Below are 144,179 nucleotides of genomic sequence, written 5' to 3'. Positions count from 1 at the left end.
ATAAGCCTTCCACCTCTCCTGACTTCTGGCCTCTGCCTCCCATCCCCTCGCTGCTCTGGGTCACCCTCCACTGGGTTGTCCACGCAGACTGCTGGAAAGCATACCAGCAACACAGTGGAGGGGAACAGCAACCACCCAAACTGTGCTCAGCACCAGCCCCAGTTTTACTTAATCCTTACCACCACCCTTACAGAAAGGCAGGGATGGTCTTATCAGCCTGCAGCTCCCAGTACAGACCTTAGGTACAGAATAGGTGCTTAATAAATATATGTTGAGTGTATTTGCTGACTCGACGCTTACAGTGAGGAATCAGAAGCTGAGAACAGGGTAGCAATTGGCCCATGGACCTCTGGTGTTGGATAAAATATTGGAACTTGAATAAAAATAAAATAAACCGTTAAGAAAAGTGCCAGGCACTCTTGGTAAATGTTAATTGCTTATTTCTTACAGGAACTCAAAGAGGCAAGTCTGGTGAAGTCATCCTTTTCAGAGGTGAGGACTCGGGCACAGAGAAGGTTATTAATTGCTCAAGGTCACAGAGCAAGCAAGTAGCAGAGCCTGAATGTGGCTCAAGGGCCTGAGCCCTGATCCCTCAACTTTGCTGCAGCCACCGTTTCTCATGGCATCACAGCCTGCATCGAAGCATTGGCCATGAGTCTGTGGACAAGTGAAGGGTTAATGGTTATGCTCATAGCAGTTGTTTCCATTGGTGCCAAATTATCGGGCCTGGTAACCTGTATCAGGGCCGCATGGACAGATACAAACCTTACACCAGCAGACTGGTGAGTGGGCACTGGCCCTAGAAGGTGGTCACCCACCCATGTGGCCCCAGGTCCCACTACCCCCATGCAGAGCTGCTCGTAAGACAGGAGCTCTGCTGGGCGGCAAGTCCACCTTCTCATTCGGGCCTCTCCTTCTACAGGCTGTGCACACACCTGTGTCTCCCAGGATGGCTGCCTGCCCTGGACAAAACAGCACCTTCCAGTGCGATACCCTGGTTCTACGATGTGATGCAGCAAAGAGCTGTGTGGATACAGCCAATCACAGACAACCTCACAGTGGGTGGCACTGGAGAGTGAACTGTGCCTTCCCAAAACACGAGTGGAAGCCCTAACTTCCCAGTGTCTCAGGGCTTGGAGAGGGGAGCCAATTATCAATTAAAGAGGAAATGTCATTAAATAGAGGTCACTGGGGTGTGCCCTAATCTAGGAGGGCTGATGTCCGTATGTGGAAATGGATTAAGATGCAGACACACATGGAAGGGTGGGCATCAACCAACTACAAAGTACCAACTGCAGTCCCTGGTCAGGCTTAGCCACTCAGTCGTGTACGACTGTTTGTGACCCCAAGGACTGACCCACCAGGCTTCTCTCTCTATGGATTTCTCCAGGCAAGAACACTGGAGTGGGTGGCCATTTCCTTCTCCAGGGGATCTTCCCAACCCAGGGATTGAACCCAGGTATCCTGCATGGCAGGCAGATTATTTACTGTCTGAGTCACCAGGGAAGCCCACCAACTGCAATACAAACTGGCGATTGTCATCGACCTCTACACAGATTAAATAATGAGCTGCTACAGCTGCTGACCTTCAACACCCCCTGAAAGGAGCTCAGGGTGGAGAGCGGGAATGAGGCACTCTGTGCTCCGGGGAAAATGGCAGAACAGGTCTTCAAACAGATATTTTCCAGAGCAGATTTTCTGAGCCCAATTCTTACATCTCCTCAGAGCTAGAAAAGTACCTTAATCCTTCATGGTGATGTCTGTTCCTTGTGTCCAGCAGAAACCTTCTGCAAAAATAAGTGTTTGATTGCATGTCCAGCCCCTTCACCAAAATCACATGTCTACTGAGCCTCCCCCACCTCCCTTCAGAGCAGTTTCTCACAGCTATCTGAGATGTTGTCTCCTGGACTATAGTTCTCACTGTGCCTTCAATAAAACTTAACTCACAACTCCCGTTCTGTGCATTGTTTCAGTTGACAAAGCCAAGGAGAGAATCCTCAGAAGAAACTAATCCCACCGACAACTTGATCTCAGAGTTCTCCCTCCATCATTGTGAGAAAATAAATTTAAAGCCCCGGAGTCCATGGTACTTCATTAAAGCAGCCTGAGCTAAAAACTGGCTTAAACAAATTCAGACTTATTTTTACCTGAAGGTAGGTTGTCCAGGGCTGGTCACCAAGAACCCAGAATATTCCTTTCCTTTTAGCCTTTCTTCCTCTGGTTTCAGGGTGGCGTCTGCTTTTTAGGTAGTTAGAAGGGGAAAAGGCATAGGAGGCAGGATTTCTTCTGGTGTGGTTTCTCCCTTTTATTAGAGGGTTTTCATTGGCCAGAGCCAAAATCACATGACCACTTCACTACAAGGAGTATGGAGAATTCCTTTCAGCTATTCTGTGCCTTCCCCAGATAATTTAGGGCTAGGTAGGTAGGTAGCTGGAGAAGGCAATGGCACCCCACTCCTGTACTCTTGCCTGGAAAATCCCATGGATGGAGGAGCCTGGTAGGCTACAGTCCATGGGGTCGCTAAGAGTCGGACACGACTGAGCGACTTCACTTTCACTTTTCCCTTTCATGCACTGGAGAAGGAAATGGCAACCCACTCCAGTATTCTTGCCTGGAGAATCCCAGGGACGGCGGAGCCTGGTGGGCTGCCATCTATGGGGTCGCACAGAGTCGGACACGACTGAAGCGACTTAGCAGCAGCAGCAGCAGGTAGGTAGCACGGTGCTTCTCAGGTGTCGCAGTGGTAAAAAATCCACCTGCCAGTGCAGGAGACTTAAGGGACTTGGGTTCAATCCTTGAGTCGGGAAGGTCCCCTGGAGGAGGGCATGGCAACCACTCCAGGATTCTTACCTGGAGAATCCCGTGGACAGAGAAGCCTGGTGGGCTACAGTCCATGGGGTCATAAAATGTTGGACACGACTGAAGAGACTTAGCACTCATGTGCACAGGGAGGCGGCACACGGATGCTGAGTAGACAAATTATAGGGTCTGCAGCCTCAGTTGGGGCATCTTCTGAAAAGCCAAGCCACACACTCCTGTCACAAGACCTCATTCTGGAGGTAGGGTCCCCTCAGCTAGCAGCACCATCTCCCTGCAAAGTGGAGTTGAAACTGAGCAGGACTCTGTGCGGCTCCTGGGCACAAAAGTCTTTCTGTGTCCCCCAGTTTTTGTTTTTGTTTTTTTTTTGCTTGCAGGAAATAGGTTTCATTCAGCCTCCAAGACCTTCCGGGAGATCCAAAGAGCAAGTTCAAACAGTTGCTAATCAGGGAAGGAAGAGGATGCAAAAACTAGGGAGAAGCAGAAACAATAGTGCAGCCTTGGGCAGGGTCCTGGCTCCCCCTCAAGCGATACACATAACAATATCTTTGAGCTGTTTTGCAGATACTGAAACTCCCACCAAGTGGGAGAAGTTAACAGTTAGTTAGTTCAGTCGCTCTGCTGCTACTGCTGCTAAGTCGCTTCAGTCATGTCCGACTCTGTGCGACCCCATAGACAGCAGCCCACCAGGCTCCGCCATCCCTGGGATTCTCCAGGCAAGAATACTGGAGTGGGTTGCTATTTCCTTCTCCAGTGCATGAAAGGGAAAAGTAAAAGTGAAGTCGCTCAGTTGTGTCCAACTGTTTGCATCCCCATGGACTGCAGCATGCCAGCCTTTCCCGTCCATCACCAACTCCTGGAGCTTGCTCAAACTCATGTCCGTCGAATCAGTGATGCCATCCAGCCATGTCATCCTCTGTCGTCCCCCTCTCCTCCTGCCTTCAATCTTTCCCAGCATCAGGGTCTTTTCCAATGAGTCAGTTCTTTGCATCAGGTGGCCAAAGTTTCAATTTCAGCGTCAGTCCTTCCAATGATTATTCAGGACTGATTTCCTTTAGGATGGACTAGTTGGATCTCCTTGCAGTCCAAGGGACTCTCAAGAGTCTTCTCCAATACCACTGTTCAAAAGCATCAATTCTTCGGCACTCAGCTTTCTTTATAGCCCAACTCTCACATCCATACACGACTACTGGAAAAACCATAGCTTTGACTAGACAGACATTTGTCTGCAAAGTAATGTCTCTGCTTTTTAATATGCTGGCTAGGTTGGTCATAGCTTTTCTTCCAAGGAGCAAGGGTCTTTTAATTTCATGACTGAAGTCACCATCTGCAGTGATTTTGGAGCCCCCCAAAATAAAGTCTGTCACTGTATCCATTGTTTCCCCATCAATTTGCTATGAAGTGATGTTAACATGAAGTTAACAGTATGCAGCTCAGAAGCACGTAGACCCCAGACCAGTTGGAACCAGAAGGTGGATGATGCTGGGTCCCATTTACCTCCTCATGAAACCATCACTATCCACGATCGTGGTCACCCTCTCTGAACCATTACTGTAAAACTCCTCACTACCTGCTACAGGCCAGAACACACAGTTTTGAGGGCATTACCCCACTCTGGTCTCATTTACCAGGCAGAGCAATAAAGCTATGCTTTTCTACTTCAGCCAAACCTCTGTTTTTGAGATTCAATCTGCTACCGGTGCACAGAGGCAGAATTTTGGCTACACAGTCAGGTGTTCACCAGGTAGAGCCATCTGCCCACTTAGCGGGGCCATCTCATCATTTCGTAATGCTGCAAGGAGAACCGACTCCTGGGATTGTGTGGGATACTACGCCATGTTTATTTGCAGATGAGAAATCCAGGCATTCAATCTGCTCTGTAGAAAATGAGAATTTGTTCCTTCAGGGCTTTTGGCCGCTCATCAATTTCCAGTTTGGTAAATTATCCTCACGAGGCAGAGCTACGCATACTCCGGTGAGATGGGGTGACTGCTCAAAAGTGGGTGTTTGCCCTGGCACGACAGTATCTGTCCCTGTCCCCAGAGTGTCCCTGGACCAGAGAAATCTCCTCCCAGTCCTCTCTAGGAGTGATGTGGGGAGACAATAAGAGGCGTTCACTGCAGTGCCTACTTGATGGCCAGATGATGGGGTCTGGGGAACTTTCCTACTGGGAGTTGGGAGTGGCTGGGGGTCAAGACTGGGATTCCTGGACCTTGGAGAATTTCTGCTCATTAGCACTGCTCTTTGGTGGCTCAGATGGTCAAGAATCCACCTGTGAGGCAGGAGACCCGGGTTCAACCCCTGGGTCAGGAATATCCCCTGGAGAAGGGAATGGCAGCCCACCCCAGTATCTTGCCTGGGAAATCCCATGGAGTGAGGCTATAGACCATGAGGTCGCAAAGAGCTGGACACGACTGAGTGACTAACACTCACTTCACACTTCACTAAGACTCATTTAAGTGGTGTTTGCATCGGGCGAAGGGAATAGCTGTCTGATTGATTTCCTTTTCTTTCTGAGAAAGGTGGACAGAGCTTCTTCATAATATGCTGGGGTCCTTTATGTTTGCTTCCGAGCCTTTATCACCAACAAGATCATCTTCGGGTTTGTCTAGTCGTCATCCCATTCAATGGCTGGCCAAGTGTCTTAGTCCGTAGCAGGATACCGTGGACTGTTTGGCTTATAAACTTCAGGAATAGATTTCTCACAGTTCTGGGGTCCAGGCCGGCCAAGATCAAGGCATCAGCTGATGCAGTGTCTGGTGGGAACCAGCTTCCTGGTTCACAGATAACTGTCTTCTCCCTGTCTCCTCACATCGTGGAAAGGAAGGGAGCTCTCCAGGGTCTCTCTTATAAAGGCACTAATCCCACTCATGATGGTTTCATTTCCATTATCTAATCACCCCCTGAAGCCCTCACCTCCAAACACCATCATTTTGGGAATAAACTTTCAACACAGGGGTTTTGGGGGGAACAAACATTCAGTCTACAGCATCCTGTGTTCGGCTGGTCCATTTAGGACTTGAATTTGTAGTAAGTCCTCTTTTCACAGGTTGCTAATGTCTTGTCTAAGCAAAGCCCAAATCCTCCCTGAATCTCCAGGCTGCATTGACTGCCCCCGTGGTGCTCCCATCAGACCTTACAACCCCCACTGTCATAGCACACACCATGCTGCTCTCACATTCGGCTGTTAGGAGAATCTTCTTTCCGAGACTGAAATCCACCGTGGCAACCTGGGAGGCTGTAACCAAATCATGCCAGTTTTCCACATCACAGTTCCTTCATCTCTAGAATGGAAATAATAGCAAACCTGTTCTTCCTTCTTCTCTTATTGGCTTGTGAGGATTCAATAAGCAACGTTGATGAAAATAAGTGGAGAATGAAGTCCAAAAAGAATCAATTTCCAAACTCTGAGTTTTAGTCTCATAATTTGAAGTTTGGATCTACTCATGTTTCCCAGATGAAGTCCACATTTCACCTGGAAGAGATGGACGTGTTCCAAGCAGTGCCTGAAGTTCAGAAAAAGAAACATTTTGTGTGGTTTCATGCTTGGAGCATCCATCTTACGTATAGATTTTTGTGGGGAAAAAAAAAGGTGATTTACAAATATTACCTTGATGTGAAGAATGGGGTTTGATCTGTTTGGAGTGGAGTATAAAATGTGTAAGCATTTTTTCAAATAGAAGAGCATATTTGCTTGAAAGCACTTTCTCCATTGAGTGGGTATTTCGGTGCAGCTGACCCAGATGCAGGGAGAGGCTCTGCTCTCCCGTATAGACGAGGGCTTTGGAGTCGGGCCACGGGGAGCAGTGGAGCCAGAGAACACACCGTCCTCCCAGCTCCTCCTGCCAGGATTCTTCCAGGAGGTCCTTCCCATCTGTCTCTGATTGCTCCCAACCCAGCCTCATGTCTGTCACCACAGCAAGAAGCAGCATCCTAGGAACGTGAGAAGAGATAAAAATAGAGGTAGGGAAGGAGCCGAGGGGCTGAAATATTGTACTATTTGAAGGTTCCCATAAAGACCTGGCTTGGGGGACTTCCCTGGCAGTCCACTGGCTGAGACTCCTGACTCCCAATGTAGGGGGCTTAGGTTCCATCCCTGGTCAGGGAACTAGATCCCACATGTTGCAACTAAAAAAAAAAAAAAGATTCTACTTGACACAACTAAAGACCCTGCATGCTGCAGCAAAGATCAAAGATCTTGTGTGCTGCAACTGAGACTAGGTGCAGCCAAATGAATAAATAAAAAGACCTGACTTGAGAGGAAAAGAGTGCTCTCTCCATCCTGGTGTGGGAATGGTACCTTGCTTTCCCACAGCGCATACTGCTTGAGAGCAAACATGAAGCCAAGAGGACCTCAACATGCCCTAGGGCTGCCCAGGGTCACTGGGCTGCAATGAAAGGGGTAGGAGTCACATTGCTTGAGCATCTCTTAAGTTCAGTGCTGGGCACCTCCTGATCATCACATCGTTTAATCACCACACACACCCCTGAAGACATACTATTCCCTCCGCTGGGTAGACAAGGAACCAGAGGCTACAGGAAATTCCTAAAATCGCTAAGAGTCACACTCTCATAGATGGCGGGACTGGGGTTAAAACACATCTTGGTTTGAACCCAGAGCCCACCCACTTACCTACCATCCTGGGGTGTGCTTGGAACTCGGGCATTTTCCATTTTAATGAGAAGGCAAATTACCCAGCATGTGTTTGGCACATAGCAAGCACTCTATGTGTGCATCCTTCATGAGCAGCTAGAAAGAACATGGTGGACCCGCCAATGTTCCGCACTTGCTGTATCCTGTGCTTGTGCTCACACCTTCCTCTGTGTGTGCGTGTGTGTGTGTTAGTCGCTCAGTCATGTCTGTCTCTGTGTGACTCCATGGACTGTAGCCCGCCAGGCTCCTCAGTCCATGGGATTCCCCAGGCAAAAATACTGGAGTGGGTTGTCATGCCCTCCTCCAGGGGATCTTCCTGACCCAGGGATTAAACCTGGGTCTCCTGCATTGCAGGCAGATTCTTTACCATCTGAGCCACCAGGGAAGCCCTTTATCTTTCCACTCCCTGCCTGTCCCGTCTTTCCTTCAGTTGAAGTTCTGGTTTGGGAAACCATTCCAGCTCCTCCAGCCCGAACACTCCTCTCCTTGGTATATTCTTGATTTCATGTTTTTCCAGCGTGTGTTTTCTTCTCTCTCCTGGTATCCAGCCATTCACACGTTTTGGGTCTCTTCTGTGTCAGTAGGCTGGTCACTGGAAAGGGTGTGATGTCCATAAGATCCTGACTTTGTCCCTGGAAAGGCACAGACCACAAAGCAGAAGTAAATACAGGGCACCTGTTGCCCCAAGGAGAGTCAGATCGAGAACACTGATTCAGAAAGCCTCAAAACTCCATCCCATTCTGTGTGTTGAAGCATTTCAGAGCCCCCTTTTACTGACTCAGACAATTTCACGTGGTAAGCTTCAAGATGTCCTCACTGGAGATGAGGAAAGCCAGCCTTCACTAAAGTGTCACAGTCTATACCAGAAGCTATTCCATGGTTTATCATCCAAATCTCTCACATGAGCTATAACCCTCGTGTTCAGTTCAGTTCAGTCACTCAGTCGGGTCCGACTCTTTGTGACCCTATGGGCTTCAGCACACCAGGCTTCCCTGTCCATCACCAACTCCCGAAGAATATCCAAATTCATGTCCATTGAGTCAGTGATGCCATCCAACAATCTCATCCTCTGTCGTCCCCTTCTCCTCCCGCCTTCAATCTTTCCCAGCATCAGAGTCTTTTCAAATGAGTCAGTTATTTGCATCAGATGGCCAAAGGATTGGAGTTCCAGCTTCAGCATCAGTCCTTCCAATGAATATTGAGGACTGATTTCCTTCAATATTCAATAGACTGGTTGGATCTCCCTGCAGTCCAAGGGACTCTGAAGAGTCTTCTCCAACACCACAGTTCAAAAGCATCAATCCTTCGGCACTCAGCTTTCTTTAAGGCCCAACTCTCACATCCATGCATGACTACTGGAAAAACCATAGCCTTGACTATAGCCCATGCATTAGAAGAACTAATGAACAGTTTCAAGAGCACTTGTCCATTTCCTTTACTTCCTCGAGCAGCACAGACACATTTCAAGTCACACGTCGGTACCCTTTTTCCATCAACGGTGAAGCTGGGGACATTCGGTCATAGCCAGGGCTGGTGGCAGAGTGGAAGTGGGTGTGGGGAGGGATTTCAATCTCAAACCAATCCTCATTTTGGTGCTTGCCCTCATGCTAACAGCAAACATCGTGGCTCACATTTTACAAAAGCTTTCAGCCTTCGTCTTTCAGCATCCCTCTGCTGTGCTGCTGCTGCTGCTGCTCACGCAGGATTTTGAAATTCTCTCCTCCCCTGGCTTTCTTCCTCCCTTGTTTTTCTGTTTAACTCACATTTTTCCCATTTTTTCTCAGTTTCTTGGACAGCCTTTGCTATCCACTTTCTTCCTCTACAGGGCTTCCCTGGTGGCTCATATGGTAAAGAATCTGCCTACAATGCAGGAGACTTGGGTTCGATCCCTGGCTTGAGAAGATCCCCTAGAGAAGGAAATGGCAACCCACTCCAGTATTTTTGCCTGGAGAATCCCATGGACAGAGGAGCCTGGCAGGTTACAGTCCACGGCGTCACAAAGAGACAGACACAACTGAGCAGCTAATACTTTTACTTTCTTCCTCTAGAGGCAGGGGTCCCCCAGGCCCTGTCCTGGGTCACTGCACTTCTTCCCCACAGCTGTGCTGGAGGGAGCCTCGTCCGCCCTTACGGTTTACCACTTTCCCACTCAGCTCCATCTCCAGCCACCGCACTGCTCACCAGTTCTGGTTCCGGCTCTCCAAGTACCTCTGGAGCATCTGCACCTGGTGGTACCTGATGTGAAGTTAACCACTCACTGTCCTCTCTCCTGGATCTGCTGTCTCTTGCCTTTCTTTGGGTATGTAGGGGTGGGGGCCTCCAGCGGGAGGGAGGCACACCTTTGGCACAAAGTGGGAAATGAGAGACTACTGGGTTTAAAGAATTTACACTGCAGGTGGAAAAACCAAGGACCAGAAAGGGGCAGTGAGCTGTCCAAAGTCACACAGCACAGCCACAATAATGTCACCATTTTTCACCTCATTTCCCACCGAGGTAAATTTCAGGACATTCATTCAAACAACTATGTAGACATCTCCAACATACCACTGCAAGTCACCTGCTATGTGCAGTCCACAGAGATAGAAACAGCCAGTAGCAGAGAGAATGAGACATTATCTCAAGAAACTTATGGATGCCTGGGAGAGACAGACACACACTCAGCTAACAAACAACAAACACCATGTAAGTCCTCAATATTTTGTGTAAGTCCTAAATATTTTATAAAGCACAATGAATCAAACTTTGCAGTGTCTGCTGCTCCTCCCTCCCTCCCTCCTACAGCTCCCAGGGATTTGTTTCAAAATGCTGATATGTTTCCCCTTTATGCTGCAGTGGTGGCCCCCGGAGGGTTAGCGAAGGGAGAAGGTAAAAGGAACTCAGGCATCTTGGCCTCAAAGACCATTGTCTGTGGCTCCGGCTGCTCTGAGACCGTAAGCCCGGTGTCTGCGCTTGGCAGTCACTTACATATTTAATTTGACCTCAGGAAAATAGCTTTCTCTCAGTTTCTTGGGAAACTTTGTTTATTCTATTTTCAAAATCCCAGCCAGGAAGAAGTTAGAGGTTTGGCAGCGGGAACAGGCAGCTTCCAGGCCATTTGGCTGTTGCGACCCCATTTAATTAACTGACCGTCTGTGCAGGCTGGATACACGAGGCATGGAAATGAGAGGCTATTTGTGGAACTGAGGAGAAGGAAAGGAATGAGTGATTCAGGTTTGTAGGCGTGTCCTCCTCCTCTGCTCGGAGAGTGGCTATACCCGTTCCCCGGCACTGTGTTCCCATGTGGGCTCCCCCAGTCCCTCTTCTTGCCTGCTTTCCAGGGGCCTCGTGCTGCATCAGAAAAAGCCCAGGGATCTGGGGGTGGGTCCAGGCTCTGCCTCTAATGAGACACTTGCCCACTGACAAGTCTTCTCACCTCTCTGGGCTCAGCTCCCTCAGATGTGCCAGGAAGGAACTGGACTCTGTGATACAAAAATTCTTCTTCATCTCTTAACCCTCAGTGGTCTTAACCCATGCCAGGCCCCAGGCTCGATGAGTGGAGATTCTGATGTCATGTGTGTGCCAAGTCTCTTCAGTCATGTCCAACTCTTTACCACCCCATGGACTGTAGCCCACCAGGCTCCTCTGTCTATGGGATTTTCTAGGCAAGAATACTGGAGTGGGTTGCCATTTCCTGCTCTGGGGGATCTTCCCGACTCACGGGTCAAACCTGTGTCTCTTATGTCTCCTGCATTGGCAGGCGGGTTCTTACCCCTAATGCCACCTGGGAAGCCCCTTTGCTGTCATGGAACTTACCTTATCAGTAGGGAGACAGAAAACAAAGAAGTAAAGAAGTAGATAGGCATCCTTTGAGGATGTGATGTGTGCCCTGAATGAAACAAAAGAATGAAAAAGGAGCCCAGAGTGTATGTATCTGATGCCACCTTCCTTCATCCCTCATAGCTCCTTCCAAGAAGAAGCCAGGGGGCCCTGGAGCCATTGCTATGATCCACAACTGTCAGCTTTCTTGGCAGAAAATGGGGGGGGGGGGCGGAATAGGGAAGAATAGACCTGGAGAGGCAAACAGCTTTTATTTCTCACAACCTCAAAAGAAATTGAAATTACATCAAGTGTTAAATAGCTCACAGTTCAAAGAGGAAATTGTAATATGACATTGTCAATATCTTGTCATTGCTAACGATGAAAGTATTACACCACCAAACCATGTATTTTATGTTGGGAAAAAAGAAAAGCTTACGACATTAGTTAAACATCAGGAAGTCTGAAAAAAGGACAAGACAGTTCTCCTCTACCTCTTTCTAATGTACAAGAGACATCTAAATGTAAAACCAGGAGATAGTGACTTAGAAAACAAATATAAAGCAGAGCAATATTTGCTCCTTTGAAGAGCTAATGTTTTACACATGCTTGTGCTCTTGTACTCAGTTGCTAAGTCATGACCTATTCTTTGTGACCCCATGGACTGCAGCCACCAGGCTCCTCTGTCCATGGGACTTCCCAGGCAAGAATATTGAGTGGGTTGCCATTTCCAGGGGTCTTCCCCACCCAGGGATCCAACCCGTGTCTCTTGCACTGGGAGGTGGATTCTTTACTACTGAGCAACCAGGGAAGCCCAATATTTTACACAGTATCTGATAATACTTGTCAAGGAAAAAAAATGACAGAGTGTAAACATAATCACTAGGAATTAGATACGACATAATTACCAATGCTAAGATATTAAAGATATACTGGTCTCTGATGAATGCAATATGTCAATAAATGAAAACAGACAACATGGAAATTTTCTTAAAAAATAAGACTCACATGTCTTTAGAGTACGGCCCTCCCAAGCACGAGGAAAATGTATATAAAATTCCAATTTGATACAAATGCCTCCAAAAGAATAGAACTCAGCCCAAACTCATTTTGCATTGAATATATATAACCTCAAACCCAAACAGAAAAGGACAGCACAAGAATGAAAAATTGAGGCCAAGTTCCTCATGAAAAGAGATCCAAAGTCTTGAACAAGATATTAACAAACTAAGTCTAGATGAGGAAGTGAGGCAAAGTTAAACGCTCTGCCCCAAGTTCATGGACTGTAGGTGGCAGATCCAGGTCTTACTTTAACCTGTATCTCTAGAGAGAGGGCTCTGTTGACTGTTATCATTAGGATGGCGTCAACAGGTTTGCTGTTGTCCAGTTGCTCAGTCACGTCTGACTCTTTGCGACCCTATGCACTGCAGCACATCAGGCTTCCCTGTCCTTCACTATCTCTTGGAATTTGCTCAAACTCATGTCCATTGGGTTGACGATGCCATCCAATCATCTGATCCTCTGTTGTCCCTTTGTCCTCCTGCCTTCAATCTTTCCTGGCATCAGGGTCTTTTTCAATGGGCCGGCTCTTTGCATCAGGTGGCCAAAGCATTGGTGTTTCAGGTTCAGCATGAGTCCTTCCAATGAATATTCAGGGTTAATTTCCTTTAGGATTGACCAGTTTGATCTCCTTGACCACTGCTGTCAAGAGATCTCAATTCAGTTCAGTTTAGTCGCTCAGTCGTGTACAACTCTTTGCGACCCCATGAATCCCAGCATGCCAGGCCTCCCTGTCTATCACCAACTCCCGGAGTTTACCCAAACCCATGTCCATCGAGTCAGTGATGCCATCCAACCATCTCATCCTCTGTCATCCCCTTCTCCTCCTGCCCCCAATCCTTCCAAGCATTAGGGTCTTTTCCAATGAGTCAACTGTTCGCATGAGGTGGCCAAAGTATTGGAGTTTCAGCTTCAACATCAGTGCTTCCAATGAACACCCAGGACTGATCTCCTTTAGGATGGATTGATTGGATCTCCTTGTAGTCCAAGGGACTCTGAAGAGTCTTCTCCAACACCACAGTTCAAAAGCATCAATTCTGCGGTGCTCAGCTTTCTTCACAGTCCAACTCTCACATCCATACATGACCACTGGAAAAACCATAGCCTTGACTAGATGGACTTTTGTTGGCAAAGTAATGTCTCTACTTTTAAATATGCTATCTAGGTTGGCCATAACCTTCCTTCCAAGGAGTAAGCGTCTTTTAATTTCCTGGCTGCAATCACCATCAGCAGTGATTTTGGTGCTCAAAAAAATAAAGTCTGACACTGTTTCCGCTGTTTCCCCATCTATTTCCCATGAAGTGATGGGACCAGATGCCATGATCTTAGTTTTCTGAATGTTGAGCTTTAAGCCAACTTTTTCACTCTTCTCTTTCACTTTCATCAAGAGGCTCTTTAGTTCTTCTTCACTTTCTGCCATAAGGGTGGTGTCATCTGCATATCTGAGGTTATTGATATTTCTCCTGGCAATCTTGATTCCAGCTTGTGTTTCTTCCAGCCCAGCGTTTCTCATGATGTACTCTGCATAGAAGTTAAATAAGCAGGATGACAATATACAGCCTTGACATACTCCTTTTCCTATTTGGAACCAGTCTGTTGTTCCATGTCCAGTTCTAACTGTTGCTTCCTGACCTGCATACAGGTTTCTCAAGAGACAGGTCAGATGGTCTGGTATCCCCATCTCTTTCAGAATTTTCCACAGTTTATTGTGATCCACACAGTCAAACGCTTTGGCATAGTCAAAAAAGCAGGAATAGATGTTTTTCTGGAACTCTCTTGCTTTTTTGATGACCCAGCGGATATTGGCAATTTGATCTCTGGTTCCTCTGCCTTTTCTAAAACCAGCTTGAACATCTGGAAGTTCACGGTTCACGTATTGCTGAAGCCTGGCTTGGAGAATTGTGAGCATTACTTTACTAGCGTGTGAGATGAGTGCAATTGTGCGGTAGTTTGAGCATTCTTTGGCATTGCCTTTCTTTGGGATTGGGATGAAACTGACCTTTTCCAGTCCTGTGGCCACTGCTGAGTTTTCCAAATTTGCTGGCATATCGAGTGCAGCACTTTCACAGCATCATCTTCAGGATTTGAAATAGCTCAACTGGAATTTCATCACCTCCACTAGCTTTGTTCGTAGTGATGCTTTCTAAGGCCCACTTGACTTCACATTCTAGGATGTCTGGCTCTAGGTGAGTGATCACACCATCGTGATTATCTGGGTCATGAAGATCTTTTTTGTACAGTTCTTCTGTGTATTCTAGCCACCTCTTCTTAATATCCTCTGCTTCTGTTAGGTCCATACCATTTCTGTCCTTTATCGAGTCCATCTCTGCATGAAATATTCCCTTGGTATCTCTAATTTTCTTGAAGAGATCTCTAGTCTTTCCCAATCTCTTCTTTTCCTCTATTTCTTTGCACTGATCGCTGAGGAAGGCTTTCTTTCTTTCTTTTTTTTTTTTTTTGCAGGTGAATTATTTTTATTTTTTTTAATAAATTTATTTATTTTAGTTGGGGGCTAATTACTTTACAATATTGTAGTAGTTTTTGCCATACATTGACATGAATCAGCCATGGGTTTACATGTGTCCCCCTTCCTGGACCCCCCACCCACCTCCCTCCCCATCCCATCCCTCTGGGTCATCCCATTGCCCCGGCCCTGAGCATTTGTCTCATGCATCGAACATGGAATGGTGTTCTGTTTCACATATGATAATATACATAATATACATGTTTCAATGCTATTCTCCCAGAACGTCCCACCCTCACCTTCTCCCTCAGAGTCCATAAGACTGTTCTATGCATCTGTGTCTCTTATTCTGTCTCGTATATAGGGTTATCGTTACCTTCTTTCAAATTCCATATATATGCATTAGTATACTGTATTGGTGTTTTTCTTTCTGGCTTACTTCACTCTGTATAATGGGTTCCAGTTTCATCCATCTCAATAGAACCGATTCAAATGTATTTTTTTTTAATGGCCGAATAATATTCCATTGTGTATATGTACCACAGCTTCCTTATCCATTCGTCTGCTGATGGACATCTAGGTTGCGTCCATGTCCTGGCTATTGTAAACAGTGCTGCGATGAACATTGGGGTACACGCGTCTCTTTCAGTTCTGGTGAGGAAGGCTTTCTTATCTCTCCTTGCTATTCTTTGCATTCAGATGGGAATATCTTTCCCTTTCTCCTTTGGTTTTCACTTCTATTCTCTTCCCAGCTATCTGTAAGGCCTCCTCAGACAGCCATTTTGCTTTTATTCATTTTTTTCATTTCTTTTCCATGGGGATGGTCTTGATCCCTGTCTCCTGTACAATGTCATGAACCTCTGTCCATAGTTCATCAGGCACTCTGTCTATCAGATCTAGTCCCTTAAATCTATTTGTCACTTCTACTGTATACTCATAAGGGATTTGATCTAGGTCATACCTGAATGGACTAATGGTTTTCCCTACTTTCTTCAATTTAAGTCTGAATTTGGTAATAAGCTGTTCATGACCTGAGCCACAGTCTGCTCCCGGTCTTGTTTTTGCTGACTGTATAGAGCTTCTCCATCTTTGGCTGAAAAGAATATTATCAATCTGATTTCGGTGTTGACCATCTGGTGATGTCTATGTGTAGAGTCTTCTCTTGTGTTGTTGGAAGAGGCTGTTTGCTATGACCAGTGCATTCTCTTGGCAAAACTCTATTAGCCTTTGCCCTGCTTCATTCTGTACTCCAAGGCCAAATTTGCCTCTTATGCCAGGTGTTTCCTGATTTCCTACTTTTGCATTCCAGTCCCCTATAAGGAAAAGGACATCTTTTTTGGGTGTTAGTTCTAGAAGATCTTGTAGGTCTTCATAGAACCGTTCAACTTCAGCTTCTTCAGTGTTACTGGTCGGGGCATAGACTTGGATTACCGTGATAGTGAATGGTTTGCCTTGAAAACGAAGAGATCATTCTGTCGTTTTTGAGATTGCATCCAAGTACTGCATTTTGGACTCTTTTGTTGACCATGATGGCTACTCCATTTCTTCTAGGGATTCTTTCCCACAGTAGTAGATATAATGGTCATCTGAGTTAAATTCACCCATTCCAGTCCATCTTAGTTCACTGATTCCTAGAAGGTCGACATTCACTCTTGCCATCTCCTGTTTGACCACTTCCAATTTGCCTTGATTCATGGACCTAACATTCCAGGTTCCTATGCAATATTGTTCTTTACAGCATCGGACTTTGCTTCTATCACAAGTCATATCCACAGCTGGGTATTGTTTTTGCTTGGCTCCATCCCATTATTCTTTCTGGAGTTATTTCTCCACTTATCTCCAGTAGCATATTGGGCACCTACTAACCTGGGGAGTTCATCTTTCAGTGTCCTATCTTTTTGCCTTTTCATACTGTTCATGGGGTTCTCAAGGCAAGAATACTGTCAAGAGATCTAGACTTTTGCAAATCAAGAACAATGAGGGTGTTCTCCACAGCTAGGCAGGACTTTGAGCACTTCATTGCTTTCCTTACTGGTTCTCTTCCAGCCTATTTTGTGATCAGGGGTGGGGTAACCAACTCTTCCCAGCTTTTCTGAGACTGCTTCTATTGTTTTTTTTTCTATTTGGCCAGGCTATGTGGCATGAAGCTGAAATTGAAGCTGCAATACTTTGGCCACATGATGCAAAGAGTTGACTCACTGGAAAAGACCTTGATGCTGAGAAATATTGAGGGTAGGAGGAGAAGGGGTGACAGAGGATGAGATGGTTGGATGGCATCATTGATCCAATGGACATGAGTTTGAGCAAACTCCCAGAAATGATGAAGGACAGGAAAACCTGGCGTGCTGCAGTCCATGGGGTTGCAAAGAGCCGGACATGACTGAGTGAATGAACAACAACATGGCCTGCAGGATCTTCCCCAACCAGGGATCAAACCCATGCCACCTGCGCTGGGAGCATGGAGTCTTAACTAGAATGCCTGCTCTCTTTTCAGAATTAAAAGTCTCACTTCCTAGGAACACCTCAGTCCTGGGCAAATCAAGACCACCTGTCACCCCAGATGGCAACCACCTGGGATTCCTTGTTTTCCCGAAAGCTCCCTCCAGCAAAGAGCACAGAGTCCACAGGAAAGGTCAGTTTGGCTACTGATAGCTGCGGACAAGTCTCAGATTCCATTAGAGGCCTGACAAGTATAAACCTTCATCAACATCAAATCTACTGAGCACTTTCTGGTGGCAGAACCTGAGGCAGACTCTCACTAATGCTGCATTTACCATGACAATCACCCATCAAGATAAGTGTCACCACCTCCATTTTGTACGAGAAAGCGGGAAGCGAAATGGACAGGAAGATACAAGGGAGGAAAGTGTGAATGAGTTAATCAATGAATAAAGTAATAACCTCACTGCTTCCATTAAAGTGACAGCCTTGATTAACATGGTGGCATCTGGGCTTACCCCTGCTTGCAGGGCCCACTGGAGCTTGAACAATGAGCCCCAGGCCCCCGAGGATGGGACATGGGCTCCCTGCCCAGGTCCGGCTGTCACCTGAGTCCTCCCCAGAGCATCCCCTCTGCATGATCCTGAAAGCAAGCACGTGGCTTGTCCTGTTGTTGGCTGTGAGTCAGGAGAGAATGATTCTTCCTCCTTGAACGGGAGAGAGGAGGCCAGGCAGCTCTGGTGAGGCCCCAGGCTGACCTGAGACCCTGGGCAGCAAGGAATGCGGCACTGTGGGCTGGAGCTGGCGTTCAGAGGCCTCACAGGTACTCAGCCTGGAAGGCCTGGGCTTGGGAAGCCCCTGGACCCTCGAGATGGCTGGGCTCAGCACATAACCAGGCACACAGTAGGCATTTAATGGACTTCGGGGCTCTCTGGCTCTGAAGAATTGCTTTTATAACAAGCTGGTTATTCACTTCTTTCTCTTTTTAGAGGGTGAGCACTGGCAGACTAGGAGTTCACATTGGTGCATCTCTATGTTCTCTGGACTGAGCACGGTATCTGGTACCCAAAGATGCTCAGGAAATGCTGATTTCTTTTCTGCCCCTCTTCCCCTCCTGATGTTTACACTGGCTTGATGAGCAGCCTCCACACAATGAGGGTAAGACATGACCTTGAACTGCCTGAGTGGGCACACACCCAAGTCCTTGCTGCTGCCCTGGCATAGTGGGGATGGGGAGCCAAACAGACCTGGGTTCAGTTTCCAGGGTCACTCCAGGCTTCGTTTTCCTCACCTGCAACATGGTGGCTGCCTGGCTGGGTGTTTTTATAGTTAAAGGCTGTGTTGAATAGAACTGTATAAGAAGTATTCCACAAATGAATTCCATCTTCAAAAAAGTTAACTTCAATGACTCTTTTTTTAAGAGCTTCTCATACTCTCTGGATGTTATCACCTCCACGAGGAGTCTGTTATGAGCCTCATAAGTCAAATGTACCGGTCATTTTGTCAAGGAATGTTTTGAACGACGAGTGTTCTTGGAACACAGTTTGGGAATACTGAGACATCCTTCGGTAGGCACTAAAAGTAGCATTGGCTTGTAGTATTATTTTCAGATTACTGTTGTTTTATTACTTATTTACCAACTGAAATCATACAGAGAACCTGAATCTAAACAGCCCCGAGATCATGTTTCAAAATTCACAAACCATTTTCCAAAGAGAATTTTGTGCTGGATTGAGTCAGGCCCATCTCCCATGAATTTGCAGCAGGTTTAAAACATACAAATTGAAAGCAGACAAATCCCTTCTCTCCTTGCTAATTAGGATGATGGATTGTATAGAGGTGATCCTGCCATGTCACAGCAGAGATGATGCTGTTGCTTTTAATTAACCAAACAGGGATTTGAGGGAAGCAGGAAGAGTGGAGACCAGTCACCAAATGTACACAGAAGGACTCGCCCCAAACACACCAAATCTCCAAGGACTGGCGACAAAGTGACTCAAGGACGCAGTCACCACTTAGCGTCTTTAATGGTCTCTTTCCACCAGATAAAGTAAAGAAGTAATGAGACAGAGAAGAAATAGCAGGTTCCCTGTACTTAACAGCACCAGACTTTTTCCAAGTCTTCTTGGGCATGAGCTCTTATTCCTTAGACACAGCCAATCCCAAACAGTCACTTGAGTCGTGAGTGACTTTCCATCGTTTAAATGTACATTGCTGTATCCAATGAGTTCTGTTGGTCTTAAGGCCTGTCCAACACCCCCCAGGTTTCTTGGAAGCATGGCTTCGGGAAACAGGCCCTAGACTGGAAGGCCACTTCTGGGTTAATTTACAGAGGGCATTTCTTTCTTTCTTTTTAAACAGTGTATGTATTTGTTTGTTTACATGTATTTAGTTTTGGATGCACTGGGTCTGCATTGCCGCTTGCAGGCTTTCTCTAGGGTTGGTGAGCAGAGGCTGCTCTCCAGTTGTGCTGCTCAGGCCTCTCATTGCAGTGGCAGCTCTCGCTGCAGAGCATGGGCTCTAGGCGAGCAGGCGCCAGTAGTTGCGCTGTTCAGGCTTAGTTGCCCTGTGGCATGTGGTGTCCTCCCAGACCAGGGCTCAAACCCTGCATGAGCAGGCAGACTCCCAGCCACTGGACCACTGGGGCAGCCCTGCAGAGGGCACTTCTGAAGGTCCCTGCTCCACGCATCTTTCCTTTCCAAGGAGTTGAATCACTTCTCCATGAGAGTCTTTGTTTGGACTGTGGCGGGCCCTGACTAGTTTCTCTCAATTCAACAGACATTTGATTATCACCTGCTAGGTTCTGGGTCGTGGGGTATACGGAGAAGCCCAAACCCACCTCTGATCTCAAGGAGCAAACAGTCTAATTAGATTGGTAAACACAGACACATAAATATAATGTCTATCACACACAATAACTCAAGGGGGGCTGGGTGGTCAGAAAAGGTGTCACAGAAGAAATTCCCCCTGAGTATGGTTCAGAGGATTTGTAGGAGTTCATTGGGTGGGCTTGATGGAAGGAAAGGTTTTTGGATGGAGGGAATAGCAATTGCAAAGTAACTAAATGAAAAGGTATAGTTTATGTAAAGAACTGAAGTCAATCAACTATTGGGACAACATGCTTGTCTGTGTGTGTGTTATAGGGGCAACAGGGTGGGAGACGGTGAGAAGTGGAGTGACCAGCTTGTATTTCAAGGCAGGCATGTCTCCTAACTTTTTAACTGGAGTTGGTGCCATTTAATGGGATGGGGATATTGATGAGGAACAGGCTTAAAGATGCTTTAGAATCAAGAGCTGCTTTGACACAAGTCAGAAAAGTCTACAAATTAATTGCTTTCTTCCAGAACTCAATGGACCATCACAGAAGCAACTCATTTGCAGCAAACACCTCCCCTATGTTGAAGCACACCCATTCTCCTATAACAGCAGACAGCAAAAGTTTGGGGTTTTGCCTTAAATTCTGCCTCCTCTTTGCTTGCCGATTTTGAAAAAACAGATCAACTTCCCCTGTTCGGTTGAAAAAGGAGATGGCAGGAAGAAGGGGTGTCTGGGAGGTGGGGGTTTAGCGGTACCCCGAGGTGTGGAGACAGTGTGAGCAGACCAGGAAGCTGACCTTGTTTTCACAAGGCAGGAGGCTGGGCTTCACCTACCAGACAGCATCTTCTTTTACCTGCATCTTCTTTTACCTGCCTCCAACTCAGCGCCACAAAGAGATGCTCCCAAAATGCAGTCTGACCTGAGTTTTTTCCCAGGCTTCTTCCTTAAACTGCTCCTCCAAGCCAGGTCCCCTGCGCTCTGGACCCTGACTCACTTCCCAGCCTCACCCCCTTCTCACCACTGACCTCTGATTGTTTCTGAGTTTTGTCTGCCAAGGGCCCCCAGTGTGTCCCCTTCTCCCGACCTTTGCCCTTGATGGAAACAGCATGTCCTAACCCCAGGGGGACAGCCTGCAGCCAATGGCTGGCTGATAAGGGACACAAGTGACCAGCCTCCCTGCCTAAGGGGACCATCCCAACGTATCCTGTGGATCCAGGCCGAGCTTTCTCCACTCCTCTGTTCTGCACCTCTTTACTCCCTTCCAGGTTTCTCCCGGGAGCCCCGCCCTTAACAAGTCACATGATGCCAAACCCCTGTCTCAGGCTCTGCTGCTAAGGAACCTGACCTTGGACAGACTCCTAAACCCAAATCTGCTCCCCAGGCCACTACCAGAGCTCTCCATTCACTCATAGTCTCTCTCTGTCCTGCTCTGTGCCCTGTGATGCTGAGAGACAACAGCGAAACTGTCTTCAGGACTGAGTGCCTCCTAGCATCCAGGTGGTTTGGCCAATGGAGGCTGGAAGTGAGGGTGCAGGGGGCAGAGAATTGGGGTGTTTGCTCCTCTGCTCCTGCCCTGTTTGGGCTCCTGTGCCTGTGTCCATCTCTGCCAGTCTCCGACTTTGAACCCAGCTCTTAACACTGAGTCCTCCTTTCCCTTCTTCATTAGGGGTGGCAACGTCTCCCTCACCCACCCACTGCTGCTCCCCTAACTCTGCATCCTTTGTTAGGGTCCCTTCTGCACAGAATCCCTTCATCCAACATGTCCAGCTGAGGGACATCTGCTTTGAGCCAGGCACCCTCACTTCTTCAGGTTTCATTTGACAGGTTGATGCGAATTGATTGTTAATGGCTGCCTACAGTGCTGTGTTTTGAGAGATGTGAGTGTTTAGTCCTAGCCCAGCAGGGAAGGGCACTGACATCTACTAGCGATGCCTGTCAGTGTGCAGCATGGGAATTCTGACATGAGCGCCGTGTTCGGCCATCCCTGAACGAGATGCTCAATCCCTGACCTCCCTTCCCGCTCAGGCTCCTAGTGATTCAGACTTCTGAATCACTCTGTCCATTTATGGACAGAAGTGAGCTTCCCTGACAACAGCAACCTAAAGAAAATGCCAGAGTTAATCACTCTGGCCAATAGGCCGACAACTTACTCAAACAAACCCGTGATACCTGGGACACCTTTCCTGAGTGGCCTGAGGCAGATGAACTGTGTGCTTGCCGCTGACAGTAGTGGCCCACCAGGGGGCAGCCTTCCACAGGCTGTTGGATGCCAGGTAGAAAAAGACCAGGGGGTTCCTCAGCTGTAAACCCTTCCAGTTACAGGTGGGCTGATTCAGACCTGAGAGCAAGGATGGATTTGCTCAAGGCCATGGGAAGGTAACGGGAAGTCATCACAAGAGCACAAGACCAGATCCAGGAACTTTTTTTGAAATTTTGCCTCTACCCCAACTCTCTCATCTTTCCTTGAATGTACTTCTTGACCAGTTACTGTGGGCCAATTTTTGGCATGTTCTGAGAGTTCCCTTAGAATAACTCTACAAGCCTAAGCCTATGGAAAGACCTGATGCTGGGAAAAATTGAAGGCAGGAGGAGAAGGGGACGACAGAGGATGAGATAGTTGGATGGCATCACTGACTCAATGGAGATGCTGCTGCTGCTGCTAAGTCGCTTCAGTCATGTTCGATTCCATGCGACTCCATAGATGGCAGCCCACCAGGCTCCTCCATCCCTGGGATTCTCCAGACAAGAATACTGGAGTGGGTTGCCATTTCTTTCTCCAATGGAGATGAGTTTGAGTAAACTCCGGGAGTTGATGATGGACAGGGAGGTCTGATATGCTGCAGTCCATGGGGTCGCAAAGAAGTCGGACATGACTGAGTGACTGAACTGAACTGAACTGAAGCTTATGAAGGTGGGTATGGGGGCCCTGGGCTTCCTAGGTGGTTCAGTGGGTAAAGAATCCACCTGCAATGCAGGAGACTTGGGTTTGATCCCTGGGTCAGGAAGTTCCCCCGGAGGAGGGCATGGCAACCCACTCCAGTATTCCTGCCTGGAGAATTCCATGGACAGAGGAGCCTGGCAGGCTACAGTCCATGCAGATGCAAAGAGTCAGACATGACTGAAGCAACTAAGCATGCATGCATGCACATGGGGGCCCTAAACAAAAGTCACACAGATCAATGTGAAATTTCTGAAACTGATTTCAATTATGAAGGTGATGAATGTGGATAGGGGTGGGCTTTAGGTAGAGGGACATTTTGGCTACAAAAGACCTGAGCTGTAAGGGATTAGGAGCAAGTGGGTTAATAGTCCAGGAGGCGGGCATAGTTGACAGAAGGACCCTGGGAAGAAGGAGGGATTGGGACATGGGCTGGAGTGTTTGGACTCCAGTGGTGATGAGGTAAATCACTGGGGAAGAGGAGGGAGAGGTAGGGCTGATTGAGAGGGGTGAGGCCAGGAACACAGTCAAGGCTGACTGAACGCATCCAGCCAAGCACTCCGCGAAGCTGGGAGTAGACTAGCTGGGGGAAGTGAGTGTGGGGCTGGGGAAGGTCCAGAGGGGACAAATCAGGACCTAAGGGTCCTCGTCTGCACTGTGCAGGTACCAGGTGTGTCCACGCACTGCGAGCTTCCAGTGGGGTCTGAGTGGGAATGCATCTTGCCCTTGTAAAGAGCAGTGGGCATGATGGCCCTTTCATTCCCCTGGTTGGTGAGCTAGCCTCATTCACTTCCTGCTTGGCAGTAAGTGCACTGCTGCTGATGCTCACCAGCCCTGAAGCCCTGGGGTCAGGACCCCTGCCATCCAGAAAGGAAGCTGTCTCCCTCTCCCTCTGGACCTGGCTCTGTCTTCTGGTCCCTGCCCCTCCTTTGACCCTCTGCCTCACTCTTCTCTCCTCAACCCACTCCCCTACCTAGGCAGTGGCTTTAAAACTCCCCTTTGAAAAAAAAAAAAAAACTCCCCTTTGAGGTCTCTGAGCTGCTCCCCTCCTCAGGACCCCCTAGGGCTCCATCTTCCCTGGATGCAGACATAGTTAAAGACGCTTTGTACAGATGGAAGTCACCCAGGTCCTTCCAGTCACACTCTGTCCTCACTAGCCAGTTGCTCCCCCCACGTGGCACCTCCTGGCTCCCGGACTCCCCTCTGGAATGCCCCTGCTCTCTTCTTGACCCCCTGGGCCTCTATTTGCCCTGGAAAGCTCAGTGAATTGACCTTTCTGAATCCCCGGGGTGATGGGTCTCTTCCCCTCCCCCACCCCAGTCCCCCCAGTCCCCCCAGTCCTTGCCACGTCCAGTAGAACACACATATGACCGTGAGGCCTGTTTCTCTCCTACATGGTCAGCTCCCTGAAGGTTAGGGTGTCCTGTCCCCCACGAGGCCCAGCACAGGGCTCCTGCTTAGTAGGCAGTCAGCGAAGCTCATCAGAATATGAATATACGAGTCAAGGAATAAGTAACTGAACGCAAGTCTATGGGACGTTTCTCCTAAAAGACGCATTGACAGTAGCTACCCCCTCCCCCCCCCGCCAGAGTGCAGCAGACTGAGGGGTAAGCCCACCGCATCCTAGAAAGCCCCTCTCACCCTACAGAAAAAAACATTAAAAAGATAAAAGTATCATTTCGTCTTCAGCTCTGTTTCTTTCTGCGGCAGCCATCAAGAATAAACTAGATTCCAATTAGCAGCCAAGACCCAGAAACCGAAGGATGAGTCTTCCTCCCTGCCATTGTGAGCAAACCAACCAGCAATAAATTCCCAATTAGTGGGAAGAAAAATTGATTGAAACTTTTTTTTTCTTTCTTCCACTTTTGTTTGGCGCTTCCTGTAAACAGGCTGTGTGGCCGGCATTCAAGAGGAAAGAAAATTGAATGCAATGTCATTTTAAGCTTGCCGCAATTAATGTCATGCCAGGTAAGCCATGCAAAGGAACATTAAAAGACTACAAAAGTAATTTGACGCTTAAACACCAGCAAAAGTCATCTCCCTATATGCATGTGTATATATATATATAGATCTCTATTTTAGCTGTTGTTGTTGAGTTGCTAAGTTGTGTCTGACTCTTTGCAACCCCATAGACTTGAGTCCACCAGTCACCTCTGTCCATGGGATTTCCCAGACAAGAATACTGGAGTGGGTTGCCATTTCCTCTCCATATCTTAGCTGTGGCTGCCATAATAAGAATACCATAGCCCAGGCAGCTTAAACAACAAACATTTACTTCTCACAGCCTTGGAGGGTGGGGAATCTGAGCCCAGGTGATGGCAGAGGGGGCGTCTGGTGAGGCCTGACTTGCACACAGCTGCTTTCTCGCTGCTGTGTGCTCACATGGCCTCTCCTCAGTGTGCGCTCCTGGAGAGCGCTCTTCCTCTTCTTCTTGTGTGCTCAGTCGCTTGGTTGTGTCTGATTCTCTGCGACCTCGTGGACTGTAGCCCACCAGGCTCCTCTGTCTATGGTATTTCCCAGATAAGAATACTGGAGTTGGTTGCCATTTCCTCCTCCTGGGGATCTTCCCCACTCAGGGATTGCACCCGCGTCTCCCACGGCTCCTGCATTAGCAGGTGGTTCTTTACCACTGAGTCACTTGGGAAGCCATATGAGTGGGTATGCATATATATTCAGTTTAGAACAGTATTTTTAACAGCATTTTCCCCCAGATATTTTTATGCCCATTACCCATCTAGCTATGATTCAAAACCAGGCTTGGGATTTGCAGTTGGATCTGTATTCATGTTGTGTCTTGACCTAGTTCTGCAAGATACTTGGCCTCCCTGAGCGTCAATCTCCTCTGTAAGATGGGAACATTAGAAAACCTACCATAGAGAGTGCTTGTGGGGATGAAATTAGATGATTTATTAGTTTGTCCATTCATTCTTCTGGTCTTCCTTGCCGCAGAGAAGAGGGTGTGATGAAAAATGTGATGGAGTTCCACCCCCGAGATGACTACACCGTGGGCAAAGCAGGCTTGGAAAGGTGCTGAGATGCTGGTACCTGCAGGCACAGGGGTGACCATTACAGGGGTCAGTAGCTACCCTGATTGGCACTGAGACATGGTCAAGAGGCAGACAATGAGCTCAGCAGGATTCTTACCTGCCAGTCCTTACCTGCTGCCCGCCTCTGTGTCCCTTCTCTATAACAATCTGTTGTTCAGTCACTAACACATGTCTGGCTCTTTGCAACCCCATGGACTGCAGCACGCCAGTCTTCCCTATCTTCCACTATCTCCTGGAGTTTGCTCAAATTCATGTCTATTGAAACAGTGATGCCATCTCCAATGAGAAGATACCATCTCATCCTCTGTCATCCCCTTCTCCTCCTGCCTTCAGTCTTTTCCAGCATCAAGGTCTTTTCCAATAAGTCAGCTCTTCACCTCAGGTGGCCAAAGTACTGGAGCTTCAGCTTCAGCATCAGTCCTTCCAACAAATATTCAGGGTTGATTTCCTTTAGGGAAGGTATTAATATTACAAGTGACTCCACAGGTGGTAGGGGACCATGGCTTTCACTCTCTTTCCTGGATCCCTAATGACCCCTGCTGGACTCTTGCCCCAACAGCTGACTTCAACCTGGCAGCTGGAACTATTTTCATAAAATGTTAAGTCTGATACCAGTAACTCTACTCACACCTCCAGTGCTTTCTTTCTCTTGCTCACCAAAGAAGCTAATTTTCTGCCCTACAGTCTGGCCTCCTTCAACCTCCCCCACTCCACCTTCTCACTCAGGACTGGCCCTCAGTTTAGAGGCATGGGGGCCAGGTCTTGGAACCCCCACACTGTCCCTCTCTGGATGTGGACTGCAGCTGGGGAGGGGGAATGTTTGGGGAAGGCAGCCGTCTCCAGGAAGAGCAAACGTTCCATGAACCCTGAGATGGTGGTTCTGGCTGAGGGCTTCTCTATCAGAATACATGTCAATTTCAATCAAGATGATTTACACCCTTTCCAGGGAGGATGGGCTCCAGTGAAATTATACTTGATGTCAAGTGGGTAGCTGACCTCTTTGAGGAATGGTGCTGTCTCAGATGCTCAGTGCAGACCTTGGCTGTTGACACAATGGACGTTGTGGCTGCAGAAGCTAGGGTACCCTTGGTGAACCCACGCATAGCCTCCCTTTCTGCCAGCTTGGCCACTTACCATGGTTATATGTATGAGAAACTCTGGCCACTTGGGATCAGGTGTTCCTTCTCTACCAGGACCAAGAGTCACACTGGCTGCTGTGTGTTGGAAAGACCTTACTCCAGACATATAAGGTCCAGATTGTGAGTCTCCTTATTAGGGCATGCTGGTAAAGAATCTGCCTGCCAATGCAGGAGACATAATCAGATGCAGATTTGATCCCTGGGTCAGGAAGATCCCCTGGAGGAGAAAATGGCAACTCACTCCAGTATTCTTGCCTGGAGAATCCCATGGACAGAGGAACCTGGCGGGCTACAGTCCACGGAGTTGCCAGAGAGTCAGATAAGACAGAGCATCTGAACACACACACATAAACCTCACCCAGCATCTTTCCCCACCACAGGTACCTGTAGTACCTTAGGGTCTGTGAGGTCGTAGAGCCAGAGTGACCATGCATGACACTACAGGGGGACCTGCCACGGAGCCCTTTCCTGGTCCTGCTCAGAGCCAGTGGCCTTCTGTACTGCAGGGTGAATAGGTTGGAAGAGCATTCCAAAAGCAGGATATGCATTTCCTCTGGAACTCAGCCAGAGCTGCTAGACACCATGCTTCCTTCTTAGTGGTAGAGGAAGGGTAGATGCGGTAATTTCGCATTTTCTTTGGTAGGAAAGCCCCAGAATGCCCCAGGCCACTAGAGCCCAAAAAATGTCACTAGTCTCAGAATGTTCCAGACTACTAGACCCTTAAATATTAACATAGTTTATTTCTCACATTTCAGAGCTTGTGTTTCTTATAGAGATCTTCTTCAACAAAGTTGGTATTATCTTGTGCATTCTGTCCAATTTGCAAGATGCCACTGATGGGTTAAATCAATGGAATGTCCAGACAGTCATATTCTCATATTTAAGGGAGCAGAGAGTTAGCATACTGGGAAAGACTAGTCATGTACAGGTGTTCTTCTGAAATAAAAAAGAAGGGTTTCAGTTGTCCTTCCTGACGGAACTGGAAAAGAATGTCTTCACAAAATCAGTGGCTGGGTACCATGCACCTAAAACACCACTGAGTCAGTGAAAACACAGTCGTCAGGAGGAGGGCTTTGTGAAGCATATATCTAAAAAAGACTCATATCTGGCATATTAAAAAAAAAAAGAAAAGAAAAAGCAACGAAAACAGACTTGGAATCCAACCGAAAGGCGGGCAGAAGACTTAAACAGAGATTTCACCAATGGTTGATAAGTAAAAGAAAAAGTGGTCAATTTTATGTCTTCAAGGAAATAAAAATTAAAGACACAATGACATAAAACCACACAGCAGCCCATGAAAGCCTAGACTAATGAATATTTGGCAATACCAAGTGTTGGTAAAGAAGGGGAGCAGTGGAACTTATGTGTTACTCTGGGAGTACGAACTGATTCGACCATTTTAGACATTGACATTCTCAAAGACACAGCAATTTCATTCTTATGTACATTTCTGAAAGAATTGTGTTCACATATTTATCAAATGATACAAACAAACATGTTTAGGGCAGGCTATATTATAACAGCCCTAAACTGGAAACAACCCAATGTCCATCCACAGTTCAGTTCAGTTCAGTTCAGCTCAGTCTCTCAGTCGTGTACAACTCTTTACGACCCCATGAATTGCAGCACGCCAGGCCTCCCTGTCCATCACCAACTCCCGGAGGCCATCCAAACCCATGTCCATCGAGTCGGTGATGCCATTCAACCATCTCATTCTCTTTCATCCCCTTCTCCTCCTGCCCCCAATCCTACCCAGCATCAGGGTCTTTTCCAATGAGTCAACCCTTCGCATGAGGTGGCCAAAGTATCGGAGTTTCAGCTTCAACATCAGACCTTCCAATGAACACCCAGAATTGATCTCTTTTAGGATGGATTGATTGGATCTCCTTGCAGTGCAAGGGACTCTCAAGAGTCTTCTCCAACACCACAGTTCAAAAGCATCAATTCTGCGGCGTTCAGCTTTCTTCACCGTCCAACTCTCACATCCATACATGACCACTGGAAAAACCATAGCCTTGACTAGATGGACTTTTGTTGGCAAAGTAATGTCTCTGCTTTTAAATATGCTATCTAGGTTGGCCATAACCTTCCTTCCAAGGAGTAAGCGTCTTTTAATTTCATGGCTGCAGTCACCATCAGCAGTGATTCTGGAGCCCAAAAAAATAAAGTCTGACACTGTTTCCACTGTTTCCCCATCTATTTCCCATGAAGTGATGGGACCAGATGCCATGATCTTAGTTTTCTGAATGTTGAGCTTTAAGCCAACTTTTTCATTCTCCTCTTTCACCTTCATCAAGAGGCTCTTTAGTTCTTCTTCACTTTCTGCCATAAGGGTGGTGTCATCTGCATATCTGAGGTTATTGATATTTCTCTCGGCAATCTTGATTCCAGCTTGTGTTTCTTCCAGCCCAGCGTTTCTCATGATGTACTCTGCATATAAGTTAAATAAGCAGGGTGACAATATACAGCCTTGACGTACTCCTTTTCCTATTTGGAACCAGTCTGTTGTTCCATGTCCAGTTCTAACTGTTGCTTCCTGACCTGCATACAGGTTTCTCAAGAGACAGGTCAGATGGTCTGGTATCCCCATCTCTTTCAGAATTTTCCACAGTTTATTGTGATCCACACAGTCAAACGCTTTGGCATAGTCAATAAAGCAGAAATAGATGTTTTTCTGGAACTCTCTTGCTTTTTTGATGACCCAGCGGATATTGGCAATTTGATCTCTGGTTCCTCTGCCTTTTCTAAAACCAGCTTGAACATCTGGAAGTTCACAGTTCACGAATTGTTGAAGCCTGGCTTGGAGAATTTTGAGCATTACTTTACTAGCATGTGAGATGAGTGCAATTGTGCGGTAGTTTGAGCATTCTTTGGCATTGCCTTTCTTTGGGATTGGAATGAAAACTGACCTTTTCCAGTCCTGTGGCCACTGCTGAGTTTTCCAAATTTGCTGGCATATCGAGTGCAGCACTTTCACAGCATCATCTTCAGGATTTGAAATAGCTCAACTGGAATTCCATCACCTCCACTAGCTTTGTTCGCAGTGATGCTTTCTAAGGCCCACTTGACTTCACATTCCAGGATATCTGGCTCTAGGTGAGTGATCACACCATCGTGATTATCTGGGTCATGAAGATCTTTTTTGTACAGTTCTTCTGTGTATTCTAGCCACCTCTTCTTAATATCTTCTGCTTCTGTTAGGTCCATACCATTTCTGTCCTTTATCAAGCCCATCTTTGCATGAAATGTTCCTTTGGTATATCTAATTTTCTTGAAGAGATCTCTAGTTTTTCCCAATCCATTGTTTTCCTCTATTTCTTTGCACTGATCGCTGAGGAAGGCTTTCTTATCTCTCCTTGCTATCCTTTGGAACTCTGCATTCAGATGGGAATATCTTTCCTTTTCTCCTTTGCTTTTCGCTTCTCTTCTCTTCCCAGCTATCTGTAAGGCCTCCTCAGACAGCCATTTTGCTTTTTTGCATTTCTTTTCCATGGGGATTTTCTTGATCCCTGTCTCCTGTACAATGTCTCGAACCTTTGTCCATAGTTCATTAGGCACTCTGTCTATCAGGTCTAGTCCCTTAAATCTATTTGTCACTTCTACTGTATACTCATAAGGGATTTGATCTAGGTCATACCTGAATGGTCTAGTGGTTTTCCCTACTTTCTTCAATTTAAGTCTGAATTTGGCAATAAGCAGTACATTATCTGAGCCACAGTCTGCTCCTGGTCTTGTTTTTGCTGACTGTATAGAGCTTCTCCATCTTTGGCTGAAAAGAATATAATCAATCTGATTTCGGTGTTGACCATCTGGTGATGTCCACGTGTAGAGTCTTCTCTTGTGTTGTTGGAATAGGGTGTTTGCTATTACCAGTGCGTTCTCATGGGAAAACTCTATTAGCCTTTGCTCTTCTTCATTCTGTACTCCAAGGCCAAACTTGCCTGTTACGCCAGGTGTTTCTTGACTTCCTACTTTTGCATTCCAGTCCCCTATAAGGAAAAGGACATCTTTTTTGGGTGTTAGTTCTAGAAGGTCTTGTAGGTCTTCATAGAACCGTTCAACTTCAGCTTCTTCGGTGTTACTGGTCAGGGCATAGACTTGGATTACCGTGATATTGAATGGTTTGCCTTGGAAACGAACGGAGATCATTCTATCGTTTTTGAGATTGCATCCAAGTACTGCATTTTGGACTCTTTTGTTGACCATGATGGCTGCTCCATTTCCTCTAAGGGATTCTTTCCCACAGTAGTAGATATAATGGTCATCTGAGTTAAATTCACCCATTCCAGTCCATCTTAGTTCACTGATTCCTAGAAGGTCGACATTCACTCTTGCCATCTCCTGTTTGACCACTTCCAATTTGCCTTGATTCATGGACCTAACATTCCAGGTTCCTATGTAATATTGCTCTTTACAGCATCTGACTTTGCATCTATCACCAGTCACATCCACAGCTGGGTATCGTTTTTGCTTTGGCTCCATCCCATCATTCTTTCTGGAGTTATTTCTCCACTTATCTCCAGTAGCATATTGGGCACCTACTGACCTGGGGAGTTCATCTTTCAGTGTCCTATCTTTTTGCCTTTTCATACTGTTCATGGGGTTCTCAAGGCAGAATACTGAAGTGGTTTGCCATGCCCTTCTCCAGTGGACCACATTCTGTCAGACCTCTCCACCATCACCCATCCGTCTTGGGTGGCCCCACACGGCATGGCTTAGTTTCATTGAGATAGACAAGGCTGTGGTCCGTGTGATCAGATTAGCTAGTTTTCTGTCATTTTAGTTTCAGTGTGTCTGCCCTCTGATGCCCTCTCGCAACACTTACCGTCTTACTTGGGTTTCTCTTAGCTTGGGCCTTGGGTAATTCCTCTCGCCGCCGCCGCCGCCGGCCCCCAGCCCCCGGCCCGGCCTAGCCCCTGTCAGCCACCGCCCCTGGCTCCCGGACCCCGGCCCGGCCTAGCTCTTCTCGGCCATGCTTCTGCGCCGAGCCAGAAGCAGAATGGATAAATGAAGTGGTGTGTTCAGGGAAAAGATTACATAGTAACAATGCGAATGAATAACCGCAACTATAGAAAACATTGTGGGTGGATTCACAGCTATTTTGAGGGGGCCAGGGGAAAGCCAAACACGAAAGAGAACCTACTATATGACTCCATTTGGATGAAGTTTAAAAAATAAACAAAACTCATGTATGATGTTTGAAATTAGCTGCATGGTTACTTTTGGGGGATAGTCAGTGACTGGAAGGGGGCAGGAGACATTTTTGAATTCTGCTCAAGATCTGTTTCTTTATTGGGTTGTTAGTAACATGTGTGTATTTGGTTTGAAAAATGTCATTGAGCTGGATTTTGTTCACTGCTTTGTATGTGTTATACTCTGATGAAATCTGTTATGAAAAAGTGACCTTATGCGTAAATTTGCCATGCACTCCTCTGCTCAAAACCTTTCAGTGATTTTCTATTGCACTCCAAAGAAGATCTAAACCCATTGGCCAGGTCTCCCTGGCTTTGAGGGCATGGTCCAGCCTGTCTCTACTGAAGGCATAATACTGAAGACAGACGAATTGGTCAGGCTCTGAGATACACTGCCTGAGTTGAAGTTCCAGTTCTCTGCATAGTACCTGGGCAGCTGAGTGACTTAATTCTTTGCTGTATCTCCATCCACTCAATTTTGAGACTAACTCTGTAGAATTATTTGATGCTAAAGCAAAATGATGCATATAAAGTGAAAATTGAAAGTCGCTCAGTCATGTCCAACTATTTGAGACCCCATAGGAATAGTCCATGGAATTCTCTAGGCCAGAATAATGGAGTGGGTAGCCTTTCCCTTGTCTAGTGGATCTTCCCAACCCAGAGATCAAACCCAGGTCTCCTGCATTGCAGGCAGATTCTTTACCAGCTGAACCGCAACTGAGAAAATGTATGTCCACAGTGAACAATATAACCAGCCTGCTTTGCTTTCATTATCTTGAACATATCAACCCTTTTTTCCCCTCCATCTCAGACCTTCCGTACTGTGCTCCCTCTAGTTGGAATTCTCTTACCCCATCTCAAGAAACAAATCTTATGGAAGAGTCGTTACATTTGGACAAAGAGTTCCTTGAGGTTAAGTAATTCATCTAAGATCCCATGGTTTGGTGGTGGCAGAATTTAAGCTTGGACTCTCATTGTCTGTGTTCCAGCCCAGGGCTTTTCCTGGAGTCACATGTCAGTTGCCTGAAGGAAAAGGCTTCATTGTGTTCGAGAGTTTCCTGTGGAGGTATGGATCAGCAGTGGCCTGCCACAGGGGCAGGGGCTCAGGGTGCAGGAGACCTGGTCACACAGCCTGTGGCATGAGCCCTCTTGGAGGAGGTCACCATTAAACCCTCCATAGAGCTGCCGAGCAGATGACCCACTGACTGCAGAACAATTATACCAAAGAAATTCTTGCACTGTTAAGAAAGTTCTAGGACCCACAATGGATTTCCCAACCTGGGGATCTGGAAAAGGAACTGAGAACCCCCAGGGAATTTGACTTTGGAGGCCAGTGGGATTTGATTACAGAACTTACACAGGACTAGGGGAAACAGATGCTTTGTGGGCACAAATAAAACCCTGTGCGCATCAGGAACCAGGAGAATGGAGCAGGGACCCCAAAAGAGACTGACCCAGAATTGCCTGGGAGTGTCCAGGAGTCTCCAGCAGAGGTGTGGGTTGGTGGTGGTGTGCTGCAGGGTCGGAGGCACTGACTGTGGCAGTGCACGCAAGGGACCTTTTGAAGGAGGCCTCCATTATCTTCATTACCTCCACCATAGCTTGGTCTCAGGTCAAACAACAGGGAGGGAACACAGCCCCATCGATCAACAGAAAATTGGATTAAAAATTTACTGAGCATGGCCCCGCCCATCAGAACAAGACCCAGTTTCCCACACAGTCAGTCTCTCCCAATAGGAAGCTTCCATAAGTCTCTTATCTTTATCAGAGGGCAGACAGGATGAAAACCACAATCACAGAAAACTAATCAAACTGATCACATGGACCACAGCCTTGTCTAACTCAATGAAACCATGAAACATGCTGTGTAGGGCCACCCAAGATGGACGGGTCATGGTGGAGAGTTCTGACAAAATGTGGTCCACGGGAGAAGGGAAAGGCAAACAATTTCTGCATTCTTGCCTTGAGAACCCCATGAACAGTAAGATAAAGCAAAGATATAACACTTGAAAGATGAACTCCCCAGGTTGGTAGATGCCCAATGTACTACTGGGGAAGAGTGGAGAAATAACTCCAGAAAGAATGAAGAGACAGAGCCAAAGAAAAAAACAATGCCTAGTTGTGTATGTGACTGGTGATGGAAGTAAAGTCCGATGCTGTAAAGAACAATATTGCATAGGAATATTGGAATGTTCCTATGTTCCTGGAATGTTAAGTCCATGAATCAAGGTAAATTAGAAGTGGTCAAACAGGAGATAGCAAGAGTGAACACTGACATTTTAGGAATTAGTGAACTAAAATGGGCTGGAATGGGCGAATTTAATTCAGATGACCATTATATCTACTACTGTGGGCAAGAATCCTTTAGAAGAAATGGAGTAGCCCTCATAGTCAACAAAAGAGTCTGAAATGTAGTACTTGGGTGCATTCTCAAAAATAACAGAATGATCTCTGTTCATTTCCAAGGCAAACCATTCAATATCACTGTAATCCAAGTCTATGCCCCAATGAGTAATGCTGAAGAAGCTGAAGATGAATGGTTCTATGAAGACCTACAAGACCTTCTAGAACTAACAACCCAAAAAGATGTCCTTTTCATCATAGAGGACACTTTTCATCATAGTGTTCCTTTTCATCAAAAGTAGGAATTCAAGAGATACCTGGAGTAAGAGGCAAATTTGGTCTTGGAGTACAGAATGAAGCAGGGCACAGGCTAACAGAGTTTTGCCAAGAGTATACACTGGTCATCACAAACACCCTCTTCCAACAACACAAGAGAAGACTCTACACATAGACATCACCAGATGGTCAATACAGAAATAAGACTGATTATATTCTTTTCAGCCAAAGATGGAGAAGCTCTATACAGTCAGCAAAAACAAGACCAGGAGCTGACTGTGGCTCAGATCATGAACTCCTTGTTGCCAGATTCAGACTTAAATGGAAGAAAGTAGGGAAAACCACTAGACCATTCAGATATGACCTAAATAAAATCCCTTATGATTATACAGTGGAAGTAATAAATAGATTCAAGGGATTAGATCTGATAGACAGAGTGCCTGAATAACTATGGACGGAGGTTCGTGACATTGTACAGGAGGCTGTGATCAACACCATCCCCAAGAAAAAGAAACGCAAAAAGGCAAAATGGTTATCTGAAGAGGCCTTACAAATAGCTGTGAAAAGAGAAGAGAAAGGGAAAGAAGAAAAGGAAAGATGTTCCCATTTGAATGCAGAGTTCCAAAGAATAGCAAGGAGAGATAAGAAAGCCTTCATCAGTGATCAGGGCAAAGAAACAGAGGAAAACAACAGAATGGGAAAGACTAGAGATCTCTTCAAGAAAATCAGAGATACCAAGGGACCATTTCATGCAACGATGGGCACAATAAAGGGCAGAAATGGTATGGACCTAACAAAAGCAGAAGACATTAAGGAGAGGTGGCAAGAATACACAGAAGAACTAATCAAAAAAGATCTTCATGACCCAGATAACTATGATGGTGTGATCACTCACCTAGAGCCAGACATCCTGGAATATGAAGTCAAGTGGGCCTTAGGAAGAATCCCTATGAACAAAGCTAGTGGAGGTGATGGAATTCCAGTGGAGCTATTTCAAATCCTCAAAGGTGATGCTGTGAAAGTGCTGCACTCAATATGCCAGAAAATATGGAATACTCAGCAGTGGCCACAGGTCTGGAAAAAGTCAGTTTTCATTCCAATCCCAAAGAAAGGCAATGCAAAGAATGTTCAAACTACTGCACGATTGTACTCATCTCATAGGCTAGCAAAGTAATGCTCAAAATTCTCCAAGCCAGGCTTCAACAGTACATGAACCATGGACTTCCAGATGTTTAAGCTGGATTTAGAAAAAGCAGAGGAACCAGAGATCAAATTGCCAACATTCGTTGGATCATTGAAAAAGCAAGAGAATACCAGAAAAACATCTACTTCTCAAAGCCTTTTACTGTGTACATCACAACAAACTGTGGAAAATTCTTAAAGAGATGGGAATACTAGACCACTTTACCTGCCTCCTGAGAAATGTGTATGCAAGTCAAGAAGCAACAGTTAGAACTGGACATGGAACAACAGACTGGTTCCAAATTGGAAAAGGAGTATGTCAAGGCTGTATATTGTCACCCTGCTTATTTAACTGACATGCAGAGTACATCATGCAAAATGCCGGGCTGGATAAAGCACAAGCTGGAATCAAGATTGCTGGGAGAAATATTAGTAACCTCAGATACCCAGATGATACCACCCTTATGGCAGAAAGTGAAGAAGACCTAAAGAGTCTCTTGATGAAAGTGAAAGAGGAGAGTGAAAAAGCTGGCTTAAAACTCAACATTCAAAAAACTAGGATCATGGCATCTGGTCCCATCACTTCATGGCAGATAGATGGGGAAACAATGGAAACAGTGACAGACTTTAGGTTTTTGGGCTCCAAAATCACTGCAGATGGTGACTGCAGTCATGAAATTAAAAGACCCTTGCTCCTTGGAAGAAAAGCTATGACCAACCTAGCCAGCATATTAAAAAGCAGAGACGTTAGTTTGCCAAAAAATGTCTGTCTAGTCAAAGCTATGGTTTTTCCAGTAGTCGTGTATGGTTGTGAGAGTTGGACTATAAGGAAAGCTGAGCACCAAAGAATTGATGCTTTTGAACTGTGGTGTTGGAGAAGACTCCTGAGAGTTCCCTGGACTGCAAGGAGATCCAACTAGTCCATCCTAAAGAAAATCATTCCTGAATAATCATTGGAAGAACTGATGCTGAAGCAGAAACTCCATTACTTTGGCCATCTGATATGAAGAACTGACTCCTTGTAAAAGACTGGGAAAGATTGAAGGCAGTAGGAGAAGGGGGTGACAGAGGATAAGATGGTTGGATGGCATCACTGACTCAATGGACATGAGTTTGAGCAAGCTCCGGGAGTTGGTGAGGGACAGGGAAGCCTGGTGTGCTGCAGTCTATGAGCTCACAAAGAGTTGGACATGACTGAGTGACTGAACTGAACTGAAAACTTGTTTAGTAAACTTTTCTTGTGGTTTAAAAATCTTGGGAAGGGTATTGAGGAATTGAATTGCTTTCTTGAATCTTGGTCCCTGAATGAGCTTTCAGTCCTGTTTGGGAGACAACACATAAACACTCAAAATCAAATAACACTTTTATGTTTTAGTTACAGCTGAAGAACTTTCACGAAGCATGGTTAACTGCTAAGGGGTCAGTGCAGACAGGATTCAAGTTTAGAGCAGGGAGGGCTCTATATGGGTGGGGCTCTGAAGAGAAGCTTCCAGGAGGGCTGAGACAATGAACTGCAAGTTGGGGAGAAGTTGCAAAGTCAGAGGATGGGGCAAACATTCCTGGAGGGTTGAAGAGCACAGTCCAGATAATCCCAATGGTGTGTGGTCAGGACAGTGAGAACCCGGCCTGTCTGAAGTCAAGCTTTACAAGTAGAGTGAACAGGAAATGTACCGGGGAGGTGGCGCCCAGGTTTTAGAGAAACTTGGATGCTGGAAAAAGAAGTGTAACTTTATTGCTGGGCTTCCCTGGCTGAGACGGTTAAGAATCCGCCTGCAATGCAGGAGACTTGGGTTCAATCCCTGGGTTGGGAAGATCCCCTGAAGGAGGGCATGGCAACCTACTCCAGTATTCTTGCCTGGAGAATCCCCATGGACAAAGGACTTGGCAGACTACAGTCTACAGGGTCACGAAGAGTCGGACATGACTGAGCGTCTAAGCACAGCACAGCACAACTTTATTGCTGATTTATAATTGTGTTGCTTTCCTTAAATGGAACTGGAAATGGGCTGGCCAGATTACAAAATCTGGTCCTGGTTTGAGGATTGGTGGAAGAGTGGAAGAGAGCTGGGCTGAAGCCATGTTCCTTTGGTGTCAGAACCAAACCTGCCGCACAGCAGTGCCAAAGACAAAAACAGCAACAACCCACAGTGGGTGAGGGCGTGGTGTCACACAGCGCTTCACACTGGTGAGTCTTCCATCCACATTCAACACATCCCTTCCAGCACATTCTCCTTCCCTGAGCCTTGAATCCCACTCAGTCACTGGGGTGGACTGTCCCCAGAGGGGCCTGGTCTCAGACATGAAGGTTCCTTGCAGCTGAGCTAGACCCCAGAGGAGTTGAGAGCTGGAGGCTGCCTGCTGACCCTGCTCCTTGGTGCTGGATGCCGGGCAGTAAGTCCACCCTTGTAGGGGTTGGTGATGCAGTTCCCGGTTTCCATGGTGATGTTTATCATTGTGGTACCTGGAGTCTAGAATACAAGGCATGCCTGGCCTGGGAGATGGATGATGCTTACAGGTTTGAGTCTTACTGATGCTCTCTTGGGTGGAGATTGGAGGTGACACTGTGTTTTTAGGAAGGGCGGGAAGACATGATACAGGCTCTGGGGCCCTTTCTGCACTCCTGGCCATCAATATGGAGGTGTCAACTGAAAAAAAAATGTTGCAGAACCTAAAAGTTGAGAACTATGTTTTATTCATCAGACTTTCTGAGAACTTCAAGCCCAGGAAACAGAACTCTCAGATCACTCTGAGGAGCTGCTCTGAAGAAGTAAGGGAGGAGCCAGGATATATGGGAGTTTTGTAACAAAACCAGGTAGCTGGAATATCAAAAGATTATTGTTAATTAAAGAAAACCGGACATCTTAAGCTTCCCTGGTGGCTCAGATGCTGAAGAATCCGCCTGCAATGCTGGAGACCTGGGTTCAACCCCTGGGTCAGGGAGATCCCCTGGAGGAGGGCATGGCAATACACTCCAGTATTCTTGACTGGAGAATCCCCATGGACAGAGGAGCTCAGCGGGCTACAGTCCATTGGATCACAAAGAGTTGGGCACAACTGAAGTGACTAAGCACAGCACAAAGAAAACCAGATGTCTCAAGGTAAGGAACTGAATATTTTCTATGTACAGGAAGATGCAAGAGTCTGGGCTCGTTGAAATCATCCCTTTGATGTGTACCTCAACCATCTGGGGCCAGAGTTCCGTGCTTTCTCATCCTGAGTCCCTGGGGTACCCTGTTGGGTGGGTCTGCAGTGGCTGAGGGCTTGGTGGCACCACCGGGGCGATTGCAAAGTGACAGCTTAATGGCTGCAGCATCCTTTGTTTACTGGTATCAGAGGAAACACTTTCCATTCACAGAAGAGAGAGAAGTCTGAGGGCATCAGGGCAGGCAGAAAATTCCCTCCTTCCTTCCTTCCTCCCTCCCTTCCTTGAAAGGAACCAACATCAAGTTAGAAGCCATAGGAAGAAGAGTAGGCAGGAGCAAGGGCCCCAGTGAGGCTAAAACATCACAGGAAACAGCCTCATTGACTATGGTTTTTGCTCCCTGACAGCCCACTCCCAAGCTACCAGGGGTAGGGGCTCTGCGGCAGCAAGTCCTGAGGTCCAGGACAATGACAAGACTCCTTGGGGAGAGAGCGGGTTTGAGTAATGCCTCATCTACATGCAGGCAGCAACAAGCAGGATAATTTCCCACCACCTGAGCACTCTTCAGCCCCCAGGCCTTGAGCATGGATGTGCCAGGCTGGCAGGGAGAGGGCCCTGGGGCCGGCATGCACAGCCTGTGTGTGGCTCCGGGTCCCCAAGTGGCCAGTCTGAAGCTGATGTCTGGAATCCAGCCTGAAAACTTTTCTTGGAAGCATGTCCGAGTCAGGGATGCTGCCAACTCTGCCCATCAAACTGGATACGTGCAATGAACCCGCAGGTGGCTCAGATGTGCTGGAGCTTTGGCACAAAATGCTAGTAAAGCTGATATGATGCAAAAGTGGTCCTAGGCCCATGCCAGGCTCTGAACCACACTTGTAAAACTCTCCCTATGAGAACTATGTCATGAGTCTTGTTATCCCCATTTTAAGAGAAGACTCTTGAGAGTCCCTTGGATAGCAAGGAGATCAAACTAGTCAATCCTAAAAGAAATCAACACTGAATATTCATTGGAAGGACTGATGCTGAATTTCCAATACTTTGGCCACCTGAAGCGAAGAGCTGACATTGGAAAAGACCCTGATGCTGGGAAAGATTGAAGGCAAAAGTAGAAGGAGGCAGCAGAGGATGAGGTGGTTAGATAGCATCACTGACTCAATGGATATGAATTTGAGCAAATTCCGGGAGATAGTAAAGGACAGCGAAGCCTGTCGTGCTACATTCCACAGGATTGCAAAGAGTCAAACAGGACTGAGCAACTCAACAATACTACTGAGGTGGGCTGTGCTAACATTTTGAGGGTTTATCTCATCCAACACTCACAGCTCAATGATGTGGGTGCTGCTATGACCCCCTTTCAACAAAATGAGGAAACTGAGGCTGAAAAACGTTGTCTATAATTTAGCAGCCTTTGGTTCTAAGCAACGAGCTGGAAGAGTGAGGGCAGCAAAGGATATCACACTAAATCCTGCTATCCTGGCTGAGAAGGGCAGGTGGAGCTTTGCTTTAAAGGGAGGCCTTGAGATAATTTGGTTTCCCAGGTAGCTCAGTGGGAAAGAATCTGCCTGCCAAAGCAAGAGACAGAAGAGATGTGGGTTTGATCCCTGGGTCAGAAAGATCCCTGGGGAGGGCAAGCAACCTGCTCCAGGATTCTTGCCTGGGAAATCCCATGGATAGAGGAGCCTGGCAGGGTAGAGTCCACAGAGTTGCAAAGAGTCGGACATGACTCAAGCAACTTAGTACACATGCGTGCTTGAGATAATCCAGGCCACCCTGTGGCCTCCTGCTTCCTTGCTTATTCACTGGGAGCTGTCATAGTTGACCTTGACATCATCAGGCTGTTATGCAGAGAGGGAATAAAAATGTAGCAGACTCGATCCCAAGAGCAATTGCTGGTCCCTCTTGGTGTTCAGGGCAGTGATCTGAGCTCCTTGAGGGAAGCAAAGACCAAATGAGTGATGCCCCAGAGGAGCATGTGGATCAACAGGGAGACTGAAGCCATCACAGCTTCTGCTCTGTGTCAGAGGGCATGCAGGGTGCTTTTACATATTCGTTTCCTCACTTAAAGCTGGGGCAACCAAGGGTGCTGAGTGACTGGTCTTAGGAACATTTTCATTGTAAGGCAACTGGGATAATAAAGGATTCATATGCCAAATGGTAGGGCTTTCCTTTTAGCTCAGTTGGTAAAGAATCCACCTGCAATGCAGGAGATCCCAGTTTGATTCCTGGGTCGGGGAGATCCCCTGGAGAAGGGATAGTCTACCCACTCCAGGATTCTTGAGTTTCCCAGGTGGCTCAGCTGGTAAAGAATCCACCCGAAATGCAGGAGACCTTGGTTTGATCCCTGGGTTGGGAAGATCCCCTGGAGAAGGGAAAGGCTACCCACTCCAGTATTCTGGCCTGGAGAATTCCATGGGGTTGCAAAGAGTCAGATACGACTGAGTGACTTTCACTTTCACTTTTCATGCCCAATGGTAGGAGAAAATGTAGAGGGATCCAGGCTTGTTTATTACCATCTATAAGAAATGATAATGATATTGATAATGACTGTGTTTGCCATATCAGCAAACAAAGCATGTTGCAGCTATCAGTCCATCAGCCACTTCAGTGTCCCCAACGGTGTACCCTGAGCAGATTCAGGATGGAAAAGAACAGGATACTGGCCCCAGATAAAAGTGCATATCAAAGGAATGATTTCCATCAGCCCAGACTCTTGTACCTTCCCATACATAGAAAAGGGGTAAAATTCATTAACTTGAGATGTTTTTTTTTTCTTTAATAGTATTCTTTTGATATTCCTACGACCTGGTTTTTCTTATAAATCCCCCTATATATCCTGGCTCCTCCCATACCCCTTCAGAACAGACCCTCTGAGCTGTCTGCCTTCTGGGCTTAAGTCCTCAGTATGTCTGCAGAATAAAATATAATTCCCAGGTGGCACAGTGATAAATCCACCTGCTAATGCAGGAGACACAAGAGACTTGGGTTCGGGAAGATCCCCTGGAGTAGGAATGGCAACCCACTTCAGTATTCTTGCCTGGAGAATCCCATGGACAGAGGAGCCTGGTGGACTCCTCTGTACCGGTGTACAGAGGCTGAATTTTGGCATCAGAGTCATGCGTGCAGCAGGTGGAAGCAACCTAGTGGGCTGGGTTGCTGGGGATGAGGCTCCAGAAAGAAGGGATAGAAGTCTCTGTGCATCCCACTCTCTGAGATTCTCTGGTTATGTTTCAAACACCTTCATTTGAACTTCTGTGCTTTTTGCAAGAAGCAAGAATGGGGTTAATCTGCTTCCAGTTAAAGGCAACCACTTGCTTGTTCTCTCTGGGAAAATGCAAGATTTGCAAAGTTGACTCTAATTAAGAATCACAGACCTTCTTAAGGAAACAGTGATTATGCATCACAATGAAAGGAGAAACAGAGCCCAGGAATGGAGAATTGGCCAATTGTTCTTCCCAGCTGGGAGCACCAGTCCCCTTTTGATAGCAAGCTTATTGTCTGTGTGTATAAATTTTCCAAATTCTCCCCCAGTGGCTCAAAGGAGGAATAAAGAAGAACCATTTTTAACCTTCTGAAATGAAAAGGAGTCCCAAACCTGCTCTGAATTTTGGCTGTGCAGACACTCCTGTCTAAGGACCACATTTATTGCTCCGGATCTCCCTCTGGAATCAGGTTTATTTCAGAGGAATTCTTGTCCACAAAAGAGGAGAAACAAGGACTTGGACTTACTTGGGAAATGGCTGTCAAATCAGTTATGCCCTGAATAAGATATGCTCAGTTGCTCAGCCATGTCCAACTCTTTGAGACCCCATGAACTGTAGCCTGCCAGTCTCCTCTGTCCATGGGATTTTTCAGGCAAGAATACAGGAGTGTGTTGCCACTCCCTTCTCCAGGGCATCTTCCCAACCCAGGGATCAATAGCTTTATTGCTTTGTCAGGCAAAGGGGACCACAGCAGGTTATTGCTCTCAAAACTGTGTCCCACCTTGGAAGGGGTAATGAGGAGTTTTATAGTAACTGTTCAAGGAGCAGGGCATGGTCAGCTCATGGACATTCTTCTGATGGTTTCTTGGTGAGAAGTGGGAGTCAGCATCATCAACCTTCTGGTTCCAACTGGTCTAGGATCTTATGTGCTTATGGGCAGCATGCAGTTAACTTCTTCCACCAGGTATGAGTTTTAGTATCTGCAAAACAGCTCAAAGGATATGGCTCAGAATATTGTCTACAGTCCTTGAGGAAGAACTAAAAGTTCTTGATTTTCTTTAATGGCAAGAGCATTCTTATTTTGTCTTCTGTTCAGTTCAGTCACTCAGTCGTGTCCAACTCTTTGCAACCCCATGGACTGCAGCATGCCAGGCTTCCCTGTCCATCACCAACTCCCAGAGCTTGCTCAAACTCACGTCCATCGAGCTGGTGATGCCATCCAACCGTCTCATCTTCTGTCATCCCCTTCTCCTCCTGCCTTCAATCTTTCCCAGCATCAGGGTCTTTCCCAGTAAGTCAATTATTTGCAGCAGGTGGCCAAAGTATTGGAGCTTCAACTTCAGCATCAGTCCTTCCAATATTTTGTCTTGCTTGACTGTTTTTCTTTCTTTCTGCATTTTCTCACTTTTCTGATTAAAATCATTCTTTGACTAAATTTTTCTCCAGTAAAAAGCAGGCAGAAAACATGGGTTGGGGTCTATTCTGGGAAGGCCTCATAGGGTCCTGCTGGGTTACAAGGCAGGGTTGTCTTCAAGGGCATCACCAACTCAGTGGACATGAGTTTGAGCAAGCTCCAGTAGACGGTGAAGGACAGGGAAGCCTGATGTATGCAATGAGTCGGCCACAAGTGAGCAACTGAACAACAACACATTCAAATGATAAAGAGGTTAATAGGGTTACAGCTCTGAGAGGAGTGGCCCTGGATATGGGTGTCAGATATCAAATGACACTTGGGTTGGGAGGGAGGGGCTGTAGAAATGGGGGGTCACGTGTCCCTTCTGGAGGGTTGTGGCTCCAGCCCGTGCTGGCCCAGTGTTCCCAGAGAGACTTGTTTCTGAAAACGAGCTGGCATCTGGATCCTTCTGAGAAATATTATCACTGTTAAGTATCAGCCACTAAATCAGTTCATCCTTACATGCCCAGGACAAATGAGATGTAATCTGGGAGGCTAATTTGACCTTCTGGCTTCCAGCTTTCAACTTCTGTCCTAGAGGATGAGAAACGAGGTTCTGCTAAGGTGGTGACAAGCACCACATGCTGTGTCCTCCCAAATTTGTATGCTGAGACTAACCCCCCAGTGATGGTATTGGAGGGAGGACCTCTGGAGGGGGGTGATTAGGGCATGTGAGATGTGAGTGGGGCCCCCATGATGCAATTAGTGCCCTCATTTGAGGAGGAAGAGAACTAGCCCTCTCTCTCCAGCATGTGGGGACACAGAGAGAAAGTGGCCATCTATAATCAGGGGGCCCGCCACCACCCCAGAACCAGATGGTGCTGGCACACTGCTGATGGGCCCCCATGCCTCCAAAACTGTGAGAAGTCACTGTCTGCTGTTTAAGCCACCCAGCCTGTGGCATTCTTTCTCAGCAGCTTGAACTCAGAGGAGTCCACTTGGTGGGCAGCAGATCCCTTGGTGACCACGCTCACCCAGGTTGCCTGTGGGGAGAGGCTCGTCTGTGTTCTTCTTTGCTCTTCCAGGATGCTGTGAGCAGGGGTACATGTGCTTATGTACCTGTATGCAGCCTCCCACGAGTTCAGGGTGTCGACTCAAGCTAAAGAGACTTTGGTTCTTCCCTGTGGTTGTCAAAAGTACCACAGGTGGTCCCCAAAGAGCTGCTTAATTATTCTTTTGGTTACTCCAGAGAGCATCTGGGGGCGGGTGCTGACACAGGAGGGTCTTCAGGAGGGCTTCACACAGGCACCTCCTGCATTTTAACAAACTTTTATTGGAATAGAGTTGCTTTACAGTGTTGTATTACTTCCTGCTGTATAGCAAAGTGAATCAGTTATATGTATACATATAACCCCTCTCTTTTGGATTTCCTTCCCATTTAGGTTACCATTGAGTACTGAGTGGCATTCCCTGTGCTATACAGTAGGTTCTTATCAGTTATTTATTTTGTACATAGTAGAGTATATATGTTAGGGCTTCCCTGGTGGCTCAGACAGTAAAGAATCCACCTGCCAATGCAGGAGACACGGGTTCAATCCCTGGGTCGGGAAGATCCCTTGGAGGAGAAAATGGCAACCCACCCCAGTATTCTGGCCTGGAGAATCCTGGCAGGCTATGGTCCATGGGATTGCAAAGAATCGGACACAACTGAGTGACTAAGCATGCACACAGTGTATATATATTAATTTCAATCTCCCTGTTTACCTCCTGCTTTTTGAAAGCTTTTCTTTACCACTTCACTTTTACAAAAAGCCTACAGTAGTACCCTTTTTTGAAAACAGAAGAGGATTTTCACTTTAACAAAAATAGCGAAAAGTGAAACTCACATCCAGTGTTTGTTTTGCAGGGAGCTGAGCTGTTATGGAGGCACTGAGCACTCAATGCCGTGAGTATAGCCCTGGCAAACCTCCTTTCTTCCCCAGGAGCCGTCTCACACCTCAGCATCCACCTGCGCTAAGCTTTGAACCGATTCTGTGCTTTATCTTGATTTATTTTGTGTATCCATTAGCAAGACATGTCCTAAGGCAATTGCTTCTTTGCTTTACATCATTTCGACTTAGGGAAGATTTCATATGTATGCTCTGCTTTTGCGTATCAGGGGATGCCTGTGTACTGAGAGCTGACAGATTTTAATGGCACCACTCCAGTTCAGTGTATCACCGCGGGCTCCATGTGATGTAGGACTGTGCCCAGGAGGGAGTGGGTTAGTTAACAGGGAGCAGCTCAGAGGTAAGGGCAGGGGGAAGGTGGGTGAGGATAGACCGACAGGCCTGCCACCAACTCCTTGCTCTGGTGATGGAGCTAATAACACGAACAGAAATCATGCCAACATCTTCCCTGGTTGACTGCCTCTGTGTGTCAGTACTTGACAATGTTATTGGGATCAATCTTCACAACCACCCCCAGAGTGACATGGTATAATTAGTTCCCATTTATAGGGGAGTCCATCATTAGCTTGTACCCACAGATCAAGCCAGCTGACCCAGCAACCAGCCTGGCCATGTTCCTCCTCCCTCACGGGGCTCTGGCCACTTGAGCTCCTGACCGTGCCTTCAGCCCTGCTCATCTCGCTTGGTTTTGCACTTGGTTCAGAGCAGGCGGTGGGGGGATGGTGGACACCCTGCACCAGGCTGCTCTGATTACACAACTTACTAATATCCACTCTTCTAGAGGGTAGGAGAGCGGATGACATGGATTGTGTAATGTGCCCCATACAGCGAGTGCTGCAATAGGTACATTTTAGGGAACCCCACCTCAATATTGAGTCTCCCCTGGTGGCTCAGTGGTAAAGAATCTGCCTGCCAATTCAGGAGATGGGGGCGCAATCCCTGGATAGGGAAGATCCCCTGGAGAAGGAAATGGCTACCCACTCCAGTATTCTTGTCTGGAGCATCCCATGGACAGAGGAGCCTGGCGGGCTATAGTCCATGGGGTTGCAGAGTCAGACACGACTGAGCACAAACACATACACGGCAAACACCTCGAAACCTCAGTGGCTTTGAGCCTCAGATGTTTGTACCTCTCATTCACAGGGCTGGGGTCAAGTTCAGCTTGGCTCCAGCATCTACGTTTTCCTGGGACCAGTCGCCGCCCAGGGCTGCATCTGCTCCCTGTGGCAGGAGCACCAGCGGGGCAAAGGAAACAAAGAAAATGGGCAACTTTCAATGTTTGAGGTTGAAGTGGGTTGTCATCCAAAATCCTCTGTGTCCTGAAGTCTGGATCAGGGCAAGACTCTTCCTCCAGGCAGAGACTGACACTGGAATATTCCTCTCCCTGGCCTGTCCCGGGGAGAGGTCACAGTCCTGAGCATTGCAGTTATGCATGCAAACCAGCTGGTTGTAGTTGTCTCTTTCTTATTTTTTCCCCTCCTGACTGTGGTATCATTCCCCTTGTTTGCACATATTCTGAATCACCTACTTAAAGGAAATTTTTCTTGCCCAGATCTATGCATCCTTGTATGCTACCTAAACGCAAATGAACAAAAGAGCACAAACCTGCCAAGATGTATTTTTAATGACTTGGCACTCCTTGAGAGAAAGCCCTGGGCATGTTGCTGCTGCCTGCCAACTCCATACTTTTGCTGTGGACGAGCACCCACAGGAAGTAATCAGTGCGTGATGAAGGCTGTAACACACAGAGGTGATGACTCAGGGGCATCATGGCCCTTTAGTTACCAACTGCTGGAAGCCTCTACCTCCTCATCTGTAAAAAGGGAACGTTGCCTATGATGCTGAATTAAAGGCAGCCCTGCAGTGTGCTGAGAGAGTGGTGTTGGAATCAGACCTAGAATATGAATCAGGGTGGGCACTTCCATCGCTTCCCCACACCTCAATGTCCTCATCTAAAAATAGAGGAGAACAGCTTTGAACTCATAAAATTACCCCCAGGACAAAATGTATGAGGATTTGGAAGGGATTTCGTACAACAACGAGTGTGAGGCACTTCCAATAGGGTTTGATGGCATTGGAATGATTGTCCCTGTTTGTTTTTCAGACCAAACAATAAACTGTGGTTTGCTGATGTGTGGTGAGTGGTAGGGTATTTGTTTTATCACTTTTATTGACTCAGCTGCTGGAGAGAGTTTGTGCCAGACAGGGACTGCCAAAAAGAGTATACTGGAGTCTGCTGGCTTTCAGTCACCTAGCTCAGAGCCTGTTGTCTGTCTCTTTTTTGTCTGTGATGCCAGGCTCCTGGGAGCACACTGGTGTCCCAGTGTGGGAGACTATAAAAAGGGCTGCAAATCCTTCCCTTGCCTGTATCCATGCCTGGCCATGTTTTGATACACAGAGTCTGTTTCTCTGCCTCTTGAGTCTGGGTTGGCCGTGGCACTAACTTTAGTCAGTGGGAGGTTTGCAAACATGAAGCAAGCAGAGACTCAAGAGTACTTGCCCCCTGGGGCTCTGCCTTGGGGCATCTGGGGTCCTACTGGATGGTTCACCTGGTGAATGAAGAGAGCCACGCCATCCAGTCTCCCCCACTGCTCTGCTCATCTGGCATCCAGCCAACCCCTGAAGCAGAGTCATTAGCTGGTCGGTACTTGACCACATGAGCCCAGTTAAGAGAAGAACAGCAGGCTGGCTGAGCCTGGTCCAAATGGAAACCTACAAAATCATGACTCTTGTGTGATGCTACGAAGTGTGGTTTTCTTATACAGTTAAAGCTCATGACACAATCAGTGCTCCTGGTGAAGACCACGCACTTTCCATCTTGATTGGGTTCCTTCCATAGGCATGTGATAATGTTGATAAACAGAGTAGCGGGCTGTGTCTGGGTCCCCACAAACCATGCTCATGTTCAATGGTTCAGTAGAACCATTCATAGAACTCAGGAAAGCTATTCTACTCATGGTCACAATTTATTGCAAAACAAGGGTACACATTAAAATCATCAAATGAAACAAGACACACTTCCTGTTGTCCACTTCCGGTGGGGTTGTATGAACCACCTTTAGTTCTCTGAACAGCCCTGTGTGACATCATGCAACTTTCTGTGCCCTGATAAAGGGGAAGAGCACTTCTCGGGCAGGAGAATAATTCAGACCCAAGTGTCAGAAAGTTCGTGGCTCAGATGATGTCAGACGTGTGCTGTGTATAGAAGCTTAGTGTGGTTGGAGCCCAGGTTGCTATGAACATCCTAGAACGCTGTCATTTACATAAGAGCTAGCAAACCAGCCTTGTGCAAGGCTCCTTTACAGATCTCTTTAGTCAAGTCTCCCTTCCCCTCACCCTCAGTCTCCTACGTATAGAATGAGCTGGTCAGATGAGATCACCTCCAAGGCCTCATTTAGTTTCATGATGCTCTGACCCTCCAAACTTGAAATGTCACTTGCAGGACTCACTGACTTGGGGCCTGGATTCTGACAATGCCCTTTAAATGTCAGAGATTGTATTTCCTTAGTCATTATTCTAATGATCTGCTTGTCTTATTCATTCCAAATGGAGATGTGATCTATTTCCAGTCCCCAAGATAATCAAGTTTTAATTAATTTGGAAGAAGGATCCGGAGGTATCAGTAATTCCATGGCTCTTCCATCCCTTGAAAGTGTGAGAGACATGAACCCTGTGTTCATCCCCTGGTTCGTTCATTCAACAAGCACATCTTCAGCCCTATTGTGCACCAGGCACAGAGCTGCATACCCAGGGCACATGGATGCAGAGATATGACTACATGGAGCTCACAGGTCAAGGATGGACAGTGACAATGAGTGACAGCCATGGTGCAGGGTGATCTGTGCTTTGCTGAAGGAAGCATCAGTCCTTCATGAACCCAGATGGGGCCACCCACCCAGGTTGCACACCGCCCCCCCAGAGAATGCTCCCTAAAAAAGCAAGCTGGGCATTTAAGATGAAGATGACTTGCCAATGATGTGGGTTGGGGGGAGGAGAAGAATGGGAGGGTGCACCAGGCAGAGAGGGCAGTGCTGGCAGGGCGAAAGACATCAAGGACGTTCACCAAACTGAATGTAAGTTGGGTGCTTTTATGGGCCATACAACATATGAGGTTCCTTACTTAAGCCAGCCAGTGGGCTGCTGCTTTCACGATCTCCTCTCCACAGAAGAGTAAATTGAGCTTGGGGACATTACATATAAAAACCAAAGAAAGCAACTCAAGTTAGTTAAAAGCAGAACTTGATGCTAAGAATCTCTGTCTGCAAACGAGAGCAGGGGGAATATTTGGAGAAGTACTTCCCTGAGGTTAGAGAGAAGACAAGTGGGATCACATGGGTCTAGGGAGATAGCTAAGGGCCAGGGAACTGGGAGGGACTTGTGTGAGAGGCTGAATTTGGCTTTTACTCAAGGAACCAACAATGGAGAGAGGAGGATGAGATGGTTGGGTGGCATCATTGACTTAAAGGACATGAATTTGAGCAAACTCTGGGAGAAATTGGAGGACAGAGGAAGCCTGTCATGCTGCAGTCCATGGGGTCACAAAGAATCGGACACGACTGAACAACTGAACAACATGGAACCAACCATATGCAGTGATAGGAATGGAGTCTTGAGCCCAGGTAACACCTGCTGCAGTGACCCAGGCAGAAGCCAGGGGTGTGAAGTCCTCCAGGAGCAGTGGAACAAAGATATAAGAGGTCAGCCATGTTGTGTGAGTTCAGAGTCATATAGCCTTGGGCTTGACTGTGGGCAAGCCATGGTCTCAAGGACAAATGGGAGTCCCAGATTCTAGTCACGGCTCAAATTGCTCGGCTCTCCGACCTTGAGAAAGTTACCTGAACTCTTCATACCTCCATTTCCTAGCTGATTAGTGAAGCTAAGTAGAATCAACGTTGAGTTGTTGAGGTTTCATCTATCTAATGTATGCTACACAGGAGATCTGTTGTATAATGCAGGAAGACTAGAGGACAATTGAATTAATAAGTTCACGAGGGAGTGAATGAATCAACGAATGAAAAACCTTGAAGGGAAAAGGACTATGGCTAGACCTGACCACACCCCTGACATCTCCTTCTAGGTCCTGGTACATGTCAGCATTCTACTTCTAATTTCAGTGGCAATATCAGGAGACTGCCAGGATTTGCTCCTAGATTCTAGTTGTGTGACCTTGGGCAAGTGGCTTGGGTTCCTATAAGATTCAGATGACAGGATTCTAACTGCTTCAATTTCATAGGATCATCATGAAGATTCAGTGACTTAATATACATAAAGCACAATAAAACTTAAAAATTCAGTCCTTTGAAGATCTAAAAATACTTACTTAAACATGAGCTCCTGTGACAGTCACAGATTCTCTTCGTACAGGTAGGGCAGAAGTTTTCATAGGTGAGAAGGCAGAGGGACAAATATAAAGTTATTCCCTTTTTTTCTGAAGTCAGGAACACTAGAGTCCTGGGCTCCTCGACCCACCTGCATGAGTTGTTCATCGTGCTCTCCTGGCAGAGCCAGTCTACTTATCCCCAGGCTATGTTTCATCAGTTCCTGCTCCTTGAAGGTCAAGACTTCAGGCTTTTCCTCCTGGGAAGCTCTCCATGACCTGAAAAGCGCAAAGTCACTTGTCCACAGTCCATGTGGATGAAATGGGATATCCAGGTTGGCATTCATACCCTCTCCCCTCATGACCAGTGTGTTTTCTTTCTTTCTTTTTTTTTTTTTTTTGGCTGTACTACCCCAGCATGCGGGATCTTAGTTCCCTGACTAGGGGACCAGGGATCGAACCTGCATCCCCTGCAGTGGAAGCACGGGGTTGTAACCACTGCACTGTCCGAGATGTCCCAACCAGTGTGCTTTTAGAGACAGTGAACATCATGAAAGACTTGGAATGGGCAAAAGGGGATTGGATATTTTTCCAGCAGAACCCTAGGCATTATCTGGGTTTATCTGATCATATAAGGTTCTGAGTCCCTCAGAATCTATAACTGGACTACTTTACAACTGTAAGTTATATACATATATATATATATATATATAAGACTTTTTTTTCCCATAGAGATGTAAAGGAATTTCAAATTTTATCTGGTGGTGATGTAATTGACTTACCCACCCTGACCCAATGGAAGAGCTTCATTCAAACATTACATTTGGTTGGATAGCAATCAGTTTTTTATCTGTTAGCAAATTCTTTTCAACATCTCTGATTCTTGATTATATGTGTCTCTTCTTCAGATTTTTCTTTTGAGAAATTTTAATATATTAACGATTCTTCTGTTAACAAATGGGTTTAATAAAATCTTTGGACAAATGTTCATTTTATATGTATATGAAAGTCATGATCTTTGTTATTTTGAAAATTATCTTTTAATAACATCATAGTGGGCTAGGGATAGAGGGAAGGAAATAAACATATATATGAAACAGATGCAGGGATATGTCAAAGGGATGTATACAAATAAATGTTTGCAGAATGGACATATACATTTTTGCATATCTCTAAATGTTTCTTTGGTGGTAGTTTAGTCACTAGGTCATTTCCGACTCTTGTGACCCCATGGACTATAACCCTCCAGGCTCCTCTGTCCATTGGATTCTCTAGGCAAGAACACGGGGGTGGGTTGCCATTTCCTTCTCCGGGGCCCTTTCCCACCCAGGAATCAAACCTAGGTCTCCTTCATTGCAGGCAGATTCTTTACTGACTGAGCTATGAGGAAATCTCCTCATGTTTCTTTAGATGAACACATACATCTCTAAGTACATAAGTGCACAGCCTCAACACTAATTTTGAGGCTAAATTTGCTAAAGAAATTACTAGAGGATATACTTCAGAAAGAAGGAAAAAAGCCTTCAAAGCAAGAAAGAATAGTGAATTAATAGATGGATAAACAAGTAAATAATTCCCAACAAACATTCTTGGTGTTTAATAACTTAAATATATATGGTTGAATATACATAATAAAATACCAACATAATTACATGGAACTGAGTAAGGGTTTATGAGAACCAAACTGACACAATTTACTTGGGAAAGAAAAATGTGGTTTTTGATTAATCTTAGAACATGTAGAGTAATTTTAATAGTAAAATGTCAAGGACAGACTCTAAAAGATTGGAAATGAAAACTGTGAACAAGTTCCAAATTGGGAAATAAAATAAACAAACAAGTAAAATTAGAGGAAAAACATCTCTCAAGATTTAGCAGGTGTTCCCAGAGCCTACCCATCCCTTCTCAACCCACTCTGGTATTCAACTGTGAGCTTCTCCCAATGACAATGTCTTCATGCTTCTTTCTGGCTCAGATACAGCAAATTTAATGCCTCAGAATTTTTGTAGGAGTTATATTCACAGAGAAATACAATGGTATTAGCCATGGTCTAGCTCTTTTGGGAGGGAGGTAGGTTTTTGCTGTTCTTATATTATTATACTCTATACATTGAATATATATACACACATATAAAACCTCTCCTGTGTTTCATGGGGCTTCCCAGGTGGCACTAGTTGTAAAAAACCTGCCTGCCAATTCAGGAAAGAGACTCAGGTTTGATCCCTGGGTCAGGAAGATCCCCTGGAGGAGGGCAGAGCAACCCACTCCAGTGTTCTTGCCTGGAAAATCCCATGGACAGAGGAGCCTGGCAGGCTACAGTTCATGGGGTTGCAAAGAGTCCAATATGACTGAAGCGACTTAGCACACAGCACACTGTTTCCTATTGTTCAATATTTTACAATTTTGGTAAAATATGTGGAACATAAAATCTACCATTTTAATCATTTTTAGGTGTGTGGTTCAATGGCATTAAGTGCATTCACATTTTTGCTCCACCATCAACATCTTCCATCCCCAGAGCTCTTTTCATCTTCCCAAATTGAAAATCTATGCCCATTAAACAATAACTTCCCATTCTTTCCTCCCTACCACCATCTCCTTTCTGTCTCTATGAACTTGACTAGATACTCCTACAAGTGGATCATGCACTGTTTGTCCTGCTGCACCTGGTTTCTTTCACTGAGCATAATGCACTCAAGGTTCATCCATGTTCTCCATGAGTCAGAATTTTCTTCCTTTTAAAGGCTGAATAACATTCCATGATATGTAAGTACCACATTTTATTTATCCACTCATGCATCAAAGGACATTTGGTTCACTTCTACCCCAGGGTTATTTGAATAGTGCTGCTGTGAAAATGGGCATGCAGATTTTTTTTTTTTTTTTTGGAGTTCCTGATTTGAATTCTTTGGGTTATATACTCAGAAGTGGGATTGCTGGATCATATGGTAGTTCTATTTTGAATTTTGGGGGAAAGTTCATATTGTTTTTCATAGTTTTCACTGTTTTATGTTCCCACCAGCAGTGCACAAGGGTTACAGTTTCTCTGGTATGTTATTTTGAAAGAAGAGGAAGCTGGGGCTCACTAGTGCCATCTGCCACAGATGTAGTAAGAGGAACCGCACACATGTGGGGTGTGAAGCTCCTGACCTACAGGCGTGTCTCCTCCTCCATTGCAGCAGGAAACCCCACCAGCTGCCAGCTCAACAGCAAAAGCCAACTCTATCCTCAACCTCATGCAGACTCATGGAAACGGGAACATAATTAACAATGAGACTGGGGCTTCTGACTGCCCAACTGACAGAAATTAATAGGATTTACAAAATTCATGACTGGCAAAGGATTAGAGAAAAAGGACTTTTCATATATTGCTGATGGGATTATAAATTACCAGGGTCATTTCTGAAAGTAATCTGTTCTATTAAAATAAAAAATCCATCTAACTTTTGACCCAATAATCTACTTTGGGGAATATCTACTATGAAAATAAAATTATCAGCATGTAAGAATGTACAATGATATCTTTGCAGAGTTTTTTGTGGCAAGAGAAAAAATCTGGTAAAATGCCATTATGGTTTACTTACTATGCTGCAATTTACTTATTTCCCTTGCTAGAAAGTAGCTGCAAATATGTAAAAGAAAAGATGTGCATCTCAATATATTGATTATAGTTAATATGATTATCGAGGGTAGAGAAAAGTCTAGAAGGTAGATACACAACTCTTAAAACTGAGCACCTGAAAGACTTGATTCAAATTCCAAGTCAGTTACTCACTAAGACAGGCTGCCTTCTCTCTTGCGAATATCCATCACTGTCTTGCCAACGTGAAAATTCCTGTTCATCATCGAGGCCCCAGCTTGACCACCTCCTTCCTTGTGGATACCTCCTGACCCTTGTTCCAGGAGGAGATTACTTCCTACACAAACCTCCCACATCTAGGGCAGGATTTAGTCATAATGTTCACTGCATGGAATTGTAATTCAGTGAATCTCTCTGAAATGCTTTACTGGACTACAGACTTCTCAAGGACAGGAAATTTCATTCATTCATTTTTCATTCTTTCTTGATACCCATGCGCCCTTCTCCTCCCCAGCCAGGACACAGGCCCTGTAATTAGAGATGAGGGGTGGGGAGCAGTATACTTCAGGGTTATGTAAATTTCTATCATAACGTGAGGTTGGAGAAGGGCAAATACTCTTTTATCATTCTAAAGTCAAGGCTATATTTGCAAACAGTAGGGATCTCTTATGTAAGTTTTATGAGATATTTTGGCAAGAAACTAATCCTCATGGTGTAAGGCATATTTTTTTTTTAAATATTAAGAAAAAAAATTAAGTGAGGCCCGAAGTGGCCTCAAGTGAGGTCCTCACCAGCTCTTTTGCCCCATTCCCAAGACCGGGTGTCACTCTGGCCATCCAGCAGCAGAAATGGGGTGGAGGAGAGTGTGCCTTTCCCTGAGTCCCAGGGCCTGATTGTTGACGTTGGACAGAAGGAGACTTGTGGGGAAGGATGGAGAGGTTGTCCTTGGTAAAATGGCAAGGGGGTAGGAAGGGACCCAGAAAGGCTGATATGAGGGTTTAAGTTCTTGCAAAGATGGGGAGAGGTGATGACCAGATCAGTGATACAGCCCCACCTCCTCGTTGTCAAGGACTTGTAGCTCTGGAGCCTCCAGGGCAAGAAATTCTTACTTCAGGAGAACAGTGTGAAAGGCCATACAGTCGTCTCCTGGAATCTATGGGGGACTAGTTCCAGGATCTCTACAGATAACCAAAAATCATGAATGCTCCAGCCCTTTATATAAAATGGCATGGAACTGGGACTTCTCTGGTGGTCTAGTGGTCGAGATGCTACACTTACAGTGTGGGGGGGCTCAGGTTTGATAGCTGGACAGGGAACTAAGATGCCACATACTGTGGCAGCTTGGCCAAGAAAATATAAATAAATAAATATTTAAAACTAAAAAAAAATTAAAAACGACAGAAAGAGAAGAATAATACAGTAAAATGAGAAAGTTTTTAATGGTGTAGTATTTACAATCTATGCACATCCTCTGTATACTTTAAATCATCTCTAGATTACTTATAATACTTAATACAATGTAAATGCTATGTAAATAGTTGTAAATACAATGTAAATGCTATATGAATAGTTGCTGAGTTATAGCAAATTCAAGCTTTGCTTTAAGGAACTTTCTGGACTTAAAACTCCCCGGTTCCAAATTTGTGGATTCATTCAACCACAGATCAAAATATATACATATTTTAACAGCACTTATACTGCTGGTTTATCATAGGATATTGAGTATAGTTCTCTGTGCTGTATAGTAGGACCTTGCTGTTTACCCATTCTACACATAAAAGCTTATGTCTCCTAACCCCAACCACCCACTCCATCCCTCCCCCAACTATCTCCCTCCTGGCAACGAACAGTCTGTCCTCTACGCCTATGAGTCTGGTTCTGTTTCATGTGTTCATCACTCAGTCGTGTCTGACTCTTTGTGACCCCGTGGACTGTAGCTCACCAGGCTCTGTCTACGGAATTCTCCAGGCAAGAATACTGGAGTGGGTAGCCATATCCTTTTCCAGAGGATCTTCCTGACCCAGGGATTGAACCTGGGTCTCTTGCATTGCAGGCAGACTCTTCACTGACTAAGTCACTAGGGAAGACCCATTCTGTTTCATAGATGGGTTCATTTGTGTCATATTTTAGGTTTCACATAGAAGTGATATCATATGTCAACCCACTTCTGGTCTTGGGCAGAACTGAGTAGTTTCAAGCTAAGTCTCCTCTAGGGTTTGTACAGCAGTAAATGTTTAATGACTCTTTAAGGTGGGTGGGGAAAGCCTGCTCTCTTGATTTGCCAATTTTCCTGAAGGAACACGCCCACCGTGGTCACAGTCAAGCTCCCAGTGGGATGCCATCACTGAAGAAAGGGGCAGAGGTGCTCGCATTCAGCATTTACAAATCACTGTAGCTGGCTCCTGCTCTCCACTGGTTTTTGCAGCCGCAGCCCTATTACTCTTCATGCTCTAAATGTTTGTCAGGAGCCTTTCCCTCTCCTGGCAAAGGTGGGCAAGTGAGAAGCGAGGCAGGAGATGTGAGCTTTTGCAGTCTGTCAAGATGATTGATACTGCCCAGCCAGAGGGCTGGGGCAGTGGCTGCTTGCACAGCAGACAGAGAAGGACGAGTGATATCTGTGATACAGAGAGGGCAGGCTGTTTATGAAAGTGGGCTTATTTTTTCTTAAACAAGAGGGATGGGGATTGCCACTCCATAGCCAGGACATCATTGCTCTGCCCCTACTTTTCTTGCTTTTGCTGTAAGACTTTCATCACAGGAGGGCAGCTCTGCAAGTCAGTCCTTGCTCATCCCCTGGCATCAGGCTCCTGACCTCTGACCCGTTCTGCAGGGGGACACAGGTGACCTCTGTGCAGCAGTCCTACCCCTGGCAGACTGGGTGGGATTGAACAAGGTTTTAATCTCCTTGGCTTCACCTGCAGAATGGAGATCATAACGTCTACCCCACATGTATTCACTTAAACATTTTTTGGCAACTATCGTGTTGCTTCTTGGGGAACCCAGTTGTTGTGAGGAAAATGCTTGCAGATCTATGGGACATGCCAAGTACAGAGTATGTGCTCCATACACTGTGGTTTTCTTCCTTTTCTTCTTTGCTGAGATCTCTTTCACAAACCAACTTCTCTGTTCCGAAATCCCCATCAGAGGAATCCTTCCTCTATACTAGAAAAAGCCCACATCCTTTTGCTGATTTGACTCTCACAGTTAAGCTGCTCAGGAAAAATAATCTCTCAGAATTGAGGCTGTGCCTACTCTCTGACCAAGTGATGTCATTTCTAGAAATGTAGCATAGAGACACACAACAGAGCAATACATACTATACACACACGCAAATTTGTTGCAGTGTGTTTTGTAATAGGAAAAGAGAAAAATATCCATTGATGGAGGAATAAAGAACAGCATGTTCTACTATCTGAGAAGAGCTTTCTAGTACTAAGCATGGCACCTGGCATGTGACAGGCTCTCAATAAATGTTGAATAAATAAATGCATTATGACCATTTCAACAGAGAAGCCAGATCTCAATCAGCTGAAATTGACTGATGCCCAAGGCTGGTGTGCTGCAGTCCATGGGGTCACAAAGAGTCGGGCACAACTGAGCAACTGAACAACAACAAGATTTTTAAGTGAAAAAAGCAAGTTGCAGAGCAGCATATTTTTTTCTATTTCATAAAATGGATTCATTTTATTTCTCTCTCTTTCTGCATCAAAATACCTTTCAATGCCCAGAAAATATCTGCAAAGCTGTAGAAGAAACACTTTGGCATTAACTTCTAGAGAATGAGGTGGGAGACTGGTTCTGTAATGTGTTTTTATTCAACGATATCCATTAGGCAAATTTACATGAAAATCAGCACAGCCCTGCTTTACCATTCCTCACAACTGCCTGATATTTCATTATACGGAGTTCTCATCATTTGTTTGTGTTGCTATTTAGGTTATCGCCAATTTTTCACAATTATAAGTAGTGCCAAGGTGATCATTCTTGTGCATACATCTTTGTCCATAGAGACTGTATTCCTAGGTGTTAGGGGGAAAAAATGTTTTCATGTTACCTTGAATACTCTGTTTCTTGATTAATTTTGGAACCGTGAGACAGCTCAGTCACTCACCTGCTTCAAGAGCACGAACCAAAAAACCTCTGTATCTCAGTAAATCTCAGTTGCATCTTCTTAAGATTGGAGTTTCCAATCCTGAGGGGTTGTTGCAAGAATAAGACAGAATTAGTGAATGGAAATTGATGAGCTCCCAAGGGCTCACTACAAGCTCACACTATATAATCAATAGGTGGCAGCTGTGATTATTACTTGAAGCCAATGGAACCAGAAGAACCAGGCAAAGGAGCCAGTCGTGCCTGAGAGAGTTGTGATTCCAAAGGCAGATGAGCGAGAGGTCAAGCACTGCAGTCAGGTCCTGGAGGGGGATGTGGAAGGGGACTAGGTCAGCAAGCACAGGCGGTGGTCACTTGCTCCTCCTCTCTTCTCCAAAGAACCTTTTCCAAGAGACAGAGAATCTCCTTCTTGATTCTAAAGACCCAGGGCTATGAGATCATGGGGATTCCGTCACTGGCAGCAAAGACTGACTCCCCCACTCAATGAGGAACAAAGCCAGGGCAGCCTGGCCAGCAGAAGACTCAGCACAACCAGACTGGCCCTTACTCGGAGGCCACAGAGGTCTCATGGTCAGGTCCAGGAACACTGGATCTGGGGGCCTGTGGTGGCCTGAGGCAATGAGCTTTGATGGCAGGAGGAACTGGGTCGATCCATGGACGTGGTCATCTCTCGCCTTCTTAGGATTCCAGAAATTCTAGAAGCAGGAGCTCGTTCAGGGACAGAAGTGGGCAGGGGGCCCAGGGGATTTGAAATTCAGTCTTTTAAGAATCTGCTTCTGTCTTCCAACCCTGCATTTGCGCAGGTGGCTGACCAAGGCACGGGGTGAGGTTGTGTCAGTCTCTTTCAACTCAGTTGAATTAAAATTCAAAACTGTTGAAGAACTAAGCAGCAGTGTCTCCTTCTGTCTCCACCGACCAGTAATGTGTGAGCATCAGACACAGTTCGGGCAAGACACCCAGCACCTTGCATATGGGTGTGATGACTGTCACTAGTTTCCTCCCCTCACAGTACCTTGAGACTCTCAGCAGGAGACAGACATAGACTGTGCAGACTTCATTCATTCAACAAGTGTTTGTTGAGTGCCCTCCAAGTGTCAGACTTTGTGCTAGGCAGTGGGTTTATGGCGCCGGCTCTTGGAGATTTCAAATTCAAGTGGGAGATTTTGATGATCAAGAGCATATTATAAACAGTGATGATTGCTAGTGAGAAAAGACATCCAGGGAGAGGAAGTAAGGTTTGTGATGCGGCTGTTTATATAGAAAGGATGGTGAGGGAAGGACTGCGGAAGCAGGTAACTTTTGAGCAAAGACCTGAGGGAAGTGAAGGTGCAGGACGTCTGAGGAAGTTTAGCCTGTGACACCCCAAAGTGGAAGAGATTGGGGTGCTTTGGAAGAACAGCTGGCTGGAGAACATTGAGTGAAAAATGGTCAAAAAGGGCCGTCGGACAAATCACTAAGAACTCAAAGTACGAGGAAGGACTTGAGGTTTGATTTTCTGTGTGAAGAGAGGCCTTTGAAGGGTTTCCAGGAAGGGTGATGCAATTTGAATTATATTTTTAAATGATCCCTCTGGAGGCGGCTGCTGGGAGCAGAGCCTGTGATGGGTGAGTTGGGGAGGGGCTGACCAGACTCTCCTTGAGCAAATCACGCATTCCAAACACCCTCTCCACCTCCAGAGGAAACTGAGATGCGTGGGCCCTTTTTATCCCATTAAGGTGAACGCAGAAAAGATTGTGGTCTTGGCTCCACAGAGGAAATCGTTTTTTCAATTTGCGGTCACAACTACTTTTGCTCAGAAATCACTGGAAGACTGATGCATCCACTCTTCTGTGTGCCATCCTGTGAAATACTGGTGAGGTTCCTCCAGAGCAGAGAATGGCTCCCCGCTCCAGGATTCTGGCCTGGAGAATTCCATGGACTGTATAGTCCATGGGGTCGCAAAGAGTCGGACACGACTGAGTGACTTTCACTTCACTTCCTCCAGGACCAGGCTGCGACAGCGTCACCATGGCCGCCCCCTGGGCGGTGCCACCCAGGACCCAGGTACAAGCTAGTGCAGGACAGGTGAAGGCTGGCATCACACGAGACCAAGGACTCCAGGCAACTGGTCATTCGTTTCCACCTGGAAGAGTCTGGGCTTCCAGAGCAGAGAGATAGCGCAAACCCTGCTTCATGTTCTGCTAGACACAGATGTCATTTTTTAAAAGAGAAGCCTGCAATTGTATGGAAAGGAATAAATGGATTTCTAACCCCAAATCTCATCTTTATGTGCAATTTTCTCTACTCTTGAAATGAAAAGAAAATGGAACAAAGACGAAGCTTTGTAAATAACAAAGCATTATCCAGCAAAGTACAGAAATAATGAGTCTTTGAAGGCTTAAAAAATCCTCCACATGATGTCCATTGTTTAATAGTGAAATTACCTTTGTGGAAGACCCCTTACAAAAATGACCAGGGGAACGGGTGGCCAATCAAAGCTCAGCTTAGTACAAGCATCCCCTCTGGATTGTTGAATTGATGCAAGAGTGAGTCTTAGAGTGTTTAGGGGCACAGATTGACAAGGATTCATACATGAGATAAGTTGCTGATTGATGGTTTTATCTTTGGAATTATGAGACCAAGTAGAACAATTATTCATGTCATCTTACTGTGAGTCATAGGGGTGGGAAGAGTGGCCACAACAGCAATCTATACTCTGATGCTTTTTGTTGTGTAATTCACATGTGGATATAGTCCCTTTGTCTTGACGGTAAGGGTTACAGTTCATTCGCAAATTCTAGTTTTTAGTTTTCTCACTATTTCAGGGAGACTTGTGCAAGTTATTCCTTGGTTTACCTACCTGCTAAACAGGTGGGAGGATGATCTTGTTTGCTATTTAAGAAGCTTGTGCATCCAGATATTCTATAAGTTAGCAAAAGGCAATCAATTCCAAGCTTTATGAAACACTTGTGTTTGTAACAAGGATGTTAAATGTGTCAGGAGATGTAGATCACTCTTCTACGTGGTTTCTAAAGATATTGGCACATGCACACGCACACACACACACATACTGCAGGGTGTAATAGGTTATTAAATACGTACACTACTGATTCAGTCAGAACCCCCGCAGGGCCCACACATGAACCTCTCCTTAAGCCTCAAGATTTTTCCTCCCTGTGTCTTCTTCCCTTTGAAACCCATCAAGTGTCTTAGGTTCATCTTATAATAGAATCTCTTTCCAATCAAGTTGTGAATAGCTTAAAAAGTAATTTTCTGCTAAACCCTGGAGAAGACCTAGATTTTTAAAAATGACAGCTTCAGGAATTCCCTGGCAGTCCCATGGTCAGAACTCTGCTCTTCCTCTGCAAGGGGCTCAGGAGGTTTGAGCCCTGGTCGAGGAAGGGACCTGAGATAGATCCTGTTCGGTTCAGTTCAGTCGCTCAGTCGTGTATGACTCTTTGAGACCCCATGGACTGCAGCATGCCAGGCCTCCCTGTCCATCACCAACTCCCGGAGTTTACTCAAACGCATGTCCATTGAGTCAGTGATGCCATCCAACCATCTCATCCTCTGTTGTCCGCTTTTCCTCCCACCAAAGAGAAAGGACTGCCTCTTTCCAAGCAATTTTAACGGAAAAAATCTCACAATAGAGAAAGGCAGTGTTCAACATGAGAGATAAATCTATGTCATTTAAATTAATGTTTCATCTATAGAACAGATCTAGAAGAGTAAACTAAAAATCAAAATAGTCATTTACTTTAGGTGATGGGACAGAGGGTGATTGTTTTTTGCTACTCAACCTACTGTTGACAATGTATTCATCTGTCTTTACTCTTTCATTTAAACTGAACTTAGTTATTATTAACTTTCAAAGCTAATTCTTTCTGTACCCCTGCTTTGGAAAGTTGGTCCATTCTAGTTTACTTGGAAGAATGATCTTGAGAAAGTTTTAAACTTTAGGGCTTTCTTTCGGTTGACAGGTTTCTCAGTGGTGCATTCAATGCAGTAGGGCATGGTCAAGTGAGCATGAAGTTGGCTTCGCACTGGAACACTGTCATTTGCCAGCTTGGTGAACCTCACTTTCTCCATCTGTGAAATGGAGGTAATAATCTAGTGAGCAGGGGAATTTTATAAGTTTACAACAGAGGGCACATAATAGCTGTACAGCAGATATTATTTTGTTTATGATAAAAAAACCTGACAGTTGCCTTAACAAAGAATTTATATAGCTACAATTACGTGAAAAGATGCTCCACATTGTATATCATCAGGGAACTGCAAATTTAAAAAATTAAAACTACTATACACCTATTAGAATGGATAAATTCCAAAACATGGACTACACCAAATGCTGGCAAGAATGTGTAGGAGCAGGAACACTCATTCATTGCTTGTGGGAATGCAAAAAAGATACAGTCACTATAAAAGACAGTTTGTTAGTTTCTTACAAAACTAAATCTACTATTCCCAGACAATCCAGTAATTATGCTTTATGGTATCTACCCAAATGATTTGAAAACTTATGTCCACACAAATATCTGCACACAGATGTTACTAAAGCTTCATTTGTAATTGTCAGAGCTTGGAAGAAACTAAGATATCCTTCAGTAGGTGAGTGGATAAAAAGTTGTGGTCCATCCATATGGTGGGGAATATCATTCAGTAGTAAAATGAAGTGAGCTATCAAGTCATGAGAAGACATGGAAGAACCTTTAAGGTATATTACTAACTGAAAGAAACCAAGCAGAAAAGTCTGCACATTCTGATTCCAACTATGTGAGTTTTCCTTAAAACTAAGGAAAAAATAAGAACATCAATGGCTGTCTGGGGAGTGGAGAGAGAAAGGATGGGTAGGTGGACCACAGAGGATTTTTAGGGCAGTGCAGCGGCTCTGGATAACAGTGTAGTTGTGGACACATGTCTTTATACATTTGTCCAAACCTGCAGAGTGTACAGGGAGTGACCCCTCATATAAACTGTGGATTCAAGTAATAATAATGTGTCCATGTAGGGTCATCAATTGTGACACACGTACCACTCCAGTGGGGAGTGTTGATGGCAGTATCGTGGGAAGGGGAAATGTGGGATCTCTTTATACTTTCCCCTCAATTTCACTCGGAACTTAAAACTCTTACAAAGGAAAAGTCTCTTAATTTAAGAAAGAGGAAAAACTTACCCTGGGACTTTCCTGGTGATCCAGTGGCTGAGACTCCAAGCTCTCAATGCAGAGGGCCGAGGTTCAATCCCTGGTCAGGGAGCTAGATCCCACGTGCTGCCACTAAGAGTTCATATACTGCAAATAAGACCCTGCATGATGAGACTAAGGCTCATCCGGGCAGCCAAATAAATAATAAATAAAATTAATATTAAAAAAATTAAAAAAAAACTAACCCTGCTTGTTTAAATCACCTGATATACATTCAATAGTAGGAAGTTTATTTTTTGCAAAGAATGAGAGAAAAAAGGGGAAAAAAACCCAAGAATTTTAAAAGTATCAGCTTAACAACTAAAAGTTATTTAAATGGTAAGTGGTTTTAGTTTTCAGTAAGTCTGCCAAGGAGGCAGCAAATTCTATAAGGCCTACAGAAAAGAAAGTTATGAATCATTTAGGGCTTAGGGCACTAGACAGCCAATCTGAACTTTAAAAATATACTCTGTTCAAGTATCAAATGAAAAAAATCCATCATAAAGCTGACTTAATGGCTTTTTTATGGGGTAGTATTGTTTCTTAAATTTTGGAACTGAATCTATGATGCAAATATCAATATTTAATGTTGATACTGAATATCATAAGCTCAAAATCAAACTTAAAAAAAGTCAGTGTTCTAATTGTATGTATCCTCTTCAGCTTTTTATAAAAGCTATGGCTGCACATTCAGCAACCTATTTATGAAAGGATTTATTATGGCCAGAATTTGTGGCTAAAAAATAATCATCTGGTGGATGGAGAAAATGTGACAATTCATAGAATGGAATACAACCTGCCAATAAACATAGACGGAGCTACTGACATACATACTCTGAATGAATTTCAAAACCATTATGTGGCATGAAAGAAGCCAGACACAAAAGAATACCATATGATTCCAGTTATAGAAAACTCTAGGAAAAACAAATCGTACTGAAGTGACAAAAAGCCATCAGTAGTTGCCTGGGCTGGAAAAAAGCAGAGAAGAAACTATACAAGTTACAAGTCTTTGTAGCTATATCGTTTAAAAAATATTTTATTTATTTATTTGGCTGTGTCAGGTCTTAGCTGCATGTGGGATCTAGTTCCCTGACCACGAATTGAACCAGGGACTCTTGCACTGGGAGCATGGAGCCTTAGCTACTGGACCATCAGTGAAGTCTCTTGTAACCATATCTTGACGTTTATTTACATTGTTGTATTTCTATATCAAGACTCTTCAAACTGCACATAAAAATATACCTCAATAACATTTATTTAAAAATAAAAAACTAGAGCGATCAACATCATCAGTAACCCTCCCACCCCCACCCTATTCATTGAAAAATTACAGTCTATCAGGGTTTGTTGTTACTCTGAATTTCCTAGACCCTTCTCAACTGTATTCAAGATCTGGCATAATTTTGAGAGCAATTTTCCCTCTGGCAATTGCTCGAAGCTATCATCAAAGAGAAGATAAGCTCTTCTACCCAAAAATAAAAACTACTGGACTACAATCAGGAGTGTCTGATGACTTTACGTAGTGTTTGAGAATTTTTTGAGTAAGTTGCCAATATGTGAAGTTCAGGAGATTTCTCATTTAAAAAAATAGAAAACAGAATTTCTGGCTTTTCGGGAAATATCAAGTTTGCATCGCGTTGCTTTAATTTCTCAGAGGCAGCAAGCAGCTGGCTGGAGCTGAAGAGCAGGTCTGCTTTGGTTGAGATCTCGCGGGTGCTCTCTAATTAGCCACAGGGCCCACCCCTCCTGGGCTTCCCTGATGCCTCAGTGGGTAAAGAATCTGCCTGCAGTGAAGGAGATGCAAGCTCAATACCTGGGTCAGGAAGATCCCCTGGAGAAGGAAATGTATTCTTGCCTGGGAAATCCCATGGACAACCCCGGTGCGCTACGGTCTATGGGATCACAAAGATTCAGACGTGACTGAGTGGCTGAAACAAACATGTTGATCTGATGTCTCATTCTTCTTCTCCCTCTCCACCCCTCCTTACCTGTCTTGGTAGCTCCTATCAACCAGGGACATCCTCTAAGAAGGGGATGGCACTCTCAGGAACCAGGGAGGAGGGCACCAGCTCTGCAGTGGGGGTCTGAGCACCAAGGAGAACCAAGGCCCATGTCTGGGCTTTATTGGCAACACATTTTGCTCAGAAGAAATTAAAGAGGGGAGCTGTGGTTGATTGAAGGGACAGTCCCATAAGTGGGGAGGCTCCCCTAAATCATGTTCAAACAGAGGCTGCACAGAACCTGGACAGCTCTCAGACAGCAAGTAATCCCAGCCTCGGAGGCTGTGCCAGGCATCCTTTCAAGTTCCTTCCACAGCAGAGGCACTTTGACTCCCAAAGAGCTGCTTTTCTCACTCATCTCTTCCTTTTGCTGTGATTGAAGCAAGGAGGGTGTGAGCAGCTGAAGCTGACAGTGCAATTACCACGTGCCAGGCTTGCAGCTCCAGCCCATTCAGCCCCGTGATAAAGAAATCGGGTCCCACACTTCTCAGTTGAACTCATTAAGGTTCTGAGAGATTGACGGTCTTTCCCAGGTACCCACCATGAACATGTAGAGTGGCCAGAGGCAGAGCCAGGTTTGAGGGTTGCCTGATTTTTTGCCCAGAAAAAGCTAGTATTTATAAACACAACAGAAACCACAGAAACTCCAAGCATGCAAACAAAAGACCAGTTAAGTTCACCAAAGAGAATAAGGACATAACGTGATGGAAAGGACGGAACGTGGTGATTATTAGAAGTAGAAGAATAAAAGGAATAAAATGAAAATGAGCAGGCTGAAACAAAGCCAAGAAACCAAAACCAAACAATGAGCAGCTGAGATTAGCCTCTTGTCAGGGAAGGAAATCTCAGTGTGAGTCCAGGAGGGGGGTCAGTCAGTGGGCTCCAAGGGCTTTGGGGAGTCGGGGTTGGGGGGCTCAAGGTGGTTATGCTAATCAGGTGTGGGGTCTGAATTCCAGACAGGGCAGAATGGGTCCATAGGTCTGAGCAGGACAGGTGGATATGAACCCCGTGTCCACCGGTCAGGAAGGAGTTCTTTGGAAACAAGATTGATTTTGATCCCCCTTAGGCAAGTGCAGCTGAGGGGCCCGGTCATTTCCCTGTAGCAGAAACCACCCCATGTCTCAGGACCGATGGCCTGATGAAATCGGCTACACTCGTCAGGAACACATAGCTGCGATGAGAAAGTCCAGTCTTCCCATCTCACAGAAGAGCACACTGGAGCCCAGAGAGGGTTCACTCTTGTGAATCACGAGTCACCAACAGAGCCAGGACCATGCAGCAGGTCTCTGGAGACCTCAGGACAAAGGTGGGCTGTTCCTCCAGTGTTCTAGCCCGCGGTGAGGGTCCCTGGAACCAGAGGACAAACTGACATCTCTCCCATCGTGGTTTGCCCAGGACCCAACAGAAGAAAGTATGAACCAGTGAGTAAATGGATAGAAGAGTGAGTGAACACATAGCTGGGCAGGACCGAGCTCCAGCTGGCATCTGGTCCACCACCCGTCTCAGGACATATTTCTGGAGCAGTATTCATGCCATGATATCTAGATTTCAAAGTGATTCCTCTCTCAGAAGTCATAATCTCTAACACAAACGGCTCCCGCAATCCTTCCTGATGGAATGATGTTAAATTGGAAGAAATATTTTATCTGAGACTGCTTTCTCCAGCCCCGAAGACACTGGTTTAATGATTTTCATTGTTTAGAGTTTTCTGTTTTTATGGCCTTTTGCTCATTCCTGCACCATGAGTGGAAGCTGAGGAGGCTCATTCAGTGATGACCAGGAAGGAGAGGGGGCTAATGTCTTACACTGAGTCCTGCTGATGCAAGAGAAGAGAAAGTGAAAGTCGCTCAGTTGTGTCCGACTCTGCGGCCCCATGAAGTATATGGTCCATGGGATTCTCCAGGCCAGAATACTGGAGTGGGCAGCCATTCTCTTCTCCAGGGGATCTTCCCAACCCAGGTATCGAACCCAGGTCTCCCGCATTGCAGGTGGATTCTTTACCAGCTGAGCCACAAGGGAAGGAAGGGAACTAGGATGCAACAGGGTTAGCTCAGTGGTTTTCAGCCAAGGTGACTGGTGTCCCCAAGGATCCCTGGCAATGCCTGGAGACACTCCTGGGGTCCCAGTTGGAGAGGAGGTTCTATCGCTATCTAGTGAGTGGAGCCAAGGAGGCTGCTCACTATTCTGTGGTTCATAGGGCAGCCCGCGCAGCAAAGAGTGATCTAGTCCCCAAAGTCAATAGTGACGAGGGTGGAAAGTTAGCTGAAGAGAGCTGGACAAAACATACTTTGATCAGCATTGGAAAAATGAATGGCTTCATTACGAATACTATTTTATGTCTGACTATGGTTGTCTTTCTGACAACGATATCAGAAAAAAGTTCATAACATTTAAAAAAAAATTATCTATACTCTCACCACCCTAAGATACCTCTTGGTATGTTTTAGGTAGTGTGGTGGAGAAGGTGGTGGTAATTTAGTTGCTAAGCTGTGTCCGACTCTTTGTGACCCCATGGACTGTAGCTTGCCAGGCTCCTCTGTTCATGGGGTTTCCCAGGCAAGAATACTGGAGTGGGTTGCCATTTCCTTCTCCAGGGTATCTTTCAGGATCAGGGGTCAAACTCATGTCTCCTTTTTGGCAGGTGAATTCTTTACCACTGAGCCACCTGGAAAGCTTTAGGTAGTAGAGTGGGAGGTAAAATAAGGGTATTTTAAAAAGTCAGATGGCTCTGGGTTCAAATGATGTGGCATCATATGGTCACTGAAGAGCTTGCCTCTCTCATCTCAGCTTGCCCTGTTTTAGAAACTCGGGTAACTCTCATTTCTGCAGATAGCCAAGTGATTAGAGCAGAACAGCTATTATTTAAAGCACTATATGCATAGTAGTTTTCCAAATTTTATTTTCCAATTCCTAGGCACAGGCATCCATGGCTATAACAGAACTGTCTTCACAACATTGATGCAAGTTTTCTATGCCACTTTATTTTTTAACAATATTAATTATGCTTTTAGGGTGAATAAACACCATTTGCTTTGTACCTTCCCAACAGTTGAATCAGTTCAGTTCAGTCGCTCAGTCGTGTCTGACTCTTTGCAACCCCATGAATTGCAGCACGCCAGGCCTCTCTGTCCATCACCAACTCCCAGAGTCTACCCAAACCCATGTCCATCGAGTCGGTGATTCCATCCAACCATCTCATCCTCTGTTGTCCCCTTCTCCTCCTGCCCCCAATCCTACCCAGCATTAGGGTCTTTTCAATGAGTCAAGTCTTCACATGAGGTGGCCAAAGTATTGGAGTTTCAGCTTCAACATCAATCCTTCCAATGAACACCCAGGATTGATCTCTTTTAGGATGGATTGATTGGATCTCCTTGCAGACCAAGGAACTCTCAAGAGTCTTCTCCAACACCACAGTTCAAAAACATCAATTCTGCAGCGCTCAGCTTTCTTCACCGTCCAACTCTCACATCCATACATGACCACTGGAAAAACCATAGCCTTGACTAGACGGACTTTTGTTGGCAAAGTAATGTCTCTGCTTTTAAATATACTATCTAGGTTGGATAATCCATACTTAATGAATCCAACGAATATCATGCGCATACAGCCTTCCCCACTGGGGACTCTTTCCCTCAGGTAAATTCTGGGTGAGGGGAGGGAGTCACTGGGTTAAGGAGCGTAGACAGTGTAATGGTCTCTGGCAATTTAGGACATAGCATCGATGAGGAGTTAGAAGCCAGGAGAGGAGGCACGAAACAGGAGGAAGAACAAGCAATTACCTGGGGATCCTGAGGAAGACGGACCAGCCTTTGCCATGTCTGTGCAGTTCTGTTTTGTCAAGTTCAATCAAGTTAACATGGGCACAATATTTTAATCTATTCTGTCACCTTCCTTCCAATTCTGTAAGTTGACCCCCAAGTGACATTTATAGCAATTTTCCTCACCAGGATCCAGTCTACGGTCAGGTATCGCATTTGGCTGTCAGTTCTTGATATCTCTTGATTTAATAGATTGAATAATAACTTTGTTGGTGCCCGTCTGTCTTTATCCACGTACTATTAACCATCTCCATACCTCTCTGGGGTTCACAGAGCTGGCTGCCCCTCTGACCTGCTGAGTTTTCTGGTCAATGTTCCCACCTTATCTATGACAGTCCAGCACTGCCACCTGGCTCTTCAGGTAAGGATCCTGTAATTTCTTTTGCAGTGTACCAGCATCCTCCCTAGACCTGACCACCCACCCTGAGGAGCCTGGGGTGAGATGAACATTGGACTGACTCTTTCCTACCTCCTCCCTGGCCCCCCACCCGCCTCATTGGTACCAACTTCTCAGAGGGCTGGAGGGAGGGAGGCATGGAAGAGGAAGAAAAATGGTTTTCTCCTTCTGCAGAAACCACGTTGTGGTCCATTCCTGGTTGCCTTATTTTGCTCAGACGTTCAGATGCTGCCTCTCTCATGGGGCTTTGTGAATCTTTGAAGATTCTTTTCCATATAGTTCATTACAGAGTGATGGGTAGAATTCACTGATTCTGTCTCCCTGCCTTTCCCCCAGTCCCTTCTTGGGGGTTTCAAACCTCCTTTCCTTTGCTGAATAGCTTTGTGACCTTGAACAAATTACTTGCCATCTCTGAGCATTAGTCTCCCGAGCTGCAAGCAAGGGGTGATGCTGACCATCTTACTGGATGCCTCCAAAGGCTATCTTAAATGAAGTTGCCTGTGTAAACCTCCTGGGGTGATGAGGACCAGGATCAAGAGTTATGAAGATAATTCTGCATCTGCACACAGTCTGATCTACTCAGTATTTTATGTGGGTCAAAGTGCACTGTACCATACCTTCCACCATAAATGTCAGTGGGAAAATCAGGGAAAGAAAATGAATGATGGAGAAGAAATGAGCTTCCCCTGGGTTGCCATATAGAAACAATAACCCAGAGATTTCTTCTAGTTTCTGTTCTTCCTCCCCTCACTGCTTCTAGGCATCCATTGTCATCCTTTATGTAAATAACTCTCAAATCCATGCCCAGCCCTTAGTTAGCACATGAACGAATGAGTGAAAAAAAAGATAACAAAATCCCCAGTACCTCCACCCACGTCCATGGGGTAGCTCAGACTGCTGTCTGTCTCCGTAATGTTCTGTTATAAATACAACAACGGCAAACGTCATATGCTGGATTTCACTTTATAAAACATCCTCACTTCCATTCATCCCACGCAATCCTTGCAAACCTGTGAGGTAGGGGTTATCAACTGCACCTAACTGGTGAAGAGACTGAGGATTGAAAAATAAGAAAAATAGCACAGACTGAACACTTAGGGGTGCTGTGTTCTTGTCACGTGACACCCAGACAACCCTATGAGGTATCTGTCATTATCCCTCGTTTACAAGTGAAGGAGCCAAAACAAAGAGAGGTTAAGGGACTTATCAAGTACCTGCTAGATTTGAACATGGAAGAGACACCGTGCCCTTGAGCCCAGGCCAGGAGAGAACTTGTACATCTCTGTTGATTCTCTTATGAACAAGCCCTCGATGGTGCTGGAGAAAGAGGGACCACAGAGCAGACACCAGCTACACCAGCTGAGTCCATTGTAGACTGGCCAGCCCCAGGTTAACTATACCTGGCTATAGAGCCAAGTTCTCAGCAGAACTGAAGACAGAAGGGACACCTAGTGGAACCCAAATTTGGGGATAAATGGATGGTAGTTGTCTTAATCTACTAAACTTTGAGACAGTTCCTTAATGTAGCAAAAATCTACTGACTCATGAAAAGATAACAAGCATCATTATTTATTAAGTGAATTCTGATTAAAACCCCGTGGTTTCAACACTTCACACCAACTAGGGCTACTGTAATTGAGAATTGGTTCCAGGCCTCTCCCTCACCTTCTCCTGGTTTGGTGGCAACATTTGGAGTTCCCCAACTTGTAGAAATGTCATCCCCATCTCTGCTTTTCCCTTCTCACAGGGCTCTATGAGCATGCATGTCTGTGCCTACATTTCTCCTTTTAAATGACGTTGGGTTAAGGGCCCCCCACGGTATGACCTCAACTTTACTAATTATATTTGCAATAACTCCATTTTCAGTCAAGGTTGTATTCTGAGCTGGGAATTAGGCTTTCAACATATGAGTTTGGGGGAGCTTAATTCCATCTGTAACAGCTCCTCAAACATGTGTGTAAAATGAAGTTCTGTAACTAGTTTTACAAGCAAATTGAGAGAACCCAACCTTTACATTTGGAAGCACAAGTGCACCATTATACAGTCTTAAGGACTATCGAAATGGTCTTAATCAAACTTCTATTCACATAAGGGAGGAAGTGGAGTCCCAGAGGAAGGTGACGAGTTGTCCAAAGTCACAGGGGCCAGAAGCCAGGACACCGGATGGCTTCTTTTAGAAACGGTCCTGCCACATCACACTTCATTCTCACATACGCACAATTTAGTCCATTCCTGGGCCTTTAGCAGACAATTTCTAAAAGCTATAAAGGGTTCTTCGGTGAGGCCTCCTGAACTCAAAAACCCTTCGCAGCCCTAAAACAGATTTGCTGCAGGATTAAAACCCCCAGAGACGGAGTCTGGCCTGGCCCTGGGCCACAATTATCCTGAAAGCCTGGAGATGCTCTTGCCCCCAGAACAAAAGGACGGGCCTTGGTGTCAAGAAGAAAAGCTCCCAAGAAAGATCTCTCAGTCTAACAGTTGGGCAAACACACTCGAAATACTTTTATTCTATTAGAAACCAGCTCTGCCAAGGCAGGGATTTTGTTCAGCTCAACAGCATACAGATTTTGACATGGATTTGGAAGAAATGCAGGTGAAAGTAAAAAATGTTAGTGGTTCAGTCATGCTTGACTCTGTGCAGACCCCATGGACTGTAGCCCACCAGGCTCCTCTGTTCATGGGACTCTCCAGGCAAGATTACTGGAGTGGGAAGCCATTTCCCACTCCAGGAGATCTTCTTGACCCAGGAATCAGACCTGTGTCTCCTGCATCAGCAGACGGGTTCTCTACCACTGTGACACTTGGGAAGCCCCAATAATATACACATGCTATATATACATGTAACAAATTTAAGACTTTGGAAACATGAACTGAGTTCCCTGAGAATGTGAATAAAGGAAAGCAAAGTGAGCCCTGAGATTCTGAGTTTTCAACCCAATGGCAACTTTCAGGTCGTAGTGAAGGGAGGCGTGAGCCAAGCAGAGCCCAGCAGTCACACTGAGTTGAGAAGACAGGATTAAGAGCTGGGAGGTGGGTCAAGGGGACAGAATTTGTGGAGCAAGATATCAAAGAGAGCTTCAGAGAGAGAACACTTGAGACCCGCAGAGGGCGCCTCATTGTTCTTCCTCTGGTGACTGATCTGACTTTGTAAAGCTCAGGCATTTGGTAGAGTATTCAGGACGGCACCTCTTTAGTAGGATGGCTAACTTAGCTCTAGGCTAAAGGCTGCTTTGGACCTGCCCTTATAAAGCTGAAAAGCAATGTATCACCCATCTCAAAAACTTAACTGTATCCCAGGACAAAGCTACCACCATTTAAAGAAATACTATGAAATCCAGCACCAATGCAATTTCTAGAATTCAATCAATCAGGCACAGAAGAAGGAAAATGTAACTGAGATTCAGAAGAAGAAAAAAATCAATCAACAGAAAGTGACATGTGGATAACAGAGATGGAAGGATCAGATAAGGCCATCAAATATATTATATTGGGTTGGCCAAAAGTTCAAAAGATGTTACAGAAAAGCCCAAATGAGCCTTTTGGCCAACCCCATAAATATGTGCCATATGTTTAGAAGATAGATAGTAACATAAATAAAATAAAGAGAGAAATAGAAAATATTGAGATATCTTAAAAATACTTGCAGTGATAAAAATATGGTATCAGAAAAGAAATATATTGGTTAGAATTAACAACAGAATAAACTTGAAGAAATTATCAGTAAGCTGAACACACAGGAACTGTTCAAAATGAAGCACAGGGAGGAAAAAGGGAGGAAAGCAATGAGAATAGAGAATCAGGGGCTGTTTTCATAATATCAAATTATTTAACATACATACAATTGGAGTCCTTAAAGAGAGGGGCCAAAAATAAGTGTGTGAAATAATGGATGGAAGTTTTCAAAATGGTAAAAACCATAAATCCGAAGAAGGGAGTTCACATACAGCAAGCAAGAAGAATTTTAAAGTATCAAGACATCTTATGTTGTTGAAAACCAGTGATAAAAATCCTAAGGCTCCCAAAGAAAAAAAGACATATTACATACTTGACCCAAAGGTCCCTATGAAAGGACCATAAATGGTAAATATCTGAGTGAAGATACATTTTATTTTCAGTACCTTACAAAGATCACTGAAAGTGTAAAGCAAATGTAATTTCAATTGTGAAATTTAAACCAAATATAGCAATATATAATAAGAACTAGAGCATGAAGGCCAGGAAAAGATATTGCCAACATACTGTCAGGGTTTTAAAGTTAGTGAAATGTGACTATATGAAGACATTAATATTATTTGAAATCGCAGAATGCCCACTTTAAAAAAAAGTAAAACTAAGAAATACAGCTGAGACATTCGTGAAAATAAAATGAAATTAAAATTTGATCCAAAAGAAGATAGTAAAGGAAGTGACAGGAAACAGATAGAACAAATAGAAAATGTATAGCAAGATGGTAGATTTTAACCAAACTGTACTGATTAAACACTGTAAATGCATAGTGACAGAAAAGGTCAGAGGGAATTTTTGGTGGCAATGGAAATTGTTCTGTATCCTGAGTGTGACGGGAGTTTCATGACTGTTTGTATTTACCAAATTGCACCAATCTGTACAGTTACAATTAGTGAACTTTATTTGATGCAAATTATACCTCAATAAACTGTTTCAAAATAAAAGCAAATAGAAAGTTGCAAGGAGAAGCAAGTGAAAAATAAAATGGGCTGAAAGTCAGATTGGAAAATCGATACATACATGCACACAGGTGTGCATCATGTGTGCAAAGCTCTGCTGCTTTTCCTTTTTGAAGTTAATAATTTACACAACTTAGAAAATGCCAGAGAATACAAAAGTATTCTATATAATCTTATCTTTCTAGATTTTAGCACTATTTTTTCTCAAGCATATTCTTCCAAGCATCAACACATCTATGCTTACATAGATACAAAACTGTATTTTTCTCACTAAGAAGATTTTCACATGACACATAAGGTTTTCAAGCAAAAATATTTTGGAAGCATTTTCTGATGTTGATAAACATAAATACATTTTTACAGCCATCATTTTAGGAGCTGCCTGGAATTCCACTGTATATGTATACGCGTGTGTGTGTATTTAACCATTCCCATCTACCATACAGGTGGTTGGGCTTTTCTGCTGGCTCATTGGTAAAGAATCCACTCTCCAATGCAGGAGATGTGGGTTTGTTCCCTGGGTCGGGAAGAGCCCCTAGAGAAGGGATGGAAACCCACTCTAGTATTCTTGCCTGGGAAAACCCATGGACAGAGGAGGCCGGTGGGCTACAGTCCATGGGGTTCCAAAAGAGTTGGACATGACTTAGTGACTAAACATCAACAACAGACACAGATGGTTATTTGGGTTGTTTAATGGTTAACAGATTGTTTCCTATTTAAAATTTTTGTCTTTAGCAATATTGTATTGAACACACTAGTGTTTGCTATTTTTCTTTTCATTAGGATAAAATATAAGACTTGGAATTGTTCAAAGTGAAAACCCTCTTTTCACAAGGACTTTTACAATCTCCCTAAAGATCATGCCAGCTCACACTCCTTTCTAGCAGAACATACGAATACCAGTGTTCTCATATCCTCACGCACCATGAATATCTTTAGATTTCTGATCTGTCCTTACCAGATGTGTCGCTATATTGTTTCAGTGTATGTGTGTGTGTGTGTGCATTTAAGAGCTTTTGCAAAGTGTTTCCAGAGACTTTCAGCTGCTGTTAACAAGTATCCCTAAGAAGCTCAAGACCCAGGAAAAGGTAAGGCTGGAGCCTCTTCATAACAAATCTTTGATGTATCTCTGTGATGCATTATAGCTTCTAACATGCTTTCCAATATTATATAATTTAAAAAATGAATGTGATTAGGCCCACTTCACAAGGTTAGTATTGGGAGTAAAGGACAGAACACTTTTTAGTGGAACACTCTTTCTTACAGAAGCATTGGAAACCACTCAATTTTCAACACCTAAAGATTAGCTCAACAATGTATACCATCCATGTAATAAAACACACTGGTAGCTGTAAGGGTGTTGTAGGAATGAGCTTACTGAGCTGGGAAAACGGTGATGATAGTTGTGAAGTGGAGGAAAAAATAGGTTATAAGTAGGCATGCACACTATGGTTGCATTCTTTTGGTAAAGAATCATATACAAGTAGAAAATGATCTGAATTACATGCATTTTTATATTCACATTGATTTTTCTGGATAGGTGGGTGAACTTTATATCTTATGTTTTTCTTTGGACTCTTCTGATGGCCAACGTGTTGGCTGTAACAACAAAAAGCCAATTTCATAAGAACAAGCAACACCAAAATTGCTTAAAGTGCCTAATGGGTGCCCAGTAAATACTTATTATCCTCTGACATTTCAGCATCTCTGAGTACAGGTCATTATCTTCTCCACGTGCTGTGTGACACTGGGGAAGTCGAGCTTCCGGGGCTGCGGGTACTTGACCCAAGGTTACCCAGCTAATGGGAGGCAGTGTGGACACTTCAACTAGTCCTCCGATCCCAAAGAGCTCGCCTTTCTGCTTCATTCATTACTGCACAACTCATTTGCCCCAAACCTTTCCTCTCCTCTGCCTTCTGGTAGCAAAATTCCATGGCAAGTTGGTCCTCCATCTTACACTTTCTCTTCCATTATGGGTCAAGATGACTTTGAGAAGTTCCAGCAGGTGGATGTCTTTAGAAAGGACCTAGGTTCACCTGCATGAATGGGGCCCTGCAGGGACAGCCGCCCTTCCCACAACCACCCCACCCCTCAGCCCCCAGAGCCCATGAGCCAGGATGCTTCAGGCTCTAGGGAGAAGCTAGGATAGTGATACTGTAAAGATAGCTGCCTCCCAGCCAATGTTGGAGTTGCATGGTGGTTGCTGTGACCCATCCCAAGCGCCATCAGAAAGGTGGATGGAGGGGGCCCTGGAGGAGGAGCTGCTGAGGTTGCTCAGGGCCCAAATAGGCCCGTGTGTCTCAGACTGCAGCGCCACCCACACGATGCTGGACGCTTGATGAAAAAGCCTCCCTCTGTGTGATTGTTACTCCGCAGCAAATCACCCAAGGAGGAAACTGAGTAGATGCTAGCATGGTACCCACTTCACTTAGAAGTTAAATGGCTGAGACGCAGCCAGCGCAGAGTCCAGGTGGGTTGGAACCCACACTCTCCAGGTTCAATCCACAAAGGCCCAATGGAGACACACTTAGCACAGTGCCTGCCATCAGGGTGTGTCTTCCGTCCTTTGGGCCCCCCTTCGCTGGGAGGCAAGAGCTAGAGGACACAGATAGAGGGCTTCGTGTTGCAAGCCTAGTTCTATGGCCGTGGTCAATGGCTTAATCCTCACTGAACATCACCTTCTACTTAAGCAAAATAGGGATGTAACTCGTAGGATAGTCAAGACTGGAGCTGCTGGCTATGTGAAACACCTGTTAAAGCAAGCCAGCATGTAGCATACAGGGCATCCGTCCATACAGACAGGCCCCTGTGTGAGCAGGTGGAACTTCTGCTCCCTGGTGGTGGTGTGGGGGGGTGGGAGCTTCAATAAGCTCAGACTCCCCAAGGCTCATCACTGGCCCCCACTGCTCCCAGGGGGTGTCATGACTCATGGTAGAAACAAGCCCCCAGCAGTCAGCCAGGCGTATGTATCAACCCTGTCTTTGCCACTTTCTAGCTGTGTGTCTTACGTGGGCTGTTTAATCTCTCAGTCTGCCCATCTGTAGTGAAAGTGAGAGTCACTCAGTTGTGTCCGACTCTTTGCAACCCCATGGACTATAGAGTCCATGGAATTCTCCAGGCCAGAACACTGGAGTGGACAGCCTTTCCCTTCTGCAGGGGATCTTCCCAACTCAGGGATCGAACCCAGGTCTCCCGCATTGCAGGCAAATTCTTTACCAGCTGAGCCACAGTAAATTGAGGGAAATTACACCCACCTGGAGAGATTGAACAAATTAAATCCAGCAGGTAGAAAGCGACCCTCAAGAGGGCAGGGCTTGCTGTCTGTCGTTTGCTGCTCTCTTCCTAGCTGCCAGGAGAAGAACTGCTTACAGTGGACAATAAATATATTGTGAACACAGGGACCCAGGGGAGCATGAGGCAGCGTGGGGTGGGTTCATGAGTCTCATTAAGGAATGGAGAGCAAATGAGCTGACGTTTGTGTGTTAGTTGCTTCAGTTGTATCTGACTCTTTGTGACCCCATGGACTGAAGCCCACCAAGCTCCTCTGTCCATGGGGATTCTCCAGGCAAGAATACCGGAGTGGGTAGCCATGCCCTCCTCCAAGGGATCTTTCTTACCCAGGGATCATACCCGGGTTTCCTGCACTGCAGTCAGATTCTTTACCATTTGAGCCACCAGGGAAGCCTGAGCTAACATTTACTCTCAGCTTAATCACCACATCCCAACATACACTAACATGAACATGGAAGTCTTGTGTCCTGATGGGCACCATGTCTGAATACTGCTGGTCACCGGGACTGCACGTGGCTCCCAGCATCCCTGCCCCTCAAAGCCCCACAAATTCTGCTCGGCGGGGATGCTCCACCACACCCCTTGAAGCTCCCGCTGCCTATATCCTCTTAGAAGAGATGGCCCCGTCCCCCCAACTAGTGTGGAGCTTCTCCTTCTGCACCAATGCCCCACGTGCTGAGAAGATGGTGCTTGGCCATCAAACACCAGCTGGAATCCTGGGCCACCAGTTCGGAGGTTGGTTACCTTTGGGTGGCTCATGATCCCTCACTGAGCCTGTTTTCTCACTGGAGTAATGGAGCTATGTAACTTCTTTTGCACAGTTGTTGGAGCTAACAATATCTAAGGACCCACCCCACCCTCCACTCCTTCATACACTAAGAATCCTGCAAGACCATCTCTACCATCGGCACCAATGGTGAAAACTTTGTCTCTGGTGACACCTACTGGTGCCTGGTCTGTGGGGGTGGAGGACACCCTGAGGCTTTTGGAGTCACAGGGTGTGGGGAGCTGGAGCTTAGGACAACCTAGTGTTATGGCTGAGGATGAGGCCTGTGCCCCTACGGCTGCATGGCGCCCCCACCAGTGGGATCACCTCCTGCTCGCGCTCAGGACCCTCACAAACCTCTCTGCGGTTCAGCATCTGGGGGAAGCTTTGGGAAGAAAACAGGAGGTAAAAGCCGCCTCTCCAGGCCTGCCCTTAGCTTCCCCTTACACGTGGGATGAACCCAAGCTCAGTGCCTTGGTGACAAGACCCCCCACTACCAGCCTCTGGCAGACTCCTCTAACCTGGGTCTCTTCCTCCGTGCCCTCCCTGTGTTGGGACCTGTGGGGACCCCTACAGGTCCTTCTGCCTCGGACACTCTTATCCTGCAGGTTTGTTTCCATCCAAGGGTCTCTGTTCACTGGCTGCCCAGCCCCCTCCCAGCATGTGGTCTCTGCCCCAAGTCCACCCTGCATCCCTCTGTTTGCTTCCCAGAAGCAGCCATCAGCTCAGGAAATGAACAGAGAGCAGACCAATGACAGGTCCTGGTTACATCAGTCTCTCCCACCGGAGGGGGCATCCCAGGTGGTGCTAGTGGTAGAGAATCTGCCTGCCAGTGCAGGAGATGTAAGAGACGTGGGTTCAATCCCCTACCCCCTGCCCTGGCCCTGTGTATTCCCTAGATCAGAAGCAAATCCAGCACACGTGGATCTGTTGATAGATTTATCCATATTGATCAGAACTGCTTGCAGGATTGTTGTGAGGTTTCAGTACCATAATATGGGTATTGTGTGTGGTTCAGGGTAGCTGGCATGATACAGCTGGTTGAGAAATAGAAGCAGATAATCAGGTGCTGTTTATGGTCTTTCCAAGTCAGTGTGTGTGCGAAGGGACCAGTGTGGCTTTTAAAATGTGTTTCAGGAGGCTTCTTAGAGACTGTGATGGGCAAGACCATGCCCCTTGCCTGTTCTACCTCTTGGACTTTGGAGAAAGGTTTTGTTTAAGGAAAACCTCTCTCCATCCCCTGCAATGTCCCTCCCCATCCCCCCCACCCTCCCAAAAAAGTAGAATGTTGAACTGTGTGTCATCATCTGTGTGGAAAGAAGTCTGCTCACCACTCAAGGGTCCTGGCTCTGATCCCAGTTCTGTCTCGTCTGGGGGTTGTGACCATGGACAACTCACTTCTATTTTCTGGGAGTCAATTTCCTGGAATATCCATGAACTATTTCACCTTCCTCTCTGGTATGTGAGGATTAAATTCAATGTCTGCACCCCCAGACCACTATTAACCGCTTAGCAGAAAGCAGCTCTAAAGCCAGGGAACCTGGTGCAAATATTCCTCTGCCAGCCCACCTAGGTGTGTGATAGCGGATTAATGTCTTCATCTCTCTGGGCCTCAGATTTCACAGGTGGAAGATGGCTAAACTTAGAGTTGCTGTGAAAATTGATTGAGCCAAGGGTGAGGGTGGTGGCTAAAGCACCTGAACCTGCAGCTGGCGCATCAGCCCTTGGGACTGAAAAAATGTGACTTCCTCTGTCTCCCAGGTTCTGACCCCAGACTGCCTGGAGCTTTCTGAGGGCTGCTGGGGAGGGCTGCATGGAGCTCCTTTCATCCAGGAAAATACTCTGCAACTCTTCCCCTTCTCTTTTGATTTACACTGAAAGGCTTTGAGATGCTGTAGGTGCACAGAGGTAATTTTGGGTCTCAATATTCTTTCTCTCGGTGGGGTGGAGACGCCGGACTTTGCCCCCTCACCACCGAAGTGCTGGCTCTTCCTGTGTCCCAGGCATCTGTGGCTGGGCCACACTGGGCCCCGAGTGGAGGTGGTGCAACTGTCTGCAGGCAGCCCCCACAGGGCCAACCCTAGACCTCCCTCGTGGCCCTACCTTCCCCCATCTCCAGCGTACTGTGGACAGGCTGCCACACCTGCGGGCAGCGGGAAGTGCGATGGTCCAGCTGGTGGGTCCTCCTCTATTCTGACACCATGGTGGGGGTGGGGGTCTGCAAAATGTTTCCCCAAAGCCAGGGCTCTGGTTTATTCTGCTGAGAAAATTCTGAGTTAGGACCTGGTCTCTTTCTTTCGTAGCGATGGAAAGAAAGGGAATCTGGGAGCATCTGCAACAAAGCAAGCACTGCGTCAGATCACAGTGCACCTTACCTTAATTTTCCCCAAATTCAGGAAATTGTGATCATTATACCCACTTCTCAGGCACTTATATGTGCCAGGTTATGAACTTTGAGAGTAACATACTTGTATAAGAAATTGAAGCCCATGAGCAATGCTTTATGACCAAATTTGAGAAGGCAGATTAGCAAAAAGAAGATAAAAATCACCCCAAGGGCCATCACTGTTGACACCTTCAAGTACATTGCTCTGGACTTATTTTGAAAGGTCCCTGTAAGTGGAGTGGCATGGTGATATGAAAGACTTCTGGAATTACACTCTGAGTTTGAATTCTGTTCCAACCACTTACTATCTGTTGACCTTGAGTAAGTCTTGCTCTTTGCCTCGATTATCTTACCCCAAAATGACAGTGTTAGTATGGGTGTATCTTGGAGATATTACGGATTCAGTTCTGGAGCACTGCAATAAAGCAAATCACACAAATATTTTTTGGCTTCCCAGTGCTTATCCCAGTTTTGTTTCTATTGTACTATAGTCTATTAAGTATGAAATAGCATTATTTAAGGAAACAACACACAAATCTCAATCAAAAAATACCTCACTGCTAAAGTGTAGCTTTCCCAGTGGCTCAATGATCAAGAACCCGCCTGCAGTGAAGGAGACACAAGAGACCTGGGTTCGATCCCTGGATTGGGAAGATCCCCTGGAGGAGGAAATGGCAACCCACTCCAGTATTCTTGCCTGGAAAGTTCCATGGACAGAGGAGCCTGGTGGGCTACAGTCCATGAGATTGCAAAGAGTCAGACACAAGTGAGTATACACTCACACACATTCCTAAAAAAGCTGTCATCTGAGCCTTCAACAAGTTGCAGAGGGAACAAAGATCACTGATCACAGCTTACCAGAACAAATACAAGAATTAAAAAGCTTGAGCTTCTGCAAGGATTCCCAAAATGGGACAAAAGAGACATGAAGTCAGTACATGCTGTTGGAAGAAGAGTCCTGGTAGACTTGCTTCATGCAGGGTTGTCACAAGCCTTCAATTTCTGAAGAAAAAAAAAAGAAAAGAAAGAAATGGAGTATCTGCAAAGTACAATAAAGCAAATCACAATAGAAGGAGGTGTGCCTGTGTCTATGCCATGGGGACGCTGTCAGGAGCAGAGGAGATGGATGATGCAGGTGAAGTACCGGTTTGAGAGAGCTCAATATAAACCAGCACAGGTGTGTGGAGATGTAGTCATTCAGAGCATTGAGCCAGCATTATATGACAGACAGCTGGCTAAGGACGTGTGTGTGTGTGTGTGAATTGTTTACCAAATTTGATTTGACCCTTCACACCACTTGTCTGGGTGAGGGAAGAAAGTTTAACCCAAAGAAAAGCAAACTCTTTTAATCCCCGTTAATGACTCTTGAAAGCAAAAGGGGGTGAACTCACCCTCCCATTCTCAATGTGGTACCCAATATCTAGCAAGCATCCAAGAAATGTTTGTTTGGCGAAGAAATGAATGGTGGAACAAGCGAGCAAGTTAATTCTGAGAGCAGTTTTAGAGGTTGGGAGGTTTAAAGGTTGGGAGGACAGATTCTAGTTCTCAAAGATCTTGGTCCACAGCAGAACTGTCCGAGGGGGAACGGCAGGCGGACAAACTAGTGTTCGGGGGCTGACCTACCCACTTTGTGGGTCAGGAGCATCTTCACAGCTTGGCATACCTCTGCTCTCCTATGTGCACTATACCATCTCATGGGGATCACCTCCGAGCCTCAGTCCCTGGTAGCCACTGCGATCATCATCACTGCTGACCCTCCTGCCAATCCTGGTGTTGGCTGGCTGGCCTTGGGGCCGCGAAGGAACTGTGCCATGAGGCTGCCAGCTGTCTGACTCATTCGTCTCCTCCTCTTCTCCGCCCCGGCCCACTTGGAATGTCATCATCTCGTCTGTGGTTAGCTGCACTCAGCAGCGGCTGCTGGGAGGTGATGGATGGGCAGTGATTGCTTCCTGTCTGCTACCCAGCAGGGCCATCTGGGCATTCTTCTCCAGCTTCTACTGGTCCTGCTGATCCTCTGCCTGATCTCCAGCCTGCATGTTGAATGTGCCTGAATTTTAAAATATGACTCTCCATTTGGCAGAATTTACCTAATTCTCTATTATTCAAACCTCCAAACATTTTTTTTTTTAATTTGTGCAATGGGAAAAGAAATCTACCCCCTGAGATGACCATTGTGTGGAAAGTACCCATCCCCATGCTCAGGGGCATCCTGTTAGTGTTGGCACTCTGTCACTGCTGTCTGACTGTTGGAGGGACATCCAGGCAACTCAGAAACAGGAGCAAAGGAAGGGCCGGAGGCTGGGTGTGCTTGTCTGCTCTGCAGAAAGACCGTCTAAGGATGACTGAAGGTAGATGGTCTTCAGAGACACCCTGTATAATGCTGGACCTCCTCCCACCTACACAACACACGGCCTCCCATTTTGCCAAAGAGAAAAATGCTGCTAAGTCACTTCAGTCATGTCCGACTCGGTGCGACCCTATAGACGGCAGCCCACCAGGCTCTGCCATCCCTGGGATTCTCCAGGCAAGAATACTGGAGTGGGGTGCCATGTCATTGAACCCAAATCTCTTGGGTCTCCTGCATTAGCAGCTGGATCCTTTACCACTGAACTATCTTGCAGTCTATGACAACAATGGGATTTATGGTGGGGCCTTAGCCGTGTGCTAACATCGTAGCATCTTCAGGGGCTGGTTAGCCATGTCTACATCCAGATCGACTCCCAGTAAAAACCCTGGGCATCAAAGCCTGGGTGAGCTTTTCTGAGGGGCTATATTCCACATGGGTTGTCATGCCTTGCTTCTGAGAGAGTCAAGTGCTTTCCATACAACTCCATTGGGAGAAGAGACCTGGAGACTCATCCTGGCATCTCCTGGACTCTGTCCTATGCACCTTTTCCACTGCTGACTTTTTAATTTATTTTTTAATTGGAGGATAATTGCTTTGCAATACTGTGTTGGTTTCTGCCATACAACTACATGAATCAGCCATGGGTATACATATGTCCCCTCCCCCTTGAACCTTCACTTCCCACCCCATCCCACCCCTCTAGGTTGTCACAGAGCACCAGTTTGAGCTCCCTGCATCAGACAGCAAATTCCCACTGGATACCTGTTTCATATATGGTAATGTTTATGTTTCCATGCTAGTCTCTCAATTCATGCCACCCTCTCCTTCCCCGACTGGGTCCAGAAGTCTGATTTTAATCTGTATTTTTTCACTGTGCTAAATTGTAACTGAGTCTAACAGCTTTGCTGAGTCCTTCTAGTGAAATACTGTGACTGAGGGTGGTTTTGAGGACCCAAAACATAACTATTCCGAGCTCCTGGGTTGCCTATGCCCTGTTTATATTTTACCCTCAGAAACACCACAATGGATGTTTAGCAAATGTATGAAAATGGAAGTGGATGGATAAACGTAGGCCCGTCAGTTCCCTCCACCTCTGCTGTAGGATGCAGTGGTCCTCCCACTCTATGGGGGTACCTTTCTCAAGGTAACAGTGAGTGACTTTTGTTCATCCATCTGCCCATCTCCCCTCGGCTTTCCCAGGTGTGTTTCCTTGGCATCTGGCTGAACGAGTCCTCTTTCAGTGTGCTGGTGCAGAAACCAAAGAAAGCCTAAGTAAGAATCGACATTTCATACCGTTTACCTCTGTATACATTTTTCCTGATTCTGATGTTCATTTTACCTGAATTTAGCCTCCATCAATAACCCTTTTCTCATCTTCATCAAAAGTAATTATAAAACAATACACACTTTTGTGTGCAGGCTTCAACTCACTCCAGTGGACCATCTTAGGGTAAAGACAGGTCAAGTCTAACTCATTCTACCCCTTCATCTCTCTCCAGGCCAACTACTGCCCTGGCTCCCACTGCCCTGGCCACAGTCAGGAGAAAGTCACCATCACTTCGCAGGAGCATCTTTGATGGTCTCCGAAAGGTCTGTTCCCAGCCCTCCTTGCTCACCCCTCACGTGGCTGGGAGAGTGACATCCTCCCCTGTGGCTCTGATCATGCCTCCTGCCCTCCCCGTGCTGAGCATCTTCCCATGGCTCCCCATTGCCTTTGCAAGATGTGAGTCAAACACCCCCGCGTGGCCAATGTCCATTCTGATCTGGTCCCCGATGTCCCCTCCTTCATGTCACCCCCAGGAGGTTTTGCCGGCCCCTCCGCACCTGCTGTGAGCCCCTGCCACCCTGAAGCAGCTGCTTTTTCCAGAACAAACCTGACTCACTCAGGCCCTTAGGCCTTTGCCCAGTCTTAACAGCTACATGGCATTTCCCTCTACCTGATCAACTTTGACCTATCCTTCCAAATTCAAGCAGGGTTTTGCTCCTCCAGGAAGCCCTCCTTGACTTCACAGCTGGGTGGGGAAAATAATACATGTGTTCCTATAGTGTCTTGGGCATCCCCAGCTAATCATTTGCTCATTACACTGAAATGATGGATTTATGTATTTGTTTTACTCTCTGTATATTGAACTCATGGAAAGCAGAGATTTTTGTCTTGTTAACCACTAGAATCTGAGCTAATAGAGGCACACCTCATTTTACTGCATTTTGCTTTATGGTGCTTCACAGATACTATGGTGTTTCATGGGTTTTTATTTGTTTTAAAAAACAGAAAAAAAGTGAAAGTTTGCGGCAATCCTTTGTTAAGCAAGTCTGTTTTCCCAATTTTTCCAAGGACATCTGCTCACTTTGAATCTCTGTGTCTCATTTTGAGAATTCTCACAATATTTCAAAGTTTTTCTTTATTACATTTGTGATGATAATCTGATCAGTTGACGTTTGATTTTACTTTCACAAAGAGATTGATTACTACTCACTGAAGGATCAGAGGATGGTTAGCATATTTTAGCAGTAAAACATTTTTAAACACTTTTTTAGACATAATGCTGTTGCACACTTAGTCGATTACAGTCTAATTAATGCTGTTGTTTAGTATAGAGTAAACATAATTTGGGGGCTTTCCAGGTGGCGCTAGTGGTAAAGAACCCACCTGCCAATGCAGGAAACAAAAGAGACCTGGGTTCGATGCCTGGGTTGGGACGATCCCCTGGAGAAGGGAATGGCAACCGCTTCAGTATTCTTGTCTGGAGAATCCCATGGACAGAGGAGCCTGGCAGGCTACAGTCCATAAGGTCATAAAGAGTTGAAACACAATTGAAGCGACTTTGTGTGCATACGAACAAATTTTTATACAACCTGGGAAACAAAAACATTCGTGAGACTCCCTTTATTGTGGTGGTTTGGAACCTGATCCTCCACGTCTGAGGGGTGCCTGGAATAGAAGGGATTAGTAGGTGAACATCCTTTGGATTCCTCTCTTCCGTCTCCACCTGCTCCCTTGATTTTCTTTGGACAGGAGCACCTCAAACAAAAATATATACTTTTAGAGGTGAATGAAAACCTTTTCCAAGCCCACCGTCTGATGAGAGAAAGGGGCAGTGACATTTCTGTACACCCCAAGTCGTTACACATTTGGAACAACTACACCTGCGGGGAGTCAGGAAAGGCCGTCTCCACGCGACCTCCCAGGATGAGGGGAGATGCACACGGTGGTGATGGAGCTGGCCATCAGCAAGCAGTTAAACACCCCCCATCAGCACTTGAAGCCACACGATTTGGTGATTTGGGGGCTTGAATGAGACACCTTCTCATCATTTCAGCATTAAACAATTGCCTCTTTATCTCACAGAGCCTCGCGTAAGAGTCTGCCTACCTCGGGAACATTTTTCATTTTCCTTCCGGGCCCTTATTTATTGCAGGCAATTCATCTTTCTCTCGGTGCCCTTTGCTGCCACCTCTTTAATTGCTTGTTGTTCAAAGCTTTTCATGTTTAAGTTTACTTTTTTTAATTCAGTAACCAGAAAGGCACAGCTTTAAAAGAAATATGTGGGAAACTATACTAGAAAGAGTTTAGGAAAGTCAGGAGTTTAATGGGGTTTCTGAGAGTTTGCCGTGATGTATTTCAGGAGGCGACAGAAGGACAGTACAAGAAGAGAGAAGTAGATGGGACCTTGGGGAACCTGTAAGTTTTTCCTGGGCTTCATGTTGCAGTTTCTATTTATTCCATGTGCCATTTATGTCCTGTGGGTCTTGGGATGCACACAACTCCTCCTGCAAGGAAGGAACGGCCTGGATTTGTGTCTATGGAGTTTATAAAAGGAGAGGCAAGCACAGAAGGCCATTTCTCCTTTCTCATCAATCAGCCATTACTTTCCTTTGGGACAGTGGTTCAAGTCTGAAAGCAATTGCCTGGTGAACGCGCATCTTCTCAGGAAAGCCGGGCCGGCAGGAAGCCTCGGGAGGAAGCAGTCACCTTGATGAATTCTCCAGCCTCTGGGGACTTGCAGGTTCAGCGATAGCTTCAGCAACCCCCGGGGGCTGTGCTTTGGCTCAGTGGGGCACTCACATTAGCTGACTGCGCGGGAGTGGGTACATGAACCAAATCCACTTTATCATGCTACAGTGAGAGGCAGCTCTCCCCACTGGCAGGCTCGTGTTAGTGTGACAATCCCATTGCTCCCTGTAGGTGGACCGATCAAAGGCTGTCAAAACACCTGAAAGCTTTGAACAAATCCATAGAAGAAGAATTACAAATTCAGGAAATAACAAGATAGGTGCATGTAGATAATTCTGATGGTGAAATTTGTGGGTGAAACTGGAAACTATTAAAATGTCTTGCAGTGGGGGAACTGGTAAGATTGTGGTATAACCAAATAGTGGACTAACACTAACCTACAATAGTTTAAATTTATATTTGGTAAAATAGGCAGTTGTTAAGTGTAGACAATATGTTCATTTTACAAAACATAGTGGAAAGCTTGTATCAGCATTGCATGTGTGTGTGTGTGTGTGTGTGTGTGTGTGTGTGTGTAGAGGAGAAACTAAGGAGCAATACCTGAAATTTTTAACATTATTTATCCCAGAACGGGGAGAAGGCAATGGCACCCCACTCCAGTACTCTTGCCTGGAAAATCCCGTGGATGGAGGAGCCTGGTAGGCTACAGTCCATGGGGTCGCTAAGAGCCGGACACGACTGAGTGACTTCACTTTCGCTTTTCGCATTCATGCACTGGAGAAGGAAATGGCAACCCACTCCAGTATTCTTGCCTGGAGAATCCCAGGGACAGCGGAGCCTGGTGGGCTGCCATCTATGGGGTCGCACAGAGTCAGACACGACTGAAGAGACTTAGCAGCAGCAGCAGCAGCATCCCAGAACGATGGTCCTTACGTTTAAATTTTCTACTTATTCCACAATGAACATCCATTATGTTTATACTTAAAGGAAATATATATTTTCATAGCTTATAAGATGCATGTTTACACATTTCATATTAAAATATAAGTATACAGAAAAACTCTGATAGCAGAGTATGCTGGAAAAAAACTTTTAAAATGAGGCAGACCTTGTTTATTAAATCATTGATTCTGCCATTTTCTACCTCTCAGACCTTAGATTTAAAACAGAAGTTCACCTTTAAGTTGTTTATTCAAATGGGGATCTATAAGAACTCGGACACAATTCCTGTGAGATATAGCATAGAGCCCCTAGCACATAATTTCTGCTCAAATAAGAGAGCTGTTATCACTATTATTAGAGAACAATAACATTCCAGTTTTCTTCTATGCAGGGACTTGCACGGATGTGATCTTGTGACTCAGAGCAAAGGAGGCTGACTGGGGGGCCAGGTCTCAGTGTGAGGCTGCCGGGGTCCTGGGCCTCGGGGCAGCCAGGTCCTGGCAGCACCTGCTGGCATGGCCACCGTTGGCCTCCATGACTCTGCTTTCCCTGTGTGCTCCATGGACCAGCCTCTCCTGCTTTGCGAGTTCTCTCTTATGCACGATGATGGTAATGACTTTAGTCAGAATGGATGGCCTTCCTTTCTCCTTTGGATGGAAGGGAGGTCTCTGCTCCCATCCCTTCTTCATTCTTGGGAACAGCTCTTTGGGGACCTCAGATCTTACTTTATCACCACATTCAAAACCCAGAAACACAACCATGGCACTACCTCTGAAACCCCTGCCCAGGAAGTGCGTATTTTTTTCTTTTCCTTTTGTCCTGGGGAATAGACGATTAACAAACAATGTTGTGATAGTTACAGGTGAACAGCTAAGGGACTCAGCCATAACATACACATGTATCCATTCTCCCCCAAGCCCCGTCCCCTCCAGAGGACACTGAGCAGGGGTCCAGGACGCACACAATCTGACGCAAGTCCTGGCATGTAGGACTCTCCGGCTTCCAGCAGTCTCACCAACCCTCTCTTGCAGTCGGACATCTTTTTAAACAATATTTAAATTCAAGCTCTGCCTAGTCTCAGCTGATGATTTGGGGTGAGTCACTTCCCCAGGCTGGGCCTTTGCCAAGTCTCATCTCCCCACCTGGCAGGGCCTTTATGCATCATCTTGTCCAAACTCATCTCGACAGATGAACAGTCACTCCGCCCCCGGCCCCATCACTCAGCAGCCCCACTGATCAGGCTGGGCCCACCCTCACCCCTCTGCTGGAGAAGCGGGGGCTGGGGCATCCCAGGCCATGAGAGGCAGTGGTGGCTCACGGGCATGGAGGGGGGCCCCCACGGCAGACAAGTCTATTAATCAGAGTTGCAATGTGCCGAGGAAATTCAGTGTGAAGTCTGACTCCAAGAAATATTTCCAATTTGAGTTTTCTGTTATTTATCTTGCTGATTTTAGGAATGAGCATCATGCATGGGATCCCTACTCTATGCTAAGCAAGGGCAAGGTATGCTAATACTTCCTAATTCTTCCATCAATGCTTCAGGGATATTAACGTTCTCATTTCAAGGAAGAGGTTCTTATACTTTAGAGATGAGATGGAGAGACTGAGAGATGGCCAGCTGTCACAGTTAGTAAGTGGGCTATAAAATGCAAATGATGGTTATTATTGAAATAAGGAGCTAGAACTCTTCCTAAATCCCATTTTTCCCCTTTCACAAGTGAGGAAATTGAGGTTTCAAGAGGGTACCAGGTCTGGGGTCCCCAGAGCTGCTCTTCCAGATGCTGAGCTCCTTGGCATTCTTCACCACATGCAGTCGCTTGAGGCTGTGTCCATGGCCTCTGCCCCTCGTTTTGGAAACTCGCCTGCACTTCCACGTTCAGTAATGTCTGCAGATCTAGGCATGCCCGTCTGTCATTACGAGGCTTCTTGGGAGAAATCTGCCTTGATGACAAGATGAGGCTGTGGCCTCGAGGAGAGGCTTCAGCCTGAGCTTGGGATGTGGCAGGAGAGGAGGAGGGTGTGGGTCCAGGTGGCCTCTGGGCCAGAGGAGCCAGAGGAAGGTGCTTCTCTGAGTGCCTGCGAAGTGAGCTACAGGTTTTTGTTTTGTTCGCTTGTTTTTTCACATCCTGTTATTTTTGATGACCTGCCTTCCCCTCGTTACCTGTGTGTAGGAGTTTCTGTCTTCTTGGTTCCTGAATAGAGAACTTGGAACAAGCTTGGATGAGGATCACCATAGTTCAGACTCATGTCAGATTCTATTGTTCGTATATTCAGAATAAATGAGTAAAAAAATATACACAGAGTAAATAAAATACAGCAGGTGCCAACAAAATGGTACTAAGAGGAAAGTTATAACAAAGTCCTACTATAAGATCAGATAAACAACCTATCTTTATGCCTCAAGGAGCTAAGAAAAAGGACAAACTAAGCCCAGAGTTAGCAGAAGGAAGGAGGCTGAGAGCAGAAATACATGACATACAGACCAGAACAATAGATCAATGAGAATAAGAGCTGTTTTTCTAAAAAATAATTAAAAAGTGATTCATATAAATGGAGAAATGAAATAGGAGACATTACAGCTGATGCCACAGAAATATGAAGGACCTTAAAAATACTACGAGAACAGAGTGGTGCGGGGACGTGAAGGGGAGATTATTTTTTATTGGTTATAATGTTTTTGTTTTTCATTGGTTAGAAAGTTTGTTATGTGAGATGAATAAATTTTTAGAGATCCATGCTACAACACAGTACCTTTAGTTAACAATAACTGAAGGTTAAAATTATGTGCACTTTAAAGTATGTTTACTTTAAAATGTTGAGAGGAGAGATCTCGTATTAAGTATTCTCACCAAGACAAAAACCCATGAAAGAACATAAGAACCTTTTTGGAGACTATTAACATGTTAGTACCTGGGTTATGGAGAAGTTTCACAGGTATAATTATATGTCCAAACTCACCAAGACATGTATGTTAGATATATGCAATTTTCTGTATACCAGGTATACCTCAATAAAGCAAATAATTTAATTCATTTATAGTGAATAAGTGGGCAAATGAATAAAAATCCTAACTTCCATACATGCAGACTGTGACCTGAGGAACAAAATGCAGCCCCACAGGTTAGCAGCAGGCAGACTTGACTTCACATGCTGGTTTTGATGCATATTAGTGGCTCAATTCTTTTGAGTCTATTTCCTTTTCTCTAAAATAGGGTAATAATTCTTACCAGTATGGTTGTTGGGAAGACAAATGCCAGCTTTTGTTTATGTTGTTCGGTTCAGGTGCTCAGTCGTGTCCGACTCTCTGCGACCCCATGGACTGCAGCACGCCAGGCCTCCCTGTCCATCACCAACTCTCAGAGTTTACTCAAACTCATGTCCATCGGTCGGTGATGCCATCCAACCATCTCCTCCTCTGTCATCCCCTTCTCCTCCCACCTTCGACCTTTCCAATGAGTCAGTTCTTCGCCTCAGGGGGCCAAAGTATTGGAGTTTCAGCTTCAGCATCAGTCCTTCCAATGAATATTCAGGACTGATTTCCTTTAGGATGGACTGGTTGGATCTCCTTGCTGTCCTTATGTTGTTATTCTATGATTAATTTTCAGTCCCATGATGACGATTAAATTGGTCACCAGTCCTGGTCTGAGTCGGCTGAGTGCATCAGAGGGGCGGGGAGGGGGGTCCAGGGGCTACACTGGCCTGCAATAGACTCTCTCCAGATGTCTAGTCTTTGACCTTGTGAAATACGACCATATAAGCAGAAGTGGACTTTGGGGTAAACCTTCCTTGGGGAGCAGCTGAGTCATCTGGTTTAGAATGATGTGGATTCCACTGAGCTATGCAATCTGTGAGTAGAAAAGGACGCGGGCTGGCTTTGCTGCCTTTTTTAAATTGTGCCGAGTTCTATTTCAGTGAATCCTGAGAGACCTTCTGCTCTGAAGACCAGAGCCAGACTGGATGGAAGAACCCCAGAGGGGACACCCAGCGCCGCTGCTTCCCGGGCATACAGCGCCCTCTAGTGGCAGGGATCCCAAGCGTTCTCGCAGCTTCCTTTGAGCAGCTGTTTCTGAAGGGATGCTCTTGAGATTCCCACCATCGTCTGGGCTGTTCTGTCTCCCTTGGAAGTCTGGAGATTTAGGAGGGAAGGAGGAAAAGGGGAGTCCTCTCATTGTGCTCAGATGTGGGCTCATGTAATGGGTCTGGGCTGTAGCACGAACTTGCTGAATGACCCGCAATTGTTTGCCTGGCCTCTGTTTCCTCAGTGTTTGTAAGAAATTAGAAGACAGATAATGCAGGTATAAGCACCCTGAGAATTTCCTGACACTCCGTAGACTCACAATAATTATTTACCTTGACTTCAAATTCAATATTTTCCTTTTTAAGTTAGATGAAATTGCTGAAGTCCAGAAAAAAAGCTGAAATCTTTCCATAGGTGTTAATGGAGTGCCAAAGAGTGGTGGATTCACAAATCTCTAAAACCTGCCTTCCCCAACCAGGAGTTCATAAACTCAACGGAGAGAAAGCAGTGTGCAAGAATATAACTTTATTTAAGATGGTTGCCTGAAAGTGAACCTTCTTAATGTATTGTTAATAAGCTAGTTAGGTTGAGACTGTGGTCTCATTGTAATTGTATCCCTGCTTCACAGATGGGAAAGGAGTTAATGGTTCTAATAACCATGCCTGGTCCATAGGGTACACACGAGAGTGAGAAGGCAGCAACAGTCACATGAGCAAACTCCCTTTGGGGTTAACTTGAATCTACTGCACCTTGAAAAGAGCAATTAGGAAATGCAGTTAAGTATGCTATAGCCTTTGACCCAGTATTACATTCCCAATAAATTATTCTAAGCAAACAGTTTACATGAAAGTTTTAAAAAGAAATTAGTCACATGCAGAAGATACTGTTAACAGGACTTGGTAAAGGACACAAATATGGACATAATCTAACGGTAAATAGAATTAGTCAGAGAGACCCTGATGGAGCCATACAGAGTTAGAATGAGGAAGACACGGAAAGGTGAGAAGATGTATGCAGTTAAGGACAAATATAAGAGCAGAGTAGAAGGTTGCAAATATTTACAGCTAAAAAAGATGTACATACAATAAGAGGAAATGGTATATTAGGATGTAATTTTGCTATCATTATAAAAAATGAGCACATTTTCATGTAAAGATACAAATTTTATGTAAAGATCTTAATCCTAATACAAAGTGAATAAAAATAAAAATACAGCTTATTATCAATTGTGCAAGAGTAAGAACCAAATGATGACGTAATTTCAGAATGGCGAGAGGTCCCTTCTGGGTTGGGTGGTTTGTACTGCCATCTGGGAGTTGGTGACTCATTTTCTGAATAATGAAAGTAGGAAAGCTGTAGCTGTCCCTGGAGATGGAATAACCCAGGGATTAGGAACATAGGCTTTGGAGCCAAAGTGGGTAGATTTGAATCCTTGTCTGTTGTGCTGCTCCACCTTCAGCAATACTTTAATCTTGTGACTCAGCATCCTTCCTGGCCCCGTGAGATCGTAAGAGGACTTAAATGGCTCTTGTGAAGCTCACGTTAGTTAATAGATGGAAAGAGTTCAGTGCACAGTTAGCATTTTTTTTTGATGTCTTATCACCATAATTCTCATCATCATCATTGTATATTTGAGGGCTAGGAGAGGATTTAGACACTGAAAAGGCTTGGATATGGGACAGCATTAACCTTTACCAGTCCCAATTTCCATGGAGTAGACAGTAACAGATGTTACAGGGCAGATCTGTGGAGTCATGTAAAAATCCAGGGTCCATTTGGATACTATCTCATAGGGACCTTTGAGGTTCACGGGGAAGATGTGGGGACAGAAGGCAACACATCCCATAAAGGCATGCTTATATCAGCCACCAAGACCCCAGAGGTGGCTGGCAGTAGCATTACCAAGAAGCCATTTCTTTAGTGTCTTCACTGAATTGCATGAAGCAATAAATAAAAACCTCATATCGATTTTATGCTCCAATTTTACACTCGGGATGCTGGAAAAAGTTCAGCAAGTGAATAAAAGAAATCAAGCTGAATTTTAGACTTGGTGGACTCAGCAGCAGAATTTTGGATTGCACAACCCTGAGAGTTCATTGTCCTTTAAGTGTTAGTCGATCAGTTGTGCCCAACTCTTTGAGACTCCATGGACTGCAACCCACCGGTCGCCTCTGTCCATGAGATTTTCCAGGCAAGGATACTGGAGTGGGTTGCTATTTCCTTCTCCAGGGGATCTTCCCGACCCAGGGATCGAACCCTGGTTTCCTGCACTGTGGGCAGATTGTTTACTGACTGAGCTGCAAGGGAAGCTCATTGTCCTTTATGGGACCATAAACCTGGCAGGGATGAGGGTGGGGAACAGGGAGGCTCTGAGCCAAGGCAACAGCCAAGGAAGTTCTGTGTCCAGAGGGGCTACCTTCCTATGGCTTTTCTGAGGGCTCCAAACCAGAGATGCCTGGTGCAACAGCAATCAGCACATGTGTGTTCTACAAGCGAGCACCAAGGCCCCACGCAATGGCTGGCCACACGGGTAAGGGGCTACGTAGATGATGGGAAGAGAGAACCCAAGGTTCAAATCAGGAAGGCTGTGCAAGACGTGGATTTATATCCACCAACTGAGTATGTATGGTGCTGCAAGCACCGGGGCCTCAGAGAAGTATGGTTCTAGGCCTATCTGTTCTAAACCCAGGTCTCCTCAAGGTCGCTAGGTCCCTAAAGCTCCTTCATAAAATTCTCCAACATCTTCATGTTATGAGAAGCCAAGAAGGATCCTCCCCACTTTATGGACTTCGAGGCAGATGACCTTGCAAAGGTGCAGTGACCCAAGTTCAGCCTTTGTTTAAGTAGAAGCCACTACCTGAGAGGTGGTGGCACCCACCTGGCTCCAGCCCTGCCCCCAAAATCCATGCCCCACAAGAGGGCGAGCATCCTGCATTTTTCATGGCACCAGATGCCTTTTTGAACTTGGTTTTTCTTGCAAAGTAGTTCTTAACAGCACTGGAGAAGGAAATGGCAACACACTCCAGTATTCTTGCCTGGAGAATCCCAAGGACAGGGGAGCCTGGTGGGCTACCATCTATGGGGTCGCACAGAGTCGGACACGACTGAAGCAACTTAGCAGCAGCAGCAGCAGCAGCAGTTCTTAACAGGAAAAGTTTTAATCTCCATATGTATCATTGATTATCCACTGGGTGCCAAACCTTTGTTAGATACTGTGTAGACCAAGGAAGAGAAGTTCTATTAGCTGATATGATGAACACTCTGCACCTGAGGTTAAGGGAAAAAAAAGACTTGATCCTAGTTATTTCCTGGAAGGACCCCCTTGTCTGCAGGAGGAAGTCTTGACCAGGAACTACAGCTGAATGGATTTAACAGAATAAATGCTCTGATAGCTCTGTGTTACCTCCATGGGCGGCCAAAGCAAAGGCACCCACGTCCCCTTGGGGAAGTAGGTGCAGGCCTGGACTGCTTCCTGGAAGAGGAAACACTTTAGCTCAGTAGAAGTTAAGCTCAGAGTTTCTCAGTTTTAGCAGCATGGACATTTTTGGCTGGATGAATCTTTGTGGTGGGGGGTTGTCCTGGGCATTGCAGCATGTTTAGCAGCATCCTTGGCCTCTGCTGCTGCTGCTAAGTCACTTCAGTCGCGTCTGACTCTGTGCGACCCCATAGACGGCAGCCCACCAGGCTCCGCCGTCCCTGGGATTCTCCAGGCAAGAACACTGGAGTGGGTTGCCATTTCCTTCTCCAATGCATGAAAGTGAAAAGTGAAAGTGACGTCGCTCAGTCGTGTCTGACTCTTTGCGACCCCATGGACTGTAGCCTACCAGGCTCCTCTGTCCGTGGGATTTTCCAGGCAAGAGTACTGGAGTGGGCTGCCATTGCCTTCTCCATCCTTGGCCTCTGCTCAGGTGTAAAAACCAGAAATGTCTCTAGATATTGCTCCTGTCTCATTGAGAGCCACGGATGGAGCTCCATGAAGGCAGGTGGGGGTGTATCTAGAAAACATAACTCAGCTTTATCTGTAGGGAGTCCTTGCGTGCCCTGCTGTGAGGCTCAACTGGCAGAGGCAGTAGCTAGCAGTGATGTCCCCACTCAGCTCAGCTTCTAATTAGGCAGACATTTTGGGGCAGCCACTGGTCGGATCCTGCCCCAGGTGGCTTTCCTACAGAACAGCGAGCCCTCATGGTTTCCGGCCAGTCCTACATGGATCCATGATGTCAGCATCTGATTTCAGTGTGGTGTGGGCTTCCTCTTACAGTGTAGACAGTGTGTGAACAAAGGGAGTTTGAAAACAGAAGAATCCTGGTTCTGGTTCCAAGTGAGGGTCTGTTCGAAATTCTGAGATTCATAGAAGCTTGGGAGCCAGAAGTCGGCCGTGGAGGCCATCTGATCCATTATGTGGGTGGTCGGTAGAAGGAAGGAAGGAAGGGGCTCAGATAAGTCTTTTCCCCAAAGACCCTCCACACCCCAGCAGTGAATTTATATGGGCTCCAGACACTGGAAAGGGACTTCTACTTCCCTGGGTAATAGTCCAGGCAAAATAAACTACGACAGGGACAATGACACACCCTGTCTCATGCATTCCTTCTGGATGCGCGCAACAGGTGCATGAGCAACAGCAGGACAAAAGACTTGCAGCCATTAAGAATTATTGGCCAACACTTTGTTGTTACACAGTCAAGAGTAGTGAGTTCTTAAAAGAAGGCATCACACGGAGACAGTACGTGTCATTGAGCTATTGTGTGCTTAGTTGCTCAGTCGCGTCCAACTGCTTGCAATCCAATGGACTGTAGCCCACCAGGCTCCTCCACCCATGGGATTCTCCAGGCAACAATACTGGAGTGGGTTGTTATTTCCTTCTCCGAGGGATCTTCCCGACCCAAGGATCGAACCCGAGTCTCCTGCATTGCAGGCAGATTCTTGACTGTCTGAGCCACCAGGGAAGCCCATTCCATCCTGAGCTATCAGCAGACCTTCTCCTGAGCTCGCAACAACTCTAGAGAAGACGTGACCTGCCAGAGGCCACACAAGGAGCAGGTGACCCGCATGTCTGACCCCAGCTCCCCTGCTCCTAACCCCTGTGCTGGCCAAGGCGCTTCCTGCCCACTCCCCAGAGATAATTTAAGGGCTGGTGAAACTGATGACGTGTGAAGTCATTTTTGAAATAAAACCACGATCCTTAGATAAAAGAGAGTGACCTGGAGGGCTTATTAAAGCAGATTGCTGGGCTCCTCCACCCCACCAGAAGTTCACCCTGGGTGATGCTGCCAATCCAGCCTACCTGATGTGTTATGTGGCATCTGCATCTGAAGATACAGGAGATGCATGTTTGGATAAATATCTTAGAAGTCCCACACATACAGTTTACCCCGATCCTGGTTGCTCACGGCTGGCTGAATCAGCGCCCCCGACTCCTATTCTTAGCCTGTGCCTTCATGTGCGTTATTCATGGTTATTGGGTTGGATAACTGTGGTCGAGCACCTTCTATTCTTATCATAATTAAAGGGTTTTAGGGGAAAATCAGCATAATTGCTACATGCCCTCACATAGCCTTGTAGGGTTGGGACGGAAAATGATGGGAGTTAGAATAAAGTACCACAGGCCTGCCCATGGTGATGAAGGCCACAGATTTTCCTGTTCAGGGTTCTCACAGCCCAGGCAGAGGTGGAAGAGGACAGTTGATCTTTCCTCCAGCTCCATCTGATGCTCACGAGTTTGCCAAGGGAATGGTCCTGGGTCCCTGGTACGGCAGGGCTCCACACTTCAGCTTTAAGTGCAGTGCACAGAGATGACCCAGAGGTGCCCAGGGCTGAGGCTAGATCAAGGTCGTTGACCATCATGTGCCACTAGATACCCCCCCTGCTTCCCTGATGGTTGTCAGGGTGCTGAACCCTGAGGCAGGACAGTCTGAGCCTGTGGACTCTGAACATGATGGGTTTATTCAAACCCAGTATGGAACTCGTGAGACTATTACCCCATAAGACTTGGTTTCCTCATCTCTGTTGGCCACTATAACAACTCCTGCCTCAGCATTAATGTGAAGATTAAATAAAGGATAATCACATGTGGAAACACTCAAGATTAGCTGTAGCTGTGCTTACCCCAGAGAACTATTGACATTTATGTATACCTTGTACACCTAATGGTGTCTTCTATACCCTCCAAGTCAATGCATCCTGTCCCCCAGAGGCTGGCCCCACAGCTGACCACATCCAAGCTCTTAACAGTTACCCTAAGGATTCCTTCCTAAAGCCCACAGCTTCTTGAGATGTGGCACAGAGCGTCTCAACTAATGAGCACACAAATCACGTGGGTTTCTTATTAAAACGCCTTCACTCTTCAAGGTGTGGGCCCTCAACCAGGAGCCTTGACATCACCTGGGAACTTGTGAAGATGGCAGGATCACAGGACCCATGTCAGACCTGTTGAATCAGAACCTGCCTTTTAACTAATGCCGCAATTTGCACATTCACTAGAGCTTGAGAAGTCCCAGCTCAACAGGAAAATCCTGTTAGTAACTGGGCTTTACTCGGGATGTTTTAGAAGGAAATCACTCCTTGGCTCATTGTATGGCTAATCCTCTTTCTTCCACGGCCATTTACATCTAATAATACTACTTCTCAGCACTTACTGTCAGATTACATATATACACATGTATTCGTGACTTTAATCCTTGGAGCAACTCCATAAGGTGGATACTGCAAACTACAGATGAGCCAGCTAGGAACTGGTAACTAGGTGACCTGAGGCAGGCAGTGTTAACTCTCCTAACCACTGGGCCAGGATCTGACCCCAGACCCTTCTTACGGTCAGGGCTTCACCATCCAGAACTCACCAAGTGGAGGACCTCCACGTCTGCACAAATTGGAAGGAGATACAGTCCGAGTGGCAGATGACGCAGTATGACAGTCACACAGTACTGTAACTGCAAACCAGCAACAAAGCAACTGCTTTGTGGAAATTTGATAATGAAAACTTATAGTAAACTGCAAGACACCAGAAAGTCTTCCCCTGACCTCTAGGTCTTGCCCCTTTGGTGTGGACAATCCTTGGACCCCCAGGTGCTGAGAAGTGGGGTGGTGGTAGATTTCTTCCTGGATGTGAGTCTTCTGCAGGAAGGGGGGATATGTGGATGGCATGTCAGAATCAGAAGGTGCCTGGAGAGGCCAGGAGATCCTGGTGAGGAGGGTATGTGAGCCTCCATAACCCTGGAACTAACAGAAGTGTATCTATACACTTACCCAGCTTTTTAGTTTTCAGAGCATTTTGTATTATCTAATTCCATCCTCCTAACCTTACGAGTAAGCCATGTTTGAAATACTGATTTCTGTTTTAAAGGAGAGAAAATCGGGACTCCCACCTTTTCCCCTCAATGGCATTCCCAGTGCCACTTATAAATTAGCATCCAAAAACATTTTTGCAAGCAAAGTCTGGAAACATCACTGATTCCCTTGTTAGAGGTATCAACCAGATTTGGGAGGCCAAATGACTTATCCCACCCACCTAATCTCTCCAGATTCAGAGCAGTTAGGTACTTTTTAAATCAACCACATGTGAGTCAGACAACACCTTAGGAACAGTTTGTGTGAAGGTCTCTGACCAAACCACAATCCTTGCCATCTCCAGGGTAACAGTCTTGCAACCCCAGGAGGTCTTTCCTTCTGCTCCCAGCTAAAGGGGTCTGTACAGACCCGTTTCCAACAGGGAGACAAGCCATGACTCACCCCTTGTGGGAATAGTTGACATTCTTAAGATGTACTGCACAGTCCTTGATCATGTGCCCCATTGATGAGCATTTGAAAGTAGAAGTATTGAGTCTGAGACTCAGAGCTTAAGTGACCTACTTTGTGGGTGCAGAGACGGAAAGCTGGAGCTCCAAACTGAACACAGTTGTTCCGAATGCATGTGTCTGTACCAGGATTCCTCAAAGGACAGTCCACAGACTCATCACCAATAAAGAATGACTTCAGTACTTACTATACATTGATTCCGTGGTACAGACAATAAGATACTTGATGAGAACCTCTGGAGTGGGGCTGTAACTTAGAGTGAGGCTGTCTGCTGGCCACTCAAAAGCCATTAGAGAGGCCAGATTGGTGGAAAGGAAAGTTTATTTTGGATGCCAGCAACTGGAGGAGAGGGGAGACATCTATCCAAAGGCTGACCACCACCACCCCCCCGGCCCCACGCACCGACAATCAGGGGGCAAGAGCTCTTACAGGCTGAGGGAAGGGGGTACAGGCAGTAACAGCACGGTCAGCTCTGACAGTCATCTTGAGATTGGTCATCAGTTGTTTGACCAGCATCATCTTGGTTGTTTTATGTACAGTCTTCAGTTCCAGGGTCAGTTTGTTCCCATTTCCTTGAGGGCAGTTCTTGAATTGTTTCAGCTTACATCATGGCTACTGTCTGGTCATGATGTATGTATTCAACTTCCCCACCTGGTGGGAGTTTCTGCATCTACATGACAGCTTATAGGTTATGGCTCAGAATATTATCTATAGCCCTTGAGAAGGAATCAGAAGTTGCTGACTTTGCTTAGTGACTATTATTATTTGGTCTCCTCTGATTGTTTTTGTTTCTGTATTTTCTCACTTCTGATTATTCTTTAAACTTGGAATAGATTTAAAATTTTTCCACAGACAAAAGGCAGGCAGAGGACATAGAGGGCAGGGGCAAGGACCAAGGGTCATGCTCCATTTCTGGGCCTGCAATCTGCTTTTTAGAAGCTCACCGGCATCTTGCTGCTCTCTCAGCTTTGAAAGACAGCCATCAGTACAGTTAGCACTTCTAGTCAGTATAGCCATCACATCACGTTTTTCTCAAATGTCTTTCCTCGCAATGTCCTCCCCCTGCAATTTCAGGAAAATTGTTGTCCTTTATTCTACTTGATGACTTCCTAGTACTTGTTGTGACATTGATAGGTGGCTGCTCAGATGATTTGTCACCCTAGTCTCATCTGAGACATCAGTAATCCCAATGAACAGATGTGACAAAGACTTAGGGAGATTAAGGAACTTCGCCAGGCATTACAGTTATTAAGAGATGGGTGAGCCTGAATTCAAATGCAGGAGGACCTGATGTCAAAGTCCAGTGTTTGAGTTTAACTATCCCAGTGATGATATAGAACAGTATTTAACACATGGTGTGTGCTTGATATTTGTTGAATGACTGAGTGAGTCACTGCATCCTTGGTGAACTCACTTGTTCTGAGCTCCTTCATGCCGTGTTAGAACTCAGGGAGGGTCACACCTGCAGTGTGGGTACAAATGACAGTGAGTACAAAATGACAGGCAGTGAGAAGGGTACCACAGGGCAATTGCGCTGGTAATTCCCCTTCAACTCCTGACCAGGGGCTGCCTCTGGCTGCTTCAGAAGGTGTTTAAAAGCTGAGCTGAATTGCACTCGAGAGAGAAAAGCTTGAAACCTCAGGAGAAACAGACAGCATCTCCTGGAGACATCAGACATCCCTGGGCAAACAGCCTCCTTCTAAAACACCCCCAGGGGAAGCAGGGGGGTGAGGAACCCCCCTTCCCCCAGGCTCACCAGAGCTGGTGGTGTCCACACCTCTCCACCAGGGTTGGCACCTTCCCTGCAGGAGCTGTGAGCCAGGGCTACATCCACTGCTCATCAGAGCACCTCCCTGTGGGTCTTGCATCGAGGGTCAGGAGGGATGGGGGCTCCTGTTCTCTTGGGCTTAAGATCTTGGGCTGCAGGCTCCAAGCGGAGCTGCCCATGGCTCTGTTTTGGAGAATACAGTCAGGGACACAGGGTAGGGATCAGTATGAGGAAGTGTGGTGAGGGCCCCAGGAGATTGAGACCTTGCAGAGGCTTCTGGAAACTTGTCCGGGAACGTGGGTGATGGTGTTCCCAGGGTCCAGGTTGGGGCACAATGAGCTCTGCAGCCGATTTTCCATTAGATGTGGACAAAGTTCTCGACTTGATCATTGAGGAAACCGAGACAGCTTGTCTGCTAGCCAACAAGACACACACCAGAAGCTCCCCAGAACCCCTGGACCCTGAGCTTCCTGGTTACTGGCTCACAGACGCAGCCTGGAGGTCCCTGTCACTGCCACCCCCTCATGAAGCCAGAGCTAGGCTCTCTAGTGGGGTGGGCAGCTTGGACCTGAGTGTGCTGGTGAGGCCTGTTCTCCATCAGGTTAACATTTCACGTGAGGCACAGTTAGATCAGTTAACTGGAAGTCAGATATTCCTAGAACAGACCCATGTTAGCCTTCTGGTCAGTCTCAGACAGCGAGAATTCTTCTAACCCCACAGTGGAAATGGGTCATCGCATTAGTCCCTGAAGCTGCCATTAAAAAATATCACAAACTGGGTGACTCAGAAACAAAACTGAACCATGGTTCTGGATGACAGAAGTTGGAGGTCAAGGTGAGAGCAGACTTGGTTCCCTCTGGGGGCTCTGAAGAAGGGTCTGTTTCACACCCCTTTTGTTGCTGCTGGTGGTAGCTTGGCTTTTGCATGATTCCCTTCAATCTCTGCGGCCATCTCACGTGGGTTTCTTCCCAATGTATCTCGATCTGTGTTCAAGTTCCTTTCTGATAAGGACAAAGGTCATTGAATCCCAGTTCATTGAATCCAATAGGCCTTCATTCTTAAGGTGATTGCATCTGAAGAGATCCTATTTCCAAGCAGTGTCACATTCAAGAGTACTAGGGATTAGGACTTGAACCTGTGTTTTGAGGGCCTTAAGTGTGATTTTGGACCAAACTAAAATTTGGTCCCTAAGGATTCAGGCTGGAGTGTACTAAGTTCTTTTACCAGGCTTATGCAGCATGGATAACTGTTTAGAACATCTTCGGCTATGTATCATGGATACCACCTATTTCTAAAAAGGTCTATTTACCATATCCAACATGTTAATTAGAGAAACACTTGGTATTGATCAAAGGTAAAGCCTACCACTACTCATACCTGGAGGGATTTTCTGATTGAAATTCTATTCGACCATCTGAGATGTGATTTTCTTAAAACAGTAATTTCCCCTCAAGACATGGTGTAAATTCACCAGCACACACATTGGTAACTGTTTATGATAAAGTGTAAGTGAACTAAAGATGCTGTAACATCAAGCAACAGTCATATCTACTTCACTTGGTTGCCAAGGTAAAAATAAGACAATACATTCAATTATCTCTGGTTAACAAACAACCCAAGGAAGAGATATGAAGCCACGAGCTTAATAAACACAGTTAATACATCATAGAGGGGGAGTGAAAATACAGTCTCTGCTCCTCAGTTTCTCACTGAGCTTACACTCCCTTCTTATTCCTTACTCTCTTGACAGCTGAGCGACCTTGGATGGGTCACTTGCCCTCTCCCAGTGGTAGTATCCCCCACTGTTTAAAGATTGAGAAACTGCTTTGTCTGCCAGGATGCTTGTGGGTCAATGGAAGGAAGAGCACTCTGTGGATTCTAAGCTGGTAGATATGCCAGGAGGTTTGTGATGGGGTGTTTCCTGCTTCCAGAATGGTCTAATGTCTTAGTTCTTTTATCAAGCACTAAAACAGGTATGGAAGGTCAGGCATCTAGGTCTAAAAATAGTTTCTCTCTGTCACTCAAGGAAATGCAATGGAAGTTACTCTTTGAAACAATCTTCCAGCCGAGTCTGATCACAAGGAGGTTGGCAGGACTTTTTCTTAGAACCAGGTTTTATGGGTCTTCCTGTGTAGCCAACCCCCCGCCCACAATCTTTTCTAGGAAGGACAGTCATTGAGACAACTAGATGTCTCTCCAGGGAGTAAAAATCTCCTCTGATCCCCTTAACTCAGCCATCCTGCAAAACGTATTTCTAAATTTAATTAGAAGAGTTTTTACCATTTTAAAGTAATATAGCTACATATTAAATACCTGAGAGCCAGAGAATAGCCTGTAACATCTCCCCCCGACCCAATCACAATGATTACTTGTATTGGTTTCAGCACATTCTCACATATTTCAATATTTACATAGAAGAAATCATTCTGCTTTTTATCCTGTTTTTTCCCTGCTTACATTATGGTGTAAGCTTTTTCCCCTTGTTATTTTAGAGTTTTAACTCATTTAAAAGAGCTGAGTGTATATACTGAAATTTATATATCCATTTCCCTATTATTGATTATTCAAGGCTCTTTCTAGTTTTTTCCCCATTAAAAATGCCTTAGGGAATATATTTATACATAGATGTTGCTTTTATGTCTCAGACAAGAAATTACATCCTTAGGCTCAGTTCCCAGAAGTGAGTTATTGGGTCAAAGAATATAAGTATTTCTTTGCTTCTGGAAGTATTTGCCAAACTGCTTTCCAAAATAGTCATTTACAATAAAAGAGGGACAGGGAGAGAGAGAGAGTTCTATCCCAACTCCAGTGATTTTTGTTTTATTTTCTCCTTCAGTCGCAGATATTTTAACAAGCAAAGCGTTTTTCTTCACATTTGGCTTTCTTTGCATGTGAGATTGGCCGTTGTGTATCCATTTGCTTCCTATGATTTCTGTAAATCCTATGACCTTCTTTATATGTGGTATTAGGCATCACTGGAGATCTTTGCCACCCCATGGACTGTAGCCCACCAGGCTCCTCTGTCCATCGGATTCCCCAGGCCAGAATACTGGAGTGGGTCATCACGCCCTCCTCCAGGTTATCTTCCCAACCCAGGGATCAAACCCACGTCTCTTAAGTCTCCTGAATTGGCAGGCAGGTTCTTTACCACTGAGCCACCTGGGAAGCCCACAGAGGTTCAGGCACAAGGCAGTCTGGGCTGATTGCACAGACTTGGGGTCCAAGTGACTGGCAAAGGATTTGAGCCTTGTGGTCAGTAGTGAGCAGGGTTTAGGGAACTGGTGGGTAACAGAAGCAAGGGGAAAGCTGAGATCCAGGGTCTATAGCGTGTGATGCTCTGTTGTAATTCACACCCTCAGTGGCAGAGAAAGCCTGGGAATGAGGAGTTAGATGGTGGCCACTGTCCAAAGGTGCAGGCTCATTCCGTAGCCTGGTGTGTGTCCCTGGAGCTGAATCATTCAGCCTGGATGAGTCTGCTGTGCACCTGGCCCAGCATCAGTATCCAGTCCCAAGCAGCCCACGTGAAGTGCAAGCCCTGTCTTCAGGGCCCAACAACTTATTGGGAACAACTGACAACCTTCAAAGGGAAATCCACAAATGGGCATAGGGGCCATCCAGTCCCCAGAGCTCAGCACAGTGCTCACCGCAATGGCACACCCTTGCTAAGTATGCATCATGTTAATTAGCAGGTAACAGTAGAATAGAAACAGTGACAGACTTTTCTTGGGCTCCAAAGTCACCGCAGATGCTGACTGCCACCATGAAATTAAAAGACACCTGATCCTTACAAGAAAAGCTGTGACAAACCTAGACAGTGTTTTGCAAAGCAGAGACACTTTGCTGACAAAAATCTGAATAGTCAAAGCTATGATTTTTCCTGTAGTCATGCACGGATATGAGTTGGATCATAAAGAAGGCTGAGCACTGAAAAATTGATGCTTTTGAATTGTGGTGCTGGACAAGACTCTTGAGAGTCCCTTGGACAGCAAGGAGATCAAACCAGTCAGTCCTAAAGGAAGTCAGTCCTGAACATTCATTGAAAGGAGTGATGCTGAAGCTCGAATACTTTGGCCACCTGATGCGAAGAGCTGACTTGTTGGAAAAGACCTTGGCGCCGAGAAAGATTGAGGGCAGGAGGAAAAGGGGACAACAGAGGAAGATATGGTTAGATGGCATCACCAACTCAATGGACATGAGTTTGAGCAAACTCCAGGAGATAGTGAAGGACAAGGAAGCCTAGAATGCTGCAGTCCATGGGGACACAAAGAGCTGACATGACTTAGTAACCGAACAATGACAACAGTTGAATGGTTAGCGTGTCTGATGTTTAATGTCCTGGAACCAGACCCATACATCAAGGAGAAGGAAACAGAATTGTCAAGATTAGAGCTGAGGCCTGTGACACCATTTGAATTTTAGCAGCTCAAGAAAATCCTAAAGTAGATGATAGCTGAAGACTGTTCTTTCCTTCCTATACATGGTAGAAAGTTCCAGTAAAACGCTAAAAGCATTGGCTTTCAAGTCAGAACCTAGACTCCTACCTTGACTTGGCCACTTACTAGATCATAGGTTGTTCAAACATACTTAATGTCTAGTCTCCCACCTCAAAATTAGGGAAGATAACATATCTCTGAGAGGTTCTGAGGATTAACCAAATGAAAACAGTTGGCACCTGGTGGATGCTTCCTAAATGTTCAAGAAGCAGTCGAGTTTGAAGGGGCTGTAATCATGATCCATCCGACTGGTGGGGACCCCATCGTCTTTACCACATTGGTTCTAACTGCCTTATATCATCTCATCAGAAGAGCCATCACATCCAAATAACAATCCTGAGTCTTGGCAGGATTTCAGATGAGACTTAATTCAGTTAAGTGTGAATTATACAAGCTTTTCCTGGATGAGGGGCTGGTGCTGAAGAGACAGGTTCACTTATCCATTTATTAAATACTTGCCAGAACCTACCATCGTAAACCATGGGGAGAATCTAGCGAGATTCCTATCTCTTTAGCAACAGAATTCACATCTCAAGAACCAAGAGATTGACAGCCTAAAGGGCTCTCAAATGCTGAGTTGTGAAACTGGCTACCTATTCAAGGAAAAATTGCTTTTATAAATTGGCTTGTTTTACAATTTCAACTGAGACTACCAAAGCTTTTCTCATGAGGCCTTGCCATTATCTGGAGCATGTTGGTCCTGGACACAGATTTTACAGTGGCATTTGGAGAGCAAATCCAATCAAGGGGATCTTAGGTAACAAACACTTAAAAAAAAAAACGAACCCTTTGGGTTCATCCTTAGACCACCTGGAAAGAACACAGATTTCTTGTTTTGTGGGATTGTAATCAGGTCTGTGTGGGCTTGCTGATTGAGTCATCTGAATCATTATTGTAGCCCCAGGGAATTTCATGGAACTTGGAGCAGAGTTTGTCGCCTGAGCTACGCCTGTGGAATGACAATCTCATAGTCATAATGGAATCAGCCAAAGCAATCCATTTATTTGTTCATCTTCTTGAGTGTTCATTGAGCCTTTCCTGTCTGCCAAGCCCTCTGGAGAATATAAAATTGAATCAGATGAGGGCTGTGCTCACAGTCCAGTAGAGAAGACATGCCAAGTGCAGAGTGGAGAGAACTGAGACTTGGGGGAAGAACTGATAAAGTTACTTGGTTTTAAGACAGATTATTTCTGGATGAGATGAGAGGTGGAATAGGAGGTCTGGACTATCTTCATGATAGCAGTTGAACTGAGTTATATAAACAGCAGCAGAAACCAACACAACATTGTAAAACTATATTCCAATAAAACTTGAATTATACTTTACCTATCTGATAGGTAAAAATATATATAACACACATACCATGTGTTTTATCCACTATGTATCTGGCAATTTTCCTATGATAGCTTGTAAATTCTGACCCTCCAAAAAAACTCAAGTTGCTGCATACATGACTGCCATTTTATGTGTAAAAATAGCTCAGATGTTAGCAGTGTTCAAGATCACTGTGGAGTACATATGTAACAGGATAGAGTTTGAAACAAGGTTAATCTGTCCAACTCAAACTCTTCTCCTGGCACTGTGCTGCCCACATATATTGGTTGGCCGACATTTAAATGGAGCTCAGACATGGCCAGATAGGGAGGCAGGATGTGTTTGACTGATGGAGAGCACCACATTAATGGTGGTGGAGTGAGCAAGGGTGGAAGGTGTATGCTTTCTCTTGCAGGCAGTGGGGAGCCACAGACGTTTGTGGAAGAGAAATAGCTGGAACAGAACACAAAGAGAGATGAAGGTAAAGAGATGTAGCCTCAATGATTGAAGCTGGATGGGGAGACCTCAAAGAGAGGAGAGGACCAGGCGTGCCTTCCTGTGCCATAAAGCCTGGGTTAGCACGAGGACAAGCAGCCAATTCCTGGTGAGGGGTTCGGAACATGCCACCCCAACGTGTCCCACCCCAGCATATTATTTTGAGCTGAAAGTACTTGAGAAACAGATGTAGGAAGGACTGCTGGCCTATCTACTTCTGCCCTTCAAGCAGGTCATAAAATTTTCCTGACAAAAGGTCACACTACAGCAGGTGGAGAAGGACATTCTTATCACTGGAGACAGTGACAACACCAAATTGAACCCATAGGAGCCAACCTACTCAGACAACCCTTATCTCCCATTCCTTCCCCATCTATTTCCCACTTATTGGCCTATAATTTACTGTCCTTAGACCAAGCCCCTTTGTCTGCTCACATCCTCACAATCATTGTAGATAAAAAGATGTGAAAACGTTTTAGGACCAGCAACTTCTTCAGGTCTTCATTTTCCTTCTGAAGACTCCCATATATGTATTAAAGATATTAAATCTGTATGTTTTTCTCCCATTACTCTGTCTTAGGTTCTAAGAATTAAGCTGACAAGAGGGTAGAGGAAGCTTTTCTTCCCTGACACTGGGGAAGCTGGAAGGCCCATCTTCATTGCTAACCTGCTGGTGATGGTCAGTTTCCCATGAGCTTCATCAACACAAGCTTGTACGTGGTGAGGTAGACGAAGACAGAGACACAGACCCCTGAACCCATGATACTCACAGACAGGCAGGACCCTTGCTCATACACACACCGGATGCTCACGTAACAGATCATAGGATGTTTTCCAAATTCAGAAACATGGAAGAAGTGCAGAGATGTGCAGCTTGCATGCAGGCACCCACGTTCACTGCTCCACGTAGCATATGAGCTCCCTCTACTGATGGAGTTGAAGACTCAGCTGGTGGACGGCACCAGGACTGTCACTCCCTGGCCTCCAGTCTGAGGCTCAGAAGGGCTAAGAAGCGGGTTCAAGTCCACACGGCCAGGAAGAGGCAGAGCCAGGACCAATCGTCCTGATTTCGTCAGTTTCCTGTTTCTGTAAGATAAGGCCTAGTCTTCACGAGATTGTTGTAGGAATTAAATAATGCATGCACACTGTTCATTTAGGAGCTGGCACCTCGCAGGTGCTCAAGGCACAGGAGTTCATTTTAACTTAGTGCACAGACACACAGAGATTCCTATCAATCCCAGGATGTTAGAACCAGTGACACCGTAGCGATCTTCCTCTTACTTTGCAAAGAGGAAGTGGAGGTGCCTAGATGGTGCGGCCAGGGACTGACCAAAGTGGAGTGGAGCGCTCAGGTTTCCCAACACAGGCCAAGAGATTGGCCTTTGAGCTAGTGGAGGAAAGACTTGGCCAATTGATGTAAGCCACCCTCTGTCTTTGGCCTCCCCGTTGCTGACACAAACAGCATGTGAACCAAGTGACCACGGAGACAGGCACTGGCCAAACAGCATGGGCTCTCACTTACCAAGGTTGATTTAATGACTTTGAATCTCTGGCAAGGACCAAAGTCAAGTGCAGGGGTTAATAGCTGCCTGTTGCTCTGACTAGGCCATGAGAAAGTCACCACGGGAAAAGAATAGAAGCAAAATATAGCAATACAGCATAACCCAAATAAAAGTGCATTGGGTTGATCAGTTGGGTTGTCATGCCCTGCTAAGCTAAGGAAAAACATAGTGTGGGCCTTGGAATGCCGGACCAGCGCAAGTTCAGAACGCTGCTTCTGCACACACTAAGATGTTTTCCCAAGGCATATGCGGGTCTGTGACCTCCAGCCAGGTGATAGCCCTTGTACAAGAAAATAACAAAGATAGTTTAATCGATAAAATGGGAGACGTGACTGGAGGCACAGGAGGCTGACTTCATCATAGCACAGCAGATACTTTGTGCTTGTCAAGACACTAAATAAAAGTGATGTGGCTCCAAGGAACAGGGCTCTTGACCCAAGAGGTCTTGAGTCCCCTGGTCCCATCTTTAAAACTTTAATTCTGTCTCTAGCTGCTTTTTCCCAAGCTGTGCGTCAACCACTTTCGATCCCTACCTGCTGTGCTGGCTGCAGCAGTCAAGGCCCTGGCCTGGCACCGTCATTCTAGGGGACCAACTTGGAGGTAAGCAGACTCCTGGGATCCCTCTACCACTGAAGGAGGAGGGACTTCTGATAGGAGCAGACATTCGGGGCATGGGCTTGCCTTTCCTCTGGATTTTAGCCAGCATCCTCACCGAGTCCTTACTGACTGAATGTTTGATCTGCTGGCCTAGGGTCCTACTTAATATATCATGAAATCAAGATACCCATTTTACAAAGGGGAGGACCAGTGGGCATAAGAAATGCAAGTCACGTGACAGACTGTGACACCCAAGTGCCGCCTGCCTTCATAAAGTGTGAAGCAGCCAGCTGCAGGCACAGCTGTAGCCCCAGCTGAGAGGTAACAATTTGAGAATTTGGGGCCAGTCCCTAGGATGCAGTAGATGTACTGAATCAGAGATATTAAGTCTGTGTCCCCAGGAGGAACAATATATAAGTCTGGGAATAAAGGGTGTAAGCCAGTGGGGTCACACTTAACATCTACCCAAATGACTCACAATGGCAACCTTGTGTTTACTGAGCCCATAACTCGGGGCTTTGCAGGATTAGGTGTCCTGGTCCCCCGGGGGGTATCATTTCGCCAGGGGGCAGAGGTTGAACTCTAAGCTCTAGCTTCCTTTAGGAACTTTAGGCTACTTGTGATCAGAGACCAGCAGACAAGAGCTGTCAGCACGTGAGTAGGAGTCATTAGTCCTGATCAGGAGATGGGGCCACTGTGACATAAGAAGGGCAGGAATGAATATGGTTGGACCCAAATTATCCATCCGGATACTTCTTGGAGCTCCTCTGCCCAACTGCGATGGTAAATGGGTACATACAGCAAACTAGTTCAAGTCCTCAGGGATAGGAGTCTGGATCCAGCAGAGGTACTAGGTGAGGGTGATATTGTCTAGGATGGAGAAAGGAAGCGGTGCCACAGGTATCCGTTACAGGTTTGAGATCAGGCGCCACGGTGGGAAGGGATATTTCATTCCACCCTTTAAGCTCCTTACATGTAGACAGGCCCATGGGAATCCTGGAATAGCTGCTCCCTGAGTCTGTATGAAGACTACAATGGCCCTCCCTTCCCTGTATGCAAATTTAACCTTCACCAGCTCTCAGCTGCCTATGGATCAGGCAGTGGCTTGAGGGTTTGTAATCCTCTCAGTTGAAGGTGAGGTTGTCAATTCTCAGCACCCCTTGTAAGGTTTCCACACACTACACTGTTTGCTTCTGTTTCAAACTGTAACAGCCTCTAATATTCCTGGAATGTATACCACATAAGTGAGTGTCTGTCATAACTTACAGGTCACACTGTGGACTCCATAAGTGGTTTAATGTAGTTATAACTATGTTCTTACAAGTAACTTCTGAGATGCATGTAATTCTCCTCTGAGGTAGGGAAAAACAACTGAAATTGTTCAGCGAGTAGGTGAGACCTGCAATGGAAAACCAGCTCTGGCTCCATTGGGTTGTATCCCTCCTCCGGTTATTTTTTGCATATTGAGCAAATGGTTGACTGTTAGCTAATAAGTGTGATTATTTGACTGTGTTGATTTTACAGATCATAAATCTGACTCATGAGTTACTTCCTTTGATCCATACAACCTACCATGTTGGCAATACTCTTTAACCGTCACGTTACAAATGAGGAAATTGTGGCTGGTCCTCTCCTGTTCCTCCTTCATCTCCTGCCTGACCAGGGTTTGAAAAGTGATCAACCAGGATGTTAACTCTAAAACCCTGTTCATTTCTTAGTGAACTCAAGAAAATGTTAATGCCATTTATGTTTTAAGCACATTTCATTAAGAGATCAGTTAATTAGTTAGCTACCTGAAGTTCTGAACCTCAACTAAGATAGTTGCATGTAAAAATTGTCTGTACCCTATAAAGGACCATGCCAGTGGGTTGACAATAAGAACCCATATTTGTAAGCATTCTGGAATTTCTAGATAATCTTGATTTTCAAGGGAATAGGGGTAGTAAGATAATATTGTGCTCAGTACCATAGTGGAAATAGGTGGTGAGAGGCAGACCTGTGTGTGATAAAGAATGATTTTCACCCAGGCTCATGGCACTATAGGAGACTTTCTACACTGTAGATAGACGATAAGTTGGAAGATGGAAGGGAACTCGGCAGGAGGAATCCAGCTCAACTAAGACAGGTGAGACCAGAGGCACAGCCCTGCTACTCGGCGTGACACGGCAGAGCTCACGTGAAGGTCACTGCCTGACTCAGACTAGTCCCAGCACATCCTGAAAATAAAGGGAAATCTGCTTCTGACACTTTTGGAAGGAGACAGGGTATGCATTACAAAGAAATATTGCATGTACTTGCTGAAAAAACCTCAGCTCAAGAATGCAGACAGAATGGCATTACCCTCCTAAACTCCCTCCCTTGAAACTCATCTCCAGGGAAGCAATGCCTCTCTCTCCTAGGTTGCCTTTGCTGCTTTACGTTACTATTTTAAAGATAGCTCTTAAAACCTGAAGACTCACTGTATGTCTGCAAACTTGTATCCGGATTATGATGTATCCCACTCATTAACTGACAGGGGAAGGTGGTGGTGAATGCAAAGGTGGTGTCAGTTGAAGCTAGATGTCTTGTTACTGCAGTTGCCTGTACATGTGTGCATTTTGCACGTGTGTTTAAATACAATCTAACCTCCTTCCCTCATTTATTTCACACCCCTGCTATTCGGAGAAGGCAATGGCAACCCACTCCAGTACTCTTGCCTGGAAAATCCCATGGACAGAGGAGCCTGGTAGGCTGCAGGCCATGGGGTCGCTAAGAGTCAGAAACGACTGAGCGACTTCACTTTCCCTTTTCCCTTTCATGCATTGGAGAAGGAAATGGCAACCCACTCCAGTGTTCTTGCCTGGAGAATCCCAGGGACGGGGGAGCCTGGTGGGCAGCCATCTATGGGGTCGCACAAAGTCGGACACGACTGAAGCGATTTAGCAGCAGCAGCTATTTAGGAAGCAAATCAATGCATCATAAATAATGGGCAGAGAAGGGAGTGTTGGGTAAGTGAGGCTTATTTTCCTGGGAGAGTTATTAAAATTAGTATTAAAAATGCCCCTGTTAACTCCTGAGAGAAGGGAAAAATCTTCGGGGTCATGAAATAGAGGAAAACAAGTACCTTATAGCTCAGCCAAATTCCCCTCTATTTCTACAGGGTGAGAAGGCTGAAGCACAGGAGGTCCAGGTGATCTAGGCCAGGCTGCCCAGTGGATGGACAAGGACACAGGACTCAGGCTAATTCTTGTTGAATGAGGTGGGAGGCATGGATCCCCAAACTGGGCTGCCCACAACTCATGCAGTGTTGAGAGATTACCTCCAGATTTTCATAGTGTCCGGTTGTCTCTAGATAACAGGAATAAAAATACTGAAGAAAAAAAGATTCTGACCTCAGAACTTACTAGCAATGCGACTTTGAGTAAGTCTCTTGACTTCTCTACACCTCAATTTCCTTATCTCTTTAGAGATAAAGAGATCTTATGGTTCCTTTTCAGAATCAAGTGAGCTCAATATGTACTGGACTCATCTCTTTCCCATCACAGACAAAAAAAGCCCCTTCGGGGAAAGGTGAGATTGTTACACAATAGTTATAGCAAAACTGGCCAAGAGGGTGTGGGGACTTCCAACCTCCAGCACAGGTCAGTCACTGGCTACGGTCACTGCAGGGAGATGTAAACTGCCAGGCATTTCTAGCCACCTGTGCTCTAATCAGAGCAGCCCAGGGTTCACAGTGAGGATGTCCACCATCCTATGCAGTGATCAGCTTGGCTTTTGAAGGGGTCAGTCTAGGGCTATGGTGGGCCCAACAACTCCATCTCAAGGGCACCATTCACCTCTTTCATTCCACAGGAACCTCGGCTGGGGTGGGGTCCACTGGGCCTTTCCTGCCGTTATGGCTCCCTACCCCACTGGTCAAGGAACTAGTGAGCATTTGGTCAGTTGCTGGGTCCATCCTGATGGTGCCCTTGGAAACTGGGGATGGAATAGATGGGCCTGTGGACCATTCTGAGCTCTGCTGGTTTGAGCTGGGTCAGATCCATTTATCCCTTGACCTTCAGAAGTCCTTACCCTCTTGGGGGGCTTTGGAGACTCCTAGAAGGCAATGGCACCCCACTCCAGTACTCTTGCCTGGAAAATCCCATGGATGGAGGAGCCTGGTGGGCTGCAGTCCATGGGGTCGCTAACAGTCGGACACCACTGAGCGACTTCACTTTCACTTTTCACTTTCATGCATTGGAGAAGGAAATGGCAACCCACTCCAGTGTTCTTGCCTGGAGAATCCCAGGGACGGGGGAGCCTGGTGGGCTGCCGTCTATGGAGTCGCACAGAGTCGGACACGACTGAAGCAACTTAGCATCAGCAGCAGCAGCAGAAGCATGTCAGTTCACTCACATCCAAAGGCCCTAGAAGGAGGTCTTTCCCTACTGTCTAGTTATTTGAGAACACTATAGGATCTTTTGAGCAGAAACTGAAAAATAAAATCTGTGATCACCTATAGTGATTTAACGCCAGGTGTTATGTGTTGCTAGATCCATTCCAAAGGAACCTTTTTTTTCATTAAATATGTCCTCAGACAGAACTGACTCAGTTCTGAAAATTGAGGGATCAAGACTTTCTGCTAGCCTCTGCTCACTCTCCCTTTATCTAAATGCCTATGTGTGAATTTATATGTATTTTCACATATATACACATACAGGAAAGGCAGCCAGCAAAATAATTGTGTTATATTTATAGATATGAAATCCCTTTGTCAGCAGCCTATTCATCTTGCCCTTATGAACTACGTGGCCCATTAGATTCCTGTGGGTAAAGGCCCCTGGGTGTCGTTGTGGTCTTGCACCTAGTCAGTCATGTGATCCTTGATCTTGATGGTTGGTCACGGTCCCTCTATGGCCTGTGCTCCTCTGTAATCCTATCATCTCACTGACACCAGGGGGCCCAGCGTTTCCAAACATCACCCTCTTCTGAGACCTGACAGCATGACTCAATGTCAGCACCCTCCCCCAGCTCATTGAACTGAAACGTGTTCTCTAGAACACCCAGAGAATGCTGTCGGTTGATGGACTTTCTGGTCTCCTATCATAGATCCTCCCTAGTGTGTCTTCTTGCCTGAGCCTTCCTTCCTGGGGACAGAGTTCCAGCATCCTGTTGAGATCTTCTCCCATAGCATTCATAATCTTTCCTAGCATGTAGTAGAACTGTCTCAAGGATCCTTGCCAAGGCATTAAATCCCAAGCCAAGGGAGAATGCCCCATGTCACTCATTCATCTTTTTACCTTTTTCTTGTCGAGGATCCTGAAGATCTCAGGTATTCTCCTCCTGGTTCCTCATAGTAAGTACAGTTGGGTCATATCTTGAAGCTGCTTTGATAAATAACTTATTCCTTGAACACTGTTAGCATTACCCAATCTGGTCACAGTGAAACTGACCCAAGTTAGTTAACATGTACGACTCATGGCAAACTTCTGCTAACTAGAGCACAGTGTGTATGTACATTTGCTTTTGTCTTAAGAGTGGAGTCTGCAAGGCTAAAGTTTGGGATTTCATTAACCTCCTCCTTTTAGTGAAGTTCATTCTTTAATATACATTTTTTCATCACATTCTGAACTGAATTTGATCCTGGGGGGGTCTCCCAAACTCCTTTTTTCTAAACTCACAAACATTAAAGTTTAGTCTTTCATGCTTTTGTAAAATGTCCAAAAAGAAATTTAAAAGCACAGTATCTTATTTTCACCATTCCATATGATACAGAATTGCTATTATACCATATACCCAGAGCTTCATCTATTCTGCCTGTCTGGTTTTGGTATTGTCTGACCATTAATTCCAACCTTATATCATGAATTGTTACCTCTGCTTTTAATTTCTGGAATAGACTGGTGAATCAGTACTATTTCTTCCTTAAGTGTTTACTAGAATTCAGACCAATCTGGGCCTGGTACATTTATGTTTTAATTATTGGTTCTATTTGATATAGGGCTATCCAGATTATCAGTTTTTCCTTGCAAGTTTTGATAGTTTCTCTTTCAAAGAGCCTGGTCAACTTCATCTAAATTATCAAAGTGGTGGGCCTATGTCACAGTCATATTCTTATATTATTCCTTTAATGTCTATGAGTTCGGTAGTGATAAGAGCCCTGTTTCATCTGTCACTGATACTTTGTGTCTTTTCTCCATTAGCCTGGTGAGAAGTTCACTTTTATTGATCTTTACAAAGAACCTGTTTTCCTGATTTCAATCCATTCATTTTTTCTCTATTGTTTTAGGCTTAATTTGATCTTCCTCTACTTTTAAGGTATAAGTTCAGGTTACTGACTTTAGGCCCTTAATCTTTCCTAATACATTTATTTAGTCTATAAATTTTCCTCTAAGCACAGCTTTTGCTTCATCCTAGAAGTTGATATGTAGAATTTAGTTCAAAACTTTAATCTTGATACTTTCTTTGAAAAATGTGTTTACAAGTATGTTTAGTTTGCAAATGTTTGAAGCTTCTCCTAGTTTAATCGTATAGTGTGAGAACATTTTATGACTTGTTCTTTTAAATTCAAGGTGCATTCTAAACCCCGAATGTGATCGATTCTGGTGACGATATCATACAGGCTTGAGAAAGGTGTATTCTGTTGAAATATTCCATACATGTTGATTAGATCAAGTTGATTGACAGTGCTGTTCAGGCTGACTTTAAAGTTACTGGTTTCCTGCTTTATTTTTCCGTTCAGCTCCCTGTTTGAGGAATTCCTGCATTCTCATTAGGCAAATAAATTTAAAATTGTTATGACTCCTTGAAAAGTTAATACTATATCATTGTATAATGCCCCTTCTATTCCTTCTAAATTTTCCTTGTTCTAAAATCTGCTTTGTCTGAAATAGAGCTAGTTTTCTTTCTGGCCGTTTTAACATAGTCTTTCTTCATCCCATTACTTTTAACCATTCAGTGTCTTTAAGAAGTTTGTTTCTTGTAGACAAATCATGTAGACCTTTCCTTAAATCCACTGGAAATTTCTTTTAGTTGGTGTATTTACACCACTTAATTGAATTGATATATAAGGTAAGGAGCAGTGGCTGTGTTTTGCTGGAGCAGCCGTGAAGAGATACCCCACGTCCAAGGTAAGAGAAACCCAAGTAAGATGGTAGGTGTTGCGAGAGGGCATCAGAGGGCAGACACACTGAAATCATAATCACAGAAAACTAGCCAATCTGATCACATAGACCACAGCCTTGTCTAACTCAATGAAACTAAGCCATGCTGTGTGGGGCCACCCAAGATGGATGGGTCATGGTGGAGAGGTCTGACGGAATGTGGTCCACTGGAGAAGGAAATGGCAAACCACTTCAGTATTCTTGCCTTGAGAACCCCATGAACAGTATGAAAAGGCAAAATGATAGGATCATGAAAAAGGAACTCCTCACAGGTCAGTAGGTGCCCAATATGCTATTGGAGATCAGTGGAGAAATGACTCCAGAAAGAATGAAGGGATGGAGCCGAAGCAAAAACACCACCCAGTTGTGGATGGGACTTGGTGATAGAAGCAAGGTCTGATGCTGTAAAGAGCAATATTGCATAGGAACCTGGAATGTTAAGTCCATGAATCAAGGCAAATTGGAAGTGGTCAAACAGAAGATGGCAAGAGTGAAGGTTGACATTCTAGGAATCAGCACACTAAAATGGACTGGAATGGGTGAATTTAACTCAGATGACCATTCTATCTACTACTGTGGGCAGGAATCCCTTAGAAGAAATGGAGTAGCCTTCATAGTCAACAAAAGAGTCCGAAATGCAGTACTTGGATGCAATCTCAAAAACGACAGAATGATCTGTTCCTTTCCAAGGCAAACCATTCAATACCACAGTAATCCAAGCCTATGCCCCGACCAGTAACGCTGAAGAAGCTGAACTTGAATGGTTCTTTGAAGATCTACAAGGTCTTTTAGAACTAATACCCAAAAAAGATGTCCTTTTCATTATAGGGGACTGGAATGCAAAAGTAGGAAATCAAGAAACACCTAGAGTAACAGGCAAATTTGGCCTTGGAATACAAAATGAAGCAGGGCAAAGGCTAATAGAGTTTTGCCAAGAGAACACACTGGTCATAGCAAACACCCTCTTACTACAACACAAGAGAAGACTCTATACATGGACATCACCAGATGGTCATCACCAGATGGTCAACACCGAAATCAGATTGATTATGTTCTTTGCAGCCAAAGATGGAGAAGCTCTATACAGTCAGCAAAAACAAGACCGGGAGCTGACTGTGGCTTGGGTCATGAACTCCTTATTGCCAAATTCAGACTGAAATTGGTCTAGTGGTTTTCTGTACTTTCTTCATTCAGGTATGACCTAAATCAAGTCCCTTATGATTATACAGTGAAAGTGAGAAATAGATTTAAGGGACTAGATCTGATAGACAGAGTGCCTGATGAACTATGGACGGAGGTTCATGACATTGTACAGGAGACAGGGATCAAGACCATCCCCATGGAAAAGAAATGCAAAAAAGCAAAATGGCTCTCTGAAGAGACCTTACAAATAGCTGAGCAAAGAAAAGAAGCTAAAAGCAAAGGAGAAAAGGAAAGATATACCCATTTGAATGCAGAGTTCCAAAGAATAGCAAGGAGAGATAAGAAAGTCTTCCTCAGCAATCAGTGCAAAGAAATAGAGGAAAACAACAGATTGGGAAAGACTAGAGATCTCGTCAAGAAAATTAGAGATCCCAAAGGAATATTTCATCCAAAGATGGGCTCGATAAAGGACAGAAATGGTATGGACCTAACAGAAGCAGAAGATATTAAGAAGAGGTGGCAAGAATACACAGAAGAACTGTACAAAAAAGATCTTCATGACCCAGATAATCACGATGATGTGATTACTCACCTAGAGCCATACATCCTGGAATGTGAAGTCAAGTGGGCCTTAGAAAGCATCACTACAAACAAAGCTAGTGGAGGTGATGGAATTCCAGTTGAACTATTTCAAATTCTGAAAGATGATGCTGTGAAAGTGCTGCACTCAATATGCCAGCAAATGTGGAAAACTCAGCAGTGGCCACAGGCCTGGAAAAGGTCAGTTTTCATCCCAATCCCAAAGAAAGGCAATGCCAAAGAATGCTCAAACTACTGCACAATTGTACTCATCTCACACGCTAGTAAAGTAATGCTCAAAATTCTCCAAGCCAAGCTTCAGCAATACGTGAATTGTGAACTTCCAGATGTTCAAGCTGGTTTTAGAAAAAGCAGAGGAACCAGAGATCAAATTGCCAACATCTGCTGGATCATCAAAAAAGCAAGAGAGTTCCAGAAAAACATCCACTTCTGCTTTATTGACTATGCCAAAGCCTTTGACTGTGTGGATCACAATAAACTGTGGAAAATTTTGAAAGAGATGGGCATACCAGACCACCTGACCTGCCTCTTGAGAAACCTGTATGCAGGTCAGGAAGCAACAGTTAGAACTGGACATGGAACAACAGACTGGTTCCAAATAGGAAAAGGAGTACGTCAAGGCTGTATATTTAACATCTATACAGAGTATCATGAGAAACGCTGGGCTGGAGGAAGCACAAGCTGGAATCAAGATTGCCGGGAGAAATACCATTAACCTCAGATATGCAGATGACACCACCTTTATGGCAGAAAGTGAAGAAGAACTAAAAAGCCTCTTGATGAAAGTGAGAGAAGAGTGAAAAAGTTGGCTTAAAGCTCAACATTCAGAAAACTAAGATCATGGCATCTGGTCCCATCACTTCATGGGAAATAGATGGGGAAACAGTGGAAACAGTGTCAGGCTTTTTTTGGGGGGGAGGGGCTCAAAATCACTGCAGATGGTGACTGCAGCCATGAAATTAAAAGATGCTTACTCCGTGGAAGGAAAGTTATGACCAACCTAGACAGCATATTAAAAAGCAGAGACATTCCTTTGCCAACAAAGTCCGTCCAATCAAGGTTATGGTTTTCCCAGTAATCATGTATAGATGTGAGAGTTGGACTGTAAAGAAAGCTGAGCACCAAAGAATTGATGCTTTTAAACTGTGGTGTTGGAGAAGACTCTTGAAGAGTCCCTTGGACTGCAAGGAGATCCAACCAGTCCATCCTAAAGGAGCTCAGTCCTGGGTGTTCATTGGAAGGACTGATGTTGAAGCTGAAACTCCAATCCTTTGGCCACCCGATGGGAAGAATTGGCTCATTGGAAAAGGCCCTGATGCTGGGAAGGATTGGAGGCTGGAGAAGAAGGGGACCACAGAGGATGAGATGGCTGGATGGCATTACCGACTCGATGGACATGAGTTTGGGTAGACTCCGGGGGTTGGTGATGGACAGGGAGGCCTGGTGTGCTGTGATTCATGGGGTCGCAAAGAGTCAGACACGACTGAGCGACTGAACTGAACATCTCTTCATCTGCTCAGTCTGCTATAACAAGATGGCATAGACCTGGTTGCTTAAACAGCCTGGATGCTGGGAAGTCCAAGTCACCAGCTGATTTGGTTCTTGGTGAAGGCATTCTACCTCACATACAGACACCCAGCCTTTTCACTGTGTCCTCATGTAAGACAGCAAAAGTGAAGTCTCTTGTGTCTCTTAAAATAACACTAACTATACCAGATTAGGTTGTATGTCAAAGGTCTTTGTTCTTTATACAATTGTTTTTTTGCCCCCTTATAACCATTCAGGATGTGGTTTATATATCTCCCAATTTATACATGAGAACTGAAGGTGGTTCTTCAATGTCTAAAAGTATTTAAATTTTAAGTTTCTCAAAAGATGTAGTTTTAAAATAGAGCTTAGTCTTCCCAGATGGCTCAGTGGTAAAGAATCCACCTGCAATGCAGGAGATACAAGTTTGATCCCTGGATTGGGAAGATCTCCTGGAGAAGGGAATGGCAACCCACTCCAGTATTCTTGGCTGGGAAATCCCATGGACAAAGAAGCCTGGCAGGCTATAATCCATGGGGTTGCAAAAGAGTCAGACTCAGCTCAGCAACTGAAAACATACAGTATAGAGCTAATAAGTACTAAGGACCCTAACGTTGTGTGTCATACTCTGCAAGTTGCCTTTTGCAACATCATCTCATTGATTCCAAGGGTGCTATGAAATGGGCATTACTGATCCAGCTCTGTTGGTGAGGAAAAAGATTCAAGGGAATACAACAATTGTGTTTTATCTACAAGGTATGAGAATGAGGCTTTTCTGGATCTAAAACCTTCTGCTACAGGCTGCCACTTTCATTGGAGTGTGTTTCTTACACTCCAATGCTAGAGGATTATGGCTGACTGGCCATGGGCAAGGCCCTGTGACATACTTGACTCATGCTGGTTTCATCTGGACCTCACACCTCTCTGTGCAGTACCAGTGAGCTGACAGGGATGCTGGCTTTCAAGGATGGGATCCCTGAGCACCCAGAGAGGATCGTGGGAGTCTTGCCAGTGGCAGCCTATGCTGAGACTGTTTCGTTTCTTGAGTTTTTAGCCCTTCTGCTCACTTTTCCTGATCCACATGGTAATAGCATCTGGAATGAATAGATTTGTGGCACTTTGTGGCAGTGATGTGCTTTATGTCAGGTGTTCCAGGTGTTTGAGTGCCCGACTTCAGCTCGACCTAGCAGAACACAATGCTGTTTGACTTTTGAAGTCATGAAGAATGGAGACCAAGAAAAAGATGAGGCAGCTTAGACCCTCTCATGTAAACAATTTGCCAATATGCCCCTTCTCTGGGCCACGTGAACTCCTGGCTTAGGAGTTGCTGCCTTGAATATCCAGGCTTCCCTTTTCCATGTGCATACAGGCTGCTTTTCAACTACCAGCTCCATTTAGCTCATCGGCATTCAGGCTGGTACCATAAAGCACACCTTTATCATAAGTCACAGATTAAGCTGCTACCCTACAAAATATTTGTTGACACAAGAAGAAAAGGCAAGGGGTGCATTCCTCAGCCTCAACACGACTCTATTTTTGCCAAGTTTGCTTTGAGGAACACTTGCCAGGTCACCACAACCAACTGTAGGGATCCAAGGAGATCAAAATAACACATCCCATCATTGATGTATTATGACTTCTACAACGATGGTTACTAGCATTATAATTGTTTACTACATGCCCAAACAGAGTTAAGCACTTTGCCTGCTGTGTTAGCCAGTCTGGGATGCCATAATGAAATGTCACCACCTGCACGATTTACATAGGAAATTTCTCACAGCTCCAAGGTCAAGATGCCAGGGTGGTCGGGCTCTGGTGAGAGCCTCTCCTGGCTGGCAGAGACCTTCTCCTACTGTATCCTCCATTATTACTGACTAGGGTTTCTTGGCTGCCTTAATAAAAATCGACCAGAGGCCAGACCAAAAGTTCAGGCCAGGTTTTATCAGGACCCCTGATGCAGAAGGTGCGCCTAGGGTTGGGTAGGAGGGGTTGCTCAGGTGGCTTGCTCACCCCTTAGGTAGTGTTGTGTGCAGGGGGCATGTGCAGTACCCTGATTTTGTTCAACCCCCCACTTTTGCTCCAGGCTGTTCAGAAATGGAAGTTGGGTTGTTTGGTCTCCTCATCTCTTTTGTCCAGAATTTGTCCCAACTGCTCATGCATGCAGTGATTTTTAGTCCCATACAGTTTTTGTATTTTCTTGCTCGAGGAATGTCCAGGTGCAAACATTATAGCATTGCAAAGGGTCGTAGGTCCCAGCCTGTCTCAACATGGTGCTTCTTCCTCTTCTAAGGGCACTAATCCCATCTTGAGGCCCCATCCTCATGACCTCATGTAAACCTCATCACTTCCCCAAAGCTCCATCTCTTAGTACTATCGCATTGGAGGTTAGAGCTTCAACATGAGTTTGGGGGATGAGGACACAGATATTCAGTCCATAATATGTGCATTACCTTCTCATTGAATCTTCACAATAATCCCATGAAATTAAACTAGCCCTTAGCATTTCCATTTTACTGATGAAATAAATAGTTTAAAAATTTATGTCAGTCCATACAAGTGAGAGGTTGAATGGAGTTTCAGATTCGGGTAATGAGTGATACCAGTCTGTGCTGGGAAATAGTACAGGAGCCCAAAGTGGGAAAATAGCTCTATAGTCCCTTCCTTATTCGACTTTAAGATGCTCCTTTTCATTGTTGTCTGTTATATTTGCATATTTATCTTGTACAGGTGGCTTTCACAAGCATTTCCCCCTTTATTCCTACTTTTAAAAAATGAGTTCCTCCATCTGAATTACAATTCAAAGGCTCAGCAAGATTAAGTGGGTTTTCCTTCCCTATCTCAGCAACATGTTGATCTTGAACTTCGAAATTTTAGTGACTCATGTTACACAGGAAAGTAGAAACAGGTGCACTGATTATTATGTAGGTTTCCATGAGATTCTATAGCCATGTTAATATGCACCCAGAACTTTAAGATTACTCGAGGACTGCACTTTCACATTTTCTGGAAAGAAATCTTAAATGCAACATGTATTGGGCCTTGAGCAGACTGATAAAGTAATACAATTCATCACCATGTCCTGAGGAAGTCCTCTGTGCCAGGTATGGGTGGAGTTCTCAGGAATGAGGGAAGAAAGTGCTCCCCTGTTAGGAGCTGAGTGCCCAGGAAGCACTCAGGTGCCTGTGTGTCCACAGGGCAAAGCAGAACGGGGCAGGTTCTGTGGGACTCCCGAGGACAGGCTATTTTCCCTGGATAGACAGAGGCTTTGGGGGGAGGAACAGGGACATTGCAGTCAGGCATGCCTGGGTTCGAATCACCTTAACATCCACAGCAAGGTCTGGGGCTTGTCACTTAAGACTCTTACTGCTTCTCCTTGGGGCTTAGTTCCACCATAACCACATTTCATCACACACTCGCCAGGCTTGATACTAGTTCAGATTTATCTGTGAAATCTAAGATCACTATTTCTGCAATCAGATTATCACAGTCACCTGGGGAAATTTAAAAACCCACAGATCCAATAGAATTCCTCATGGCTCATGTCCCTGGAAGGCTTTGACTTTGTGGCACCAGGGAATCAGCAATTCTAGCTTGTTCTGTTACTGAGGTTTCCTGGGAGAGGAACACTCAGGAAACAGAACAACACAGGAAAATAAATTGCAAAGCCACAGAAGCAAAGTTGAAGCAGAGAGATAAACCCATCACTACAGCCCAGGCAAGATAATCACAGTGACTTGTGCTGGAAGAGTCAGCAAGGGTTGGAAGTGGTTTGATTGACAGTGGAAGGGAAGAAGGTTCTAAGAAGGTTTAGAAGAGAACCAGCTTTCTAGAATAAAAGTTAGAACACGTTATCTAATAAACATTTTACTGGCTCAGTGGCTCCCATGACTGAGGCCCCCAAGGCTATTTGTGACCTATCCTCCTCATCACCCCAACTTTCCTGCCTCATTTTCAGGAACTCTGCATGGGATATAGTTCCTTATATGTGCAGACATCTTAGTTCTCTGAGCATTTGTACACACTGTTCCCAGCATGTGGAACACCCAAAAATCCACATCCATTATCTTCAGTGATCTAAACATTCAGAAAATTCAAATTCACAACTGTAATAGCACGTGTTATGGACTGGATGTTTGTGTCCCACTAAAAATTCATGTTAGACCCTGACTCCCAATATGGCTATATTTAGAGAAAGGGCCTTGAAGGAAGTGATAGGATTATATTAGGATTATATCAGTTTGTAACGGTGGGTCTCTGGTCTGATAAAGTGAGGGTCCCTATAAGGGACACTAGGTAGCTCAGACTGTCATAAGAGTGAGCCAAAGACCGTTGGCAAGCCAGAAAGTCTTACTAGAAACCAAATTGACCAGAGCCATGAACTTGGCTTCTAGCCTCTAGAACTGAGAAAATACATTTGTATTTAAGCCATCCAATTTGTGGTATTTGGTATGGGAGCCTGAGCAGAGTAATAGAGCATGTACAGTTGGTAGGGAGGCAAGGAGCTAGTGCTCTAGGACTTATGTTCCTACTCATGAGAAAATGCTAACATACATTAGGCCTTAGTATTCCAAGAATGCAGATTAGAGTGGTCATAGGATAAACTGCTGGACAGTGGAAGAATAATGAGATAAGAGAGGAGAGGGGAAGAAATGAGCGATATGAATTATTTTGTTAATCCAGAATAAGAACAAAAAGAACACAAAATGAGAAGAGAAAGAATCCTCCATAAAGCACCAGGAGTATCTGAAGAATGCCCCAGAGCCAAAGGCATTTCAGGCAGAAGAGGAAACTCCTCAGATGGTGAACAAAAATGGTATTTTTCAGAGTTCAGTATAATCAGTGTATTTCTAGAGACAACTGCTTTCACTTCGCAAACTACCTACATTTTCCCTCAAATAACTAGTTTTGACCCTGGGACGTGGACCATTTATTTGGATGGAGGAAGCCCCAACAGCTTGTCAGTGTAGGGTTTGGGAGAGTCCAGTAGAAGCGGGTGCAGACCCTGCCTCCCTGGAAGGTCTGGCTTAACTACTTTGCTGCCATTCATGTTCCCTATTTCTAATTCCTTCATTTTGGCCTTTAGCAGAGGCCGAGGCTGCAGTTTACCCCTTGCAGGCTTCATATGACAGTCATGACGTAGAATCTGTAACAAGGGTTAACAGAGTTGGGAGCTCTCTAAGCCCATGACACTAAGAAGGGTCCTTTCATTATTTTTTCCCTGAAGGCAGGTAAGTAGCATGGTACAGTGACAGGGCTTTCAATGTCCGTGAATGTCTTTCAAGTTCCCGAGCAGTCCACTACACAGCCTGGGTTTAGAAAAGTCAGAAGAATCAGCAATCAAATTGCCAACATCCATTGGATCAGAGAAAGCAAGGAAATTCCAGAAAAACATCTACTACTGCTTCGCTGACTATGCTAAAGCTTTGACTGTGTGGATCACAATTGGAAAATTCTTGGAGATGGAAGTACAAGACCATCTCACCTGTCTCCTGAGAAACCTGTAAAGAGGTCAAGAAGCAAGAGTTAGAACCTTACATGGAACTACTGACTGGTTCAAAATTGGGAAAGGAGTACAACAAAGCTATATTTTGTTACCCTGTTTACTTATATGTAGAGAGGGAAGTGAAAGTCACTCAGTAGTGTCTGACTCTTTGCAACCCCATGGACTATACAGTCCATTTACTCTCTAGGCCAGAATACTAGAGTGGGTAGCCTTTCCCTTCTCCAGGGGACCTTCCAAACCCAGGGATCCAACCCAAGTCTCCTGCATTGCAGGCAGATTCTTTACCAGCTGAGCCACGAGGGAAGCCCTATATGTAGTAGAGAATGTCATGTGAAATGCTAGGCTGGATGACTCACAAACTGGAATCAAGGTTGCTGGAAAAACAACTTCATATATGCAGATACCACCCTAATGGCAGAAAGCAAGGAGGAACTAAAGAGCCTTTTGATGAAGGTGAAAGAGGAGTGAAAAATCTGGCTTAAAATTCAATATGCAAAATACTAGGATCATGGAATCTGGTCCCATTATTTCATGGCGAATATAAGGGGAAAAAGTGGAAGCAGTGTTAGATTTTATTTTCTTGGGCTCCAAAATAGCGCAGACAGTGGCTACAGTGCTGAAACTAAGACACTTGCTCCTTGGAAAGAAAGCTATGACGAACCTAGACAGTGCATTAAAAAGCAGAGACACCACTTTTCTGACAAAGGTTTGTCTAGTCAAAGCTGTGGTTTTTCTAGTAGTCATGTACAGATGTTAGTTGGACCATAAAGGCTGAGCAACACAGAATTGATGGTTTTGAATTGTAGTGCTGGAGAAGACTCTTGAGAGTCCCTTGGACTGCAAGGGGATCAAATAAGTCAATCCTATAGGAAATCAACCCTGAATATTCATCGGAAGGACTGATGCTGAAGCTCCAATACTCTGGTCACCTGATGAGAAGAGCCAACTGATTGGAAGAGACCCTGAGGCTGGGGAAGACTGAGGGCAGGAGGAGAAGGGGCAACAAAGAATGAGATGGTTAGATGGCATCACTGACTCAATGGACATGAATTTGAGCAAACTCTGGGAGACAGTGGAGGACAGAGGAGCCTGAAGTGCTGTAGTCTGTGGGGCTGGCTACAGAGTCAGACACTACTAAGTGACTGAACAGATTCAACACCCCACTCAACATGACCACAGTGGACAAACACTTGATTTGTCCAGAGAAGTTGTTGCAGGTATCCTTCCTCTGCCACACTGTTTCAGTTTGTGATGTAGTCTTGTTCTCAGGGAAGCTGGGTCCTCCCTCACTCCTGAGGATCTCAGTTTAAGAAAATATTCTATGGACTTGTGTTGGTGGCCTGAAGTTACATGAGCCCCGGTTTGTGTAAGACTGACGGAAGGCACCTTGTTCGTGTTTATGTGCATAGATTTTCCTCTGGACTTCAGTAGTGCTCCTTCTCAGTTCTGTTCTGCTTGTCTGTCTCGGATGTGTCTGCTAAGCACTGAGATCCCAGGAAACAAGGCAGCCTGGAGGCCAGGCCTGGCTGCCCTCTCTGGACCATTCAGGGGGCTACAACTGACCAGGGTGACTATTGGGGGAAGAAGTGTCTGCTACCAGCCAGGACTTCCATCGTCATGGAAACCTGAGCTCCATCCGCAGCTGTCCTATTTGTCACGGCCTTAAGTTAAAATTCATCCCCATCATTCAAACATCCAACGGGTGACTCACCCACATCCTTTCTGGAAAATGAGACCTTGTTAAGCCCTCCTCGATTCCCGCCCTCCCATCCCATTCCTTTTATTACATGGTGAGATAGGACCTAGGTGAGAACAAGTCATTCCTTCAGTCTTGCAGAGAAACCAGGGCTCCCATGAATAAAATATTCTAGTCAACGTTAATAGCTTTTGAAAATGAAGCCAGGAGCAAAAGCTCACAGGTTTCTCCATGGGCAGATTCTTTAACTCAGAAGTCTGCGAAGCTAAGAGAAAATGCAATCTTAAACGGCATCATTAATGCATCACCTGCGCTTAGCCCAGGGCACAACTGTTTTGGAATAAGTCGATGCATGCAGGAGCGGGGGACTTTAGGTAACATGGGACATGGCTCATGCACACTACATTGTAAAATCCATAGAGCCAGTAGGACAGTTTGTTTCCGCAGTGACAAGGACTTGGGTGGCCCTCTGGTTACAGTGCTGTAAGGGAGGTGCCAAATGTCCAGCACAGCAAGGAAAACCTCAGCCACATCTCAGCTGATTCACTTTCCACCTGGTGTCCTGGGTGTCACAAAATCCCCTCCCCAACATGCTCACCCTCCGGTGACGGGGTTTGCTATCCCAGGGAAGAGACTAAGGTGAGAGCGAGTTCCCTTGCCTTCTGAGCACCAGCACCTCAAATCCTCTCCTACTCAAAGACTCCCTTCCTGACACAATCCACATGATAAGTCTGCATTAAACCTGGTTTCTAATGATCCACCAGAGGCTAAATGCTAGGAAAAATTCTGAAACAGCCCTCTAGACCACCATTTCCATAACTCCAGGTTTCCTCATTTGAAGAAAGTGGTTGGATCAACCTCCAGAACATTAGACATCACTCTGGAGCACAAGCATTCCTTCACTGTGGGCACAAGGTGGTCCCTCCCCGTGGTGCCCAGCCTGGAGAGTCCATGAAGTCAGAAAGGCCAGGCTCCATGTAGATGTGAAGTGACCCCTCCCCTCCCACTCATCTGATACTCGGGCATCCTCGAACAATTGAGGAAGATCAAAGCAAGCCAGTGCAGATCACAGAGAACAAAGACAAGGTCTGAAGTCTGAAGATTTTAGAAACAAATTTACATACATTTAGAAGCCACTTTACTTTTTACTTTTAACATGAGAACCAGGAAAGTGTGGTCTACACAATTTGACTAGGATGAAAAGTCACTCAACGTTTTTGAAGTTGACCAGGAAGGATGACAGAAAAGGCTTCTTCTAGAAGAAGAAGCAAACCTGCTAGGATCAGAGAGTGCACCATTTCTAGACCTGGTACTTTCTGCCTCCAGGCCTCTTGACCCACATGTGTACATACGCCCTCGGCATTACGCCCTGTTCTCAGAGCCAGTGACCTTTCTTGACCTTATGATTAGCACCAGCCATCTCTAGCCACAGGCCAGCTTGCTTTTAGCCCCACATGGAACCAGACAAGGTGCCATCCCTCATCATTCAGCCTGGCTCCTGGGGGTTTACTTCAGACCAGGGTACTATCATCTGGCTTCTTTGCAGGAATCATAAGCCAGTTCAGAGAGGAGTATGAAATGCCAAACAGATACATCAGCATCTAACAGAATGCTCCTTTGGCCCCTGTCCAAGTTTCAGGAGGTTCAAGGACACAGTACATTTTAGGTCCAGAAGTTTCTCCACAGAAATCTGTCTAGTACAGAGGTCTGTTTCAAACAGCCATCTTTGCATTTATGGACATCACGGAGCACTGGTGGGATAACAACGGCCTTCTTGGTCCCAGGTAATGGTACTTTAAGGGAATATTCTCTACGGACAGTTCTAAAACCTCCGTGGCTTCTGAGATGGAGGTTGTGGACATGAGTCCTGGCTCGCTGCCTTGAGCAAAACGGCCATGCATCTGGAAGCTGACACTGGTCGGCAGGCCAAGACTACTGAGTCGGGAAGGGGGAAGATCAATATTGGGCCAAGAGGGCACAGAGTGAGGTCCAAGGACAACCAAGCCATGGGCATGGATGAGCCTCCTGGAGCAACATACAGCTTTGAAGGGGCCCCACGCCACCTTTACACTCTCATACTGAGTCCTGAGCACCAGGCTTCAGTTAACACCAGCCCTTAATCGAGATCCAATCTCTGTAAAGATTCTTGTTCCTATACTTCAACACCTCAGGTTTCTCAGCCCTCTGGATGGGTCCCTACTGGCAGTTTGGGAGGTCCAGTGCTGGCTTGGGATCCAGCATGTGGATTTTATCCTGGAGACAGTCACTGCTCACATCAGGCCATACCATCCTCTGACTTCACATGTAACTACCCATCCTTCCACCCTCTTTGTAAAAACAGCATCACTCCCTGTCCTCTTTCTGTCATTTGTTTTTATATATTAAACTATGATTGACTTACAGGGTTAGTTTCAGGTGTACAGCTTCAGATTTAATATTCATTATAGGTTATTACAAGATACGGAATGAGACGTCCGTGTGCTATACAGTAAATCCTTCTTTATGGCTTCCTATATTCTTAATGGGTCACTATCAGAAGAGACGTTCACCTCTCCAGTCATAGAAAGTCCTATTACCCTACATTTGTCATCTATGCCTGCCTCTTAGCTGATGACTGAGAGCTGCCTCATGTCTGTCACCCACACCTCTAGTGAACAGGGATAAAGCAGCCAGTCCAAGAAGTCACTGCATTGATCTCAGTGCCACTTCAGCGAGATTTCTCTCCCTCCAGGCCCCCTTTCCCTTTTTCTCGGGCAACCTGGTTTTGCAGAGGGGTCCCTCCCTTCATAGAGCTCATTCTCTCCCAAACCAGAGGCTACTGAAGTGCCCAAAGTCCTAAGGGTTAAAGAGAAAATCTTTGGTGCCTGAATCAAGAAGCCCAGTTCCCGCTGTACTATACTAAAAAGTTTTGCCAACCCACTGCCACATTGCAACATTTCTAGTTTAGTATATACAGTTTATATTTCATTAAGAGAACCCAGCTTTACTCTTTACACTGGTTTTAGGACATTCTATTAAACTTGTGCTTTGAAAAGTCTGTTCGTTTAAGATACCATGATCTAGGTAGACCCATGACTCCCTGGATATCTAGTTATGGACAACTCTCTGAACATCACTGCCTGTCTGGGTTTCAAGGACACTAGGACCAGGATGAGGCTGAAGATTCCTTTGCAGCATCTGGCATCTATGTTGGTTTATCTTTTAAAGAGAAGCAGATTTGGACTTTGACAAATGGACTAATGCTCACAGTCCCTCATCACTCAAGGGTTCTCACAAAACAAAACCAAACTCAGAGAAAACTGGTATTTGCCAGAGGGGAAGAAGGTGGGAAAAGGTGGGTGAAGGGCAGGGCCGTGAAACACTTCCAGATACAATCATAGGGATGTCATGTACTACATTACTAGAGCTGCCATGTTGTATATCTAAAAGTCACAGAACAAACCTTCAGTTCTCATCACGAGAACCACTTGTCACTTGAATGGCGATCACTTCAGTGTATACAAATAATGATTTTGTATACCTCAAACTTATGTCAATTTGACTCAAAATTATGAAAACTTTAGTGATCAGAAATAAAGTGACCCTCAGTGACACTCAAAACAGGCTCATGCTAATAGAAATAATTTCTAGTTCAGTAAACTTTTCTTTAGTAATGAGAATAGGCATGCTTCACTTAAGACCAAACTAAATGTTTGTTGAAGTGGCCCTGGGGTTTTTCCTGGCTCAAGTGATTCAATAGTCTGTGAAGTTCAGAAAAATCTTCACACCTTCCAAGCCTGGAATACGGAAGAGACTTTGCATTCCTACTCTTTCATAAGGTAAACATGGAATGGGGGCTCTGGCTTTGGTTTCTTTTGTAGGTGAACTTGGAGAGGGGAGAAGGCCTAGTATGTCCTGTGTCTTGTCCTGTGCTCTCATGATGGAGATGGGAGTCCTCTGTCCGACTCCTGAACCACATACAGTGGATCCACTAGTCCACTGATCCCAGTCATGCTCTGTCTCAGAGACGAAGAGCTGCCCTAGAGACACCCCAAAGCAATGGTGGCTCGACCACAGTGCCTTTAGCAAGGGCAGTGGGTGTGGCCTGCAGCCCCCCCAGGGCCTGGCGAGCAGCTTAAGACTCCATACAACCGGGAGGACAGGAGCATTGAGCCCTGCCGGATGGCCCGGCAGCCTCAGAGCCAGAATTGGAGGACAGAAGATGCTCACAATGGAGGACAAGGAGCAAAACAGGAGAGACGGAAAAACAATAAACTTACTGAGGGTGAGTTATGAATAGACATCGGAATAGACAATCTGGGCCGCTGAGCAGCCCCACCGGCAGGGGGATGCAAGTGATCCCTGGTTTCAGACACAAGCAAGACCTCAAAAGCAGAGCTTATGGCCAATTCCTAAGGGAAGAGCAGTTGCATCCACAAGAATGGCCTCAAGCTTGGGCTCAGGAATGCTTACAAACAGCAGCCAGGGGAAAGCAGACATTGTCACCCTATCACAAACACCAGTATCCTCTCCAGCCTTCCTGGTATTGCTGCCAGGGAAGAACGGACTAGACAAGCAGGCACACCTCAGAATGCAGGTGCGGCTTTAGAACCAGAGAGGTGGGCACCTGGAAGTGGGTCCTGAGCGCGTCAGGAGGCCCCGGTCCCAGGCCTCACTGACTGTGCCCCTGAACCAAAGCATCCCATCCACTGTCCCCAGAGGCCCCTCCCTTCTGCCCCACCATCTTCTCAAGAGCATCCAATCATTTGCTCAGCAGAGCTCTTTTCTCCCCCACACACTTTGTTCCTCAAGTTCCTCCAGGGGCTTTGGGGGCCAGTCACAGGGAAGGTCCAGCCCACCCAGACTGCAGGAGAGAACTCACCCTCCAAGGACACTTACGAGGTCCCTGATCAACAGTGTGACCTGGGGAGGGAGGGGCTCAGATCCCCTCCCCTCCCCTCCCCTCTGGGGTCCACAACTTGGAAATGCGAGGAGCACAGTGAGCACCGAGGCCTGGGCTCACTGCCCACCCCCAAGACTCCCCTCGATCCTGACTCTGACCATCCCCAGCAGCGGGGGCAGCATTTGAGTCAGCCAGGAACATTCCACACACGAGACAGAGGTGGATGAGCGGCCCCAGGTTGTCCTTGCACAGGGGAGGGGGCAGAGGAAGGGACAATCCTGTAGCTTTGACACACGTAACAAGCACCGTGTGCCAAAGAGCTACATCCCTGACAGCACCAGAGTCTGCAGAAACCGAAGTTAACCCCCTTAGATGAAAGCTCCTCTCAACCACAAAGCCCCAGGAAGGGGCATCACCTCTTCTCTGTGACAAAGAGTAAGAGGAGGATCTTAGAAGACCCTCTGCAAGGAAGAATGTCAGGCTCCTCTGGACACATTGCAGAGCTCAGCAGGGCCTCAGCTTGAGAAAGGCATCAGAGCCTCTCTCCTCCACCCTCGTAGGGCTTCTTTCCAAGGATGCAGAGCCAGCCTGACAAAGGAACTAGGACACCCATCATGTTGGGGACCAAGACAAAGGCAAGAACAGCCATCACCTGGAAGCCCAGAGAGGGTTTCCCTCCATCCTGTGGATGGCACCCTGCTTCCCTGATGGTTGCCAAAGCTTAGATGGTCTCTGGAGACCAGCATGGGTACCAGTCAGTGGATGTCCTCAAAGTCTGAATGAACCAGAGCATTCTGAGGACACAGGATCCCCTCCCTGCCATCTCCACGATGCCAGAACTGAAGACAGCAAGTGTAGATCTGAAAACTCACCCAACACAGGTGTCCTTTGGGCAGGATCAGAAGTTGAGCCCGAAGGTAGGTTGGTGTAGGAAGAGGATGCTCCACATCTGGACCATGGGAGTCCAGGAGCATGCTTGTGTCCTAGCCGTGAGCACTGGACCTGGTGATGGCCTGGTCTTCATCTAGCGATGGCTAACTCAAAGGTCAAGCCCATAGGATGACGGAATCTTTAAGTCTTGGCACATTTAAAACATGCAGAAAATAGCAGACAAAGGTATAATAGCAACTCCATGAAATCCCTCGGGGAGTTTGTGAAACTGACTCTTTCCATAGTTGTAGCAACTTTGCACATATGAGCACGCAGGTTTACCCATGGTCTTTCCTCGTGTTTTATGAAGTGTTGTCGAAGTCTCTTGGTTGTCTTTCATCTGTCTCCCCCCTTCTTTAAGTGTGAACTTTGAAAGATACATCCTAGATTATCAACCTATGTGACTTTCCATTGGTGCAAATGTTTGTAAGTTCAAAATTGTTCTCAGATTCATATATGAAGCTAACTCCTTGAACTGGGTGTTACCCTAATTCTGGGTTGTCTGATAAATGTGTAATCAAAATCTTGTCATTTGTTCCTGGATAAATATCAGGAGTTATTGACCCTCTGTACTTTCTAGAGGATCTTCCATTTTTCTCTTAAAATTGCCACCTGCCAATTTTGGCAGACACCAGCTCTGTGGCAGGTAGAATGCCTTAAAATCTTTTTGTTTCCCCACACAGCATGTGAGATCTTAGCTCCCTGATTAGGGATCAAACCTCTAGACTCTGCAGTGGAAGCAAGGAGTCAACCACCGGCCCACCAGGAAGTCCCATTTTATCCCATCCTTGGGGTCTTCAATCAGCGTTATCATGGATGGCAATGACCTTCTGAAAGTTTCGTTTTGTAAAGCTTCTTTTACGCAGAAGCTACAGGCTAGGCACATAATATTCACTACTTAACCACTCTCAATTTGTCTAGACTATGGAGATTCAAATTTTTAAAAAGACATTCAACTTTTGCCCCATTCACTGGGGCATCTTTTGCCCCAGTGAGTTGTTAGGTTTTGGTGGTACTAGAGATCCTTGCATGAACTGCCTGGAGGAAGAGACAGCTGGAGGTCTAGTTCTGTAGGATTTAGACATCAAGACAAGTCTCATATCAAAGCCACAGATTCCATATCACCCTGCATGGTCCCTTTTTTTTTTTTTTTTACTATTACCCTGGTTTCCAGCTTCTCCTTATGAAAAAGCTAACAGACAGCCTGAAATCTTACATGAGTAGAAAAAGGAATGTAGGCTGACTCAAAATCCTGGCCTTGTGGAAGTCACATCCTTTTCCAGTCTTGCTGTGGATACAAAACCCAGCGGGTCTCTGTGCTGCCCCTGGGGGCTGTTGGTCCCGCAACTTCATAGTGTTAACTGTTTAGCTGCACTTGGACTTGCACCTGCCCCGATGGCAGCCACTAAGTTGTCGAGACGTCTCCTCCTAGAGGGTGTATTTATATCTGCGTGTGTGTAGATCTGGCCTAGTTTCTGGGGCTCAGTAAAAGTTTAACACCTCACATCCCTTTAACCTGTCACCACCACTGTCCTAGAGGTTGTTAGCCAGGATTCAAGAGGCTTTCTGCTAACTCACGGATTAACTCAGTGAATGTAATCAAAGCAGGAGGTGCCATCAGTGAGGTAGTATCAAGAGAAAAACAGAAGACAGAGAAGTAGCATAGGGAATGTGGGATGCAGCAGAGGTCTAACCTGCATGCGACTGTGGTCTCAGAAGGAAGAGGGTAGGACTAACAATATAACAACAGTTTCCCAAAACTAAGATCCATATTAACTTTTGCCTTCAGTGAGAACTATTTGCATTTTACTTTAAATGACGTCTACTGTGAGCCCCACATCCTGGTCCACATCCGTCACATTCAACCCCCATCAACCAATTCCTAAAAGTATACTGAGTGTCACCAAATCCAGGACTTGATATAAAAAGCTTGGCTTCTAAACTACTGTGATGTAGCCAGGCAAGTTCTGGGGCTCTCCTGGGTGCTCATCTGACACCAGGCCCAACACAAGGCACAGGAGGACACCCAGTCTTCGTCCACGTCTAGAGAACCTACTCCTTTAGGTAGAACTCCTGGGTGGCCAGGCTCTTGGCATTGAATTGGGACAAGTCTGAAGAGATTTGAGGCATTCCCTTGGTTTGGAAAGACATAGGAGATGGCAGTTACACTTAAATGTAGGGATAAAAAGTGCACAAACATAGGTCACCCCAAATCACTCCCTGGAATAACCTGAAGACAGGTTTGTAAAACTGAAGCTCACTTGTGAGGCTCAATTCCAGACACAATGTTTAGAAATTTTCCCCGAGGAGCCTTGTGGTGTTGCTGGGAGAAGCGAGTGAGTGGAGTTTTAGGAAGAATTCTTCGGATTTGGAATTAAGACGGTAGGATAGATGTTTCCAGAAAAGATTATTCCTCAAGATACATCCTGCCAACACCCAGGATGTTGTTACCTTCTCCATACCTCATCAAAAGCAAGTAGCCCTTATTTTTTCCCCATATAGCCAATATTTTATAGTAGCTATAAAGTATAATCAGGCTATAAACCAGTATTGTACACCTGTAAAAATGTTGTATAGCAACTATAATTCAATAAGAAAATTCAAAACATTAACCTAAATGAAAGTGACTCCATACCCAACAGCACGTGGTTTTTGTGTTTTTTCTTTTTTAAACACACAGTACTTTACACTTGTAACCATCCTGGTAAAGCCCATTACCAACCTTGTCTGTCTGTCCCTCATTCTCTGCCTGCTAACACATCCCTGCATGTTATAACAGACGTGAAGAGCAAGGTTGGATTGTTGACTTCAGTTCCCTTATCTTTAATACAAACACGAATTTGCCTAACCCTTTGTGATCACAAGATGAGTAGAGACAGTTTCCAGAGTGGGGACACCACAGATCTTCCGAGTAGACTTAATGCAGGTTGACATGAGGGCATATTACAGGGTAGATAGGATCTGCCTGTTAACATAAGGCAAGGTGACTGTTTCTAGGACTAATGGAAAGGGCTCATCTCAGCCTTAGGCTTGGATTCATAGTTTATTTGGCTCATCTTAAGTATAGGAAAGGAAGACACCTAATATCACAACTTCTTCCAACTGCCATTTTCAAAGATTAGGAACAGAGGAATATAGTAGATTCAGATACCGACCAGTTACTCCCACTGGCTACTCACTAGGACTTGAATTTGGGCTGTCTAGACTTGAATTTGCACGTATGACCCAGATATCAGAAAGTTCCATTAGAGATGGGGGTCAGAGGTCAATAGGAGCTTGCGAGGGGCAGTTGACACCTTGTCAACAGGCACCACAAAGGGGGAGAGTCGCCCACGAGGGCCTGAGGAGACCAGTGAAACCAGAGCTTACAGAAGATTGTTGATAGAGCCACAGTTTGTTCCCTGCATTTTTATAGGCAAATAACCTTGAGAACAGATTTTCCCATCAGGCAGCTGATGGAAAGTCTAGGAGACTGTAGTCCGAGTCTACTTTTATTTAGAATGTAGGTTAGCTATAAGACACCACGTAAAGAGCCTGAAGTCACAATTCTAAGCCCTCCCGTGACATGGCTGCTTGTGCTGTCTTGGATCTGTAGGTCAGTGTGGCTCGTGACAGATTTCTAGGTGAGCACAGAACTGGACATAGATGACCATCCTCAGGGCCAGAAAGACACCCTAGTGCCAGGGAGACAGGAGACCTTGAAGCCATCCCTCACTGATTTTAGGGCTCAGGCTGTTTACCAGGAGCTTCCCTGGAAGGCTACCCTTCAGAGAACCATTGATATTTTAGTTACTCCGATTTGCAGCATCATGAAGCCTTACAGAAAAATCTAGGGATAAGTCTGGCAGATGCCAGAGAAGGAAGAAAGTTCCTCAAAAGGACGTCACGGTGAGTAGAAGAGGTTTCTTAGATGTAGACCTCCCAGCACGGGGGGGATATGCCCAGGGAGCCCTGAGGAGAGTCCTTGGGTCATTCAGGTCCAAAATGAAGAGGGACAATTTTTAAAGTCTAGAGTCAGAAAAGCTGGACCAGGACCTCCAGGACTGTACACCAGCTATCATCTTGCCACCAAAAAGGATGTCAGGGGAAGCCCCTATGTGAAGGACTATAAGTGGTCAAGAAAATTCTATTAGGTTTTGGGAATAGAAATGTCAGTGGCTTATAGCTATTGTGGCCCCATACTTGAGTTTTTCACATTAAAATGGTGGTGAGTCAGCACCCAGGTCACCAATGAGAAGCCTGCAATATTGGGGTCACCCCAGGCTCCCCATGACTAACCCTCAGCCAGTTATTGTCCTGGCTCAGTCCCTCCACACTTCACACTCTGGCACATCCATCATGAAGACATGTCCAGAGAGCCTCGGGCCCCGGGGTCACTTCAGGACCCCCGTCCTCCTGCCAACATACGTCCAAGACCAAGCCACGTTCATGCAGGCTTGTTCAACTCAGACTCTTAGGATACATGAATTCATGGATTTAACCTGTCTCAGAGGTTGTCCTGAGGTCCCTGTTCTTGAAAACAGACAGCTAGTCTACAAAGTGGTCAGTTCTTCCTTTGCCAGGCTGGTGTCTGAATAAAGGCACTGAGGAGTCACTCATGCAAGCCAGGAGCCAGAGGAACAAAGTGTGGACATAGTGGCATTGACCGCCAGGACTGTTGCAGCAAAAACAGAAATGAGTGAACAGCCTTATGGCACATACTAGCCAAACAGACCTACAAGAATTAATCTTGGTTACTGTTTAGCTGTTTCTAACACACACGTGTAGCTAGACTTGTCCCTCACAAAGTGAATCACTGACTCCATGTAGATTATACTCTGCACCCTAGCATTCTTCTCCCCTCTCTTGTAGAATTCTGAATTTCAGAAAAAAGGTCATGGGCCAATAACTTCAGGGACACCAGACCTGCTTGCTAAGTTGTCTGATGCCAGCTGTGGCCGTTTTGAAACTTTTCAAAAGAAATGCAAAACCTTCAAGAGGATATAAAACCTCTCCCTATTCCCAAAATAGGGGGCACTGTTCTGGAGGTACTAGCTTGCTGTGTGTTTCCCTTCGGACTGGCAAAAATAAAGCTGCTCTTTTTCTATTTCCTCCACAAACTGTTTCCATATCTCTTTGGCATCAGTGGGCACAGGGCCAAGACTCTGGCAACAGAGACAGTTCAGCAGGCGAAGCGCTAGTAGAAGCGGCCCCCGCCCCCAGCGGGCAGCCCACCTCTGCAGGGCCCACAGGAAGCATTGCCCGAGCCCCTCACTGCTCCCCTCTGTTCTTTCCCACCCCTTGGCTTTTTCTCCAAGGCTCCTGTGATTCCGGAGCCCACCGGATAATCCTAGGTCACCTCCGGGCTCCGAGGTCCGTGGCTCCCTGTGACAATCACTGTCGGAAGACAGAAGGGGGGCAGAAATCAAGGACGTTTCAAGCCGACTGACCCAGGACAACCCCCCAGGCTCTCTGGACTGCAACAACTCAGGGCCGTCAGAGGTGCCAAACCAAGTACGTTCACCCCGTCCTCAAGCCTGCTGTCCTAATGTCACAGTTCGTCAGCTCGGGTCCACTGGGGAGCCTTGCCCATTCTGCCCAGATGACCCTGGTCCCCTCAGTTCCTCCATCAGCAGGCAGACCTCCTGGTTTCCCCGTGGCCTTGGGGACAGCCGCTCACCCGTGGAGGGAAGCGGGGCATCAGGGAGAATCTGTGTCCTCACCCAACACGCAGGTGCCCCAAGTGCAGTTCACTGCTCTCTGTCTTACAGGAGTAGTGAGCACTACTAAAAGCCACAGGAGGAAATGCTGGCCAACTCTGACATGAAAGTGAACCTTGCAGTGGGACTGTCGGACTTGAGGTCCTAGGCTGAACTGAAGTGACATTACGGTTGCCATCCTATTTAATGCTTTGTAGAGGGCTTTTTGTGTGTGAAGAGTCTGAGGGAAGAGCAAACTAGATGCCACCCGCATGCCTACAGGTGGCCCTCATCACCGCCCCGTACATAAGTACCTGCACTCCTTGGTAAGGAGAGACTCAAGACACCTATCCTGAGTGAAGAACCACGGATCTCGAAGGATCCTGAAGCTGCCCCCAAAGCCCATTTAGCTCATGGCCATCTGGCTGTCACTGATGGCTAAGGCCTTCTCCTCTCTGGGTCTTACTAACACAGACTCTTTAAAAGGCTTAAGGTCCCAGGTCTCAGCCTTTCAATCATCTACAGCAGGCAGAACTTAAAGACAGACAGGCAACAACTGGGTGCTGTGATGGCGACCGCCATCTTATTCTATGGAGAAGGAGAGAGAGCGAAGGCAGCGTCTTCTGGCTGAGGAGTCAGCATGGCTCTCTTCCTTCTGGGTCTGTAGTTTCAGGGACAGACTGTTTTGGGCTTCCCAGGTGGCTCTAGTGGTAAAGAACCCACTTGCCAATGCAGGTAGACTGGGACAGAGGTTCGATCCCTGGGTCAGAAAGATCCCCTGGCAACCCACTCCAGTATTCTTGCCTGGAGAATCCCACGCAGAGGAGCCTGGCGCACTATAGTCCATGGGGTCGCAGAGAGTCAGACATGATTGAAGCGACTTAACACGCACACCGCGTTGTTTGCTTCTTTAAAGACAGAGAGGCAGCCTGGCCAGAGCATCCTTCCCTGGGCCTCCCTGCACTCTTGTCTCAGACACTCCGGGGCAGCCTTCTGTGCCCTCTCCACACCCACCGCCCCCCACTGTTTCCACAGCCCCCTTATAGCCTGTTGCCCAGAAGGTTCAGACGGATGGGGTCCTCTCTCTACCTTATTTTCTGTAAAGCAACCTAAGCTTCACCACGGCCTGTTGGCCTGAGGACAGGCACTTTTCAAGGTCCTTTTGCTGAAGAATAAAGGGTTGGGGAGGAAGAGGGGCTTCAGAAGAAAAGAGGCCTTCCCTGTGAGGAGGCCGGCTCAGACCCTCCCAAGCCCTGGGCCCCTCAGAGAGGCCGGAGACAGGCCCCCACGTTTGTCAGAGTGCGATGGCAGAGCAGGAGAGACTTGCAGTGAGAGCGGGCTTAGGGAGGAGAATCAGAGAGAGAGGGAAAAACAGGGACGCTGCCCTGAAGAAAAGCAAAATCCTTCAGGCCCACCAGCCCCGACCTCCCCAGAAACCCACTCAGAGCAAAACCCGACCCCAGGGGCAGAGCCTGGCTCAGCCCACACGAACAATGCAGCCACCCCCCAGCCCTGACTGGCAGCCGCGGACTTCCCCTTATATACCTGCTGCGCTTCCCCACAATCAGCAGTAACGACACCAGCCTGGGCTGGCGTGCTCCTCACCCTCCTCTGCTACAGGTGGAAAGGGACCTTCTAGAAGCTCAGAGCATCTCGCTTCCAGCACCGGGTCCACCTGGAGATGGAGGTGGGGAGGCAGATTCCAAACAGGTCTCAATAGTTGAGCAGCTTCTCTAAATAAGAAAATCTTGCATTTGCAACACCTGCTGCTCACAGAACTGAGGAAAGGGGTTCATCCTTTGCGTGACACCCGGGGATTGAAAGGGCAAAGAATATCACCTCAATTTCACAGGAAAAACCTTAATTTGTGCAGTTGGTGTGTGACCTTGGCCTCACTGAGTTGAGAGCATTTGATGGTGTTACATGGTCACGTTCTACATGGAATAAATTCTCTGAGTTTCCCTAAAACGTCTACCACCACTAGAGAAATACCTTTCAAATACGCTCTAACGTTTCAAAAATATTAACGAAATCTGGCACCCTTCAATTCCTATCATGTACATTGTGTTAATAAAAGAAATATACTCATGGAATTTAAATTTAACAACTTCTTGTGAGAAATTAGTTTAACATGCTTATGGTTTTGTATAACACCAGTGATCATGAATTTTATTTTTAATTTGCTTTTATTGGTGTTTTAATTCTCCAGCAGACTTGGAAGGTCGAACTGAGGACCCAGAGGACATAATGGCTGGGAGAGGGCTCTGCACACCTTTCCTATGCTACCACAGTGGCCCTGGCGTCCTCATAAGACAGACTACATACATGTTTAAGGATATAAGACTCAAAGGAAGAGCCCCCTATAACAACCCAGGAAATGTTGCTTCCTGCTCTTGAAAGCCTTCACCAAACAGAACTGATGTGCCGTGAACATATTCTTGCCTCTATTCATCCTATCGACTTATCTGGCCGCCTAGATGGTAAGGAGTCTGCCTGCAATGAGGGAGACCCGGGTTCGATCCCTGGGTGGGGAAGATCCCCTGGAGGAGGAAATGGCAGCCCACTCCAGTATTCTTGCCTGGCAAATCCCACGGACAGAGGAGCCTGGCAGGCTACAGTCCATGGGGTTGCAAAGAGTCAGACATGACTGAGTGACTCCACTTACTCACTCATTCATCCTATCACGGAGGGAAGTCTTAATATTATGAGGGCTTGTCCTCATACTGTATCCTGAATCCTGGTCAGAATAGGATGCAGGCATATGAATCCACCATTCTCTCGGGAGATTTAGGAATGGACTGAGTCCATCTGTGGAGCACATGGGACAAACGTATATTCCCACTGAAGAGAAGGGTACACATGTTTTTAATGTTTCGGTTTTAGAAGACATCCATCAAATACCAGTCCCAATGTGGTTCATGAACACAGCACCCATTCACCACCACACAGAGTCCGTGGCTCCAACCTCCAGACACATCACTATTCACCTTGGAAACCACAAGCCCGAACAATGGTGCCCACCAGATGTTTTGACCGCTGGACACTCTACGGGTAATTCCACACTGGACCATTCACCTGAGCCTTGCTTCCTGGTGACTGCCCAGTGGATCCCTCTAGCCCTGCCGGGACTTAGGCTAGACAGTCATGGGGCTTTCGCTGTGTTGCTGAGAACCTGTGAGGGAACAAGGACGGAAAGTGAATCTCGATGGTGCCAGGTTACTTGCCCAGTTCGTTTCTCTTCTGTGAGCTCCCGTCTTCCGTTCTCCCCCTCCTTTTGGGTGGACTGTGATTGTGGGCGTGTGCTCAGTCGCTTCCGTCATGTCCGACTCATTGCATCCCCACAGGCCGTAGCCCACCAGGCTCCTCTGTCTTTGGGATTTTTCCTGGCAAGGTTACTGGAGCGGGTTGCCATGCCCTTCTCCTGGGAATCTTCCCAACTTAGAGATCTGACCACGTCTTCTGTGTCTCCTGCATTGCAGGTGGATTCTTTACCACTTGAGCCATCAGGGAATCCCTGACTGTATCTGTCCTTACTCAAAATGTATTCTTGTAAAGATGAGTAATTACAGAGGTCTCCTTTGAGGGTTCGTGAGCATGTCTACAGAGGGTGATATGTAGTATGTTCGAAATAATAAAAACTTCATGGGCCTTAAAATTTTATATTGCATACTTTCCTTTCAGCTCATCTGCCTAGTGTCCCCAGAATTTAATAATGACTCATTCTGAATTCTAAGAATCACCGTACACTTGGCAAAAGCGATTGTGTAAAGAATCCTTAGGGATAATTTAGGTTGATTTGTGATGTGGTATGTTTTGACCAAAATAATTCATTCAGGAACATTTTGATCTCATTACCCTTCCCTCTGCCCTACACTCCAGTCATACTAAAGTAGCTGAATTTTTACAAGCTGTTTTCCTCTGGGGCGTCGGATTTAAGCAGTTTATTCTGAGTGATACATCTCTTTTGTCAAGAACCCGAGAAGTAAGGGCACAGGGGGTAGGTATATAAGGATACAATTGAACCAATGGGAACCCAGAAGCAAGTTGAGAATCCACCACTATTCCTCTAGTACCAGCCCTCAGATGAAGCCTTAAATGTACTGTCTCATACAAGGCTGGGTATGTCGAGTCACACACTGCAGACTGATTAGTGAGAATAATCTTTGAGATTAAAGCCAGTAGTCTCCTCACTGAAATATTTTTTCCAATAGAACTTTTTTTTTTTTCAAATGAACCCTGCACACAACCTCACTAACTCCCACACTCGTGCGTGATTTGTAGGTAACAGCAAAGAGCCCTGCCGGAGTTCATTCCATGCTATCTTCAGGGAGCTGACCAGTTCATGTAGAAAGAGCTGAGGGAGGCTTCTGGGGTCAAGTTTCTTTTCTTCTACGAGAGAAACCTAGTACAAGACGCTCTCCCTTCTCCCCTTGGATCTGGTGTTCATATGTGAC

General features: G+C 45.8%; 1 long non-coding RNA gene across 2 annotated transcripts; it reads left to right on the top strand.

Moving 5' to 3' along the window:
• The first annotated feature begins 38,616 nt into the window (after nucleotides 1-38,616).
• Nucleotides 38,617-112,493, top strand: LOC145509117 (uncharacterized). Of its 2 annotated transcripts, XR_014055865.1 has the most exons (5): nucleotides 38,617-39,260; nucleotides 45,804-45,842; nucleotides 85,210-85,300; nucleotides 87,337-87,392; nucleotides 88,999-91,637. It is a non-coding gene; the product is annotated as an uncharacterized LOC145509117 (long non-coding RNA). The 2 variants fall into 2 exon arrangements; XR_014055866.1 differs by lacking the exons at nucleotides 85,210-85,300; nucleotides 87,337-87,392; nucleotides 88,999-91,637 and adding an exon at nucleotides 108,407-112,493.
• The last annotated feature ends 31,686 nt before the right edge of the window (nucleotides 112,494-144,179 follow it).

This window comes from Giraffa tippelskirchi, chromosome 6 (assembly GCF_054371585.1).
Source record: "Giraffa tippelskirchi isolate mGirTip1 chromosome 6, T2T-mGirTip1v1.2.pri, whole genome shotgun sequence".
In the NCBI taxonomy this organism is placed as follows: Eukaryota; Metazoa; Chordata; class Mammalia; order Artiodactyla; family Giraffidae; genus Giraffa; species Giraffa tippelskirchi.
The sequence above is the reverse complement of the archived record's forward strand: the minus strand, read 5'-3'. Positions and strand labels throughout refer to the sequence as shown.